General features: G+C 41.1%; 1 protein-coding gene and 2 non-coding genes across 6 annotated transcripts; 2 read left to right on the plus strand and 1 right to left on the minus strand.

Annotated features, from left to right (window-relative positions):
* Positions 1 to 904: 904 nt before the first annotated feature.
* On the plus strand, positions 905 to 105,783 carry BCL2L13 (BCL2 like 13). 4 transcript variants are annotated; one of them, XM_053557968.1, is made up of 7 exons: positions 906 to 1,072; positions 13,483 to 13,649; positions 58,240 to 58,347; positions 61,315 to 61,471; positions 68,067 to 68,136; positions 75,181 to 75,324; positions 102,095 to 105,783. In XM_053557968.1, exons 2-7 carry the CDS (start codon positions 13,532 to 13,534, stop codon positions 102,947 to 102,949), a joined length of 1,452 nt encoding a protein of 483 aa, XP_053413943.1. In that variant the 5' UTR covers positions 906 to 1,072; positions 13,483 to 13,531; the 3' UTR covers positions 102,950 to 105,783. The 4 variants fall into 4 exon arrangements, 3 of the variants coding, with proteins under 3 accessions (XP_053413943.1, XP_053413945.1, XP_053413944.1); XR_008373486.1 differs by lacking the exons at positions 61,315 to 61,471; positions 102,095 to 105,783 and having other exon boundaries at positions 905 to 1,072; positions 75,181 to 75,244; XM_053557970.1 differs by lacking the exons at positions 906 to 1,072; positions 58,240 to 58,347; positions 61,315 to 61,471 and having other exon boundaries at positions 13,516 to 13,649.
* LOC128563052 (small nucleolar RNA U13) lies at positions 3,353 to 3,455 on the minus strand. Its single transcript, XR_008373718.1, has one exon. It is a non-coding gene; the product is annotated as a small nucleolar RNA U13 (small nucleolar RNA).
* Positions 63,345 to 63,456, plus strand: LOC128562909 (U6 spliceosomal RNA). Its single transcript, XR_008373605.1, has one exon. It is a non-coding gene; the product is annotated as a U6 spliceosomal RNA (small nuclear RNA).
* Positions 105,784 to 144,179: the final 38,396 nt, after the last annotated feature.

Consider the following 144,179-nt stretch of genomic DNA (forward strand, 5'->3'; position numbering starts at 1 on the left):
TGGTATATGGGGCCAGCGCCCTACTCACTGAGCCACAGGCACTGTCCACAATTTACCGACTTAAAGTGTACAATTATAATGGTTTTCAGTATATTCACCGTTGTGTAACCATCACGCCAATCAACTTTAGAGCATCTTTATCACACCAAAAAGAAACCCTGTACCCACTGGCATTTATATTAACTAATCTATTAACGCTCATTACATTTATGCCAGGCATTGTGTCAGATGCTGGAAACAATACCGGACTGCAACAGTTACAATTCTTTATAGCCACAGGGCCTCTGTTCAGGCGGTTTCCCCGCCTAGAATGACTTCTCTACCCCAACCCATCTAGAATTCTTTCCCAACCTTTCAGGACCATGCTCCCCCACAGGTGGCTTCGACCCCGAAGCTCCAGTTAATTTTCTTTTTCTTTTTAAAGAATTATTTTATTTTTTTAAATTTTCTTTCGCAGTTTTTTTTTTGGCCGGGGCTGGGTTTGAACTTGCCACCTCCGGCATATGGGGCCGGCACCCTGCTCCTTTGAGCCACAGGCGCTGCCACCTCCAGTTAATTTTCTTGACCCTTATTTACTCCACTTCATTCACACCCTCGGAACTAAATTCATGTTGGTAAAAACGAACATGTTCCGTGGATGCAATGCTTTTTCCCCAGGAATAGCCAGCCTCTCTCCCCAAGGCTTAGCTCCTCTTTTTCTGAGGAAATAGCAGAGGAAACTTTCGCAACCCCAAAAATCATAGATTTGAGCGACTCCCGGGTAGAGCGGGTAGAAGGGGAATCGTCTGTTTAGGTCAAGTCTACGCAGAGTCCTCCAGGTCTCTGTGGTCCATGCTTCGGCTCCGGACATCCGAGCCGCCCACTTCCGGCTCTCCTCGTCATCCAGGCCCGCCCCGACGCCGGCGTGACGGAGGCACGCTGGGGGGTGACCTCACCCTCCAACATGGCGGCGGCGGTAGATTAGGGCTCTGGGTCGAAGCAACCTCCGCCACTGTGGGACCAGGTTGAAAGCAACTGCCGCCGCCGCCACCGCCGCCTCTTTCATCTCTTCTGGGGCAGGGGCCAGGGCCAGGTGAGGGGAGTGGGACTTCGGGCAGAAATAGTTGGGTGAGGAGGAGGTTTGCTCCTGGGTAGGAAGGTGTCTAGATACTGTATCAAGCCACTGACTCTCCGGTGGTTCCGATGACGCGTGACAGTGTGTGTGGTGTGTGTACCAGCGCTCCTTCGCGGGTTCTCTAAGCTTAGGAAGGAGTCCATTTCGTTATACTCCGACCTGTCCCGCGTGGTCCCACCGCGGTCGCTCGAGCCGAGCTGCTCCCTGTGTGGGCTGCCTGAGCCATAGAAACTCGGCTTTAGATCACACTCCTGTCCTTTCCCCAGACAGCTTCCCATGGAAAACTTGGGCCATTTTTAGGGCTAGTCTGGGGAACCTGGACTTCTTTTTGATCGAGGAAAGGGGTTTTATGAGATTTACTTTAGAATGATTACAGATTAGCTTTGACAGTCTAGTCGTTTCTTCTCACAGATTGTTAGAAATTTTGAATTTCTCAGCCTTAATCCACTGCTGTTCTGACAACCTCCTCTCCCCAAAAAACCCCCTGCCTTCTTACCTTTGGAGGCAATACAATTCACTCTAAGTCGTTTTTTCTTTGACTTTATTCCTCTCAACATTCTAATGAGATGACAAGTTTATGCCTTCATATCCCACTGTAAGGGAGAACTGGACTTGAGAACTAGAGTTGAGGCTCTAACTTAGGGTTGAAAACAGACGGATCTGGGCAATTGTTCACACACTGGTGACCGATAGCTTTGTTTAGCTTTTAGCCACTCCCTGCAAAAGTGTTTATTTATCCAAAATAGCTGTCTCACTGTCTGTCTTTACGAGTTTTAGTTCAGGCTGATAGTCCCTCTCCTTTTTTTGCTTTATTATGTAAAACAAAAACATTTTTTTTGTGTGTGAAATTGTTAGTAAGGTTTCCCCTGGAGGTTTGGCATAAACCAGAATGTTACTATCTGCCCTGACTTGAGTGACCTTGGATGAGTTGCCACACCCTTTCGAAAACTTTTTTTTTTTAACCTCCCCCAGAAAATTAAGCAAGTGGTTATGTGGATTGTGAGCTACTTGTACTTCATGCCATTATGAAATAGTCATTTGGTAATAGGCAGTTAAGAGTTTTGAAAATACTTTCACTCTGAATGGGCGGTACTATTCTGTATTTTTAAAAAAGGCTCATTTTCTTATGTGGAGGTGTAGCCAGTAGTTCAATTCAGTTGAAGGATGTGTAAGGTTGAATCTAATCAGTTTTGTAAGAAAACAAAAACAAAAAGGTGTGTTCACTGGCATATCATTTAATCGGTATTTATTAAATGTCACACACTAAATTTTAGGACGGGTGATTTGCAACAGTAATAATTTTTTTGTTGTTTTTTTTTTTTTGAGGCAGTCTCACTATCTCACCCTTGGTAGAGTGCTGTAGCATCACAGCTCACAGCAACCTTAAACTCTTGGGCTCAAGCAGTTCTTTTGCCTCAGCCTCCTCAGTAGCCGGGACTCCAGGAGCCCACCACAACACTCGGCTATTTTTTTTTTGTAGAGACAGAGTCTCACTGTACCGCCCTCGGTAGAGTGCCGTGGCGTCACACAGCTCACAGCAGTCTCCAACTCTTGGGCTTACGCGATTCTCTTGCCTCAGCCTCCCGAGCAGCTGGGACTACAAGGCGCGCACCACAACGCCCGGCTGTTTTTCTGTTGCAGTTTTGGCCGGGGCTTGGTCCGAACCCGCCACCCTGGGCATATGGGGCCGACGCCCCACTCACTGAGCCACAGGTGCTGCCCCAACACTCGGCTATTTTTAGAGACAGGTTCTTACTCTTGCACAGGGTGGTCTTAAATTTGTGAGCTTAGGCGATCAGCCTGCTTGGGCCTCCCAGAGTGCTGGGATTAGACAGGCATGAGCCACCACACTCGGCAGTAAGAATTTTTTTGAAATATTATTTTCTTTTTTTATTTTATTTTATTTTTTTTTTGGCCGGGGCTAGGTTTGAACCCGCCACCTCCGGCATATGGGACCGGTGCCCTACTCCTTGAGCCACAGGCACCACCCTGAAATATGATTTTCTTATATTATTTTAGATGTGCAAAACAAGTGAGGTTTTTTTTTTTTTTTCTTAAGATGAGGTTTTTCTCAAGACAAGTTTTAAAGAATTAGTTCCATTCTGCTTTTATCATTTTTCGGACATGATTTTAATTTATATTTTATTCAAAATAAGTGGTCAGCAAGAGGTCTTGTTTAATATATATCATGAGGGCGCCCCATTTTTAGAGTAACTTTTTTTCTTTTTCTTTTTTTCTTGTCAGACTGTAATGTGATGACAAGGTAACAAGGTTTGAGAGAGGCGTATCTCACACATTAGTGTGAAAATTCAATCCTCATGCTTATGAACCTCAAAAGGATTAGAGTAGCTGTTTCTTTAACAGCTTTGTCCAAATGTAATTAACATACCATATAACTCACCAGTTATACAGTTTAGTAATTTTCAGTATATTCACAGGGTAGTGTACCTCTACTACCAAAATTTTCCTTACCGCCAAAGAAACCACATACCCATTAGCAATTGCTCTTTTTTTTGGTTGACAGAGTCTCACCCTGTGGTCCCAGCTGCAGTGCCGTGGTGTCGTAGCTCACAGCAACCTCAAACTTCCTGGCTTAAGTAGTCCTCTTGCCTCACCCTCCCACGTAGCTGAGACTACAGGTGCCCCCACAATGCCCACCTATTTTTTCTATTAAATTAACACCCAGGTATTTTTTTGTATTTTTGGTAATCTTTAGCTCTTGCTTAGGTTGATCTTGAATGTATGAGCTCAAGTGATCCTCCTACTTCATCTTCCCAGAGTGCTAGGATTACAGGTGTGAGCCACTGCATCCGGCCTGTATTTCATTTCTTTTTTATGGCACATTATGTAGTATATGTATGGATATACTACATTTAAAAAATCTATCAGTTAATGTGCTGTTATTTCTACTTTTTGGCTGTTCTGTATAATGTTCCTTTGAACATTTGCATGCAAATTTTTGTGTAGGTTTGTGTTTTTGTTGTTCTCTGGCATATACCTAGAAAAGGAATAGAATAACTGAATTTTATGTATCCCTTTTACACAAGCTATATATACATATATGGGAAGCCTAATTATTATGAAAGTCAGATTTAAGGGCAGGGTGAAAATGAGGCATTCCTCTGTGAATTATCTGTGAATGCCAACTGCTGACTGAATATTTTTGGGCAGCTCTTAACACGATTGAACAAGAGTGTTTCAATTAGGCATGTTTTAATTGGAAAGGGATAGTCCACATTTAGTATACTAATGTCTGCTGAGTGGTTTCTTTTTTTTTTTCTTTTGGAGACAGAGCCTCAAGCTGTCACCCTGGGTAGATTGCTGTGATGTCACAGCTCACAGCACCCTCCAGCTCCTGGACTTAAGTGATTCTTTTGCCTCAGACTCCCAAGTAGCTGGGATAACAGGCGCCTGCCACAACGCCCGGCTATTTTTTGGTTGTAGTTGTCATTGTTGTTTGGCAGGCCCGGGCTGGATTTGAACCTGCCAGCTCTGGTGTATGTGGCTGGCACCTTAGCTGCTTGAGCTAAAGGCGCTGAGCCTAAAAGTGGTATCTTGATTGGTTGCATTTCTCAGGTATATGGGTTGAATTTTTGAAATTTCCCAATTTTTATGAGGATTATTTTGTTTTACTTCTTTCGAAGAAAGTCCTAGAATGAAAAGGAGCTATATGAAGCATGGATTAGGAAATGTCCTGTACTTCACGTTAATTTGTGGAATTTAAGATTCCAGGAGATCTGATAGCCAAGAAACTTTGTTAATGTTTAAAATTCCTACTTTTGAGCCAGGCATGGCAGGTTATGCCTGTAATGCTAGCCCTGTAGAAGGCTGAAGCAGGCAGATTGCTTGAGCTCAGGAGTTAGAGACCAACCTGAGCAACAGCAATACTCATCTCTTCTAAAAATAGAAAAACTAGTCAGGCATTGTAGTGGGTGCCTGTAGTCCCAGCTCCCTGGGAGGCTGAGACAAGAGGATCACTTGAGCCCTAGAGTTTGAGGTTGTGAGGTATGACACCATGGCACTCTACCCAGGGCAACAGAGTGAGACTCTGTCTCAAAAACAAACAAAATTCCTCCTTTTGGTTTGTGACTGAGTTATCTGTGAATTTTTATTTTTCTCTTTATAAATTACAGATGTGGTGACTCTGCATTACTGGAATATTTAATACTTTTCTTTTTTTTTTTTTTTTTTTGAGACAGAGTCTCACTTATTAACCCTCAGTAGAGTGCCATGGCGTCACAGCCTACAGCAACCTCCAAATCCTTGGGCTTAGGCGATTCTTTTGCCTCAGCCTCCCGAGTAGCTGGAACTACAGGCGCCCACCACAACACCCGGCTATTTTTGTTGTTGTTGTTGCAGTTTGGCCAGGGGTAGGTTTGAAACTGCCACCCTCTGTATATGGGGCTGGCGCCCCACCCACTGAGCCACAGGCACTGCCCTTTTTTTTTTTCTTGAGACAAGAGTTTTAGTGTGTCGCCCTCGGTAGAGTGCTATGGTGTCACAGCTCAGAGCAACGTCAAACTCTTGGGCTCAAGTGATTCTCTTGCCTCAGCCTCCCAAGTAGCTGGGACACAGGTGCTGCCACAATGTCTGGCTATTTTTTTTTGTTGTTGCAGTCCTCATTATTGGTTAGCTGGCCCAGGTTGGGTTCAAACCCTCCAGCCTGTGCCGTACCACTGTACCAAGCCAAATCCAAAGATGATTTAATGTGACAAATTTGGAAACAGATACAAAAGATTTCTTATGTTGCTGCACATTTACTTTTTTCTTTTTTTGTAGAGACAGAGTCTCACTTTATGGCCCTCGGTAGAGTGCCATGGCATCACACAGCTCACAGCAACCTCCAACTCCTGGGCTTAAGCGAATGTTTACTTTTTTCATAAGAATTCCTAGTAGGTGCCAGATGTGGTGGCTCATGTCTGTATTCCCAACACTTTGGGATGCTGAGACAGGAGGATCACTTGAGACCGTGAGTTCAAGCCCAGCCTGGATGCATAGTGAGCCCCATCTCTATGAAAATTAAAAATTAGAGGAGTCTGGTGGTGTGCACTAGTAATCCCAGCTACTCTGGAGGCTGAAGTAAGCGGATCACTTGAGCCTAGGAATTCTAGGCTGCAGTGAGCTATGTTTGTGCCACTGTACTCCAGCCTGGGTGAGACCATTTCTCCAAAAAAAAAAAAAAAACACCAAAAAACGTATAGTAGGATTTAGTAGCTGCTGCATACCTTCTGATTATGTTTCATAAAATGAGCCTAATACCTGTGGTATAATCATTGCTAGTAGCAGAGATTTGGACTGATACTTATAATAGAAAGCTAGTTTGTTTTTTTTTTGTAGAGACAGAGTCTCACTTTATGGTCCTTGGTAGAGTGCTGTGGCCTCACACAGCTCACAGCAACCTCCAACTCCTGGGCTTAAGCAATTCTCTGGCCTCAGCCTCCCGAGTAGCTGGGACTACAGGCGCCCGCAACAACGCCCGGCTATTTTTTGGTTGCAGTTTGGCCGGGGCCGGGTTTGAACCCTCCACCCTCGGTATATGGGGCCGGTGCCCTGCTCACTGAGCCACAGGCGCTGCCCAGTACTAGCTTATATCAGAGAACTTTATTGTTCCTTTGTATTACTGATAATGAGAATTTAAAAAAATGTTCTTATTTTCGTATGTACTTTTTCTTTACATAGCTACTGTTTTGTGATTTTCAAATTCTGCATGTATTTTTTTCATTGTTTATCTGTTAGTTTGCTTATCATAGATCTTAAACTTTGCTAACGTTGTCTTTCTCTTTTTCCCATCTGTGATTTTGTTAACATACATTTTTGTTTTCTTCAACTTTTTTGAAAACTCCTGAGGGTATGTGATTTCTCTATTTATTTTTGTATCTAATGCCTATAGACTACCTTGCATCTTAAGAAGTGTGTGTCAAATCAACACAAAAAATCATTAGAGGGCATTGTCTTTTTAAATTTAATTTATGTTTATTTATTTATTTATTATTTTTTTTGAGACAGAGTCTCAATTCAGTCGCCTTGGGATTGAATGCTGTGGTGTCACGGCTCACAGCAACCTCAAATTGGGCTCAGGCTTCCTCTTATCTCAGCCTCCCAAGAAGCTGAGACTACAGGAGCCCACCACAATGCCAGGCTAGTTTTTCTGTTTTTTTTTTTTTTTTTTTTTTTTTTCGATAGAAGTGGGGTCTCGCTTTACTCAGGCGGGTCTTGAACTCCTGAGCTCAGGGGATCTACCTGCCTTGGCCTTCTAGAGTACTAGGATTACAGGCATAAACCACTGCACATGACCTACTTTAATTTTAGAATATAATTATACTTCTAAATGTATTTATACTCCTAGGTGTATAAGTGGACTTTGCAGAATTAGAAAATTTTTCTAAACTAGAAATTCTTTTGTTTTTGAATTAGAGATGGAGTCTCATTCTTGCTCAGGCTGGTCTCCAACTCCTGAGCTCAATCAGACCTCTTACTTCAGCATCCCAGAGCGCTAGGATTACAGGCATGAGTCACCATGCCCGGTCTAAACTATACATTCTAATAACCTTTATATAAAGGTAGTATGTTATAATTGATGGAGAACTACCTTAGAAATTTTAAGAAAATTGGGTTCTACTTCCAATTAGGTCTTGGTTGCAAACAGCATAAACTGAGTCCTGTTTGCATAAGCTGAAAAATGACTTATGGAGAGAGTGTGTTGAATAGCACACAGAATGGATAGGATAGCTGGAAAGTTAGGCTTGGGAGAGATATTCATAAACCAAGGAAGAGAAGGCTACAGTAATAGAATACAGTTATGTCCTGCTTAATGGTATAGAGTCAGTCTGTCCTTAGATGATCTCTTATCATGTGAATATCTGTAGAGTATACTTACTCAAACCTAGATGGTATACCCTATTCCTCCTAAGCTGCAAACCTGTACAGCATGTACTGTACTGAATACTGTGGGCAGTTGGAACATGGTGGTGACATTACTGTATTCTATAAACTGTATAAACATAGTACACTGTTTATACAGGCTACATTACATTTATAAAAAATTTATAAAAAAATATTTTCTTCAGTAATAAGTATAGGCCATGTACAGTGGCTTATGCCTGTTATCCTAGCATTTCGGGAGGCTAAGATCGGAGTGTGGTGGTGTCATCATAGCTCATTGTAACCTCCAACTCCTGGGCTCAAGTGATGCTCCTGTCTTAGTCTCCCAGTAGCTGGGTCTACAGGTGCGTGCCACCTAGCTAATTAAATATATATTTATATTCCAGGTGTGGTGGCTCATACCTGTAATCCTAGCACTCTGGGAAGCCGAGGTGGGTGGATTGCCTGAACTCAGCAGTTCAAGACCAGCCTGAGCCACAGCAAGACCTCGTCTCTAAAAATAGTTGGGGGTTGTGGTGGGTGCCTGTAGTCTGGGAGGCTGAGGCAAGAGAATTGCTTGAGCCCAAGAGTTGGAGCTTTCTGTGAACTATGACGCCACTGCATTCTACCCAGGGCAACAGTTTGAGACTCTGTCTCAAAACAAAACAAAAGAAAAGGCAATGTCCATTATAGTGCTGCTACTGGCCGATACCTGACTTACAGACTTCAGAAAACTTATTTTTGTGAGTTTCTCTTTTCTTTTATATAAATTTGGAATATTGTCTTCTCACTATTAAATGGTAACAGTATAAAAGTGTGATCAAGGCTTGGTGCCCGTAGCACAGTGGTTATGGTGCCAGCCACCTATACCGAAGCTGGCAGGTTTGAACCTGGCCTGGGCCACCTAAATAACAATGGCAGCTACAACAAAAAATAACCGAGCATTGTGGTGGGTGCCTGTAGTTTCAGCTACTCGGGAGGCTAAGGCAAGAGTATTGCTTAAGCCCAAGAGTTTGAGATTGCTGTAAGCTGTGATGCCACGGCACTTTACCAAGGGCGACATAGTGAGACTCTGTCTCAAAAAAAAAAAGTGTGATCAAATATTTTGAGCTATTCAAGAGCAATATGCTCTGGAAGAATGCAGTGGATGGGATTTTAATTTCTGTGATATAAACTGTAACACTTTAACATATTTTCCCTTTCCTTGGAATGTATTAATGTATTAATAATTTTGGAATATCTTTCTGAAGTTCATGGGAACTTTTATATTTGAAGAGTGTAGTCTTAGGCTTATTGTTTGATTTTCTTGGAGATTTTTACATAATTTAGTAGCATTGCCCTCAAAGATACAAGCAATGGAACTTGTAAATGTTAAACCAAGATTTCTTTTCATAGCCTAAGGAAACTGATATTATTGGCTGCCATGAATGCATTTTAAAAAGACAGTATTTAAGGGCAGCGCCTGTGGCTCAAAGGTGTAGGGTGCTGGCCCCATATGCCACAGGTGGTGGGTTCAAACCCAGCCCTAGCCAAAAACTGCAAAAAAAAAAAAAAAGGCTGTATTTAACCATTCTAAGCATCTTTTTTTTTTTTTTTTGTAGAGACAGAGTTTCACTTTATTGCCCTCGGTAGAGTGCCGTGGCGTCACACAGCTCACAGCAACCTCCAACTCCTGGGCTTAGGCGATTCTCCTGCCTCAGCCTCCCGAGTAGCTGGGACTACAGGCGCCCGCCACAATGCCCGGCTATTTTTTTGTTGCAGTTTGGCCGGGGCTGGGTTTGAACCCGCCACCCTCGGTATATGGGGCCGGCGCCCTGTCACTGAGCCACAGGCGCTGCCCAGCATCTTTTTTTTTTTTTTTTTGTAGAGACAGAGTCTTACTGTACCGCCCTTGGGTAGAGTGCCGTGGCGTCACACAGCTCACAGCAACCTCTAACTCTTGGGCTTACGCGATTCTCTTGCCTCAGCCTCCCGAGCAGCTGGGACTACAGGCGCCCGCCACAACGCCCGGCTATTTTTTTGTTGCAGTTTGGCCGGGGCTGGGTTTGAACCCGCCACCCTTGGCATATGGGGCCGGCGCCCTACTCACTGAGCCACAGGCGCCGCCCATCTTTTTTTTTTTTTGAGGGAGAGTCTCATTTTGTCGCCCTTAGTCGAGTGCCGTGGCCTCATAGCCCACAGCAACCTCAAACTCTTGGGGCCGTGTGATCCTTTTGCCTCAGCCTCCCAGGTAGCTGGGACCACAGGCACTGGCCACAACACTCTGTTTTTAGATATGGGGGGGTCTCACTCTTGCTCAGGCTGGTCTAGAACTCCTGAGCTCAAGCAATCCACCTACCTTGGCCTCCCAGAATGCTGGGAGTACAGGCGTGAGCCACTTGCCTGGCCCATATTTTTTCATGTTATTTTTATACAGCCACTCTTCTGTGTTTTTCAAATTCTGTGTGTGTTTTTTTATTGTTTATCATTTCTGTTGATTTGCTTATCATAGATCTTAAATTTTACCAACATTGCCTGTCTCTTTTCCTCATTGTTATCTGAAAGTCTCTTTTATGAGATATTTGTTGAGATCTTAAAGCAGTCCACATTGTTTGTTGCCTTAAAAAGAAAATAGTAGCTTGGTGCCTGTAGTTCACTCGTTATGGTGCCGGCCACATACACCAGGGCTGGCATGTTCGAACCCAGCCTGGGCCTGTCAAACAACAATGACAACTACAACAAAAAAATAGCTGAGTGTTATGGTGGGCGTCTGTGGTCCCAGCTACTTGGGAGGCTAAGGGAAGAGAATCGCTTGAGTCCAGGAGTTTGAGGTTGCTGTGAGGTATGACTCCAGGGTCCACTACCGAGGGCAATATAGTCAGACTCTGTCTCAAAAAAGAAAAAAAAGAAAATAGTTATTTGGAAAGCTCTTAAGAGTGGCCAAGTCTGGTTTAGCACCTGTAGGTCAGCAGCTAGGGTGCCAGCCACATACACTGGAGCTGGTAGATTTGAACCCAGCCCGGGCCTGCCAAACAATGACAACTATAACAAAAATACAGCTGGGCTTTGTGGCGTGTGCCTGTAGTTCCAGCTATTTGAGAGGCTGAGGCAAAAGAACTGCTTAAGCCCAAGAGTTTGAGATTGCTATGAGCTATCTTTTACCTACCATGAAAGCGTGTGGTAGGTAAAACAGCTGCCGGGTTTTTTTGTTTTTGTGTTTGTTTTTATTTTTCAGTTTTTGGCCAGGGCTGGGTTTGAACCTGCCACCTCCGGCATATGGGGTGAGTGCCCTACTCCTTTGAGCCACAGGTGCCGCCCAGCTGCCAGGTTTTTATGACAAAAGTGAGAGTTGTGATTCTTTAGGGTTGGGGTAAGGGAATTTACCATTGGTCTCCTTGTTTGTCAAAGGTAGGTTGCCACCATATTCACACTCCAAACCGCAAAAAGAAGGGAAGCCAGAGTCTTTAAGGAGAGACCTCAGAATTGTACATGTAACTTCTATTCACATTCCTCTGTCTTGGACTAATCATATGGGATATTGAGCTGCAGAAAGGACTGAGACATGTGGTCTGCAATTATGTGGCTGTGGGTCTAACTAAAAATTTAGGAGTGGCTCAGTACCTGTAGCTCAGTGGTTAGGGTGCCAGCCACATATTCCTGGGCTGGCAGGTTCCAAGCCAACCTGGGCCTGCTAAACAACAATGACAACTGCAACAAGAACAACAAAAAATAGCTGGGCTGTAGTCCCAGCTACTTGGGAGGCTGAGGCAAGAGAATTGCTTAAGCCCAAGAGTTAGAGGTTGCTGTGAGCTGTGACGCTACCGCACTCTACTGAGGGTGACATAGTGAAACACCATCTCAAAAAAAAAAAAAATTTTTTTTTTAGAACATACACTGGGATGGGAGCCAAGAGATATAGCTAGTGTTTTTGCCAGGTAGGTGAAAATAGAGAAACTAGGAACAGCTAGAAAATTAGGGAAATTAGCTTTTGATATATATAATTGCCTTTGTAAATTAGAAGTTACTTTTTTTTGAGGCAAAGTCTCGCTTTCTTATGTAGGGTAGGAGTGCAGAGGTGCAACCTCAAACTCCTGGGCTTAAGTGATCCTCCTGCCTCAGCCTTCCAAATAGCTGGGATTATAGGGTCCGCTTCTGGCTAATTTTTCTATTTTTTGTAGAGATGGTGTGTTTCTCAAGCTGATCTCCAAACTCCTGGCCTCCAGTGATCCTCCTGCCTTTGCCTTCTAGAGTGCTAGAATTAAAGGCATGAGCCATGATGTCCAGCTAACAGTTTATATATGTGTGTGTTTGTGTGTGTATATATATATGTATAAATATAAACTTTTAATTTTTTTTTATTTTTAATTTCAGCTTGCTTGTTCATTCTTTGTTTGAAGTACTTTCTTTTTTTTTTTTTTTTTTGTAGAGACAGACTTTCACTTTACTGCCCTCAGTAGAGTGCCGTGGCATCACACAGCTCACAGCAACCTCCAACTCCTGGGCCCAGGCGATTCTCTTGACTCAGCCTCCCAAGTAGCTGGGACTACAGGCGCCCACCACAACGCCCGGCTATTTTTTTGTTGCAGTTTGGCTGGGGCTGGGTTTGAACCCGCCACCCTCTGCATATGGGGCCGGCGCCCCACTCACTGAGCCACAGGCGCCGCCCTTTTTTTTTTTTAATGTTCTTCCTTTGGCAGTTCTCTTTCCTGTTGCCTCCCCAGTAGCTGGGATTACAGACGCCCACCACAACGTCCAGCTGTTTTTGATGTTAGTAGAGACGGGGTCTTACTCTGGCTCACTGCTGCTCATACTGGTCTCGAACCTCTGAGCTCAGGCAATCCACCCGCCTTGGCTTCCCACAGTGCTGGAACTACAGGCGTGAGCCACCACGCCCGGCCTATATATATAAAATTTTTAAAGATAGAGTCCTACTATGTTGCCCTTGGTAGAGTGCTGTGGCATCACAGCTCACAGCAACCTCCGGCTCTTGGGCTTAAGCGATTCTCTTGCCTCAGCCTCCCGAGTAGCTGGGACTACAGGCCCCCACCACAACGCCTGGCTATTTTTTTGTTTGTTTGTTTGTTTGTTTTGTTGCAGTTGTTTGTTGAAGATTTTTTTGTTTGTTGTTTAGCTGGCCCAGGCAGGGTTGAAACCTGTTTGCCTGGGTGTATGTGGTTGGCGCCATAACCCACTGAGCTACGGGTGCTGAGCCCAACAGTTATATATTTTAAGATTGTTAGAAAGTAGCTGGGCGTTGTGGCGGGTGCCTGTAGTCCCAGCTACTTGGGAGGCTGAGGCAAGAGAATCGCTTAAGCCCAGGAGTTGGAGGTTGCTGTGAGCTGTGTGAGGCCATGGCACTCTACCGAGGGCCATAAAGTGAGACTGTCTCTACAAAAAAAAAAAAGATTGTTAGAAAGAAAAGTCTGGGAAACATTTATTTTGATAATTAGTTGAATGATTGGAGTCAATGGGAAAATGTCTTGCGTGTAATAAACTTCAAACTGAAAAAATACTTTCTATGTTTTTAGGTTTTACACACCTGTGAGTAGACCTTTTTGGAGTTCTGCAGCCAATTCAATGGCGTCCTCTACTACTGTGCCTCTAGGATTTCACTATGAAACAAAGTATGTTGTCCTCAGCTACTTTGGACTCCTTTCTCAGGAGAAGTTGCAAGAGCATCTTTCCTCACCCCAAGGTATTATCTTTGGCTTATTGTGGTCATATTAGGTCATTATAAGGAGTTGATATGTAAAAGCATATATATGTAAATAATTTATATGTATGGTTATAAGATTAATATTACTAAGCTTATAAAGATTAACTTCTTACCCCCATCCCTTCTCACCTCCTTGTCCATTCACAGCACTACTTTTAACGCTTTTTCTTCATTGATTTTTTTTTTAATTTTAATAGATTTAAGGGATGTAAGTTGAATTCTAGTATATGTATATATTGTATCATGTTGGAATCTGGGTTTTTGGTGTACCCATCACTTGAGACTATACATTGTACTCTGTAGGTAATTTTTCATTCCTCACCCTCTCCTACTTTTCCCCTTTGTAAGTCTCCAGTGTCCAGTCCATCCCTCTGTATGACCTTTAGTAGACATAGTTCAGCTCTCATTTATAAATGAGCACATATAGCATTTGCTTTTCTGTCCACTTAGGATAAATGGCCTCTAGTTCCATCCAAGTTGTTGTAAAAGACATTATTTGATTTTTTTCATCATAGTACTCTATAATGTACATATAACACATTTTTTTATCCACTCATCAATTAATGGGCACTTAGGTTAATTCCGTATCTTTACAGTTGTGAATTGTGCTGTGATAAACATACAAGTATACTTTTTGATTTAATAATTTCTTTTCCTATTTGTAGATAACCAGTAGTGGGATTATACGATCACGTAGTAGATCTACTTTTATTTCTTTGAGACCTCTCATACTAATCTCCATAGAGGTTGTACTTACTTACGTTTCCACCCACCTTGGCCTCCTAAAGTGCTAGATTATAGGTGTGAGCCACTACGCCCAGTCTTTTAAAAACATACATATTTTTAATTTATTAAATGATAACCGTGTACATTGATGCATTTATGGCGTTCAGTGTGCTGATTTAATATACAATGTATGTTTACATTGAACTGGTTAACACATCTATCACCTTTCTTACTTGTTGTGGTAAGACAATTATACTCTTCTTAATAGTTTTAAAATGTACCATTGCATTATGCACATTAGGTGAGGTCCCCCCAAATACCCTTCCTCCTCCTGACCTCCTCCCCTCTCTCTCTTCTTCCCTTCTACTTTTTGGACTATAGTTATATTTTACTGTTCGTATGAATGTGTAGGTGATTATATATTGATTTCATAGTAGTATTGAGTACATTGGATACTTTTGTTTTCTATTTTTGAGATACTTTACTTAGAAGAATATGTTCTAGCTCCATCCAGGTAAACATAAAAGATGTAAAGTCTCCATGTTTTTTATGTCTGCATAGCATTCCATGGTGTACACATACCACAGTTTGTTAACCCATTCATGGGTTAATAGGAACTTGGGCTGTTTCCATATCTTGGCAATTATGAATTGGGCTGCCTTAAATATTCTGGTGCAAATGTCTCTGTTGAAAAATGAGTTTTTTTTTTTTTGTTTCTTTTTACTAATCACTATACTACTGAGGATTTTTTTTTGTTTTGAGACAGAATCTCATGTAGTCCTTCATAGAGTGCTGTGGCGTCACAGCTCACAGCAACCTCAAACTCTTGGGCTTACGTGATTCTCTTGCCTCAGCCTTCCAAGTAGCTGGGACTACAGTCACTGCTACAACACCTGGCTATTTTCTTGTAGTTATCATTGTTTTTGTCAGGCCTGGGCCAGGTTCGAACCTGCCAGCCCCAGGCTGCAGTATGTGGCTGGCATCCTAGCTGCTGAGCTATAGGCACCAAGCCTGAAAATTGATTTTTGATCATCTGGGTATATATCTAGTAGAGGAATTGCAGGATTGAACGGTAGGTCTACTTTAATTCCTTGAGTATTCTCCAAACTTCTTTCCAAAAAGGCTATATTAGCTTGCATTCTCACCAGCTAAAAAATATGTTGTTTTTTTTTTTTTTTTTGAGACAGAGTCTCATTATGTTGCCCTTGGTAGAGTGCTGTGGTGTCACAGCTCAAAGCAACCTCCAACTCTTGGGCTTAAGTGATTCTCTTGCCTCAGCTTTCCAAGTAGCTGGGACTGCAGGTGCCCACTACAATGCCTAGCTATTTTTTTGTGGCATTTGTCATTGCTTAGCTGGCCTGGGCTGGGTTGGAACCCTCCAGCCTGGGTGTATGTGGCTGGTGCCCTACTCACTGCTCTATGGGTGCTGCCAACCAGCTAAAAATATTTTTAAAAATATTGGTCAGGCTGGCTCAGCGCCTGTGGCTCAAGCGGCTAAGGCACCAGCCACATACACCTGAGCTGGCAGGTTCAAATCCAGCCCCAGTCTGCCAAACAACAATGATGGCTGCAACCAAAAATAGCCAGGCATTGTGGTGGGCGCCTGTAGTCCCAGCTACTTGGGAGGTGGAGGCAGGAGAATCGCTTGAGCCCAGGAGTTGGAGGTTGCTATAAGCTGTGATGCCATGGCACTCTACCCAGGGCAACAGCTTGAGGCTCTGTCTCAAAAAAAAAAAAATTGGTCAGGCTATACTTGGGAAGCTGAAGCTGAGCCTACGAGTTTGAGACTGCAGTGAGTTATGATACCACTGTACTCTAGGTTGAGCAAGGTCCTTGTCTCAAAAAATAATAATTAAATAAAATATAAAAATGACTAAAATAAAATATCTCCTCAGCTTTTGTCTGAGTTTCAGTAAATAAAATAAATTTGAGGGGCAGTGCTTGTGGCTCAGTGGGTAGGGTGCTGGCCCCATATACCGAAGGTGGCGGGTTCAAACCCAGCTCTGGCCAAACTACAACAAAATATAGCCAGGCGTTGTGGCAGGTGCCTGTGGTCCCAGCTACTTGGGAGGCTGAGGCAAGAGAATTGCCTAAGCCCAGGAGTTGGAGGTTGCTGTGAGCTGTGATGCCATGGCACTCTACCGAGGGTGACATAGTGAGACTCTGTCTTAAAAAAAAAACAAATTGCCATATTCAGTATCTGAGTAATACTTGTTCTCTGCTTTCAAGATCTCTGTTCCAGCCCTTTTATAAGACTACTAATCCATTCATGAGAGCAGAGTGATCTAATCACTTCTTAAAGGGCATATATCTTAATACTTTTGCATTGGAGTTTGAGTTTCAACATGACTTTTTTTTTTCTTTTTAAGAGAGTTTCACTTTGTCACCCTCGTTAGAATGCTGTGGTGTCACAGCTCACAGCAACCTCCAACTCTTGGGCTCAAGTGATTCTCTTGCCTCAGCCTCTGGAGTAGCTAGGACTACAGGCGCTTGTCACAATGCCCGGCTATTTTTTTGTTGCAGTTTGGCTGGGGCCGGGTTCGAACCTGCCACCCTTGGTATATGGGGCCGGCACCCTACTCACTGAGCCACAGGTGCCCTCAATATGAATTTTTTTTTTTTGTAGAGACAGAGTCCCACTCTACCGCCTTCAGTAGAGTGCCATGCTGTCACAGGACTCACAGCAACCTCTAGCTCCTGGGCTTCTGCGATTCTCCTGCCTCAGCCTCCCGAGCAGCCGGGACTACAGGCGCCTGCCACAACACCCAGCTATTTTTTGGTTGCAGTTCAGCCGGGGCTGGGTTTGAACCCGCCACCCTTGGTATATGGGGCCAGCGCCCTACTCACTGAGCCACAGGTGCCACCCTCAATATGAATTTTTTAAGTGACACAAACATTCAAGCCATAGCATCCATGTATGTATAATAGAGTGATCAACCATCCAGTTTGCCCAGGATTAAGTGAAATTGAGGAAATCCTAGGCAAAATGAGACTAGTTGGTTACCTTAGTACATATATACTCCTCTACCTATCCAAATTTTACGTATTTTATTTCTCAGTTGTAATAGTCAAGGCTTCACAGAATCTAGGCCTTTTCAACCCCTGTGATTTGCTATATTTGTAAGGACTGTAGCAATTATATAAGCATATATTTATGAACTTTTTTCTTGTTTGATTACAGACTTTTTTTGAATTTAAAAAAATTATTTTTAACCCCCCAAAAATTTATTTTTAGGCTCGGCACCCATTGCTCAGTGGTTAGGGCGCTGGCCACATACACCGGGGCTGGCGAGTTCAAACCCAGCCCAGGCCTGTTAAACAACAATGACAACTACAACAAAAAATAGCTGGGTGTTGTGGTGGGCGCCTGTAGTCCCAGCTACTTGAGGAGCTGAGGTAAGAAAATTGCTTAAGCCCAAGAGTTTGAGGTTGCTGTGAGCTGTGATGCCACTGCACTTTACCAAGGGTGACATAGACTTTGTCTCATATGTACAATTATGGGTCAACTGAAAAAAAATTAGTTTCAGTTGACCCATAATTGTACATATTGGGTACAGTGTGATATTTCATAACATATACAGTGTGTGATGATAAAATCAAGGTAATTAGCGTATCAGTCACTTCATGTTTATCATTTCTATCTAACTGTAATTAGGCATTTTTTAACCTCTCCATCTGTTCTCTACCCTATTCAGCTTCTAGTAGTCACTCTTCTACTCTCAACTTTTTTTCTTTTCTTTTTTTAAATTTCTTTTTATTTATTTATTTTTGCAGTTTTTGGCTGGGGCTGGGTTTGAACCTGCCACCTCCAGCATATGGGGCTGGTGCCCTACTCCTTTGAGCCACAGGCGCTGCCCTCTTTTCTTTTTTTTTAAGACAGAGTCTCATTTTGTCGCCCTCAGTAGAATGCTGTGGAGTCATAGCTCATAGCGACCTCCAACCCTTGTGCTCCAGTGATTCTTTTGCTTCCGCCTCCCAAGTAATTGGGACTACAGTTGTCCGCCACAACACCCAGCTATTTTTAGAGACAGGGTCTCGCTCTGGCTCAGACTGGTCTCGAACCTGTGAGCTCAGACAATCTATCCACCTCGGCCTCTCAGAGTTCTAGTATTAAATGTGTGAGCCACTGCTTCTGGCATCCTCTCAGCTGTTTTTTTTTGTTTGTTTGTTTGTTTGTTTTTTTTAGGACACATTAAAATTTGCTTTAATACTTCTTTTGGAGGAAGAAAAACACACTTCTAGTGAATGAACAAGAAACATTTTTATGCTATTATTTGTATCTACCATGCCATGAATTCATAGGGAAGAGGTTCCAGTAGCTCAGGTAGGCACCTTGTCATTAAATGTGACAAAGTGTTGATTGACTTCTGAATTCGTGGGAAATAGGTCCCAGCACCTTGTATCACTGTTACATGGGGACTATTGGTTATTCTGTGTGCTATACTGTACACATATTATGCCTTGAGCTCATGGGGAATAAATAGGTTCTTGCGCATAAAAACATGGGTCCACTAGTACTCCTGTGTGCTATGTTATATGCTTATTATGCCATGAATTCATAGGGAATGGGTTCCAGGAGCTCAGGCTCCTTTCCATTGGTTCTCACAAAGTGGGCTTCTCTGGGTGGCGCAGGCTGGCGCTCCAGCTGAACCCAGGTAACTTTCTCTTTGGCTTGCTTCTTTTTCTGATCATTTTCCTTCACACGTTTCAGGAAGCTATCTCGGCTTAGAGTGCTTAATATGCTCAATACGAACATTAATCCTCTTCGTGAGGATCTTGCCCTTAACTTGTTTACAACAATGCCAACAGCATGCTGGGTAACACTGTAGACTCTTCCAGTTTTGCCATGGTAACATTTGTGTGGCATGCCTTTTTGAACAGTGCCCATTCCCTTGATGTCTACAATATCACCTTTCTTGTAGATTCGCATATATGTGGCCAAAGGAACAACTCCATGTTTTCTAAAAGACCTAGAGAACATGTATCGGGTGCCTCTCCTCTTTCCCTTTGTGTTTGTCATTTTGGTGAATTACTAGAAGATGGCGTCTCCGGCTGACAGGCCTCTCAGCTGTTTTGAGAACAATTATCTTAGGTTCCACATGAGTGAGAATGTTCAGTATTTATCTTTCTATGCCTTGCTGCCTTGCTTCTTTATTTTTTTTTTTTCGAGACAGAGTCTTACTATGTCACCCTTGGTAGAGTGCTGTGGTGTCACAGCTCACAGCAGCCTCCAACTTTAGTGATTCTGTTGCCTCAGCCTCCCAAGTAGCTGGGACTACAGGCGCCCACCACAATGCCTGGCTATTTTTTTGTTATAGTTGTCGTTGTTTAGCAGGCCCTGGCTGGGCTTGAACCCCCCAGCTTTGGTGTATGTGGCTGGTGACCTACTCACTGAGGTATGGGCGCCGAGCCTGCCTTGCTTATTTCATTCAGCATAATTTCCTCCTTGCTCATCCATGTTGCCACAAAGAACAGGATTTTTCTTTTTATGGCTGAATAGTATTTTATTGTGTGTATACATGTATGCCGAGGAGGTGAGTTGTCATCCAAGGATAAGAGAGGGAAGTATGAATCCCAGTTCTGGCAAATAGATGGACACATTCACTTTTTCTGTTTTTGTACTCTCTGGACTCCTAGCAGATTCAATGGGGACCATCTACATTGCATATCTTCCAAGTTAGTCTTCTCTGACTCATATACTCTTTGGAAACCCCTTACATACTCGAAAATGATGCTTTACTAGATTCATAGGTATTTCTTAATCCAGTCAAACTGACACCTAAAATGAACTGTCCCATTGATGTATAGTAACACTACTGATTTTTGCATGTTGACTTCCTGCAACTTTACTGAATTTATTTATTATCAATTCTTAGAGTTTTGTTTGGAGCCTTTAGGTTTTTCTATATATAAGATTATGTCTGTTAACAGGGACAGTTTGACTTCCTTCTTTCCAATTTGGATGCTCTTTATTTCTCTCTCTCACCTAACTGTTCTGGTTAGGACTTCTAGTACAGTGTTAAATAAGAGTGGTAAAAGTGGACATCCTTGTCTTGCAGTTCTTTTTTTTCTTTGAGACAGAGTCTCACTTTGTTGCTCTCGGTAGAGTGCCATGGCATCATAGCTCTCAGCAACCTCAAAATCTTGGGCTCAAGTGCTTCTCTTGCCTCAGTCTCCCAAGTAGCTGGGACTACAGATGCCTGCCACAATGCCTGCATATTTTTAGAGACGAGGTCTTACTCTGGCTTAGGCTGGTGTCGAACTCGTGAGCTCAGATAATCCACCCGCCTCAGCCTCCCAGATGGCTAGGATTACAGGCATGAGCCACTGCGCCCAGCCCTGTCTTCCAGTTCTGAGATGAAAAGATTTGACTTTTCCCCTTGTAGTATGACATTAGCCGTGGGTTTATCATATAGGACTTTTATTGTGTCAAGGTATATTACTTCTATACCTAATTTTTGGAGAATTTTCTTTTCTTTTTCTTTTTTTGAGGCAAGAGTCTCATTCTGCTGCCCTAGATAGTGTGCCATGGCATCATAGCTTATAGCAACCTCAAAGTCTTAGGCTCAAGGGATCCTCTTGCTTCAGCCTCAGGAGTAGCTGGGGACTACAGGCACCTGCCACAATGCCTGGCTAATTTTTCCTTTTTTAGTAGAGATGAGGGTCTCTTTCTTGCTCAGGCTGGTCTTGAACTCCTGTGCTCAAGCAATTCACCCATCTTGGCCTCCCAGAATGCTAGGATTACAGGTGTGAGCCACCATGCCTGGCCCTTTGGAGAGTTTTCATCATGAACGGATGTTGAATTTTATCAAATGCTTCTTCATCTATTGAGGTTGTCATATGGCTTTTGTTTTTAGTTCTATTGATGTGATGTATCATATTTATTTATTTGCATATATTTAACCATCTGTTCATCTCTCAATCCCACTGGATCATGTTGTATGATCTTTTTTTGTTTGTTTGTTTTTGAGACAAGAGTCTCCCACTATGTTGCCCTCGGTAGAGTGCTGTGGCATCATAGCTCACAGCAACCTCAAACTCTTGGGTTTAAGTGATTCTCTTGTCTCACCCTCCCAAGTAGCTGGGACTATAGGCGCTTGCCACAATGCCTGGCTATTTTTTGTTGTTTCAGCTGGCCCAGGCTGAGTTTGAACCCACAAACTTCAGTGTATGTGGCTGGCACTGTAAGCACTGTGCTATGGGTGCTGAGCCTGTATGATCTTTTTATTGCTATTTATTTTGATTTGCTGGTATATTAGTGAGGATGTTTGCATTTACAAGTATTTTAACTAGTAGTTTTGTGTCTTTTTAGCATTCGTTATAAGGCAGTCTTGTGGTGGGCGGTGTCTGTGGCTCAAAGGAGTAGGGCACTGGCCCCATATAACAGAGGTGGCGGGTTCAAACCCAGCCCTGCCAAAAACTGAAAAAAAAAAAAAAAAAAAGGCAGTCTTGTGGTGATGAATTTTTCATCAGGTATTGCTTGTCTGGGAAAGTCTATTTTGTCTTCATTTCTAAAGGATAGCTTTGCTGAGTATAGCATTCTTGGTTGATAGTTTTTTTCCCCCTTTCTTTCAGCACTTTGAATATGTTGTTTTGTTTTCTTTTGGTCTGTAAAATTTCTGCTGACAAATCTGCTCTTTGTTTGATGGGGATTCCCTTATAAGTGATGACATGTTTTCTTTTTTTTTGGCTGAATTCAGGGAACTTTATTGACATTATATGATAAGGTGGAGCTCTCTAAGCCCCTCCCATTCTGGTGGTGTCTGCTGTCAAGGGGAGATTCTCAGTGAGGTGGGGGCCTGAGTAGGCAGGGGTACCCCAGCAGCTAAGGGCATCTCTCTTCCTCTCGGGCTCTGGCTGGGACTGGTGGTCTGGGTGCTCTTACTCCTTGGAGGCCACGTGGGCCATAAGGTCTACCACCCTGTTGCTGTAGTCAAGTTCATTGTTATACCAGGCATTGAGTTTGACAAAGTGGTCGTTGAGGGCAATATCTTTGTTATATAACCAGAATCCACAAAGAACTCAAACGTATAAGAAAGAAAAGAACAAGTGATCCCATTGTAGGTTGGGCAAGGGACTCGAAGAGTAACTTCTCTGAAGAAGACAGGCGCACGGCCTACAGACATATGAAAAAATGCTCATCATCTTTAATCATCAGAGAAATGCAAATCAAAACTACTTTGAGATATCATCTAACTCCAGTAAGATTAGCCTATATCACAAAATCCCAAGACCAGAGATGTTGGTGTGGATGTGGAGAAAAGGGAACACTTCTACACTGCTGGTGGGAATGCAAATTAATACATTCCTTTTGGAAAGATGTTTGGAGAACACTTAGAGATCTAAAAATAGACCTGCCATTCAATCCTATAATTCCTCTAGTAGGCATATACCCAGAAAAATCACATCATAACAAAGGTATTTGTATCAGAATGTTTATTGCAGCCCTATTCATAATTGCTAAGTCATGGAAAAAGCCCAAGTGCCCATCCATCCACGAATGGATTAATAAATTGTGGTATATGTACACCATGGGATATTATGCAGCCTTAAAGAAAGATGGAGACTTTACCTCTTTCATGTTTACATAGATGGATAGTTACATATTCTTCTTAGTAAAGTATCTCAAGAATGGAAGAAAAAGTATCCAATGTACTCAGCCCTACTATGAAACTAATTTATGGCTTTCACATGAAAACTATAACCCAGTTATAACCTAAGAATAGGGGGAAGGGGGAAAGGGACGGGAGGGAGGGTGATTGGTGGGATTACACCTGCAGTGCATCTTACAAGGGTATATGTGAAACTTAGTAAATTTAGAATGTAAATGTCTTAACACAGTAACTAAGAAAATGCCAGGAAGGCTATGTTAACCAGTGTGATGAAAATGTGTCAAACGGTCTATAAAACCCATCTATGGTGCCCCATGATCGCATTAATGTACACAGCTATGATTTAATTAAAAGAAAATGTATCAAACTGTTTATAAAACCAATGTATGGTGCCCCATGATTGCATTAATGTACACAGCTATGATTTAATAGTAATAAAAAAAACAAAAAGAAAATCTTTGTTATAATGTGATTTTTGCTCTTCTGGGTATATACCTAGTAGAGAAATTATAGAATTGAATGGCAGGTCTATTTTTAGATCTCTAAGTGTTCTCCAAACATCTTTCCAAAAGGAATGTATTAATTTGCATTCCCACCAGCAGTGTAGAAGTGTTCCCTTTTCTCCACATCCACGCCAACATCTCTGGTCTTGGGATTTGTGATACGTGCTAATCTTACTGGAGTTAGATGATATCTCAAAGTAGTTTTGATTTGCATTTCTCTGATGATTAAAGATGATGAGCATTTTTTCATATGTCTGTAGGCCGTGCGCCTGTCTTCTTCAGAGAAGTTTCTCTTCAAGTCCCTTGCCCAGCCTGCGATGGGATCACTTGTTCTTTCCTTGCTTATACGTTTGAGTTCTCTGTGGATTCTGGTTATTAGACCTTTATCAGAGGTATAACCTGCAAATATCTTCTCCCATTCTGAGGGCTGTTTGCTTGCTTTATTTACTGTGTTCTTGGCTGTGCAGAAGCTTTTTAGTTTGATCAGGTCCCAGTAATGTATTTTTGAAGCTGCTTCAATTGCCCGGGGGTCCTCCTCATAAAATACTTGCCCAGACCAATTTCTTCAAGGGTTTTCCCTATACTCTCTTCTAGTATTTTTATAGTTTCATGTCTTAAGTTTAAATCTTTAATCCAGTGAGAGTCTATCTTAGTTAATGGTGAAAGGGGTGGGTCCAGTTTCGGTCTTCTGCAGGTTGCCAGTCAGTTCACCCAGCACCATTTGTTAAATAGGGAATCTTTACCCCACTGAATGTTTTTAATTGGCTTGTCAAAGATTAAATAATGGTAAGTAGCTGGATTCATCTCTTGGTTCTCTATTCTGTTCCAGACATCTACATCCCTGTTTTTGTGCCAGTACCATGCTATTTTGATCACTATCGATTTGTAGCATAGTCTGAGGTCTGGTAGCGTGATTCCTCCTGCTTTGTTTTTATTTCTGAGTAATGTCTTGGCTATTCGAGGTTTTTTCTGATTCTATATAAAACGAAGTATTGTTTTTTCAAGATCTTTAAAGTGTGACAGTGGAACTTTACTAGGGATTGCATTAAAATTATATATTGCTTTGGGTAGTATGGACATTTTAACAATGTTGATTCTTCCCATCCATGAGCATGGTATGTTTTTCCATTTGTTAACATTTTCAGCTATTTCTTAGAGTTTCATAGTTCTCTTTATAGAGATCTTTCACGTCCTTTGTTAGATAAACTCCCAAACATTTCATCTTCTTTGGCACTACTGTGAATGGGATAGAGTCCTTAACTGTTTTTTCAAGTTGGCTATTGTTGGTATATATAAAGGCTACCGATTTATGAATGTTGATTTTGTAACCTGAGACGCTGCCATATTCCTTGATCACTTCTAAGAGTTTTTTTAGTAGAATCCCTGGTGTTTTCCAGATACACAATCATATCATCTGTGAAGAGCGAAAGTTTGATCTCTTCTGACCCTATATGGATACCCTTGATCGCCTTTTCTTCCCTAATTGCAGTGGCTATAACTTCTATTACAATGTTAAAGAGCAGTGGAGACAATGGGCAGCCTTGTCAGGTTCCTGATCTGAGTGGAAATGATTTCAATTTAACTCCATTCGATATGATATTGGCTATGGGTTTACTGTAGATGGCCTCTATCAGTTTCAGAAATGTCCCTTGTATACCAATTTTCTTAAGTGTTCTGATCATGAAGGGATGCTGGATATTATCAAAAGCTTTTTCTGCATCAATTGAGATAATCATATGGTCTTTGTTTTTTAATTTGTTTATGTGGTGAATTATACTTATAGATTTACGGATATTGAACCAGCCTTGAGACCCTGGGATAAAACCGACTTGGTCGTGATGTATAATTTGTTTGATGTGTTGCTGGATTCTGTTTGTTAGGATCTTGTTGAATATTTTTGCATCTATATTCATTAGTGATATTGGTCTATAATTTTCTTTTCTTGTTGGGTCTTTTCCTGGTTTGGGGATCAGGGTGATGATTGCTTCATAGAGCATGTTAGTCTTCCTTCTTTTTCTACATTTTGGAACAGGTTGAGTAATATAGATACCAATTCCTCTTTAAAGGTTTGGTAGAATTCTGACGTGAAGCCATCTGGTCCTGGGCTTTTCTTTTTAGGGAGATTTTGTATGTTTGATGCTATTTCAGAACTTGATATGGGTCTGTTCAACATTTCCACTTGATTCTGGCTAAGTCTTGGAAGGTGACGTGCTTCCAAGTATTGGTCAATTTCCTTCATATTTTCCTATTTCTGAGAATAAAGTTTCTTGTAATATTTATTAAGGATTTTTTGAATTTCTGAGGAATCTGTTGTTATTTCGTCTTTGTCGTTTCTGATTGATGAGATTAGAGATTTTACTCTTTTTCTTCTGGTTAGGTTAGCCGAAGGTTTATCTATTTTATTGACCTTTTCAAAAAACCAACTTTTTGATTTATTGATCTGTTGTATAATTCTTTTGTTTTCAATTTCATTTAATTCTGCTCTAATTTTGGTTATTTCTTTTCTTCTACAGGGTTTGGGGTTGGAATGTTCTTCCTTTTCCAGTTGCTTGAGATGTCCCATTAAGTTGTTAACTTCCTCTCTTTCCATTCTCTTGAGGAAGGCTTGCAGTGCTATAAATTTCCCTCTTAGGACTGCCTTTGTAGTATCCCAGAGATTCTGATAATTCGTGTCTTCATTGTCATTTTGTTCCAAAAATTTGGTAGTTTCCTTCTTAATCTCATCTCTGACCCGGCTATCATTCAGCATAAGGTTATTTAACTTCCATGTTTTTGTATGAATATGCAGATTCCTGTTGTTACTGAGTTCAACTTTTATTCCATGGTGGTCTGAGAAGATGCAAGGAATAATTTTTTTTGTTGTTGCAGTTTGGCCGGGGCTGGGTTTGAACCTGCCACTCCTGGTATATGGGGCTGGCGCCCTACTCACTGAGCCATAGGCGCTGCCCCGGAATAATTTCTATTCCTTTAAATTTACTGAGGTTGGGCTTGTGACCTAAGATGTGATCGATTTTGGAGTATGTTCCGTGGGCTGATGAGAAGTATATGTATTCAGTTTTGTTGGGATGAAATGTTCTGTAGATGTCTGCTAAATCCAAATGTTGGATGGTTAGGTTTAAATCTAAAATTTCTTTGCTCAGCTTCTTATTGGAGGATTGATGCAACACTGCCAAAAAGAGTGTTGAAATCTCCAACTATTATGGAGCTGGAGGAAATCAAGTTGTTCATGTCTGTTAGAGTTTCTCTTATACATTGAGGTGCATTCTGGTTGGGTGCATAGATATTAATAATTGAAATCTCATCATATTGAGAATTACCCTTAACAAATATGAAGTGATCATTCTTATCCTTCCTTACTTTTGTTGGTTTAAAGCCTATTGTATCTGCAAATAGAATTGCAACACCTGCTTTTTTTGATTACTATTTGCTTGAAATATCGACAACCATCCTTTCACCCTGACTCTATATTTATCTTTTAAGGTAATATGTGACTCTTGTTTTTTTTTTTTTTTTTGTAGAGACAGAGTCTCACTTTATGGCCTTCTGTAGAGTGCCATGGCCTCACACAGCTCACAGCAACCTCCAACTCCTGGGCTTAAGCGATTCTCTTGCCTCAGCCTCCCGAGTAGCTGGGACCACAGGCACCCGCCACAACACCCGGCTATTTTTTGGTTGCAGTTTGGCTGGGGCTGGGTTTGAACCCGCCACCCTCGGTATATGGGGCCGGCGCCCCACCGACTGAGTCACAGGCGCCGCCCATATTTGACTCTTGTATGCAGCAAATATCTGGCCTGAGTTTTTGTAACCAGTCAGCTAACCTGTGCCTCTGTAGAGGACACTTTAAGTCGTTCACATTAATGGAGATTATTGATAAGTCTGGTAAAATTTGGGGTATCAAGTTTTTTTAAAGTCCAGTGGACATTTTTAATCCTTTCGCTACTGTGGCAGTCGGAGTTTGATCAAAAGTTTCTGAGTGAGGGCGGCGTCTGTGGCTCAGTAGGTAAGGCGCCCGCCCCATATACCGAGGGTGGCGGGTTCAAACCTGGCCCCGGCTGAACTGCAACCAAAAAATAGCTGGGCGTTGTGGCGGGCGCCTGTAGTCCCAGCTACTCGGGAGGCTGAGGCAGGAGAATCGCTTAAGCCCAGGAGTTGGAGGTTGCTGTGAGCTGTGTGAAGCCACGGCACTCTACCGAGGGCAATAAAGTGAGACTCTGTCTCTACAAAAAAAAAAGTTTCTGAGTGAGTTTACTTTTGTGGTAGAAGATTGGGCTGGTCATTATGGAGGATAGGTCTGAGAATATCCTGAAGAGCTGGTTTGGTTATGGCAAATTTTTTCAACATATGAATGTCATTAAAGTATTTAATTTCTCCATCATAAATGAAACTCAGGTTAGCTGGATACAGGATCCGGGCTTGAAAGTTATTTTGCTTTAGGAGATTAAAAATCGATGACCACCCTCTTCTGGCTTGAAAAGTTTCAGCAGAGAGATCTGCAGTCATTCTAATATTCTTCCCTTTGTTGGTAATGGATTTCTTAAACTGGCTGCTTTCAGAATTTTCTCCTTCATATTTACTTTAGTGAAGTTAATTATGATATGCCTGGCGGACATCATACTGGGATTGAGTCGTGCTGGGGTTCTGAAACTGTCTGCTATCTGAATTTCAGAATCTCTTGGCATGTCTGGAAAATTCTCTTTCATAATTTCATGGAGAAGGGTCTCTGTGCCTTGCGAGGCCACTTCATCACTTTCAGGGATTCCAATGAGGTGGATATGAGCCTTCTTCGAATTATCCCAGAGCTCTCTGAGAATGGTCCATTTTTGCTCTCCATTTCTCTTCCTCTTTGAGAGTTTGGGAGCGTTCAAAGGCTTTTTCTTCAATGTCAGAAATCTTTTCTTCTGCTTGCTCCACTCTGTTACTGAGGGATTCTACTGTAGTTTTCAGATCTTTGAGGGCTGCAAATTCTTGCTTCAGTGTGTCAAAATTTTTCGTGGTTTTGTCTTTAAATTTGTTAAATTCTTGAGACAACTTTTGAATTTCTCCTCGAATTTCTATTTCTGGCTTTTGAATTGCTCCTCGAATTTCTAATTCCATTCTATTAATCTTGTTTGCAATCCAAATTCTGAATTCGATTTCTGACATCTCGGCCAGCTGTTTATGAATGGGATTTTCAGTTACATCTGCCATATCTTTCCTTGGGGGGTTGATCTATTCTGGTTATTCATGTTACCAGAGTTTTTCCACTGATTCCGCCCATGATTGTTTTGCACCTTTGATTTTTCCCGTGGAGCTTTGTCTAGGACCCGTACAGTGCTATGGCCTGAGAAACTGGGGACCTGTTTGGTATGGTGGGGCTAAGTGGTTCTGTCTTGTTTTCAGCTGGTCTCTGTTTGACCCTAGTGAAACGGTTACTCTGGGTTGAAGTCTCAGCTGTGGAGAAATACCAGCAATTAAGTCACCCCGCCCCCTACAGGCAACAATTGGAAAAGGACAATCAAACCCTCCTACAACCACACACCCAGGGCACCACCTGAATAGTCCTCGGGCGATTGGCTCAGTTCAAAAGGTCCAAATCAATTGTCTCAGTCAGCACCTTTCTCAGGTGGGAGAGTTTAAAAGGTCTCTGGCAACTGGATCACAGGGGTCTGGTGACAACTCAGATATAGCTTGCTCCGGTGCTCTGTGGAGTCAGGAGGACCCACCCAGCAAATAGATCAGTCTGGGAAGGTTGATGCCTCCTTCCCCACCTTGCACCCAGTCACTGATAGCCCCACAGGGCTGTGACCCAGTTGCCTGTAGTGAACAGATACTCCAGGGGTTTGCACCTGCCTGAATCACAGGGAAATCTATTTCTACTCAGCCAGGCTGCTGCGCTCTGCCTTTATCTAGCAGGAGGAGGTGAGGCCTGACAACCTCGGGCGCTTGATGGAGGCTAGGGGGGTGTTCACTCAGTTCCAGCCCGACCCCTGATTAATGTTACTAACAGAACAAAACAGAACAACTTTGTGGGAATTTGTTTCTGTCCCTGCTAAATTCCCCTGGAGAAGAGAAGCTATTTTGAGTTCCCAGAGCCTGCGCCTCAGTCCCTGTCTTTGCTCCTGCAGGTTTGTATTCATTTAGCTGTGAGTTCTAGCCTCCTATCTTCCTTTGTCTATAGGCTGACGATCCCCTGAGGGCTGGGCGCATCTTAGGCTCAGTAAAGCCGTCCTCTGGGTCAGCCCGCCCTGGGAACTTTTTGGCTCTGTGTGTGCGTTTCCAGTCCCCGTGCTCCATCCAAGCTGGTACCACCTCAGGCAAACCCTTTACTCATGGGGCCTGTGTTTCGGTCCCAAATCTGTTCCGTGGTGGTTGTCACCTGAGTAGATGCCCGGCCTCCTCTGGTTGCCCAGGGAGACAGGGGGTGTGGCTTCGGAATATCCGGGAATGAGCCCTATTGTTGCCAAAAGATGGCTGCTGGTGTGCGCCTTGGGGCACCGCCACTCTGATGTGATTCCCTCTCAGCCGACTGTCCTCTCCTCACTCCCGTGCTGTAGAGTCAGCACTGACCAGCTGTAGTCTAGGCCCTGTCCACACCCCTCGAGAAATCACCCAAGAATCTGGACTCCTGGGGGACAGGCCTCCAGACCTCAGAGTGACAGTGGAGGGGAGTGCTGGGAGCTCAGAATTGCAGGTAGAGAATATATATAGTTTTATACAGTTTGACGCCTGGCAGGAGAACGCTGTGGCACCCTAGTAGCGGAGGTAGGTCCAGTTTTTAGAGGGTCTCTCCCATAGAGTGTAGTGGGAGGGCCTTTGAACTCCACTCGTTTGTTTGTGGGGCACTCCAAGCCGTTCTCATGGGGGTGGGGACTCCCGTCCACTTGGTGATGGATTTTGTACCTTTTGTTTGTATCCTTGGGGTCGCAGCTCACCTCTGCGGAGTTGATGTGCGTTCTTCGACCTTCTCTCTTGGCTTCAGTCAGCCATCTTGTCTCCTCCACTCCGTTTGTTGTATTTTCTATGTATATTCTCTCGTATCTCACTGCGTTTCCTTGAGATCATTGTTTTGAAATCACTTTCAGGCATTTTGTAGATTTCTTTTTCTTTGTTACTGGAGAATTATGATGTTCCTTTGGAGGTGTCATGTTTCTTTTTTTTTTTTTTTGTAGAGACAGAGTCTCACTGTACCGCCCTCGGGTAGAGTGCCGTAGCATCACATGGCTCACAGCAACCTCTTAACTCTTGGGCTTACCTGATTCTCTTGCCTCAGTCTCCCGAGCAGCTGGGACTACAGCCCGGCTATTTTTTGGTTGCAGTTTGGCCGGGGCTGGGTTTGAACCCGCCACCCTCGGCATATGGGGCTGGCGCCCTACTCGCTGAGCCACAGGCGCCGCCCGGTGTCATGTTTCTTTAGGTTTTCATGATTTTTGTGTCCCTTGCTTGATATCGTCGCATTTGTTAATAGTCACTTCTTCAAATCTTTTGGTTAGCTTTCTTAGGGAAAGGCTTTGCTATATATGAGTCCTGTTGTGTTGGTTGACTAGGGTACTTTGTTTTTAATTCTGAGTGAGTGAAGTGATATAGTCTTGGTGTGATTTCTTTGGCACACCATCATTGGTGTCTCTGACTGCCTCCATGACCTATACTGCGGATGTTTGTGGAGATAATGAGTTGGCTTTGTTGATGGCATGGGCCCAGAAGGGTCAATATTGGGGCACTGTAGGGTGTTTATGTGGAGTAGGGCCGCTCCTTTGATCAAGGAGGTGGGGTTGCCAGGTATGCCAGTCTCTAGGCCCTGGGGGACATGTGGTATATGATACCTCTGCCAGTCAAGGAGGTAGTTCACCAGTGGTGGCGGGCATGGAGCAGCTGACTTATAGGCCTTGGGGAGCATGTTTGGTGGTTCCTTGCGGTATAGAGCTATGTATGTGTTCAGGTGCCAGGATCACAGTTATACTGCTCAGTTTGGCTGAGGTTATGGTCTTTCATCTCTTTCTGGGAATGTGATAGGATGATGGAGGGACCCCAGGGATGTGAAAACACAGGGGCTTTTGGGGCCCAAGGCAGTATGCACTCTATCAGTAGTGGCTCTGTTCTCAAAATAGCAGAGAGGTGACTAGCATGAGTTCTTTCTCTGAAGCAGTGTAGCCATGTGGACTCAGCATCTCTTATACTGGGCTCAGGGCTTGTGAAGACTGAGACTGACTCTCTTGTAACTAGGATTGCAAGCATGTGCAGTGGTAATGGGGACTGTGGTGATCTTTCACTTAAGCTTTTCTCTACAATAGGGAGTCTTTGGCTCCCAGCCCATGCTGGCCAGGTGCTTTGCTTCTCTCTTTATGCTGCCATTCCAGGTTTTTGTGTGCCTCACAGGGTCTTTGTCCCTTCTTTGCTGCATTCTCGTGTTCTCTCTTAGATGTTCTACTTGATGTTTCATTGTCTATAGTTTTGGTTCTTTTTTGTGTAGAAGATGAACATTGGGTACCTCTTGTTAGCCATCTTGATGACGTCTTCCCAACTCAGAATTTTTTTCTACTTGGTCATCATACATCTGAGGATTTACCAGCTTTGTTGTTATTGTTTTGTTTTGCTTTGAAAATGTGGTTGTTGGGTGGTGCCTGTGGTTCAGTGGGTAGGGGGCCGACCCCATATATCAAGCATGGTGGGTTTGGCTCCGGCCAGCTGAAACAGCAGTGACAATTGCAACAAAAATAGCCAGGCGTTGTGGCAGGCACCTATAGTCCCAGCTACTCGGGAGGCTGAGGCAAGAGAATCGCCTAAGCTCAAGAGTTGGAGGTTGCTGTGAGCTGTGACCCCTTGGCACTCTACTGAGGGTGACAAAGTGATTCTCTGTCTCAAAAAAAAAAAGAAAAAGAAAATGTAGTTGTTGTTTTTATATTGTTTTCTTTGTAATACGATGTACAGAGTACTTATGCATAAATACAAACCTTTGCAGACTAATGTCTTACAGGAAAATGCTATTTTCTTTTCTTTCTTTCTTTTTTTTGGGGGCAGGAGATAGAGTCTTAACTCTGTTATCCTGGGTAGAGTGCCATGGTGTCATAGCTCACAGCAGCCTCAAACTCTTGGACTTGAGCAATCCTCTTGCCTCAGCCTCCTGAGTAGCTGGGACTACAGGTGTGTACCAAGTACCCAGCTAGTTTTTCAATTTTTAGTAGAGACGGGGGTCTTGAACTCCTGAGCTCAGGCAATCCACCCACCTCAGCCTCCCAAAGTGCTAGGATTATGGGTATGAACCACCACCCAGCCAAAACGCCAGTTTCTTATTGCTGTCTTTGCCATCCTACTTGCTATCTAAAATGTGAGGTAGACGTAAATCCTATGCCATGCTCATATAAATAGCATGTACTGTAGCACTTATTGGTGTAATTTAGATGGGGTTTGGTTTCAAGTTAATGAAGCGTTGATTGTTAGGAGTGGCTAAATGAGTTGGCACTATTTATAACTCAGGATTTCTGTTATAGCTTTTCACTATGTTTTTGAATGAGTCATGTACTAGATATAGGTTTATCCACAAATAGGTAACTCTTCTACACTTTTCCAAAACTAGTTCAATCTTCCAAGTTTGGGCAGAATATAGTCAACCTTATTCAGGATTCTGTAGTTTGACTAGTGGAAGTCCTTCTGACTTGCATTGTTGATGCCAAATAATAACTTTTCTCATGTTTGTCTTAGCATATATTAACATGGAGCTCCTTCATGCTATGGTAATTAATAAGTATTTAATAAGATATTTCTTTCTTAGGTCAGAATGAGAGTAAATTGATGTCCGTTAATTAGTAATGTGGTAATTAGGTACATGTATTTGCAATAGTGGTTTGTTATTCTTTCAACCATTAAACAATAATTCCCCATTTCTCTTCCCCCTAGCCTTTTGTAACCACTTTTCTACTGTCTCTTATTCTGTTGCCCTGGGTAAGTGCCGTGGTGTCATAGCTCACAGCAACCTAAACCTCTTGGGCTAAAGCAATCCTCCTGCCTCATCATCCCAAGTAGCTAGAACTATAGGTGCCTGCTACAATGCCCGGCTTTACTTAGTATATTTCACGGTTCATCTATGTTGTAGAATATGTCAAGATTTCCTACCATTCAAAAGACTGAATAATATTTTGATATATGTAAATGTCACATTTTGTTTATCTGTTCATCTATTGATGTACATTGGGTTGTTTCTACCTTTTGTCTGTTGTGAATGATGTTACTGTGAACGTGGGCGTGCAAAATATGTTTGAATTTCTGCTTTGAATTCTTTTTGGTATATGTCTAGATAATATAATTGCTTTATCATAGGTAATTTTTGTTTACTTTTTTGAGAAATTCCCATAGTGCTTTCCACAATGACCACACTGTTGTACATTCCCATCTGTAATGCACAAGGATTCTAATTTCTCTACATACTTACCAACATTTGTTTTATGTTTTTTTGATAATAGCTATGCTAAATGTTGAAAGTATTATCCCATTGTTGTATCTCATTTCTTTCTTTCTTTCTTTTCTTTTTTTTTTTTTTGAGACAGAGTCTCATTCTGTCACCCTGGGTAGAGTGCCGTGGCATCATACCTCACAGCAACCTCAAACTCTTGAATAATCTCTTGCCTCAGGCTGCCTAGTAGCTGGGACTATAGGCATGCACTATCATGCCTGGCTAGTTTTTCTATTTTTAGTAGAGATGGGGTCCTATTCTTGTTCAGGTTGGTCTCGAATTCCTGAGCTGCAATAATCCACCTGCCTCGGCCTTCCAGAGTGTAGGATTACAGACATGAGCCACAGCATTCAGCCTACCTCATTTCTTTTTATTGCTGAATAATATTCTGTTGTATGGATGTCCCATAGTTTATCCCTTCATCTTTGGAAGACCATCCTAATTGCTTTCAAATTATGGCAGTTATGAATAAAGCTATTAATAATAAAGTTTGGCAATTATGAGTAAACAATTATTTGCAGATTTTGTGTGAATGTAAATTTTCAACTTATTTGGGAGCACAGTTGCTGGGTCACGTGGTAAGAGTATATTTAGTTTTGGAGGAAACTGCTAAACTGTCTTACTAAGTGGCTGTATCATTCACTTTCCCATCCTCAAAATATAAAAGATTTATTTATTTATATTTTTGAGACAGAGTCTCACTATGTCACCTTTGATAAAGTGCCATGGCTTCACGGCTGACAGTGACCTCAAACTCTTGGACTTAAGTGATTCTCTTGCCTCAGCCTCTCAAGTAAGTGGGACTACAGGTGCCCACCACAATACCTGGCCATTTTTTGGTTGTAGTTGTCATTGTTGTTTGGCAGGCCCAGGCTGGGTTCAAACCCTCCAGCTCCAATGTATGTTGCTGGCGCCCTAGCTGCTGAGTTACAGGTGCCAAGCCAAAAAAATAAGAGTTTTAATTTCTCAGCATCTTTGCAAATACTTTATTGTCTGTGCTTTTGATTATAACTGTCTCAGTGGGTATTGTAACCTCACTGAGTGTATCTTACTGTGGTTTTAATTCATATTTCCCTAATGGCTAATGATGGGGTTTCTTTGCATTCTTCTCCTTTGTATTTGTCCTCCATCAATTTTGTCTCCCAATCTGCAGGATGCCTGGGAGGTGTAATAACTTTAGAACCTGAAAACTAACATCACAATTGGCAATTTTTGAATTTAGTTGTGTTTTTTAAAATTTGGGTTCTTGCTTATTTCCAGTAAGCTATATTTTGAGGTATTTGCTTTTGGTATTTAATGAACAATTGAACCATCCTGTCTGTATGTTTAGTAAAAATTTGTAATTTGATTGTAATCACTTGCATTGCAGGGGTCCTCAAACTTTTTAATCAGGGGGCCAGTTCACTGTCCCTCAGACCGTTGGAGGGCCGGACTATAGTTAAAAAAAAAAACTATGAACAAATTCCTATGCACATTGCACATATCTTATTTTCTTTTTTTTTTTTTCCATTTATTTATTTATTTTATTTTTTTTTTTTCATTTCTTTCAATGAATTTTTTTTTTTTATTGTTGGGGATTCATTGAGGGTACAATAAGCCAGTTACACTGATTGCAATTGTTAGGTAAAGTCCCTCTTGCAATCATGTCTTGCCCCCATAAAGTGTGACACACACTAAGGCCCCACCCTCCTCCCTCCATCCCTCTTTCTGCTTCCCCCCCCATAAACTTAATTGTCATTAATTGTCCTCATATCAAGATTGAGTACATAGGATTCATGCTTCTCCATTCTTGTGATGCTTTACTAAGAATAATGTCTTCCACTTCCATCCAGGTTAATACGAAGGATGTAAAGTCTCCATTTTTTTTAATAGCTGAATAGTATTCCATGGTATACATATACCACAGCTTGTTAATCCATTCCTGGGTTGGTGGGCATTTAGGCTGTTTCCACATTTTGGCAATGGTAAATTGAGCTGCCATAAACAGTCTAGTACAAGTGTCCTTATGATAAAAGGATTTTTTTCCTTCTGGGTAGATGCCCAGTAATGGGATTGCAGGATCGAATGGGAGGTCTAGGTTGAGTGCTTTGAGGTTTCTCCATACTTCCTTCCAGAAAGGTTGTACTAGTTTGCAGTCCCACCAGCAGTGTAAAAGTGTTCCCTTCTCTCCACATCCACGCCAGCATCTGCAGTTTTGAGATTTTGTGATGTGGGCCATTCTCACTGGGGTTAGATGATATCTCAGGGTTGTTTTGATTTGCATTTCTCTAATATATAGAGATGATGAACATTTTTTCATATGTTTGTTAGCCATTCGTCTGTCATCTTTAGAGAAAGTTCTATTCATGTCTCTTGCCCATTGATATAAGGGATTGTTGGCTTTTTTCATGTGGATTAATTTGAGTTCTCTATAGATCCTGGTTATCAAGCTTTTGTCTGATTGAAAATATGCAAATATCCTTTCCCATTGTGTAGGTTGTCTCTTTGCTTTGGTTATTGTGTCCTTAGCTGTACAGAAGCTTTTCAGTTTAATGAAGTCCCATTTGTTTATTTTTGATGTTGTTGCAATTGCCATGGCAGTCTTCTTCATGAAGTCTTCCCCCAGGCCAATATCTTCCAGTGTTTTTCCTATGCTTTCTTTGAGGATTTTTATTGTTTCATGCCTTAAATTTAAGTCCTTTATCCATCTTGAATCAATTTTTGTGAGTGGGGAAAGGTGTGGGTCCAGTTTCAGTCTTTTACATGTAGACATCCAGTTCTCCCAACACCATTTATTGAATAGGGAGTCTTTCCCCCAAGGTAAGTTCTTGTTTGGTTTATCAAAGATTAGGTGGTTGTAAGATGTTAGTTTCATTTCTTGGTGTTCAATTCGATTCCAAGTGTCTATGTCTCTGTTTTTGTGCCAGTACCATGCTGTCTTGACCACTATGGCTTTGTAGTACAGACTAAAATCTGGTATACTGACGCCCCCAGCTTTATTTTTGTTACTAAGAACTGCCTTAGCTATACGGGGTTTTTTCCGGTTCCATACAAAACGCAGAATCATTTTTTCCAAATCTTGAAAGTACGATGTAGATACTTTGATAGGAATGGCATTGAATAGGTAGATAGCTTTGGGAAGTATAGACATTTTAACAATGTTGATTCTTCCCATCCATGAGCATGGTATGTTCTTCCATTTGTTAATATCCTCTGCTATTTCCTTTCTGAGGATTTCATAGTTTTCTTTATAGAGGTCCTTCACCTCCTTCGTTAGGTATATTCCTAGGTATTTCATTTTCTTTGAAACTATGGTGAAGGGAGTTGTGTCCTTAATTAGCTTCTCATCTTGACTGTTATTGGTGTATACAAAAGCTACTGACTTGTGGACATTGATTTTATATCCTGAAACATTACTGTATTTTTTGATGACTTCTAGGAGTCTTGTGGTTGAGTCTTTGGGGTTCTCTAAGTATAAGATCATGTCGTCAGCAAAGAGGGAGAGTTTGGCCTCCTCTGCTCCCATTTGGATTCCCTTTATTTCCTTATCTTGCCTAATTGTATTGGCTAGAACTTCCAGCACTACGTTGAATAGTAAAGGTGACAGAGGACAACCTTGTCTGGTTCCAGTTCTAAGAGGAAAAGCTTTCAGTTTTACTCCATTCAGTAAAATATTGGCTGTGGGTTTGTCATAGATAGCTTCAATCAGTTTTAGAAATGTGCCACCTATGCCTATACTCTTCAGAGTTCTAATTAGAAAAGGATGCTGGATTTTATCAAATGCTTTTTCTGCATCTATTGAGAGGATCATGTGATCTTTATTTTTGCCTCTGTTAATATGGTGGATAACGTTTATAGACTTGCGTATGTTAAACCAGCCTTGCATCCCTGGGATGAAGCCTACTTGATCATGATGAATGACTTTTTTGATGATAAGCTGTAGTCTATTGGCGAGGATTTTGTTGAGAATTTTTGCGTCTATGTTCATGAGTGAGATTGGTCTGAAATTCTCCTTTTTGTTTGGGTCTTTTCCTGGTTTTGGTATCAGGGTGATGTTTGCTTCATAGAATGTGTTGGGGAAGATTCCTTCTTCCTCAGTTTTTTGGAATAATTTCTGCAGTACAGGAATAAGCTCTTCCTTGAAGGTTTGATAGAATTCTGGAGTGAAGCCATCTGGACCAGGGCATTTTTTAGTTGGAAGCTTTTTTATTGTTTCTTTGATCTCAGTGCTTGAAATTGGTCTGTTCAGGAGGTCTATTTCTTCCTGGCTAAGTCTAGGGAGAGGGTGTGATTCCAAATATTGATCCATTTCCTTCACATTGTCAAATTTCTGGGCATAGAGTTTCTGGTAGTATTCAGAGATGATCTCTTGTATCTCTGTGGGATCAGTTGTTATTTCCCCTTTATCGTTTCTGATTGAGGTTATTAGAGATTTTACTTTTCTATTTCTAGTTAGTCTGGCTAATGGTTTATCTATTTTATTTATTTTTTCAAAAAACCAACTCCTTGTTTCATTAATTTTCTGAATGATTCTTTTGTTTTCAATTTCATTGATCTCTGATTTGATTTTGGATATTTCTTTTCTTCTACTGAGTTTAGGCTTAGATTGTTCTTCTTTTTCCAATTCCATAAGATCTCTTGTGAGATTGTTGATGTGCTCTCTTTCTGTTTTTCGAATGTAGGCATCTAAAGCGATGAATTTTCCTCTCAAAACTGCTTTTGCAGTATCCCACAGGTTTTGGTAGCTTGTGTCTTCATTGTTGTTATGCTCAAGGAAGTTAATGATTTCCTGTTTTATTTCTTCCTTCACCCATCTGTTATTCAACAGAAGATTGTTTAATTTCCATGCCTTTGGGTGGGCTTGAGCATTTTTGTTAGAGTTGAGTTCCACCTTTAGTGCCTTATGGTCTGAAAAGATACAAGGTAAAATTTCAATTCTTCTGATTCTGTTGATATTTGTTTTGTGTCCCAGGATATGATCAATTTTGGAGAATGTTCCATGGGGTGATGAGAAGAATGTATATTCTTTATCTTTGGGGTGGAGTGTTCTATATGCATCTATCAAGCATAGTTGTTCTAGGGTCTCATTTAAATCTCTTACATCTTTGTTTAATTTCTGTTTAGAGGATCTGTCCAGCTCTGTAAGAGGTGTGTTAAAGTCCCCTGTTATGATGGTATTATCAGATATCATATTGCTCAGACTGAGTAAGGTCTGCTTCAAGAATCTGGGAGCATTTAAATTGGGTGCATAAATATTTAGAATTGAAATGTCTTCTTGTTGTAGTTTTCCCTTGACCAATATAAAGTGACCATCTTTGTCTTTTTTGACTTTAGTTGCTTTAAATCCACATGTATCTGAAAATAAGATTGCAACTCCTCTTTTCTTCTGAATTCCGTTTGCCTGAAAAATTGTCTTCCAACCCTTGACTCGGAGCTTTAATTTGTCTTTTGAGGCCAGGTGTGTTTCTTGCAGACAGCAAATGGATGGCTTGTGTTTTTTAATCCAGTCCGCCAATCTATGTCTCTTCAGTGGGGAATTCAAGCCATTAACATTTATTGAGATAATTGATAAGTGTGGTAGTATTCTATTCGTCTTATTTGGTGAGAGTCCATTGCTTAATTTTATCTTTTGCATCAGTGTGGAGGTTAGGTTTTGTCCTTTGATTTCTGAGTTCTTACTTTGCTGCTGATCCATTGTGGTGGTCAGTGTGCAGAACAGGTTGAAGTATTTCCTGTAGAGCTGGTCTTGTTGTGGCGAATTTCCTCAATGTTTGTATATCCGTAAATGATTTGATTTCTCCGTCAATTCTGAAGCTTAGCTTAGCAGGGTACAGAATTCTGGGCTGAAAATTGTTCTGTTTAAGTAGATTAAAGGTAGATGACCATTGTCTTCTTGCTTGGAAAGTTTCATTAGAGAAGTCTGCGGTCACTCTGATGGATTTGCCCCTGTAGGTCAACTGGCGCTTACTCCTGGCAGCTTGCAGAATCTTTTCTTTTGTCTTGACTTTGGACAGGTTCATCACAATGTGTCTTGGAGAAGCTCGGTTAGAGTTGAGGCGACCTGGGGTCCGATATCCCTCTGAAAGCAGTGTGTCAGACTCTTTGGTGATGTTTGGGAAATTTTCTTTTATAATATTCTCTAGTATGGCTTCCATTCCTCTGGGACATTCTTCTTCCCCTTCTGGAATTCCTATAACTCGTATGTTGGAACGCTTCATAAAGTCCCATAATTCTGACAGTGAACGTTCTGCTTTCTCTCTCTTCTTTTCTGCCTCTTTTACTGTCTGAGTTATCTCAAGAACTTTGTCTTCTACCTCTGAAATTCTTTCTTCTGCATGGTCTAACCTGTTGCTGATACTTTCCATTGTATCTTTAAGTTCCCTAATTGACTGTTTCAGTTCCTTCAGGTCTGCTATATCCTTTTTATATTCTTCATATCGTTCATCTCTTATTTGATTCTGTTTTTGGATTTCCTTTTGGTTATTTTCCACTTTATTAGCAATTTCCTTCATTGTTTCCATCATTTCTTTCATTGTTTTCAACATGTGTATTCTAAATTCCCTTTCTGTCATTCCTAACATTTCTATACTGGTGGAATCATCTGCAGTAGCTACCTCATGGTCCCTTGGTGGGGTTGTTCTAGACTGGTTCTTCATGTTGCCTGGAGTTTTCTGCTGATTCTTCCTCATGAGTGATTTCTTTTATCTGTTTCCTTGCCCTAATTTTCCTTTCACTTCCTCTTGCTCTTTAAGTTCTTGTGCCTGTGGACTAAGGGTTATAGGACCAGAAGGGTGAGAAGGTTGAAGAGCAAAAAAAAGGGGATGAAAGAAAGGAGGACCGAGTGATAAGAAAAAAAGAAAGATAGAGAAAGGAGAGGGGGTGGGTATAAGGAATATTGACAAAAAGAAGAGAGGCACAGAAAGAGGGAGACAGGGCAATATAGGTGTACAGTAGGGTACTTTGACACAACCTTAAAAAACCCCACCTTCTGGGGGTGCCCAGTTGCGTGGTTCCCTTGAGGTCAGCAGCTCTTTGCTAACCTGATCAGACACAGTACCCCACCTCCACCAAGTAGAGAGGAAAGACAAAAATGCTTTAAATCAAACCAAAAGAAGCAAACAGAAAACTTTACGGGGATAAAATTGGGTGAAAAACCAAATTATATCGGTAGAAACACTAGCAAAAATGAAGTTGAAGTTATTAAAAAAGGCAGCAATGGGAAATTATATTTAAACTAGGAAAATTGAGAAAGAAAAAGGGATCTGTGTGGAAAAGATTGAAATTAAAAAAACAAAAGAACATCAGCAACGTCAAAATAAACAAACAAAAAAAACAACCAAACCAAAAAAAAAAAGAAGAAAAAAATACACAACCAAAAACAAAGCAGTTTGTATATGTTATTGAATATTGTCTGGGCAACACGTGGTCTTCTGGGGTATGAGATGTTAGTCACAGTTCTGATACGACTGGAGGCTGCTGATTTCTCAAACCCCAGCAGGTAGACACCCTAAATCTCTCTTCAGCCTACTTAAAAGGCACTTTGAACTTGTAAACTTGCTGAGCAGAAGCTTTCCCAGCTTTCTCGCTGGAATCGCTGCTGAAGTGGCTATGCACTTACTCAGTGTGCCAAAACCGATCTCACTCTGCCCCTGAGGGTTAGGGCTGCAAGACGGCTCAGACCCCACCCTTAGGCTACTTGGTTGCTGGGTTACCAGCTCCCACCCGTTTCTAGCTCTGCGACCCTGAGGGCAGAGCTTGCCGGGGCAGATCACTGACAATGGATCCGTGTGACCCACCGCCAAACACTATCAGCTCCGTCTGGCTCAGTGGCTCAGACTGGGGCCCTAGACAATGGCCAAAGTTCTCCGCACTCCCACTCAGGCCTTCCCCAAGGCAGTTCAACTCAGTGCCAAGTCCAAGGACATCAAAACAGTTCACAGGTAAGGCCTTTCTGGTTTGCAGTCCCGCTGCTACTGAACTTACAGTTGTGGGCGGGTTTAGACGGATTGAACACACGCGACCACTTGCCGGCTTTCCACTGTTTTAGTCCTCCTCTTGGGGTCCAGAAGTCTCTCGCTGACTCCCTGTATTTTCATAGGAGTGATGATAGGCAGTTCCCACCAGCCAGAGATGCCTGGAGTCCTATCTCCCCAGACTCACGGTGCCCAGATGCAAGGAAGCTGTTACTCGGCTGCCATCTTGCTCCGCCTCCCCACATATCTTATTTTCAAGTAAAAAAACAAAATGGGAACAAATAGAATCACACCGCCTCATGTGACCCGCGGGCTGTAGTTTGAGGACCCCTGGTCTAGAGCATTATTTGTCGAGGTCAATTGCCTGAATACTTACTAAAACAAAGATTGTTGGAATTCTACCCTAGATCTAAAGAACCAGATACTCCATGTTGAGGCCTGGGGATCTCAACCTTGAGAAACCATAGAAAGTATTTTGTTCTGGGAGGCCTAGCCCATTCAGCTAATCTAAACTTGTTAATTTAATATTCACTTTGAAAGTTCTGAATGAATTTCAGGGTGAGTATATGATGATTGCTGACTCACCTTCATTTCAAACTGAAGTGGGTGGGATTTAGTGTACTATGGTCTTTTTATCTTTGAAATATTTGTCTCTTGGTTTATCGTGCTGGTTTTATGCTGCATTGGCCCTACTGTGTAGCTTATGCTTTAGAAAATCTGGCTGGAGAGGATTAATTAAATGAAAATCACTGAATCTGTCTGTGTCATTGGTTAGCTGAATAAATAGCCTTTTGTGTCCTAACAGCAGCAGACTTTTTCTGGTTTAGGTTTTCCACATGGTTTATTATCAAATATGACAACTTGTCATGTATAATCAGCATCACATTACTCTCATGAGAATAGGCACTTCTTTAATCAGCTGCTTTTCTTTAATCTGGTGGGGGTGAGTCATATGGTAACCAAAACATTATTATCATATCCTTTGTGGGATGGTGGTAATATTGATGTTATGATTGGATGTGTGAGTGTATGTATGATTTGGGTGTGTAGATTTTCCAAAAGAAGATAGATGGTAGATAAAGAATTTATGTATTCTTCATTTGTCACTGTGCATCAAAAATTTTGGCCAGGTGCAGTGACTCAGACCTGTAATCCTAGTGCTAGATTGGGAGCCCAAGGCAGGAGGATTGCTCAAAGCCGGAAATTTGAGACTAGCCTGAGCAAGAACAAGCCTCCATCTCTACTAAACAGAGAAAAATTAGCCTGTTGTGGTGGTGGACATCTGTAACCTCTCTCCCCCCAACTCAGCAGGCTGAGGCAGGTAGATCACTTGAACCTAGGACTTTGAGGTTGTAGTGAGCTATGTTGCCACTGCAGTCTAGCCTGGGCGATAGAGTGAGACCCTGTCTCAAAAAAAAAAAAAAAAATATATATATATATAGATATATAAAATCATATGTTCTAGGATTCAGTAATAACTGCCTACCAAAAGATCTAGTTTTTCATATTATTTCTCTGTGATTTATTGGAGTCATTAAATACTCATATTCTTCATATAATGAGGACTTTGAGTAATTCCTTGACTGAGTAAAATCACTGAAATAATAATTGAGGTCTTATTCTTTCCATTCCTTCTTCTCAGTATTCTTACCATTATCTATTGCCACAAATACATGGTCTATTTATTGTCCTATGTATGTGATCACCTTATTCTCTTCTTATGCACTGTGACGTCTCATTATCTTTATTTCTTTTAACTTTTGTCATTTGAGCTAGCTGCAAAATATGCTGATAACTTTGTGTATTTTTATTCCTCTGAATTCATGTATAACCTTTACTTTATTGTCTATGTTTCCTTGCTGGGAGAGCCCAGCAAGGTTGTCGAGTATGCATAGAGACACAGTGAGGTTGTCAGCTCTACATACACATCTGTACCACTGTAATCCTTTAAATCTTCATCACAGAGATTGTGGTAGCTACCACTACCAAGTGTTTTGAGTACTGTTTTTTTCTTTTTGTTTTGCAGTTTTTGGCCGGGGCTGGGTTTGAACCCACAACCTCCAGCATATGGGACCGGTGCCCTACTCCGTTGAGCCACAGGCGCCGCCTTTGAGTACTTTTTTTTTTTTTTTGAGATAGAGTCTCACTCTGTTGCCCTGGGTAGAGTGCTGTGGCGTTAGCCTAGCTCACACAACCTCAAATTCCTGGCTTATGCAGTCCTCCTGTCTCAGCCTCCTGAGTAGCCGGGACTACAGATGCTTGCCACAACACCCAGCTTATGTTTCTGTTTTTAGTAGAGTTAGGGTCTCACTCTTGCTCAGGCTTGTCTCAAACTCCTGAGCTCTAGGGATCCTCCTACTTCGGCCTCTTAGAGTGCTAGGATTACAGGTGTGAAACTTGAGTAATTTTTAGTTCATGGTTGACACAAACCTAGGACAAAGGAATTATCCTAAAGTATTTGTAATATGGTCAGAATAATGATAATAAAATGTAAAATCATCAAACAATGTTAGATAGTATATGTTTAAGTGTTAAACCATGTGGCACAGACCAAGTGATGTAAATGTTTAAAGGTCTGTTGAAACATAGATTGTAGTTAAGACATTTTCCAGAAGTTATTGTTATCATTGCATGTGGCAGAGATTATTTTAGCCTGGAAAAAATTTCAAGGCAAGTCTGTTAGAGGTAAGCCACTCCTGGAAACGGAGGATCACAGAACATCTGGTATTCATATCTGGCATTAAACTTCCCCGGTAAGTAATACCTTGAAAAGTAAAACAAATTAACTTTCTTTCCAAATTTTTGAATATAAATCAAACTCTACTGGACACATCCTCAGGGAAAGAAAGGTTTCAGTTTTAGATTAATTGATATTAACACATTAACTGCCATGTGAGTTGTAGCTAACTTATGCTAATTTTGAGCCCAGGGCCTTGTGAAGCATACACATATGGTGTATAACTCACATGTATTTTAACCTAATAAAATACCCAGGAAAAATTTTTTTCCTAGTGTGGCAGTTAGCATTTTAAGCTGCTTTCTCTGGTAGCAATTGAAGAGTAAGAGTGATTACCAAGGTTTCTCTTACTTTCTATTAAAACAGCTCTATCACTTGACATTATTCAAACTATCAGAAAGTTGTCCTGCTGATCGTTATTATAAACAGTATGGAAAATAGGCTGTGGTGAAATCATCACTGATTAGAAATCTATGATGAGCTGATTTTTGTTCACAAACATGACAGAAAGATGACAATTGGGGAAAGACCATTGTCAAATAGTTAAAACATTTTATAGAATGAAAAGAACTGGTGAATAGGAGCTACTATCTATTCAGCATTTGTCTCATTACCCTTGACAACAACCCTTTGCAGTAGGTATTATTTTTCCCAATTTTTTATAAGAGGAGAGGCTCAAGTAGATTATTTTCCTTGGTATATCTAGTGATGAGTTGCAGTACCTGAATCCAAAGGTATTTTTTTTCTATTTTGTTTTTTCTATATATGTGTCAGCTGTAAGACTCCAAAATTTTCCATTTTATAGGCTGCTTTCCTGGAAGGAAAAGAGATACTTTTATTGAAAGAAATCAGATTGAATTTCTTAGTCTGTGTTTACTTTGCTTTAATAATGTATATTCTGGGAGGTCTCTTTACTTAGTGCAGTTATTATTAATAAGTGCTGTTTCAGAGCTTTTGCAGAGCCATCCAAAGCTACAAAACACTTTTTTTTTTTCTTTTATTGTTGGGGATTCATTGAGGGTACAATAAGCCAGTTACACTGATTGCAATTGTTAGGTAAAGTCCCTCTTGCAATCATGTCTTGCCCCCATAAAGTGTGACACACACTAAGGCCCCACCCCCCTCCCTCCCTCTCTCTTTCTGCTTCCCCCCCCATAACCTTAATTGTCATTAATTGTCCTCATATCAAGATTGAGTACATAGGATTCATGCTTCTCCATTCTTGTGATGCTTTACTAAGAATAATGTCTTCCACTTCCATCCAGGTTAATACGAAGGATGTAAAGTCTCCATTTTTTTTAATGGCTGAATAGTATTCCATGGTATACATATACCACAGCTTGTTAATCCATTCCTGGGTTGGTGGGCATTTAGGCTGTTTCCACATTTTGGCGATTGTAAATTGAGCTGCAATAAACAGTCTAGTACAAGTGTCCTTATGATAAAAGGATTTTTTTCCTTCTGGGTAGATGCCCAGTAATGGGATTGCAGGATCAAATGGGAGGTCTAGGTTGAGTGCTTTGAGGTTTCTCCATACTTCCTTCCAGAAAGGTTGTACTAGTTTGCAGTCCCACCAGCAGTGTAAAAGTGTTCCCTTCTCTCCACATCCACGCCAGCATCTGCAGTTTTGAGATTTTGTGATGTGGGCCATTCTCACTGGGGTTAGATGATATCTCAGGGATGTTTTGATTTGCATTTCTCTAATATATAGAGATGATGAACATTTTTTCATGTGTTTGTTAGCCATTCGTCTGTCGTCTTTAGAGAAAGTTCTATTCATGTCACTTGCCCATTGATATAAGGGATTGTTGGCTTTTTTCGTGTGGATTAATTTGAGTTCTCTATAGATCCTGGTTATCAAGCTTTTGTCTGATTGAAAATATGCAAATATCCTTTCCCATTGTGTGGGTTGTCTCTTTGCTTTGGTTATCGTCACCTTAGCTGTACAGAAGCTTTTCAGTTTAATGAAGTCCCATTTGTTTATTTTTGTTGTTGTTGCAATTGCCATGGCAGTCTTCTTCATGAAGTCTTCCCCCAGGCCAATATCTTCCAGTGTTTTTCCTATGCTTTCTTTGAGGATTTTTATTGTTTCGTGCCTTAAATTTAAGTCCTTTATCCATCTTGAGTCAATTTTTGTGAGTGGGGAAAGGTGTGGGTCCAGTTTCAGTCTTTTACACGCAGACATCCAATTCTCCCAACACCATTTATTGAATAGGGAGTCTTTCCCCCAAGGTAAGTTCTTGTTTGGTTTATCGAAGATTAGGTGGTTGTAAGATGTTAGTTTCATTTCTTGGTGTTCAATTCGATTCCAAGTGTCTATGTCTCTGTTTTTGTGCCAGTACCATGCTGTCTTGAGCACTATGGCTTTGTAGTACAGACTAAAATCTGGTATGCTGATGCCCCCAGCTTTATTTTTGTTACTAAGAACTGCCTTAGCTATACGGGGTTTTTTCCGGTTCCATACAAAACGCAGAATCATTTTTTCCAAATCTTGAAAGTACGATGTAGGTACTTTGATAGGAATGGCATTGAATAGGTAGATTGCTTTGGGAAGTATAGACATTTTAACAATGTTGATTCTTCCCATCCATGAGCATGGTATGTTCTTCCATTTGTTAATATCCTCTGCTATTTCCTTTCTGAGGAGTTCATAGTTTTCTTTATAGAGGTCCTTCACCTCCTTCGTTAGGTATATTCCTAGGTATTTCATTTTCTTTGAAACTATGGTGAAGGGAGTTGTGTCCTTAATTAGCTTCTCCTCTTGACTGTTATTGGTGTATACAAAGGCTACTGACTTGTGGACATTGATTTTATATCCTGAAACATTACTGTATTTTTTGATGACTTCTAGGAGTCTTGTGGTTGAGTCTCTGGGGTTCTCTAAGTATAAGATCATGTCGTCAGCAAAGAGGGAGAGTTTGACCTCCTCTGCTCCCATTTGGATTCCCTTGATTTCCTTGTCTTGCCTAATTGTATTGGCTAGAACTTCCAGCACTATGTTGAATAGTAAAGGTGATAGAGGACAACCTTGTCTGGTTCCAGTTCTAAGAGGAAAAGCTTTCAGTTTTACTCCATTCAGTAAAATATTAGCTGTGGGTTTGTCATAGATAGCTTCAATCAGTTTTAGAAATGTGCCACCTATGCCTATACTCTTCAGTGTTCTAATTAGAAAAGGATGCTGGATTTTATCAAATGCTTTTTCTGCATCTATTGAGAGGATCAGGTGATCTTTATTTTTGCCTCTGTTAATATGGTGGATAACGTTTATGGACTTGCGTATGTTGAACCAGCCTTGCATCCCTGGGATGAAGCCTGCTTGATCATGATGAATGACTTTTTTGATGATAAGCTGTAATCTATTGGCTAGGATTTTGTTGAGAATTTTTCCATCTATATTCATGAGTGAGATTGGTCTGAAATTCTCCTTTTTGTTTGGGTCTTTTCCTGGTTTTGGTATCAGGGTGATGTTTGCTTCATAGAATGTGTTGGGGAAGATTCCTTCTTCCTCAATTTTTTGGAATAATTTCTGCAGTACAGGAATAAGCTCTTCCTTGAAGGTTTGATAGAATTCTGGAGTGAAGCCATCTGGACCAGGGCATTTTTTGGTTGGAAGCTTTTTTATTGTTTCTTTGATCTCAGTGCTTGAAATTGGTCTGTTGAGGAGCTCTATTTCTTCCTGGCCAAGTCTAGGGAGAGGGTGTGATTCCAAATATTGATCCATTTCCTTCACATTGTCAAATTTCTGGGCATAGAGTTTCTGGTAGTATTCAGAGATGATCTCTTGTATCTCTGTGGGATCAGTTGTTATTTCCCCTTTATCATTTCTGATTGAGGTTACTAGAGATTTTACTTTTCTATTTCTAGTTAGTCTGGCCAATGGTTTATCTATTTTATTTATTTTTTCAAAAAACCAACTCCTTGTTTCATTAATATTCTGAATGATTCTTTTGTTTTCAATTTCATTGATCTCTGATTTGATTTTGGATATTTCTTTTCTTCTACTGAGTTTAGGCTTAGATTGTTCTTCTTTTTCCAATTCCATAAGGTCTCTTGTGAGATTGTTGATGTGCTCTCTGTCTGTTTTTCGAATGTAGGCATCTAAAGCGATGAATTTTCCTCTCAAAACTGCTTTTGCAGTATCCCACAGGTTTTGGTAGCTTGTGTCTTCATTGTTGTTATGCTTAAGGAAGTTAGTGATTTCCTGTTTGATTTCTTCCTGCACCCATCTGTTATTCAACAGAAGATTGTTTAATTTCCATGCCTTTGGATGGGGTCGAGCATTTTTGTTAGAGTTGAGTTCCACCTTTAGTGCCTTATGGTCTGAAAAGATACAAGGTAAAATTTCAATTCTTTTGATTCTGTTGATATTTGTTTTGTGTCCCAGGATATGATCAATTTTGGAGAATGTTCCATGGGGTGATGAGAAGCATGTATATTCTTTATCTTTGGGGTGGAGTGTTCTATATGCGTCTATCAAGCGTAATTGTTCTAGGGTCTCATTTAAATCTCTTATATCTTTGTTTAATTTCTGTTTAGAGGATCTGTCCAGCTCTGTAAGAGGTGTGTTAAAGTCCCCTGTTATGATGGTATTGTCAGATATCATATTGCTCAGACTGAGTAAGGTCTGTTTCAAGAATCTGGGAGCATTTAAATTTGGTGCATAGATATTTAGAATTGAAATGTCTTCTTGTTGTAATTTTCCCTTGACCAATATAAAGTGACCATCTTTGTCTTTTTTGACTTTAGTTGCTTTAAATCCACATGTATCTGAAAATAAGATTGCAACTCCTCTTTTCTTCTGAATTCCATTTGCCTGAAAAATTGTCTTCCAACCCTTGACTCGGAGCTTTAATTTGTCTTTTGAAGCCAGGTGTGTTTCTTGCAGACAGCAAATGGATGGCTTGTGTTTTTTAATCCAGTCAGCCAATCTATGTCTCTTCAGTGGGGAATTCAAGCCATTAACATTTATGGAGATAATTGATAAGTGTGGTAGTATTCTATTCGTCTTATTTGGTGAGAGTCCATTGCTTAGTTTTATCTTTTGCATCAGTGTGGAGGTTAGGTTCTGTCCTTTGATTTCTGAGTTCTTACTTTGCTGCTGATCCATTGTGGTGGTCAGTGTGCAGAACAGGTTGAAGTATTCCCTGTAGAGCTGGTCTTGTTGTGGCGAATTTCCTCAATGTTTGTATATCCGTAAATGATTTGATTTCTCCATCAATTTTGAAGCTTAGCAGGGTACAGAATTCTGGGCTGAAAATTGTTCTGTTTAAGTAGATTAAAGGTAGATGACCATTGTCTTCTTGCTTGGAAAGTTTCATTAGAGAAGTCTGAGGTCACTCTGATGGATTTGCCCCTGTAGGTCAACTGGCGCTTACTCCTGGCAGCTTGCAGAATCTTTTCTTTTGTCTTGACTTTGGACAGGTTCATCACAATGTGTCTTGGAGAAGCTCGGTTAGAGTTGAGGCGACCTGGGGTCCGATAGCCCTCTGAAAGCAGTGTGTCAGAATCTTTGGTGATGTTTGGGAAATTTTCTTTTATAATATTCTCTAGTATGGCTTCCATTCCTCTGGGGCATTCTTCTTCCCCTTCTGGAATTCCTATAACTCGTATGTTGGAACGTTTCATAAAGTCCCATAATTCTGACAGTGAACGTTCTGCTTTCTCTCTCTTCTTTTCTGCCTCTTTTACTATCTGAGTTATCTCAAAAACTTTGTCTTCTACCTCTGAAATTCTTTCTTCTGCATGGTCTAACCTGTTGCTGATATTTTCCATTGCATCTTTAAGTTCCCTGATTGACTGTTTCATTTCCTTCAGCTCTGCTATATCCTTTTTATATTCTTCATATCGTTCATCTCTGATTTGATTCTGTTTTTGGATTTCCTTTTGGTTATTTTCCACTTTATTAGCAGTTTCCTTCATTGTTTCCATCATTTCTTTCATTGTTTTCAACATGTGTATTCTAAATTCCCTTTCTGTCATTCCTAACATTTCTGTATAGGTGGAATCCTCTGCAGTAGCTACCTCATGGTCCCTTGGCGGGGTTGTTCTGGACTGGTTCTTCATGTTGCCTGGAGTTTTCTGCTGATTCTTCCTCATGAGTGATTTCTTTTATCTGTTTCCTTGCCCTAATTTTCCTTTCACTTCCTCTTGCTCTTTAAGTTCTTGTGCCTGTGGACTAAGGGTTACAGGACCAGAAAGGTGAGAAGGTTAAAGAGCAAAAAAGGGATGAAAGAAAGGAGGACCGAGTGATAAGAAAAAAAAGAAAGATAGAGAAAGGAGAGGGGGTAGGGATAAGGAATATTGACAAAAAGAAGAGAGGCACAGAAAGAGGGAGACAGGGCAATATAGGTGTACAGTAGGGTACTTTGACACAACCTTAAAAAACCCCACCTTCTGGGGGTTGGGTGCCCAGTTGGGTGGTTCCCTTGAGGTCAGCAGCTCTTTGCTAACCTGGTCAGACACAGTACCCCACCTCCACCAAGTAGAGAGGAAAGACAAAAATGCTATAAATCAAACCAAAACAAGCAAACAGAAAACTTTATGGCGATAAAATTGGGTGAAAAACCAAGTGATAGCGGTAGAAACACTAGCAAAAATGAAGTTGTAGTTATTAAAAAAGGCAGCAATGGGAAATTATAATTAAACTAGAAAAATTGAGAAAGGAAAAGGGATCTGTATGGAAAAGATTGAAATTAAGAAACAAAAGAACATCAACAACGTCAAAATAAACAAACAAAAAAACCCAACCAAACAAAAAAAAAAAGAAAAAAAAAATACACAACCAAAAACAAAGCAGTTTGTATATGTTGTTGAATATTGTCTGGGCAACACGTGGTCTTTTGGGGTATGAGATGTTAGTCACAGTTCTGATACGACTGGAGGCTGCTGATTTCTCAAACCCCAGCAGGTAGACACCCTAAATCTCTCTTCAGCCCACTTAAAAGGCACTTTGAACTTGTAAACTTGCTGAGCAGAAGCTTTCCCAGCTTTCTTGCTGGAATCACTGCTGAAGTGGCTATCCACTTACTCAGTGTGCCAAAACCGGTCTCACTCTGCCCCTGAGGGTTAGGGCTGCAAGGCGGCTCAGACCCCACCCTTAGGCTACTTGGTTGCTGGGTTACCAGCTCCCACCCGTTTCTAGCTCTGCGACCCTGAGGGCGGAGCTTGCCGGGGCAGATCACTGACAATGGATCCGTGTGACCCACCGCCAAACACTATTAGCTCCGTCTGGCTCAGCGGCTCAGACTGGGGCCCTAGACAACGGCCAAAGTTCTCCGCACTCCCACTCAGGCCTTCCCCAAGGCAGTTCAACTCAGTGCCAAGTCCAAGGACATCAAAAGAGTTCACAGGTAAGGCCTTTCTGGTTTGCAGTCTCGCTGCTACTGAACTTACAGTTGTGGGCGGGTTTAGACGGGTTGAACACACGCGACCACTTGCCGGTTTTCCACTGTTTTAGTCCTCCTCTTGGGGTCCAGAAGTCTCTCGCTGACTCCCTGTATCCTCATAGGAGTGATGATAGGCAGTTCCCACCAGCCAGAGATGCCTGGAGTCCTATCTCCCCAGACTCACGGTGCCCAGATGCAAGGAAGCTGTTACTCGGCTGCCATCTTGCTCCGCCCCCCGTGTGCAGAGCCACTTTTTTTTTTTTTTAAAGTACAGGGTCTTACCCTGTCGCCCAGGCTGACATACAGAGGTGTGATCATAGCTCACTGCAGTCTCGAACTTGGACTCAAGCAGTCTTCTTACCTTAGCCTCCTCAGCTAGCTGGGATTGTAGGTGCACACTAGCAAAATTTATTTGGGGTGGGTGTGGTGGCTCATGCCTGTAATCCTAGCACTTTGGGAGGTTGAGATGGGTGGCTCCCTTGAGCTCAGGAGTTCAAGACCAGCCTGAGCAAGAGTGAGACTGTCTCTACTAAAATAAAAACATTTAGCTGGGCATTGTGGCAGGCACCTGTAGTCCCAGCTACTTGGGAGGCTGAGGCAAGAGGATCTCTTGAACCCCCAAGAGATTACTGTGTGCTATGGCACCATGGTACTCTACCCAGGGTGACAGTGTGAGACTGTCTTAAAAAAAAACCAAAACATTTTTTTTTTGGTAGAGATGGAGTTTTGCTGTGTTGCCCAGGCTGATCTTGAGTGACTGGCCTCAAGTGATCCTCCCACCTCAGCTTCCCAAAGTGTTGGGACTACAGGTGTGAGCCCCTGAGTCAGACCTACAAATTGCTTCTAAAAGGAAAACCTATCATAGTTATAAACAATATTTGTGATTTGTTAAAAGTCTATCTGTAAAGGTAGACTTTAATACTTTATGAGAATTTATAAAGATTGACTACCTTTCTAGGATATACTGGCCTCAAATTTTGCACAATAGATTGTGTCTGTTCTATGTAATATTTTCAAGTTTTTATGTATGTAGTTTCAAAGGTATTTATAAATGCGGAAATAAGTGAAATGCCATTAAAAAAATACATAATATTGAAGGAATCCTTTGTGTTATATTTCAACTAGAAATACCTGTGGAATTTTATATACAGTTTTCCAAAAAAAATTATATTAAGAGTCTGAGTTTTATTTTGGTTAGTCTCAGCTCATATGGAAAGTATTTTATGCCTATAGAAAAATTACTTTTGTTAACTTATCAAAGTGGAAAACTAATCAGAATTAGCCGGGTGAGGGCGGCGCCTGTGGCTCAGTGAGCAGGGCGCCGGCCCCATATGCGGAGGGTGACGGGTTCAAACCCCGCCCCGGCCAAACTGCAACAAAAAAATAGCCGGGCGTTGTGGCGGGCGCCTGTAGTCCCAGCTACTCGGGAGGCTGAGGCAGGAGAATCGCCTAAGCCCAGGAGTTGGAGGTTGCTGTGAGCTGTGTGATGCCACGGCACTCTACCGAGGGCAATAAAGTGAGATTCTGTCTCTAAAAAAAAAAAAGAATTAGCAGGGTGAGGTGGCTCACACTTACAATCTTAGCAGGAGGATTGCTTGAGCTTAGAAGTTCAAGACCATGGGCCTGGGTCCTCTGCCTGAGCCCACAGAGCCTGTTTGCATCGACTGACAAGAGTCCAGCAATTCTCCCCTCCCATCCTGCCTGAGCTTCCCCCAACCCAGCTTTCTATTCTTTGAAAACTCTAAGAATAATGTCTCTGCATCAGTTTTTACTAGAGCAAATCATGCCTGGAACAGAGATCGTACCCGAATTGTCCTTAGCCCCAATAATCACGAAGTACACATCTATAAGAAAAATGGGAGCCAGTGGATAAAAGCTCATGAACTCAAGGGACACAACGGATACATCCTGGGTATTGACTGGGCTTCCAAAAGCGACTGCATTGTCACTTGTAAGGCAGACCACAATGCCTATGTCTGGAGTCAGAAAGATGGTGTCTGGAAGCCAGCCTTTGTGATTGTAAGAATTAATCGCACAGTCACTTTTGTGACGTGGTCCCCTTTAGAGAACAAATTTGCTGTGGGAAGTGGAGCATGACTCATTTCTGTTTGTTACTTCGAGTCTGAAAGTGACTGGTGGGTAAGCAGATACATTAAAAAGCCGATTTGCTCCAGCCGATTGGCATCCCAGCAATGTTTGCAGGCAGTGGGATCATGACTTCAAAAGTAGGGTCTTAACTCTGAAAACAGAGTTCCTACCACTCCTGAGTGTATCATTTGTCATGGAGAATAGTGTTGTGGCTGCTGGCCATGACTGCTACTCAGTGCTCTTTAAGATGAGTGTGGTTGCTTGACCTTGTGTCCAAGTTAGACATTCCAAAACAAAGCATCCAGCGCAACATGTCTGCCATGGAACATTTCTGCAACATGGATAAGAGGGCCACGACCAAGGGCTGCAATGTAGCATCGCCCAAGTGTCTGTTTATGAGATGGACAAGCAAGATTGTTGCAAATTTTGCCCTACTGGCATGGATGGAGCCATGACAATTTGGGATTTCAAGACCTTAGGATCTCCTGTCTAGAGCCTCTGGGTAATGTGAAGCTGAGTGAGCCTCTGGCATCTAGCATGACAAACAGTGGCTGACCGCAGCTCTGCCATTGGATGGAGAGGAAAGCCAGCTCCAAGGGAACACTGAAAACACATCTCATGCAAATGTCGTGTGGTTTTTTTTGAGTATAAAATTGGTGAAAGTTGGTTGTTTAAAAGTAGCAGTGATTTTTTTTTTTTTTTTTTTGGCGATTTCATTCCATTCTTGACCAAAGCTTCTCTGTACGTGGTTTGTTATGGAGAATTGTCACACTAACTTAAAAGGAAACGGTGAGGGAGATATGTAAGTTCAAGACCAACCTCAGCAAGAGTGAGACTTGTATCTCTATTAAAAATAGAAAAAAGGCTGGGTACGGTTGCCCATGCCTGTAATCCTAGCACTCTGGGATGCCGAGGAGGGTGGATTGCTTAAGCTCACGAGTTCAAGACCAGTTTGAGCAGAGCAAGACCTTCTTTCAAAAATTGCTGGGTGTTGTGGCGAGTGCCTGTAGTCCCAGCTACTTGGGAGGCAGAGTCAAGAGAATTGCTTGAGCCTAAGAGTTTGAGGTTGCTATGAGCTATGACACCACAACACTCTACTAAGGGCAACAAAGTGAGATTCTGTCTCAAAAAAAAAAAAAATTAGCCAGGCATCATGACAGGTGTCTACTACTCTGGAGGCTGAGGCAGGAGGATCGCTTGAACCCCAGAGTTTGAGGTTTCTGTGAGCTAGGCTGATGCCATGCTAGCCTGAGCAGCAGAGTAAGACTCTGTCTCAAAAAAACTAAGCACATCTTAGTTTTGTTTTGAAATGATTTTTAATACTCACAGATGATGGAATAATCAAGTTTCTTAATTTTTAGGATTAATGGGATTAATTAGAGCCCATCTGTGAGTTTAGAATTCATTAGTTTTTTTTTTTTGTTAGAGACAGAGTCTCACTTTATGGCCCTCGGTAGACTGCCATGGCATCACACAGCTCACAGCAACCTCCAACTCCTGGGCTTAAGCGATTCTCTTGCCTCAGCCTCCCAAGTAGCTGGGACTACAGGCGCCCGCCACAATGCCCACCTATTTTTTGGTTGCAGTTCAGCCGGGGCTGGGTTTGAACCTGCTACCCTCGGTATATGGGGCCGGCGCCCTACAACTGAGCTACAGGTGCTGCCCAGAATTCATTAATTTTTTAAAAATAATGAAAATAGGGTGGCTCCTGTGACCCAAAAGAGTAGGGTGCCGGCCCTATATGCCGGAGGTGGCGGGTTCAAACCCAGCCCTGGCCAAAAACTGCAAAAAAAAAAAAAAAGGAAAAATATATAAATGACTATCTGTATTTCAAATTTGTCAGTAATAGAAAACAGTGATGTGAATAACTGAAAAAGTCCTGGAAATATGTCCGTAAATGTATTCTGAATGAGAAGGATGTCATTCATCTGGATCCAGTGTTTTATTTTTTATTTTATTCATTCATTTATTTTTTGAGACAGAGTCTTACTTTGTCGCACTCAGTAGAGTGTTGTGGTGTCATAGCTCACAGCAACCTCGGGATTTTTTTTTCCTGTGTATGAATTAATAGCAGGTAGATATGCAACTTGAGGACCCAAATTATGCTGCTTTGCCTTTTGCTGAGATTCTTGCAAAGAGAAGGTGTATAGTTGATCACAGAGCCCTTTTTCTATACCCAGATAGGAAATTCATTGTCACTCATAACTATTTATCTCAAGTCTTTAGGGAAATGTAGAATTACTTTTCAACTACAGTTTGGTCACTAAGTATCTAGTTCAACAAACTCTGGGTGTTCAGATAAGCCTGAATTTAAGTCCCAGAAATAAACCAAATTCCTAGAATGGCTAAGAATTATCTTGACTTCCTTGAATGCCTTTGGCTAAAAGTCAAGCTAGGATTATTGGTGTGATTGTGAATCTGGCTCATGTCTCAGGAATGTGAATTCTGCTGAGTGGGTCAATTGGTTTGACTCTTGTTATCAAAATTCCTTGTTCAAATGAAATCTTTCTTTTATAATAATGAAACTATCTGAAATAAGAAAACTTTAGTTTTTCAGGAAAGAATATTATTATTATGTTATTTTATTTTATTTTATTTTTTGAGACAGAGTCTCAAGCTGTCACTGGCTGGAGTGCTGTGGCATCATAGCTCACAGCAACCTCAAACTCTTGGGATTAAGCGATTCTGTTGCCTCAGCCTCCCAAGTACGTGGGACTACAGGTGCTCGCCACAATACCTGGCTTTTTTTTTTTGGTTGTAGTTGTCATTGTTGTTTGGGAGGCCTGGGCTGGATTTCAACCCACCAGCTCCGCTATATGTGGCTGGTGCCCTAGTGGCTGAGCTATAGGCACCGAGCCAGGAAAGAATATTATTACAGTATAATGAGAATGTGAACTTTTTATGTAAGTTATTTATTTATTTATTATCATTATTATCATATTTTTTTAGAGATGGGGTCTGATCTATCACCCAGGCTCTAGCAATTATAGCTTACTGTAACCTTGAATTCCTGGGCTTTAATGATCTTCCTGCCTCAGCCTCCCAAGTAGCTGGGACTACAGGTGTGCGCCACTACACTCGGCTAATTTTTTAATTTTTAATGTTTTTGTGTATAGAACAGGGCCTTTCTGTGTTGCCCAGGCTTATGTAAGCTTTTTATAGCTATAAAAGGAGCTATGATGTTGTATGCCCGAATTTGCTCACTTTTAACTTTAGGGAGAAATTTTTTGGTCTCTTGTATTCTAGTCTCTGGATATAAATCTTTCATTAGTTCCCCCTCCACCTGTGCCTAGATCGTTCTTCTTTTTTTTTTTTTTTGTAGAGACAGAGTCTCACTGTACCGCCCTCGGGTAGAGTGCCGTGGCGTCACACGGCTCACAGCAACCTCTAACTCCTGGGCTTACGCGATTCTCTTGCCTCAGCCTCCCGAGCAGCTGGGACTACAGGCGCCCGCCACAACGCCCGGCTATTTTTTTGGTTGCAGTTTGGCCGGGGCTGGGTTTGAACCCACCACCCTCGGCATATGGGGCCGGCGCCCTACTCACTGAGCCACAGGCGCCGCCTAGATCGTTCTTCTTGACTTATCTTCCTAGAGCCCTTGGCGATCCTTGGCCACCAGGCATTACAGCAGATTACCCAACAATACAAAACTGTAGTACATTAACCCAGTGAGGCAGAACTGTATTATGCAATGTAGTGGGTATGTGGGAGGTCAAACATGAATTATTTTATTTGGATTTATCATTCATGCATATTTTTGGTTTTAGCATTCATACATATTTTTTCAAGGAATGTGTTGTACACAAAAAGAGAGGACTTGTGCATGTTATTACCTGTCTTCCTAGTCTGTATACTTACTGACTTTCTGAAAGTTCTGCTCTTTTTCCCTTCCTTGCACAAACATCTGGAAAGATGGATGCTTATTCTATTCTGTTTTTACCAGATTTTGTTTGATAGACCCAAATACTTCTACTAAGGTTTTTATCTCCTTAATTATTGCAGTAAGTATCTCCTACCACCCGTAGCCTTGGTATATCATGCATTTTGATTTTGTATCTTCTGACTAAAAAGTTAAGTCAGACTATTACATTCTAACAGTTTTTCTCTTCCTCTTTGAATAGTAACCTTTTTTGTTGGTTTCAGGGGTTCATCTAGATGTAGTTTCACAATCTCTGGATCAAGAAATTTTATTGAAAGTTAAAACTGAAATTGAAGAAGAGCTAAAATCCCTGGACAAAGAAATTTCTGAAGGTCTGTTCTTATTTTCCTAGTTAATTAGCAGATTCTGTTTGGTGTGATTTACTGTTGGTTTGTTTTGTTTTCACTGTAGGGTGTTCTGAACTTTACACAACTTCACCGGTATAATATAAGGGTGAAAGTAGAAGGGAGCCTTTTTTCTTTTCTAGGGGATAGAGTTATAAAAGTTTCCGAACTATACCTAATAGTTTTGATGTTGCTGTTAGTGATGTCAAATAATGGACTAAATGGTCCTGTTAAAGTCCTTTCCATTCGGTATGGTTTGGTTCCTATTTGGCATCTAACATTAAAGGGAAAAAAGTAGGAAAGCTTCTTTCATTTTTACATGCATATATATGCTATAGATAGTTGTAATCATAATGTACGTATAACTTTATAACCACATATTTTGCACTTAACATTAGATAGTAACCCTTTAAAATACACATAGTTATTCCATTAAGTCCATGAAATTCACTGTATATATTCATTCAATGAATATATACTCTGTTGTTCCCTTATTATTGAGGAGAGCATTTGGGTTATTTCCTGATTTACCTTCCATAAATAACACTGTACTCAGCATTTTGCCTGATGATTTTTTTACAGCTTTATTTTATATACCATATAATTTACTCATTTAAAAGGTTCAACATAGTCATTTTTATACAGTCACAGAATTGTACAGCATCACCACAGTCTAAACGTAGGATACTTTTAATACTCCAAAAACAAACACTATACGTATCAGTAGTCATTTCCCATTCCCAGTCCTACTCGCCGCTGCCCCTATCCCTACCCAAAGCGACCGCTGAGCTACTTTCATTTCCTCTGGATTCACCTGTTCTGGACACGTAGATGAATAGAACCATGCACTATATGGTCTTTTGTGACTGGCTTCTTTTACTTAGCGTGTTTTCAAGGACCATCCATGTTATAGCAGATTTCAGTACTTCCTTACAGCCAATAATACTCCATTGTGTGCATATGCTGCATTTTGCTTATCTGTTCATCAGTTGATGGACAGTTTGGTTGCTTCTACTTTTTGTCACGTATAATTCTTGTTCAAGTTTTTGTGTGGACATACATTGCCCGATAATTTTTAATGAACAAAATTATAAATCATACTTTCAAATAGTCCCTATTAGTGGAGAAAGAATCAAAGAGGCAAAGAGTTTAGTAAGAAATACATACTTAAGAAATACTTAACTCTGTAGTACAATTTGGAGCCTTCTAGGAACAAGCTTTAGATTAATGAAATAAATGTTTTACAGAGATGATTGATAACTCTTGGGAATGTGTGGAGGCTACTTGCTATACTGGGATTTTACTCCCTGTATCCTATTTGTACCCTAGAACAACCGTTACTTTGCCTGCCCTTCCTGCAGATTAGGGAAGGGCTACATCTTTACAACATGAAGTTAGGAAGTACATTTGGACTGAGGAGCGAATAGATTCTGACTGCTTTTTCCAGGTTCAACTCTTTGATACTTATATAATCTTGAGAGTTTTAAAATTTATCCATGTGAAGTAGTATTAAGTTTAAAAGTTCTTTTTTTTTTTTTTTGTAGAGACAGAGTCTCACTTTATGGCCCTCGGTTGAGTGCCGTGGCCTCACACAGCTCACAGCAACCTCCAACTCCTGGGCTTAAGCGATTCTCTTGCCTCAGCCTCCCGAGTAGCTGGGACTACAGGCGCCCGCCACAACGCCTGGCTGTTTTTTGGTTGCAGTTTGGTCGGGGCTGCGTTTGAACCTGCCACCCTCGGTATATGGGGCCGGCGCCCTACCGACTGAGCCACAGGCGCTGCCCTAAAAGTTCATTTTAATAAGGGAATGAAAGCAATGGATTTATCCTCTGGGGTGGAATAAACTGATTAGAATCTGGCTTAAGAGGTTCTACTTTTATAAAGATAGAAAGATAGAAACAAAAATTTTTTTTTTTTTTGAGATGGAGTCTCACTTTGGCGCCCTTGGTAGAGTGATGTGACATCAGAGCTCACAGCAACCTCCAACTCTTGGGCTTAAGCGATTCTCTTGCCTCAGCCTCCCAAGTAGCTGGGACTATAGGTGCCCACCACAGTGCCCAGGTAGTTTTAGAGACAGGGTTTCTCTCTGGCTCAGGATGGTCTCGAACTCAGGAACTCAGGCAATCTACCTGCCTTTGCCTCCCAGAGTGTTAGGATTATAGGCGTGAGCCACCGCGCCTGGCCAAAACAAAATTTTTTTTTTTTTTTTGTGGTTTTTGGCCGGGCTGGGTTTGAACCCGCCACCTCCGGCATATGGGACCGGCACCCTACTCCTTGAGCCACAGGCGCCGCCCAGCCAAAACAAAATTTTAAAAACAAAATATTAAGAAAGGGAAGATAGAGCCAAGAGTTGTCTCTCATCATTTTTTTTTTTTTTTTTTTTTGAGACAGTCTTACTCAGTTGCCTTGGGTAGAGTGCTGTGGTGTCATAGCTCACAGCAACTTCAAACTCCTGGCTTAAGTGATTCCCTTGCCTCAGTCAGTCTCCCAAGTAGGTGGGACTACAAGTGCTCACCACAATGTCTAGCTATTTTTAGAGGCGGGGTCTTACTATAGCTCAAGGTGGTCTTGAACCTGTGAGCTGGGATTACAGGCTTGAGCCAGCACACCCGGCCCCTCATTTATCATTCCTATACTGAATTGGTGAGTAGTAATAAACTAAATTGGTTATCATATCTTAACATGTCAGGTTAATTATTTTCCTCTCTTAAAACTATGATTTTCCCATTCAAACTTTTTCTTAAAAAAAAAAAAAACAAGAAAAACCAACTTTTGAACTTAACCAATTTTCGTTTTGCAGGAAAGAATAATATCCATAATGATTATTTGACCTTTCAGAGTGGCTTATAACTATTAGCTTGTTCCCAATAATAGGTGTCTTAATCCCCTGGGCTTTTATAGCACAACCTTTGGTATTGTTTATTAAAGTAGGAATTTCTTTTGCCCTGTCTTCAGCCTTTACCAGCACAGGCTTTGACCGTCACACTTCTCCAGTGTTCAGCCCTGCTAACCCAGAAAGCTCAATAGAAGACTGCTTGGCCCATCTTGGAGAAAAAGTGTCTCAGGAACTTAAAGAGCCTCTACATAAAGCATTGCAAATGCTCCTCAGCCAGTGAGTTACATTGCTGAGTGGGGGAACGTGCTTCTCTAAGTAGACTCTGGATCTCTCATGTAGCACTGGATTGGTTAAGGCTTTGTTTTTTGTTTGTTTGTTTTTAGAGACGGGGTCTTGCTCTGTCTCCTAGGCTGGAGTAGATTGTAGCTCACTGCAGCCTCAGATTCCTAGGCTTAAGCAATCCTCCCACTCAGCCTCCCAAATTGCTGGGATTACAGACGTGCTCCATCGTGCCCAGCTCTCTATCTGTGGTTTTTATTTATTTAATTAAAACAAATTTAAATTGAGGTAGGGTCTTGCTGTGTTGCCCAAGGAGTGGTGGGATCAGATAGCTCATGAAAACTTCAAACTCCTGGGCTCAAGTGATCCTCCTGCCTGAGTAGTCTGTGTTTTGATTGACAACTTTGCTTCATAGCAGTAATTTAGCTGTTTCAGCATAGATTTATTAATTTGTATTTACTTGTTGAGTTATCAGACTTCAACAAATGCTTTTACTAAATTGCAAATACAAACTATTTCACTTGACCCAACCACTTTTTACTATGTCTTCTAGCAGCCAATATAAATATAATGGCTAGGGTTTTGTGCATTGTAATGTGGAATTAACATTGTATCTATATCTTGAAGTCTGTATTTAACATTATATCCCAGATGTTACTAAACTTTGGGGTTGCGCATTTGCCCGTTCAACAACCTCCACATTCTTTTTTTTTTAAACATTTATTTTTATTTTTTTATTTTGCAGTTTATTTTTATTTTTTTATTTTTGGCCGGGGCTGGGTTTGAACCTGCCACCTCTGGCATATGGGGCCGGTGCCCTGGGGGGCCGGCGCCCTACCCCTTTGAGCCACAGGCGCCACCTTCCACATTCTTATAGTGGGAACTTCTCTCCTCCCTGTGGTTCTGACTATATTAAAGCTAAAGTCAAGAAGCTAGTAATAATGAAAATGTGTTAAAGTAGAACTGAATCATTTATTATAAATCTTAAAAATCAATTTCCCCTAATATCAAGAAATTAATATTAAGTAGAAAAATATTTGTCTTTCTTTTTTTTTTTTTTTGAGACAGAGTCTCACTTTGTCACCCTGGGTAGAGTGCTGTGGACTCTTGGACTCAAGCTATCCTCTTGCCTCAGTTTTTTTATTTTTTATTTTTAGTAGAGAAGAATGAGAGAGGGGTCTCATTCTTGCTCAGCGTGGTCTCGAACTTGTGAGCTCAAGCTGTCCACCCACCTTAGCCTCCCAGAGTGGTAGGATTACAGGCATGAGCTACTGCACCCAGCCCGAAAAAATATTTGTCTTAATGAAAATTGACAACGTTGTAAAACAGGATAAAGACTGTTCTTTATTAAAAGTGCCAAAACTCAAATGCCAAATTACTGGTAGTAAAGTAATTCCTTACTTTCACGCAGGCCAAGTTTATAGTTTACCATTTGTTAGAAGGAAGAAATTTGGGTTTAGAAGAATTCCATTTGTTCTGCAGAGTCTGGTAAAATGCACAAGTGTAAAAATCCTAATTACATTTAGACAGTGAAACAAGATCCACATTTGGATTTTCCTTTTTTTTTTTTTTGTGGAGACAGAGTCTCACTGCCCTTGGTAGAGTGCCATGATGTCACAGGACTCACAGCAACCTCCAGCTCTTGGGCTTGAGTGATTCTCTTGTCTCAGCCTCCTGAGCAGCTTGGACTACAGGCGCCTGCCACAACACCTGGCTACTTTTTTGTTGCAGTTTGGCCGGGGCTGGGTTTGAACCTGCCACCCTTGGTATATGGGGCTGGCGCCCTATTCACTGAGCCACAGGCGCCGCCCAACGTTTGGATTTGCTTAACCTTACATATAGAAAAGTTAAAAAATAACTGGAGAAAAAAGTGCTTGCTGTGGCAGCATATATACTAACATTGGAACGATACAGAGAAGATTAGCATGGCCCCAGCGTGAGGATGAAAATTCACGCAAATTCGTGAACTGTTCCATATTTTTCTACCTGCCACTGGAAAAAAAAAGTAACTGGAGAAAAGGATATGAATGTGGGGAAATTAAACCTATACAGGAAATTTATTAAATTTATTTGGATTGAAAGCAGTGAGTTTTAGAAAGTACGCTATGCAGCTGCTGTAGAAGTGGAGCTCACTAGGGCCTCTCAGCTCTTCTTAAACTGGAGCACTGTACTTTCATGTTTTATATATTGAAGTTACATATAAGATTTGAAGAAAGAAATTTACTGCTTTGCAAAACAAAAACAAAAGAACTTGTAAAAGCTATTGGGACTGGAAATAAAATAACTAAGTAAGAGGTATGGGTAAAAAGATTCTGTTTCCAACTTTGATATAAACTGTGGCTCTAAGCAAACCATTTTACCCTTAATATTTCAGTTGACTTTCTAAGATTTTATAAGCTCTCCAAAGTACAGATTACGTAGTTTAAAAAGAAGGTATTTTTTTCTGAAGTTCTTTTCATAATCTACAGGGAAAATTGATACCTTCTTACTGCAAATTACGTATATACACACATACTTTTTTTTTTTTTGAGACAGAGTCTCACTTTGTCACCCCTGATAGAGTGCTGTAACATCATAGCTCACAGACTCAGACTCCTGGGCTTAAGCGATTCTCTTGCCTCAGCCTCCCAAGTAGCTGGGACTACAGGCATCTACCACAACGCCTGGCTATTTTTAGAGACGAGGTCTCACTCTTGCTCAGGCTGGTCTCGAGCCTGTGAGATTAGGAATCTATCTACCTTGGCCTCCCAAGTGCTGGGATTATAGGTATGAGCCACCATGCCTGGCCCCTATATATATTTTTTTAATTGGCTTGAATGAATTATTTATTTTTCCCAAACCCTGAATATTGATTTAATTTTTTGAAATTAGTTGTATATCAAAGTCAAGTCTCTTATTGAATAAGTTTTTTTTTTAGAAATCTACTTTGGAAGTTTTAAGCTTTGTTACTAATACCTTGAAAATAACTTATTGATAAACTAGAAACATTATGCAGGTTGAAGCCAGTATCTTAAGGTAGAAAATACCACCTACTTCTCCAAATGGTTTTATTAAAGTTGGAAATTAATCCTGAATTCTTCATTTAGCAGAATACCAGCAGTTTCAAAGGGTATCCCACTTAGCTTGGTGCCTGTAGCTCAGTGAGTGGGGCCCCAGCCACATACACTGAAGCTGGTGCGTTTGAGCCCGGCCCGGCCCTGCTAAACAACAATAACAACTGCGACAAAAAAATTGCCAGGCATTGTGGCGGGCTCCTGTTGTCCCAGCTACTCAGGAGGCTGAGGCAAGAGAATCACTTAAGCCCAAGAGTTTGAGGTTGCTGTGAGCTGTGACATGACGGCACTCTACTAAGGGCGACATAGTGAGACTCTGTCTCAAAAAAAAAAAAAAAAGGTATCCCACTCTTCTTTCTTCTTTATTCTAGTAGCTCACTGGGTAGGGCTGTTTTTTCAGCTACTTGCTTTTCCATGTATTAGATTTCCTCTGAATGTTTTAGTCTGCAATTTTATATGCATATATGTGTGTACATACAATGTTTCAGATCATGTTTCATTCTGAAGGGTGCTAAAGTACGTTAGCCTGATAGACATACTTCCAGTAAGGACTACTGCCTGATAGACATACTTCCAGTAAGGACTACTGCCTGATAGACATACTTCCAGTAAGAACTACTGTGACCCACAGCAGCACCAGACAGTTAAGGAAAGGAAGTGAAGGGACTGATTTACGCAAGTTAAGCTTCAGGGAGAATATAGGTAGGTAGACTATATAGTATTTGCTGAAGTTCAAGTTTTACCAGCATCTGCTATTTAGCTCAAGACTTCTAAAAAATATTAAGCTATGGCGCCCGTAGCTCAGTGGGTAGGGCGCTGGCCACATACACCAGGGCTGGTGGGTTGGAACCTGGCTCAGGCCTGCTAAACAACAATAACAACTTCAACAAAAAAATAGCAAAGCATTGTGTTGGTGCCTGTAGTCCCAGCTACTTGGGAGGCTGAGGCAAGAGAATCGCTTAAGCCCAAGAGTTTGAGGTTGCTGTGAGATGTGACACCATGGCACTCTACCAAGGGTGGCATAGTGAGACTCTTAAAAAAAAAAAAATACTAAGCTTACTTTAATGAGAATGTTATGTCAGGAAGCATCTCATCATTATGTCATCCCTTGATATATCACCAAAGTGTTGATTTGATAGTTACTTGAACATACATATAAAAGGAATGACACACGTCACCACAACTGTTTTCTGAAATATCTAGATCAGTGCTGTTCAATAGGTATAATTCAAGTCACAATATATGCAACTTTTTTTTTCTTTGAGAGTCTCACTATATTGCCCTTGGTAGAGTGCCGTGGAGTCACAGCTCACATCTCACAGCAACCTCAAACACTTGGAGCAATTCTCTTGCCTCAGCAATTCTTTTGCTTCAGCCTCCCAAGTAGCTGGACTATAGGTACCCACCACAATGCCCAGCTGTTTTTTGGTTGCAGTTGTTATTGTTGTCTAGCAGGCCCAGGCCGGGCTTGAACCCATCAGCCTTGGTGTATGTGGCTGGTGCTCTACTTAACTGAGCTATGGGCACTGAGCCTCACATATATGCAATTTAAAATTTTCTAGTAGCCATATAAAAAAGTAAAATGAAATTGATTTTTATTGTATTTTATTTATAATTTTTATATTTTATTTGCCTAAAATATTATTTTAACATATAATCCTATAAAACTTATTAATGAGACATTACATATTTTTTTTACTAGCTCTGAAATCTAGCATGTATAGTATACTTTCGCACAACACTAGCCACATTGCTAATGGTTATCAGCCACGTGTGGCATCTAGACGTTATCATCCATAGCACATGGGAGTGAATAGTGGCCTTTGGAGTCAGATATAATTGGGTATGAATTCCTACCTTGCTGCTTGCCAGCTATGTGATTTTGGGATAATCTTTTAGCTTTAGCTTTAGCTTTTCTGAGCTTTGGTTTCCTAATATGTAAAATGGTAACATATAATATAATATAAACATAAATATTTAAAAATATAAAATGGTACCCTCAATGAATCCCCAACAATAAAAAAAAAAATAATAAAAAATATATAAAATGCAACATAATAGGCTACCAACAAGTGGTAGCTATTATCAATCTTATTATATTCAAAAGCTAAAGAGATCACAGACCAGAATGGTCACACCAAAAAGTGCCTGTAGAATGAGATTTTAAAATCCTATGAAAGCAAGACTTTTTCTACCCTTTTTTACGTGTCTGTTCATACTTTGCCAAGCTATTGATGCCTTCATATGTTACGTGGTACCACATTTTTTTTCTTTTTTTTGAGACAGAGTCTTGCTGTGTTGCGTGGGCTAGAATGCCATGGCCTAAGCCTAGCTCACAATAATCTCAAACTCCTGGGCTCAAGCAATCCTCCTGCTTCTAGTCTCCTGGAGTAGCTGGGACTATACACATATACTACCATGCCCAGCTAATTTTTCTATTTTTAGTAGAGATGGGGTCTTGCTCTTGTTCAGCTTGAACTTGTGACTTGAAGTGGTCCTCCCTCGGCATCCTTGGGATTACAGTTGTGAGTTATTGTGCCCAGCCAAGTACCAAGATTTTTATTATTATTATCATTATTTTTTTTTTATTTTGAGACAGAGCCTCAAGCTGTCACCCTGGGTAGAGTGCCATGGCATCATAACTCACAGCAACCTCCAACTCTTGGGCTCAAGTGATTCTCTTACCTCTACCTCCCAAATAGCTGGGACTACAGGCACCATCCACAATGCCCAGCTATTTTTTTGGTTGCAGCAGTCATTGTTGTTTGGCAGGCCTGGGCTGGATTTGAACCCCCCAGCTCAGGTGTATGTGGCTGGTGCCTTAGCCACTTGAGCCACAGGCGCAGAGCCAAGATTTTAATTTTTAAATTGTTTTTAATTTAACATAAAACTTGTACTTAAAATACAGTAGTTAAAGTCTCTCAACAAATATGTAAGTGGTGATATCATCACTTAGTGATTTGAGTTTTTGGTATGACTAGGACTTACATGCAAATGTTCAGAAAGGCCTATCTCTCTACTTTCCAGGATCTTGTAAGATTTGTAGTTAAAAATAGGACTCCATATATTGTCCATGTTTATTCCAACTCCTTGTATTCTCAGTTTGAAAGTTCCAGTGACGTGTCTCTTTAGTTTTAAAATATTTTAGGTTTTTTGCCTTTAAAAAAGTTAAAATTGTGTTTTTAATTTTACTAGTAAGATCATTTTTAGTTGTTATTTTTTGATCCAGTATTAATAATTAGTTATTATCTGCAACCTGGGAATCTTATTAGATAAATTCCATGCAGTCACAAAAAATTACTAGAATATACATTTTTCTTGTTATTTTAACTACTTTCCCAAGCGTGCGTCTTAGCCTCTAAGATGCTTTTAAAAATGCATACCAAATGTTAAAAGCCACATCTTACACAAAGTAATATGTTGAGTAACCATAGTCACTTTGGCAAAAAATTCAACAAAATAGTGATATGTATTTTTTTAATCTGGAAATTTAGAATTTTCCTTCTTTGTGACGCAGACTTTCTAATAAATCTTTACAGGCCAGTGACATATCAGACATTTCGGGAATGTACCTTGGAAACCACAGTTCATGCCAGCGGCTGGAATAAGGTATTAATAAAATTATCTTTTCTATTACAAGATTTTTGTGTGTGAGTTATAAAATTTAGGAAGAATTCTAGTATCATGCAGCAGAAAACTGTCAGAGCTCAGTATTTAATGCATAAATCTTACTGTTAAGTGAATTTTTTCTTTTTTGTTAAACCAGTCTTCTTTAATGCTGCAAGGTTTTGCTAGATGCAAGTATGTATTGGGGGGAAATAATAAGGACTTCCTTTGGAAGACAGCGTCTTCTTCTGGTTCTCTTAGATGAATCATACTGTTTGTGTTTTCTAGATTACACAATATCTCATGTCACATCTCATTTGATCATCCCAACTATCCATCCTTTGCAGAAGGCAGAATGGATTTGATTAGGTTTTGTTTTGTTGCTTAGATTGGTGATTAATCAGAAAGAAAAGTTAAATGACTTGCCTAGAACCCCTTTACTAGTAAATATTGGAACCGACACTAAAGCTAAGATGTTCTGATTCTAGCCTCAGTATTTTTTCTACTGTATTATACTGCTTATTTATTATCCTATATTATCTACTTATCACCTTGAAGAGGTGGAATCTAAGGGAATGTAGTATTGTGTTGTTGAGCTCATTAATCAAGAAGTATGGCCCTGAGTATTAGGGATGAGAAAAGACAATAAAATTACTTTTACAAGTAGCCTTCTCTACCCAGGATCATTGTAATGTGGGTCAGAGCATGTGACTTTATGTACTTAATTGATGTATATTTTTGTATATAATTATAAATATGTAAATCTATAAACTTATACATATATAAATTATATATAAAATATTAATATATATTTATATTAATAATATATAAAATATATATTTCAAGTCTTAGCTTTGCTTACTAGATGTATGTTTTTGGGCAGATTAATTAAGTTCTCTAAGTCTTAAGTTTTCTCATTTGTGAAAATTTGGAAAATATTACTATGGAAAACAGTATTAACCTCTCATTAAAATAGTATTAACCTCCTCATTTTTATTAGAATTAAATGGATAATACATATTAAATATTTAGTATGTCATCTGCCACTATAGTAAGGATTCAGTAAATAGCAGCTATTATACTATTAGCTTAAACATGTAACATCTTGTTTCAAATAGTCACTTATTATAGAGTTTTAGTATATACTTATCAATATATAATTTGTTAAAATTACCTCATTTGCTTCTATGGGAAAAAAGAAAACACTCTTATATGCACATTTGAAATAGATTTTATAAATAAAAAACGAGATTGGTTATGGTATATTTCTTAGTATATCAAACATCAAATATTTAGGTACCTAATGTATTACTAGCCGTGTTCCCTGTTTTATGTTCTCTTCCTATCATTCCTGTCTAGGGACTATTAAAGTCAACTCTTGTATGCATACCCCATCCTAGGGTTATCCTTAAAAAGCTGAGTAAACCGCAGTCTTCACTACCTCTTTCTACCCTCTCCCTCATTTCCTCTTTCATTTCCGTTCCTTGTCTGGATCAGGGAGCCATCTGTTGACCTTCAAGGCACTGGCTTGAATACCTTATATAAATGAGGCATGCCACTTAGAGTATTACTTGCTGTGTTGAATCCAATATTACTCTCCTTCCAAGTCCTCAAGGGCTGAAAAGATTATGACAAATTACTAAAATTTCCACACCCCTACCACCACAATCAAAATCAGATTGGCTAATTTGAAGCAATTAGCTCATATTTTACATTTTGGGTGAATGTTTGCAAAATTCCAGTATGATATTCATACGTATCTTGCTGTCAGTAATTGAAGCTCAAATGAAACACCCATTAGAGAAAAAAATAAAACGCATGCCAGATTTGAAGCAAACTGATTATCAGTTTACTAGTAAAGGGATATTAAAGGCATCTGGGTAAATACTCTTTTTTTTTTGTAACAGAGTCTGCTCTGTTGTCCTGGGTAGAGTGCAATGGCATCACTGTAGTTACTGCAACCTCAAACTCCTGGGCTAAAGGGATCCTCCTACCTCACTCTCCCCAGTAACTGGGACTACCGGTGTGGACCACTACACCCAGCTAGTTCTATTTTTAATAGAGATGGGGACTTGCTCTTATGCAGGCGAGTCTCAACCTTCTGAGCTTAAGGAGTCCTTAGCAAAGGCTCCTAGAGTTGTTAGGATTACAGTGATGAGCCACTGCATACAGCCCTGGAATGTTCTTGAAATATATCCTAAAAAGTGTAGGAAAAAAGATGGTCACTTTAACAGTATGGTCTTTTTGTTAAAATATTGCACATGGATAAATGTAGAATATATATGCTTAGAAAAAGAATTTAAATGATGTGTGCCAAAATACATACAAATAGTCAGGTAAGGTGTATTTCTCCTGTAATCCTGGTACTTTGGGAGGCCAAGACAGGAGGATCAGTTGAGGCCAGGAGTCCTAGACTGGCTTGGACAATAGCAAGACCCCATCTCTACAAAAAAATGAAGGAAAAGAAAAGCTGCTGGGCATGGTGGCACACACCTGTAGTCCCAATTACTCAGGAGGCCATGGCAGTATTTTTTTTTTTTTTTTTTGTAGAGACAGAGTCTCACTTTACTGCCCTCGGTAGAGTGCCGTGGCGTCACATGGCTCCAGCTCTTGGGCTTATGTGATTCTCCTGCCTCAGCCTCCCGAGTAACTGGGACTACAGGCGCCTGCCACAACGCCCGGCTATTTTTCTGTTGCAGTTTGGCCGGGGCTAGGTTTGAACATGCCACCTGTGTCATGGCAGTATTACTAGAGCCCAGGAATTTGAGGTTGCTGTGAGCTATGATGACATCACTGTACTACTACTACTACTACTACTAAAGTACAAAATACATAGTAGCTATCTTAGAATTGTGAGTTTCTTTTATTTTCTCCTGGTGGATGTTATTTTTAACTATGTGCTTATCTGTTTAGAGAAAAAAAAAAGAAAGAAAGTGACCATCGGGCGGTGCCTATGGCTCAGTGAGTAGGGTGCCAGTCCCATAGACTGAGGGTGGTGGGTTCAAACCTGGCCCCAGCCGAACTGCAACAAAAAAATAGCCAGGCGTTGTGGCGGGTGCCTGTAGTCCCAGGTACTCGGGAGGCTGCCTAAACCCAAGACATGGAGGTTGCTGTGAGCTGTGTGACGCCATGGCACTCTACCGAGGGCGATAAAGTGAGACTCTGTCTCTACAAAAAAAAAAAGTAAGAAAGAAAAAGAAAGTGACCATCAAAGAGAAAGAAAAACAGCTAGATGGCTCATGCCTATAATCCTAGCAGTCTGGGAGGCAGCTGTAGGTGGATTGACTGAGCTCAGGAGTTCAGGACCAGCCTGAGCCAGAGCAAGACCTCGTCTCTTAAAAAAATAGCCAGGTGTTGTGGTGGGCACCTGTAGTTCCAGCTACAAGAGGCTGAGGCAAGAGAAATGCATAAGCCCAAGAGTTTGTGAGCTATGAAACCCTCTACCTGAGGGTGATATAGTGAGAATCTGTCTCAAAACAAACAACAACAGAAAAAAAACAGCTAGAATGTCAGTTTTGCTACATAATGTTTGCAGTGTAATAGATAAACTTTAGAAAAATAAATGGCAAGGATAAATTAATTCTTTTCCTTGGTTAATTTAAAAAAATTTTTGCTTTAAGGAGCAAAAGGCTTTATTGATAAGTATGCAGATATATCTGTGCACAGGGACCTGCTGAGGGGACCATGAGCAGACTACAGACCCCCACCGCCTGAGTGGGCCAGGAGATAGTCCTGGGAAGACCTCATGCATTGATTTTTCTTGTAATATTAAATATCTAATATTTTCTTTCTTGTTTTTTTTCTTTTGAAACAGAGTCTTAACATGTCACCCTTGGTAGAGTGCTATGGTGTAACAGCTCACAGCAACCTCAAACACTTAGGCTTAAGCGCTTCTCTTGCCTCAGCCTCTCAAGTAGCTGGGATTACAGGTGCCTGCCACAATGCCTGGCTATTTTTTTGTTGCAGTTGTCATTGCTGTTTCAGCTGGCCTGGGCTGGGTTCAAACCCGCCACCCTTGGTGTATATGGCCAGTGCTGACTGAGCTACGGGCACTGCCAACTAGTAGAAATTTAAATAGTGGGATCTTCTAGGAGCAGATGTTTAGGGATCCAATTTTATTTTAACATTTAAAAAAAATTAGAGAGGGCAGCTCCTGTGGTTCAACCGAGTAGGGCGCTGGCTCCATATGCTGGAGGTGGTCAGTTCAAACCCAGCCCCGGCCAAAAACTGCAAAAAAAAAAAAAAAAAAAAAATTAGAGAAATAAAAAACCAGATGCATAGATGATACAAAATACTTGCAGGTAATAAAATGTCAAGTTGATGGAGGTCAGTTGTGGAATTAACTCATGAAGCTTTGTGTTTGGGTAAGTGGGTTTAACTACTTAAAAACAATCTAACCTGTACTTAAAAGGTAGTGGGCCTGGAAATCATCAAATAGGTCCTTGAAGATAGCATGTCAAATAGGTAAGCCTAGTATAGTCATTTAATAGTTACATGAAGAGTGAAGGGAGAAAAAAATGAATCATTTGACATATTTGTACTTCCAAGGAGAGTATTATCAACCAAACAGAAAATGCAAGTTGTGTAAAATGAAGCTTCTGCACTCTGGTTACTGCATTTCAAGAAACATGTGATTGGCATAGGAAGATCCAGAAAAGGTTAACTTAAATGATCAGAGCAATGGAGCAATTTCCATATGAAGAACAGACTAAAAGATTAGTAGAGTTCAGTCTGAAAGCAGAGTGAATTTGATCAAGGATTACGATTAAGACCTGAGTAAAAGAGGATTGCAGATTGATGTCTAAAGATTTTCATAATAAAACTAGGGTATCTACTTTTTTGGTATATGAAAGAGGTAAATTTGGAACAATTAACCAGAAATATTATTTTATATAACAAGTATAAAATGTTTGCAGCTCATTTCCCCAAGAGGTAATAAAGCTTAAACATGAGTAACTTTAAATGTTATGTTATTGTGGATTATTGGGGGGAATTTAGAATGTTTTGAGGTACAGAATATCTTTGGTATGAATTAGCAAGGTTCATTCACAAACCATTTCTTGCTTGCTCTTGCCCAAGGCAAAATATGAACAATTATTTTTGGTTTTGTTTTAATAGTGTAATAGGCTTTCTTATTGTGAAAAAAGCCTAATGTGTTTTGTTTGTTTGTTTGTTTTTGTTTTTTGCAGTTTTTGGCCGGCGCTGGGTTTGAACCCACCACCTCTGGTATATGGGGCTGGCGCCCTATTCCTTTGAGCCACAGGCGCCACCCTAATGTGTTTTTCTTTATAACCAATACACCTCCATTATTGTTATAGGGAGGGTTTTCAGTATATTTTGGGCTGGTGTTATTTTAAAATGTCTTAGGAGTAAAGATAATATGTTTGTTGCATTCTTTCTTTCAGACTTTTTTTTTTTTTTTTTTGCAGTTTTTGGCCAGGGCTGGGTTTGAACCCACCACCTCTGGCATATGGGGTCGGCACCTTACTCCTTTGAGCCACAGGTGCCGCCCCTTTCTTTCAGACTTTGATATAAATTCCCTCAAGGCTGCTTTTACTTAAAAGCCAAAGAATATGAGTATGAAATGTAAACTCATTGTTTTTTTGTTTGTTCTCTTCTGCAGAAATATTTTTTCATTCTCAGTTATTTCCTTGGCAAATCCAATAACAGGGAATTAGAATTGGTTTCATTTCCTTCTGCATTCCTTTTGCCTGTCATGTGGAGACTTTGATGTTTTAGACAAAGAGATTGCTTGCAGATAGATAGCTGAAGCGCTTCGTTTTTTGTAATATGTAATTGTTTTTAAGGAAGGCAAGAGACTCTACTCAGTTTCTATTGTAAAATTTGATGACTTAATTATTGAGCCACAAGATTATTAAGAACAGATTATAATGTGTCTTTTATATTTGATTTTTGGTGACTTTTACAAGATATCTCTTAATTTTAAAAAGATCTTATTTTAGGGCGGCGCCTGTGGCTCAACGGGTAGGGCGCCGGTCCCATATGCCGGAGGTGGCGGGTTCAAGCCCAGCCCCGGCCAAAAATAAAAAAAAATATAAAAAAAAAAAAAAAAAAAAAGATCTTATTTTCAAATGGTAATAAAAGCACATGGTAAAAAATGCAGAAAGTACAGAAAGATATGCTTTGAAAAATAGAAGTTTTCTCTTACTCTTGTTGCTGGTTCACCTAGGCAATTGCTGTTACCAGTGCCTTGTGTGTTTCTCCAGAGATATTGTAGGATTATACTAATGTGTGTGTATCTATCTATCTATATATATGTTTTTTACTTTTATATGTCCTTTTTTAATTGTCATAAATGACAAGGTGTATTGCTTAAAGATTTTCAAATACATCTAGCATATTGTTCACTATTACACCTATTACTATCTTTTTTTTTACATAAATGATATATTGTACATGTTTTCGTGTATCTTGTTTGTTTTCACTTAATCTTGGTCATTAAGTAGTGAATAATCTAATTCTTTCTAACAGCTACATATTTTACTGGATAACTAGAATGTATTTAACTAGTACTCATTGGGTAGTTTCTAGTTTTTCTTCAGTGAATTTCCTGATAAATAAATTGTTTCATGTACACACGCTCAATTATTTTCAATAATGACTTCTATCACCCTATTTATTTTTATATTTATTTTTGAAACAGAGTCTCACTATGTTGCCTTCAGAGTACCGTGGCGTCATAGCTCATAGCAACTTCAAACTCTCGGGATTAAGTGATTTCTCTTGCCTCAGCCTCCCAAGTAGCTGGGACTATAGGTGCCCACCACAATGTTGGGCTATTTTGTTGTAGTTGTCGTTGTTTAGCAGGCCCAGGCCAGTTCGAACCTGCCAGACTGGGTGTATGTGGCCAGCACCCTAACCACTGAGCTATAGGCGCTGAGCTATCTATCACCCTATTTATAAAACCTACTTGTAATGTTCAGAAAAATCCTAATAAGAGCATTTTATTCCTTTATAAAACACATAAGATGCATTATAAGAATCTCAGTTTGGCTTTTTTATTCTCTCATCTATTATACATTGAAGATTTTGGTGCCTCTGGTTTTGCTACAACGAATGCTTTTGGAGCTGACGAGACGAGGTCAAGAGCCTTTGAGTGCACTGCTGCAGTTTGGTGTGACATATCTGGAGGACTACTCAGCAGAATACATCATTCAGCAAGGTGGCTGGGTATGAGCTATTATATTAAAAGTCTTTTCTCTAAAAAAAAATAAGTAGGCTGTTGTTGTTGTTTTTGTTGCCCCGGCTGGAGTGCAGTGGCTATTCACAGGTGGGATCCTGGCACTTACAGCATCAAACTTCTGGGCTCAAGCAGTCTTCCTGCCTCAGTCTATCAAGTAGCTGAGACTACGGCAAGCAGCACTGCATCCAGCTAATTCTTTTGTTGTTATTGTTTTTTTTTTAACAGTAAATTTCATCTTTAATCACTTCAAAAGGTACAATTAAGTGGCTTTTAGTGCATTCACAATATTGTGCCCCCACCCACTCTGTAGCTCCAGAATATTTCAATCATCCCACAAAGCAGTCTGTGCCCATTAACATTTTTAAATCTCCACCTACACTCCCAGGTGTCCCGATCTGGCCCAACCTGAAGCAACCATTGTCACTCACACTGTGCTTTCTTCCAGAATAGTCTCTGGCTATGTGTCCAGTCCACCTATTTTATATAAATGATACAATACTGCATATATTGTTCTGCACTTTATTTTTGCCAAATAACATATAACTTATCTTACGTCGATATTTGTGGCTTATAATAACTCAAAAATGCTTATGTTGTACCAGATACTGTTCTAAGCATCTTTTTTTTCCTTTATTTTTTATTAAATCATAACTGTGTACATTGATATGATCATGGGGCATCATACATTAGCTTCATATACCGTTTGACACATTTTCATCACACTGGTCAACACAGCCTTCCTGGCATTCTCCCAGTTATTGTGCTAAGACATCAACATTCCACATCTACCAAGTTTCACATGTACCCTTGTAAGATGCACCGCAGGTGTAATCCCACCAATCCCCCTCCCTCCACCTACCTTCCCCCTCTCTCCCCTCCCTTTCTCCCTTCCCCTTATTCTTAGGTTGTAACTGGGTCATAGCTTTCATGTGAAAGCCCTAAATTAGTTTCATAGTAGGGCTGAGTACATTGGGTAACTTTTCTTCCATTCTTGAGATACTTTACTAAGAAGAATATGTTCCAGCTCCATCCATGTATCTTTTGTTGTTTTTAACAGTCTACATTTTTAGATAATATCATATGATGATTAATAGAAATGCTGTTTCTATAGTTTAAAGCTAAGAGTTCACTTATACTAAATTGATATGTGTATTTCTAAATAGTTCGTAATTATGAAACATACTATCAAAAATACATGAAGATATACAACTATTATGTACCAATAATAATTAAAAGAGAAAATTAAAAAAATAAAAATATATAAACAACTAAGGGGTAAGGAATAATAAAATGAACACCTGTGTATCTACTGTCCCATTCCAAGAAAAGACCATAGCTAGCACTTTTTCTTTTTTTTTGAGATAGAGTCTTACTATATCACCCTCGTAGAGTGCTGTGGCATCACAGCTCACAGCAACCTCAAACACATGGCCTAAGTGATTCTCTTGCCTCAGCCTCCCAAGTTTCTGGGACTATAGGCAACCGCCACAATGCTAGGCCATTTTTTTGTTGCAGTTGTCATTATTGTTGAGCTGGCCTAGGCTGGATTCGAACCTGCCAGCCTCAGTGTATGTGGCTGGCCGTAACCACTATGTTATGGGCACCAAGCCCATAGCTAGCACTTCTGAATCTCCTTTTTCTCCCTTCCTAGATTTCTACGTGCTCATACATTCTAATTCTGAATTTTTTTGAAATTATAGTGGACTGCAAATGGTTATATTCTTTTTGTGTGTGTGTGTTTTTTTTTTTTTTTTTTTTTGGCCGGAGCTGGGTTTGAACCTGTCACCTCTGGCATATGGGGCCAGCACCCTACTCCTTTGAGCCACAGGTGCTGCCCTATATTCTTAAATAATATATTATTTTGTATGTTTTGAACTTTATGTAAATAGTGTCACTATTTTTGTAACTAGCTTTTTTTACTCAATGTTGTATTTTTGAGATTCATAGGTCATTGTGTCTCAAGCTTTTTTTCAGTATCACTCTGCTAAGGATACTTCTTAGACATTTTTTTTTTTTATCCTCTACTCATCTTCTTCCTGTCCCCATGAAAATTTTAATATAAGTTTTATGTACTAGGGCTATTTAGAGGTCCACAAACCATTGTAATATCTAAGATGTTCCCTATCTCTCTGAATCACTTTTCACCCTTGAGGGCATAACCCATCCAAGTACTAACCAGGCCCGACCCCGCTTAGCTTCCGAGATCAGATGAGATTGGGCGCGTTCAGGGTGGTATGGCTGTAGACCCTTGAGAGCATCTCCATTAAGAATCTATGCATGCTCTATGTTGATTCATTTGGTGGCATTTGGTATTCCATTATGTAAATATACCACAGTTTATATGTCTATAATCTTGTCATTGGGCATATCAACCTTTTTACTATTATGAATACCACATATTCTTATACATATGTGTGAGAATTTCTCTGGCTATATACTGGAGGGTAGAATTTTGTAGTCGTAGAGTAGATATGTTCTCATTTACAAAATAATGCCAAAGTGTTATACAGAGTGGTTTTCCAATTTATAGTCTCAGCAATATGTGAGTTTTTGTTGTTCTATATCTTCCTTGATACTTAGTATTGTGAGTTACTAATTTTTAAATCATTTATTTTTTTATTTTTATTTTTTTGAGACAGAGTCTTAGTTTGTCACCCTTGGTAGAATGCTGTGGCATCATAGCTCACAGCAACCTCAAACTCTTGGGCTCAAGTGATTCTTTTGCCTCCCTCCCAAGTAGGCACCCGCTATAGACTATAGGCACCCGCCACAATGACTGGCTTTTTTTTTTTAGATATGGGGTCTCACTCTGGCTCAGGATGGTCTCGAACTCCTGAGCTCAGGCAGTCCACCTGCCTCGACCTCCCAGAGTGCTGAGATTACAGGTGTGAGCCACCACACCTGGCCCTAAATCATTAATTAAGATAAGTTTATTTTGGGGCGGTGCCTGTGGCTCAAAGGACTAGGGCACCAGCCCCATGTACCAGAGATGGTGGGTTTGAACCCAGCCTCAGCCAAAAACTGCAAAAAAAAAAAAAAAGAAAAAGAAAAGTTTATTTTTGAATGCTTATGGATTTACAAAAAAGTTAGAGATAAAACCAAGAGTTCTCATATACTTTTCACCCAATTTCTCCTGGTGTTAACATCTTAAATAAGTATACCTTTGTCAAAACCAAGATGTTAATATTGTACATTAAGTTAACTAAACTCCATACTTTATATGGATTTCACCCATTTTCCAGTAATGTCTTTTTCTGTTCCAGGATACTACTTTTTGTATTTATAGACTTATTTTTCATTACTCATGGGTATAAATTGATAATTCATTAAGAATTTAATTTGTGTTTCTGTGAGCACTAAGGAGGTTTAGCTTCTTTTCATGATTATGAGTCATATATATATATATATTTTTTTTTTTTTTTGGTAAGATACCATGTCTTCATGTGTTTTGCCCACTTTTCTGTTGAAATTTTTTTTTATTATTTTATTTTATTTTTGAGACAGAGCCTCAAGTCGTCATCCTGGGTAGAGTGCTATGATGTCACAGCTCACAGCAACCTCCAACTCCTGGGCCTAAGCAATTCTTCTGCCTCAGCCTCCCAAGTAGCTGGGACTACAGGTGCCTGCCACAACACCTGGCTATTTTTTTGTTTTAGTTGTTGTTTGGCAGGCCTGGGCTGGGCCCGAACCTGCCAGCTCTGGTGTATGTGGCTGGCACCTTAGCCGCTTGAGCTACAGGATCTGAGCCTGTTGAAAATTTTTTTTTTGTAATAGTTTTTTACATACTTTATTGTATGTTTGAGGCAAGGTCTAGCTCTGTTCAGTGGTGTCATCATAGCTCACTGCAACTTCTAGCTCCTGAGCTCTAGTGATCTTATTTAATTTCCCTGACTACAGGCATGTCCCACCACATCCAGCTAATTAAAAATTATTTTGTTTATAGAGACAGGGTCTTGCTGTGTTCCTTGGGCTAGTCTTAAACTCCTGGCTTCAAGCTACCCTCCTTCTTCAGCCTTCTAAAGTGCTGGGATTACACGAGTGAACCTCCGCATCCAACCTCTACTTTGATTCTAGAAATGTTTGTTAAGCTGTATTTGTTGTAATTTATTGAACAGTTAGTGATTATTTAGTGAGAGTACTTTTCATAAAATATAGGGCACATTATTGCTTTTTAGCACCTGTGTATCTGAGGGTTTGAGTTAATTTAAAAAATGGAAATTTAATAAATATTTGTGCTAATATGGAACATATTAGGTTTAGATGCTTGGTAAATGGTTTTTTTTTTGAGACAGAGCCTTAAGCTGTTGCCCTGGGTAGAGTGCTGTGGCATCACCACTCACAGCAACCTTAACCTCCTGGACTCAAGCAATTCTCCTGCCTCCGCCTCCCAAGTAGCTGGGACTACAGGTGCCCGCCTCAGTGCAGGGCTGTCTTTTTGTTGCAGCCGTCATTGTTGTTTGGCGGCCTGGGCTGGATTCGAATCTGCCAGGTCAAGTATATGTGGCTGGCACCTTAGCTGCTTGAGCCACAGGTGCCAAGCCCTTGGTAAATGTTTTTGAATGAAATTGCTGAGCATTTATTTTAGGAAATAAAAATATTTTAAAGCTGTTCTTAAAAATGAACACTGTGTCAGCTCGGTGCCTGTAGCTCAAGCAGCTAAGGCACCAGCCACATACGCTACAGCTGGTGGGTTCGAATCCAGCCCAAGCCTGCCAAACAACAATGACAACTACAACAAAAAAATAGCTGGGTAGGGCGGCACCTGTGGCTCAGTTGGTAGGGTGCCGGCCCCATATACCAAGGGTGGCAGGTTCAGACCCAGCCCCGGCCGAACTGCAACAAAAAAATAGCCGGGTTTTGTGGCGGGTGCCTGTAGTCCCAGCTACTTGGGAGGCTGAGGCAAGAGAATCGCTTAAGCCCAGGAGTTGGAGGTTGCTGTGAGCTGTGTGATGCCATGGCACTCTACCTAGGGCCATAAAGTGAAACTCTGTCTCTACAAAAAAAAAAATAAATAAATAAATAAATAGGTGGGCATTGTGGCGGGCGCCTGTCGTCCCAGCTAGTTGGGAAGCTGAGGCAAGAGAATTGCTTAAGCCCGGGAGTTGGAGGTTGCTGTGAACTGTGATGCCACAGCACTCTACCCAGGGTGACAGCTTGAGGCTCTGTCTCAAAAAAAAAGAAAAAGAACACTGTGACAATTATTGTTATTTTATTCCTATTTTAGCAATTTTTTTTTTTGGGGACAGAGTCTCACTATGTTGCCCTTGGTAGAGTGCTGTGGTGTCATAGCTCATAGCAACCTCAAACTTTTGGGCTTAAGTGATTCTTTCGCCTCATTCTCCCAAGTAGCTGGGACTATATGTGCCCGCCACAACGCCCAGCTATTTTTTTGTTGTAGTTGTCATTGTTATTTTAGCTGGCCCAGGCTATGCTCGAACCCGCCAGCCATGGGATATGTGGCCAGCACCCTACCCACTGAGCTATGGGTGCCGCCTATTTTAGTAATTTTTAAAAAGTTTTGGCCAGTGTAGTGTATAGTTTGTGGAAGCACCAGGAGATACTGCAGGTTAATTTCTACTTAACCTGCATGGAGCTTTATAACTAAAGAAGAAGAAAAATGTAGGGAATATTATATATTCCCTTTCTGATTTCAGTTTTCTTGTGATGTACTGCATCTCAGGTTGTTTGGTGACTGTAGTTGGTTTCAGAGAAAGTAGAAATCTTATTCAACTCAAATACCTGTGTTAAAAGAGTTATTACCTGGATAACTAGTTCACTAATATTTTATCTCTCAATTTGAATACCCAATCTGTATTTCACGTTATTAGATCTAAGCTCTTCATTTGCTTGAGTTCAAAACAAAATACTGCTTTTTTTTGCTAATTGGTGAAAATGCATCCGTTGATACAAGCTGTCAACATGAATCATCTTTAAGGACTTTGTGTTAAACATTGCAGTGACAGCTCTCAAAAGCATTCCAGGAGAGAGTCATTTGATTGCATGTTGTTGCGTGTCTGTTATATAACATCAACAGCATGATTTCCACAGGGAATGTGTCTGTCTTTAGGTACTTGAACATAGTATCAGGATGCTCAAATTGCCTAGCTCTTAAAGTGCAGCTAGTTTTGAACACCTGCGGAAGAGGAGGAGGGGCAGATATCCATGGTCTATGGGTAGTTGGATAGGACAAGCAGGTTTTGGGCATATGCATTTGAAGAAGAAAAATAATATTTTCTCTGAATTATTATTATTATTTTTAAACTTTGTTATTTATTTATTTATTTATTTTATGCAGTTTTTGGCCGGGGCTAGATTTGAACCCACCACCTCCGGCATATGGGGCCAGCGCCTTACCCCTTTGAGCCACAGGCACCGCCCTTTTCTCTGAATTATTAACTGAAATCACTAGACAGATGCTTTCTGGAGTTCTGCAGATAGTTTTGCTTTTTCTATGACCTATGTTTTGTAATCGTTTTCTTCTCAGTACATTGGGATGTTTTTCCTTTGTACTGTTATTGAGAAGAGCACTTACTGAGTTTTATTGTTATTTTTTCTTAAGCATCCTACAGTGCAAATTATTGAAGTTTAGAGATAGCATAACCACTTTAAATTAAAGTGACCTCAAAATGAGAATATTTCTTTTTTTTTTTTTTTTTTTTTTAAGCACAGATCTGTAGGTGTTTGTTCTTATTTACTTCAACCACTGGCATTATTATTCAAACTTGGATTTTGGTCATATGGTTATAACTCCTGTACCTAGATGTGAACGATTCATGGTGAACTTCTGACACATGTAATTACTGATCTTCACTGTCACATGAGGGTAAAACGTATTCTCTATGCAGTTTGAAATGACTGAATGGAATAGATCTGTCTCTTGTTCTGTAGAACAGCACTACTCATGCCATTTGTTTTGATTTTTCCTTAAGAAGCAGAATGGCCTAGTAGTGTGCATTTTTATCTAACTACGTGGCCTTAGGATGAATAGTTTTCCTGCATAGTCTTCAGATTATTTGTAAACTCTAGTTTACTAATGAAATCACTAATAGTATCCACACATTTTACAAGAATTTTCTGAAGATTAGTTAATATCTAGAATGCTGTTTAAACCTTTCAGAAATTAATCTTCAGTGTGTAACAAACCTGAATTGGTTGCATGTGCCATGCTAGACGCCATGTGTGGTGCTGAGTATATGAAAGTTGAATAAAATGCAGGCTGTACTGTTGAATGCAGATCTGGTTGAGGAGACATAAATGTAAGTAAGTATATGTAATGTGTTATATGCTATGAGATGTTCAAAGTACAGTGAGAAGTCTAAAGAAGGGAATAATTAATTGATGTACAATTTGAAATACAGATTCAATTAGAAACACACATCTTAACTATAGTTAACAATTAGATTTTCATAATGAGAACTGGAGTATAACTTCTCTGTTACTGTTTATACTGTCATTAGAATTATAAGATAGGGATTTTTGTTTTGTTTTCTCTTTCTACTTCTTTTTTTTTTTTTTTACTCTGCTTTTTTAGCCAGAGAATGATGAGCTGAGAACAGGATTGGAAATTACAAGTTCTGCTTCTGACCTCAGTTCTGCCAAGGACTAGCCCTGTGTTTGTGGGGTAACTCATTTTAACTTCTCTGAGCCTCAGTTTTGTCAACTACAAAAAGAGAAGGATAGCTTTTTGGTTTCACAAAGATAACAATGTGAAAGCATTTTGTGAAAGTGTTACATTTTTACAAATGTCAGATTTTTAGATGTGTAAAGAGTACTTACTTTTTTTCTTTTCCTTAAGCTTCAACACTCACTGAAGCTTCCTCAGTGTGATTCTGGCTTTTGTTTGCCCTGCAGCCCAGTGAGGGCACAGACTGGCTGATGTGCTGTGATTCTCCCTGACTCATCCTTGCTTCCTCCCTTCTCTTTCTCACTCTCTTTCATTTCCTGAGATTGCATTGCTGTGTTAGAGGTAAATCTGTTTCCTGCAAAGGGCAATGCAAGTCCACTGTGGTAAGGCTTATTTACATTTTTTTCCATTGTCATGTATTAAACTTCTATGAAAAATGCTTAATTTTAAGTTACATAAAAGATTATTGGGGGAAATGTCATCTTGCTATCATAATATTTAATTGTTTGGAATAAAATTAGTCTGTCGTTTTCCTTTTTGACTTGAAGCTTCTCATTTCTATTTTGAGAATAGCAAACCTTGAAAAGCTTTTTGTATGTTTGTTTTAAAATCTGGGCTATTTAAAGACTGCCTCTTGGAAACTTTTAGGTTAAGAACTTGTTAGGACAGTTCCGTACGGTGGGAGGTGACACATCGATCTGAAATCAATGAAGTGGGTTGCAGCTAAAATCAATTTAGTGTGGTAAGGGTAAGTCCTGTTTTGTGAAATCTGTTATACATGTGGTTGTGGATGTTTACTGTATTGTATTTTGAAATTTTTTTGTGGGTCTTAGTAGTCGGTAGAAAATTACTTGTTTTTTCTTATTTTAGGTAAATAGTTTTTAAATCAGACATCTATAAGGTTTTTTGTTGGTTTCATGGAAGTCATCTCTTGTTAGTTACTTTACCCTTAAAACAAATAACTAAAAACTATTTTATGCATTGTTTTGAATATTAAATTAGGTTCCAGTACGTGAAACATGTAATATTGGCTCCCACGGGGTTAATAGTTTTGTAAGAGGCATTTGCTTGTTTGTGTTCTGTTTAGAGAAAAACAATTATCTGTTTCTATTCTGTAAGATGAATACTTGAGAGACAGATAATATAAAGTCTGAGAAATAATTATAAATGTTTTTTGGCATATTTTCCTTAGACAAGTTTAGCACCAGGACTTTAGAATTTTGCCAAAGCATCTTCAGATAGAAAAGTTAAGTCCATTTGTGCTCACCTTAGCAGCTCTGATTCAGAGGTGAAATACTGCTTGAGGATGCAGAATCATTTATAATTGCTATGAACCCCCCTCCAAATCCAAAACAACCAAATGCAGCCAATGCATGATCATGAAGTAGCTACTGCATATTTTTTGAAATGGTTTTTGAGTGATTACCAAGCTGATTTTTACTTAGTTCCTACCACCAAAGCAAAGTTATATTTTATTTACATTTATTTTAATATATTCCTTTTATGTGCATATCTGTTTCTTCTGTTTCTCTTTTTAATTGAAGAGTTTCACATGTATCTTTGTGTGTTTGCTTGAAGAAAACATCAAAAATAACTTGTTCTATCTACTTCTGACCATAAACTTAAAAGGCACTATGATATAGTTAGAAAAGCACCAGAATGAGAATCAGGGGACTTCAGCCTAGGAAGTAAGGTAGCATAGCTATCTTGACTGGTAAACAGCATGAGCCCTCAAGGTAACTGTCTGGGCTTAAATTGCAGATTTATGGCATTGGGAAAATTCCTTGTCTTCCTTAGTTGCTTCAGCTTTCTTGTCTGTAAAATGGGACTAAGAATAAACATCTTATAGCATTATTGTGAAGTTTAAATAGATTAATTTAAGTCTTTAAAAGGCACACGGGAAGAGTTATATAAGGGTTACTTCTTGTTAATTGTCATCCAGTTTTTCATAGCAAGCAACGGGACCTTAGGTAAGTTAGTAAATTTCTCTGGACTTCATTTTTTTTTTTTTTTAAGACATAGTTCACTAATTCTTTGTGCATATTTGAACTCTGATGATTGGTCTCAACTAGTTTTGTTTTTGAACCCTCGAAGTTACTCTTTTGTGGTATTTTTATATTACTGGGGCCAAGGAGATAGATACTCCCAGCAATACAAATATTTTGTGTTAAAATAATTTAGATGGTCACAATGGCTCTAAGTCTTATCTGTAGAAGTTATTTTTCTAATATGCTGAGTTTTAGGTATTCCATTACTCAAATTGGTTCTTTTTCTTTTAGTGAAAACCTATTCTTCATTAATGCCAGTAATTTTTTTTTTTTATTGTTAAATCATAGCTGTGTACATTAGTGCAATCAAGGGGTACAATGCGCTGGTTTCATATACAATCTGAAATATTCTCTTCAAACTGTTCAACGTAGCCTTCATGGCATTTTCTTAGTTATTGTATGTAGACATTTGTATTCTGCATTTAGTATAATGCCAGTAATTGTTAAGAGAAAGGCTGTGTTTTTGTATTTTTGCTTTATATGAATAAGCTCCCAGGAATAAAACCTCCCATAATTATCTGGGGTTTTTTTTTTTTTCCTTCTTCTCCTTTTTTTTTTTTGAGACAGATTCTCACTTTGTCACCCTGGGTAGAATGCCATGGCGTCACAGCTCACAGCAACCTCAAACTCTTGGGCTTAAGTGATTCTCTTGCCTCAGCCTCCCAAATAGCTGGGTCTACAGGTACCTGCCACGATGCCTGGCTATTTTTTAATTTTTTTGTTATTGTTGTCATTGTCTAGCAGGCCCTGGCTGGGTTCAAGCCCACCAGCTCCGGGTGCATGTGTCAAGTGCCCTAACCATTGAGCTATGGGTGCCAAGCCTATTTGTTTTTTTCTTTAAGGCTTCTTGGCTGGGTATGGTTGCTTATGCCTATAGTCCTAGAACTCTGGAGTACAAGACAGGAGGATTGCTTGAGGTCAGAGGTTCAAGACCAACCTGAGCAAGAGTGATACCCCATCTCCACCAAAAATAGAAAACATTAGTGTGGTATAGTGGGGTGTGCCTGTAGTCCCAGCTACTCAGGAGACTGAGGCGGGATTGCTTGAGTTTGAGGTTGCATTGAGCTAGGAAGATAACACTGCATTCTACCCAGGGCACCAGAGTGTGAGGCTTTGTCTTAGAATAAAAGACTGCTTACATAAGAGCACAAAATGTTTGTTGAATCTTCATTAAAATGTCATGTATCTTAAATGCAAGAATAAACTGTAAGGTAGGGAGGCCATGACATCAAGGAAGAAAAAATTTATTTTGGATTGGCTATTAAGACAATATTTTATTTCATACTGATAATTTGACAAACTTGTTCTCATGTTTTAGATGAGATGAAAGATCCTCTAGTTGTGGAATCAACAATGTTCTTCGATCTTTTGTTAGCTTTGAGCTGTTGAAAATAAGGGGAAAGAACATTTTGTGCTAAATTTTATGTCAGTTTGTTAACTTTTGCCTATTTCATGATGGATCTTTTGAAATTTCCATTTCACTTATGTTGTCTTAGAGCCAAGCAAATTAAAATTCTTACTTTTTTGGTATGCCTCTCTTTTGGTTTTGTTTCTGCTTTTGCTTTTTTAATTAGTTCTTGCTGCGTGTATTAGTGGTTCTCTTTTTAGAAGTGCAGGTAAATAACTTGTTGAGAATTCTTGTCATTGAGTACTTGGGACCTGTCTGACCCTTGGATAACTCTTATATATGACGAGCTGTGCAATTATAAGGCTGTATCTCTTGATATGGCATGAAAACAGATTATAAAACTTGTAGAATGTGATCAGAAAGTGAGAGCGGATGTTATTCTAAGATTAAGAATATACCCCCCAAAAGGATAAAAAAGATACCAAATAACTTAGTAGGGAGGGAGGGTTAATAAATAACATTTTAAAAGTGTTTTTAATTTTTTTGGTGACAAATTTTTTTTTTTTTTTTTTTTTTTGAGACAGAGCCTCAAGCTCTCACCCTGGTTAGAGTGCTGTGGCATCACAGCTCCCAGCAACTTCCAACTCCTGGGCTCAAGCGATTCTCCTCCCTCTGCCTCCTAAGTAACTGTGATTACAGGCACCCGCCACAACACCTAGCTATATTTTTGGTTGCAGCCATCATTGATGCTTGGCGGGCCCAGGCTGGATCTGAACCCACCAGCTCAGGTGTATGTGGCTGGCGCCTTAGCCGCTTGAGCCTTAGCCTTAGCCGCTTGAGCTATCGGTACCACCGATCTGTTTTTTTTTTTTTTGAGATAGTCTCACTTTGTTGCCCTTGGTAGAGTGCTGTGGCATCATAGCTCACAGCAACCTCTAACTCTTGGGCTCAAGTGATTCTCTTGCCACAGCCTCCCAAGTAGCTGGGACTATAGGTGCTTGCTACAACACCTGGCTATTTTTAGAGACGGGGTCTCGCTTTTGCTCGGGCTGTTCTTGAACTCCTGAGATAAGCAATCCACCTCCCTTGGCCTCCCAGAGTGCTGGGATTACAGGTGTGAGCCACCATGCCCAGCCTTGGTGAAAATTTTTATACTAAATGAGAGACTGGCCAGGCATGGTAGCTCATTGCCTGTACTCCTAGCACTCTGGAATGCCAAGGTGGTAGAATCATTTGAGTTCAGGAGTTTGAGACCAGCTTGAGCAAGAGGAAAACCTCATCTCTACTAAGAATAGAAAAATTAGCCAGGTGTGGTGACTTGTGCCTGTAGTCTCAGCTACTTGAGAGGCTGAGGCAGAAGGATTGCTTGAACCCAGGAGATGGAGGTCACTGTGAGCTAAGCTGGTGCCTAGACAACAGAGTGAGACTCTTGTCTCAAAAAAAAAAAAAAGAAAAAAGAAAAAAAAAAGGGCGGTGCCTGTGGCTCAAGGAGTAGGGTGCCGGTCCCATATGCCGGAGGTGGTGAGTTCAAACTTAGCCCCAGCCAAAAACCACAAAAAAAAAAAAAAAAAAAAAAAGAAAAGAAAGAAAGAAAAAAAAATGGTTCCTGGTAACTATTTTCATTTATGGTGCTCACTGTGATTCTTCATTATTGGAACTTACCAAGAATCAGCAAAACTTGGGTTATTACTGAAGTGATTGTAAGGATTAAGTGAATGAAGCGATTTACCTTACAATCACTGAAAAGTTTAAATCATTTTACCTTTGCCTATTCATTGTGCTAGAGTATGTCTGGACTTTGGATGTGATAGAGAATAAGGTAAATTGATTATGGCAAGATATGATAATGCCTGGATCCTACCTTTGTTAAAGATTCTAATTTCATTGTTACAGATTGCAACTTAAGTCTAAAATTTTTTTTTCTTTTGAGACAGAGTCTTACTTTGTTGCCCAGGCTAGAGTGCCGTGGCCTCAGCCTAGCTCCCAGTAACCTCAAATTCCTGGGTTCAAGTGATTCTCCTCTCTTGGCCTCCCTAGTAGCTGGGACTACAGGTGCCTGCTACCATGCCCAGCTATTTTTTTCTATTTTTAATAGAGACAGAGTCTCGCTTTTGTTCAGGCAAATCCTGAACTCCTGAACTCCAGCATTCTGCCCATCTCAGCCTCCCAGAGTGCTAGGAATTTAGGGGTGAGCCACCATGCCCTGCTTAGTCTACGAAGTTTTTAAAGTTACTTGGGGGATGCTAGGCACAGAGTTTGAGGATCTCTATGTTATATAGGCTCCCCAGACTCTTTGAAACAGAACTTATAATCTTAAACTTCTCTCTTCAACATAATACGGCTATGAATTTATTATATTGCTCATTATATACTTACTGGTTAAACGTACCCTGAATGTAAAGGAGCCAGTTATTTAGTTCTTCATACTAAACTAATATCAAGAAAGCCACTATAAAAGTACATATTTTTTAAACAGGTGTTGTAGAATACAAATGCTCTTCCATTTACAATGTGGTACATCTCAATAAACTCCTAGTAAGTTGAAAATGCACTAAATAACTCAGTAAATCCATGGTAAAAAAAAAATTGTAAGCAGAGACTACCTGTACAAAGAAAAGAAATAGTAGTTGTGCAGTAAAGGGCTTCATCAGAAAAGGCTTCTTTAAAGAAGTGTAGTCACTGGGACGGCGCCTATGGCTCAGTGAGTAGGGCGCCAGCTCCATATACCAAGGATGGCTGGTTCAAACCTGGCCCCGCCAAACTGCAACAAAAAAATAGGCATTGTGGAGGGCACCTGTGGTCCCAGCTACTCGAGAGGCTGAGGTAAGAGAATCGCCTAAGCCCAGCAGTTGGAGGTTGCTGTGAGCTGTGACTCTGTCTCTAAAAAAAAAAAAACAAAAAAAAAGTATAGTCACATCTTGACTTGTGTTGAAAAGCAGCAAGGATTAATTTGATGAGTTCTAGAATCCAGCTTAGGTAGCTCGGAGGGGCCTGACTCAAAATAACAAGCAACCGCTGGGACATAGAAGGTATTTATTTTCTGAATCTTATGTGTTTCAGCTATTTGTGATATATTCTAAACTGAGCTTCACTTACGAAAGGCAGTTGTGAAATTACCCAGTTCTGTTCAGACCTCCACTGAGTGTCTGTCTTCTCTGGTTATAGCAGAAGTTAGAAAATAGATATATTTCCTCCTCAGAAAGACTGCTGGGTCTAGAGTAGCAGATTGTTGGACACATTATGTTGCACAGAAAGAATGTTCCTTCTATGTGGGTTGGTAGTTCCAAGGCAGCAATCATGCGGAAAGAGAAATGGCAACTCTTTTTTATTTTTTTGGAGACAGAGTTTTACTATGTTGCCCTCGGTAGAGTGCCGTGACGTCACAGCTCACAGCAACCTCAAACTCTTGGGCTTAAGCACTTCTCTTGCCTTGGCCTCCCAAGTAGCTGGGACTACAGGCACCTGACACAACGCCCAGCTATTTTTTGGTTGCAGTTGTCATTGCTGTTTAGCTGACCCAGGCCGGGTTCAAACCTGCCACTCTTGGTGCATGTGACTGGCGCTGTAACCACTGTGCTATGGGTGCTGAGCCAAGAAATGGCAGCTCTTTCAGCAGAAAAGTCCCCAGATTCAAGGCCTATACCATCTTGTTTATGTTCCCAGACTTCAGTGTTATTTTATTAATATAATTATGCTGATTATATATAATACATAGCTATATTAATGAATAAATACATATGGAATCTCGTGAGGCCCGTGGGGGGAGTAGGACTAAGAAAAGAAACCAATACAATAAAAATGTTATAAAAATATATTCTTAGTTTCCAGGAGTTTATAGTTGGGAATATAAAGCACAGTAGGTACTATATGTTTTATAGCAGAGAGTAACAGATAAATCCTGAATGAGAAGGATTCAGATGGGTGGAATCAAAGGGAAGAGCGTTCTGGGTAGATGGTACAACGTGGCTTGAGTCAGAAGACGGGATTTGAACTCTGTCTTCAGCGCCTTTGCTATGTGACTTTGGACAGTAAAACACAGGCGCAGTCTATATGTGGAAAATAAAGAGATGACTAAAGAGCTGTACTTAACAGTACCCGAGGAAATCAAAATAGCTAATGTTCAGCGCTTTTTTTGTGTCTGACATGGAACTAATTTTTCTATCAGCCAAACATTTCTTGATCATCAGTATTTGCTTGACATATGTTGGGCATATGACATATGTAGGGGATGACAAAGAAGTTTAAGGCACGTTTTTTCACCTTGAAGCATTTATAATCTAGTTGGGGAGATGACTAGTGTATGTAAAAATATTCTATACTATGGTACAAAATATATTATTACAGTACTTTGTGCAGCCCAGACTCAAAACTGTCTAGGAGTTCAGGAAAAGGGAGAAGTGTATTGATACAGTGGTCTAGAGTGGGTGGAATGTAAGCCAGACCCTGATGGAACCGGATGGGACCAGATGAGGGTTATTAAACTTGGATCTATCAGTACACTTCAAAGAGCCTGAAACATCCCTTAAAATGATATGCTGCTTTGTACAAATGTGCACTTTTTTTTAAGATATGAGGTCCTACTTTGTCACCCAGGCTGGAGTACAGTGGTGCAACCATACCTCATAGCAATCTTGAACTCCTGGGCTCAAGTGATCCTTTTGCCTCAGCCTCCCAAATAGCTGGGACTGTAGGCACATGCTACCACACCTAATTTTTTTTTTATTTTTTATTTTTTTGTAGAGACAGAGTCTCACTTTATGGCCCTCGGTAGAGTGCCGTGGCCTCATACAGCTCACAGCAACCTCCAACTCCTGGGCTTACGCGATTCTTCTTGCCTCAGCCTCCAGAGTAGCTGGGACTACAGGTGCCCGCCACAACGCCCGGCTATTTTTTGGTTGCAGTTTGGCCGGGGCCAGGTTTGAACCCGCCACCCTCGGTATATGGGGCCGGCGCCTTCCGACTGAGCCACAGGCGCCGCCTGATTTTTTTTTTATTTTTATAGAAAAGCTATGTTGCCTAGGAAGCTGGTCTTGAATTCCTGGCTTTAAATGATCCCCCTGCCTTGGCCACACTTGACCAACGAATGCACAATTTTTAGCGAGTGATCTCACACCTTTCATCATATTTGCAAACATTTTCTGTGCCCCCAAATGTTAAGAACACTAGCATGTATGTGAATAAGGAAGCAGGACTTGGGAATTTCTTATAGTACCTTATTTGTATACGTTGCTCAAATAGCCCTTCTCTATTATGTAGATCAAACCAAATTTAGACTAAATGATGGCTCTAGGAAAAGAGAGGAAAGATTGGATTTACCTCCTATAATACTCTTCACTGTGCTGTAATCTTAAAAAATTTATATTTGGACTCCACGCCCGTAGCTCAGTGGTTAGGGCACCGGCCACATACACCTAGGCAGTCAGATTTGAACCCAGCCTGGGCTTGCTAAACAACAATGACAAAAACAACAACAACAGCAAAATAAAAAAAAATAGCCAGGTGTTCTGGTGGGCGCCTGTAGTCCCAGCTACTTGGGAGGCTGAGGCAAGAGAATTGCTTAAGCCCAAGAGTTTGAGGTTGCTGTGTGCTGTGTGATGCCACAGCACTCTACCCAGGGTGACAAAGTGAGACTCTGTCTCAAAAGAAAACCAACCCAACAAATATTATATTTGGTTGCCTAAGAAAACATTAATGTGCTGAAGAAGGGATAATGTATTATTCTAAATATTGTATGACTTTGCCCTCTTGCATTTTAAATGAAGGAGTCAGATAATTAGAAATAGACTTCAGGTGTAGAACTACTCTATTTTATAAAATTCAAACTGAGCCTTTATCTAATGGCCAAATGGTATCTTAGATTTATTTTTTTTTTCTGCTCTGAATTATTGATAGTACATGTATATAAGAGGTGCTGTGTAGAGAGGTAGGGAGTTCAATTCATTTCTCAATAAACTAAAATCTTGTCTTTTCCCCTCAGTCTTGTTGATTCTGACAAAGACAGAGGCAATGTTTTATATGCAGAGAGATGGTGATATTTTACTTTCCATACACTGGCATCATGCCTAATCTCTGCTGCTCCAGCTTCTCTCTACTCCTTGTCTTATGCTTTGGAATACTGAAGAGCTATAGCCTGCATATACTATATCTTCCAGCACCACAAAATGCTTTTCCTACTGCCTTGAGCATCTTTCTCATCTTTCTTTGATTCGTTCTTATTTATTTTTTAAGATCCAACTTTGTTCTCTCTTCCAGGAAACCTTCCATGAATCTCTAAATAAGTTTTTTCCTTCATGTTGTCAGAGTACCCTGTGTGTCTTCTTTACTAAATTTTAAACTATGTTTTAAGCTCTTTGAAGGCAGAGTTAAAAAAATTTTTTTTAATAGAGACAGGGTCTTGCTTTGTTGTCCAGGCTGGAGTGCAGCGGCATGATCACAGCTCACTACAGCTTGAATCCTGGGCTCAAGGGATCCTCACTCCTAAGTCTCTAGCAGGGGTCCTCAAACTTTTTAAACAGGGGGCCAATTCACTGTCCCTCAGACCGTTGGAGGGCCGGACTATAGTTTTTAAAAAAAACTACGAACAAATTCCTATGCACACTGCACATATCTTCTTCTTCTTCTTATTGTTTTTTACAGTTTTTGGCCAGGGCTGGGCTTGAACCCACCACCTCCGGCATATGGGGCCAACACCCTACTCCTTTGAGCCACAGGCGCTGCCCCACATATCTTATTTTGAAGTAAAAAAAACAAAACGGGAACAAATACAATCACACCGCCTTATGTAGCCCACAGGGTAATACTGTGCTACCATGCTAATTAAAAAAAAATTTTTTTTTTGTAGAGACAAGGTCTCTCTGTGTTGCCCAGGCTGGCTAAAACAGTCTTACTCTGTTGCCTGGGTAGATTGCTGTGGCATCACAGCTCACAGAAACCTCGAACTCTTGGGCTCAGGAGATCCTTCTGCCTCAACCTCCCAAGTAGCTGAGGCTACAGGATTCTGCCATAATGCCCGGCTAGTCTTTCTATTTTTAGTAGAGACGGCGTGTGACGTCATGGCACTCTACGGGTGGCAAAGTGAGACTCTGTCTCTACAAAAAAAAAAAAAAAGTGCTTTCTGTCTCCAAATTGGATTGCAGACAGGTAGGCACCTTTAAATTACTTCTGATGACAGAGATTGCTTATATTGGACTAATAGCAGAAAATGTTGAGAGAAGAGGAAGAGATGTATTTGGATATATTAAGATACATTTAGGAATAAATATATTAAAATGTAAATTTATAAGCCTAAATGACTTTAACTCAGACCAATCTAAAAAGGAACATGCTCAAATGGAAAAAAAAATGTAAATTTAGTACTTAGTTAAGTAAAGGTAAGGGAAGATAATGAGATAGATGCTAGCTAAAATAAAACGTTATTAGGTCTGGGGTAAGACCAAAATGATATAGAATTAGTTCTTTTGGTTTATGTTCTTCAGGGGTATAAGCATTATCTTCTGGCTGTCTACATTCTGTGACCTCTGCTCTTGATGGGTATACAGTCTTTACAATGATGCTGCATTTTGTTGTGAAGGGACTCTTTGTTAGCATTCATTATTGATGACAGGCCCAGAAATGCTGAATGGTTTTATATTACCATTATTCTGATGAAAATGTAATGAGAGTTTGAAAGAGATGAAATCTCATAGGATTATGGCTGTGAAGATCTCTTTTAGTCATGTGGATACTGAAGTTTGGGAAAGGAATCTGTATGAAGAATGGCACTAATGGCAGAGGTGTTGTTTTTTGTTTGTTTGTTTGTTTTGTTTTTTGAAAGAAGATTGAAGGTTTTTTTTTTTAATTAAATCATAGCTGTGTACATTAAGCAATTGTGGGGTACAGTGTGCTGATTTTATATACAATTTGAAATGTTTTCATCCAACTCGTTAACATGGCCTTCACGGTATTTTCTTAGTTATCGTGTTAAGACATTTATATTCTACATTTAGTAAATTTCACATGTACCCTTGTAAAATGCACCATAGGTGTGGTCCCACCGATTACCCTCCCTCCACTCATCCTCTCCCCTCCCCCGACAGAGGTATTTTTAAAGATTAAAAACATTATTAATTAGCATGGACTGCTAGTCACGCTCATAGAACTACTTTTCAGGACATCTCATTTATCCCTGTTTCCTGTAGCTCTGTCTAATTACAAGCACCTCCATCTCCATCACAATTGGTTATTTTAATAGCCAATTGTTTAACAGTCTTATTTAAGAATAAAAGAGAAAACTCCTAATAATTTAGCAATAAAAAGATAACCCAACTTAAAAATGGACAAAAGATTTGACTAGACACTTCCCGAGAAGATATATAAATGGACAAATGAGCACATGTGAAGATGTTCAACATCAGTCATTAGGGAAATGCAAATCAAAATCTCAATAATCTACTTCATACTTCTTAGGATGGGAGTAATTAAAAAAAATTGTTGGTAAGGATGTGGAGAAATTAGAATCTTTATACGTTACTGATAGGAATATAAAGGGGTGCAGTAACTTTGGAAAATAGTTTGGCAGGTTGTTTTTTGAAAAATAGCTTTGCAAATTTTTTAGAAATATTTGGAAATATTTTCTAAATTTGGGGGAAAATAGTTGGGCATAGAATTATGTGATTCAGAAGTTTCACTTCTAGTTATATATATTCAAAAGAATTGAAAATAGAAGTTCAAATAACTTACATGCATTCAACAGCACCATTCACTATTCCAGTAAATGGAAAAAATACAAATGTTCGCCAACTGACGAATTAATAAGTAAGATGTGGTATATCCATGCAATGAAATATTTTTAATACTTAGCCATAAATAGTACTGATACATGCTACAACATAGATGAACCTTAAAAACATTATACTAACTAAAATAAGCCAGACACAAAAGGCTGTATATCGTATGATTCTGTTTTTTACTTTCAAAATAGGCAAATTTATAGACATAGAAAGTAGATTAGTGACTGCCAGAGGATGGAGAAGGGGAGAATTGGAAGTGATTACCAAAGGATTTCTTTTTAGGGTGGTGGAAATGTTCTGGAATTAAATACTGTGGTGGTTGCACAACATTGCAAATGTACTAAAACCGCTGAGTTGTAAACCTAGAAATGGTGAGTTTTATGAATGTGAATTTTAAAGAAAAGAATAAAAAGTAAAAAGAAAGTACCAGTATATAATAGTATTTCCATGGGCCTGCTCTTTGTTTGAGATATGTGCAAAATTCAGACATTCAGGAGCTTCTCTTCACCTGGTTCAAATTACTTCACAGCCCCTGTGAGATTATTGTATATCCACTACTCTCAAGTTCCCAGGAGGTAGTAGAGCCCTGTTTGTACTGACGTTTTAAAAAAAAATGGGAATAGATTTTTTTTTTAGCTAAGTCATGATGATTATAAAAAATTTACATAATACATTTCTTATAATCTTTCCCCTTAGAAATATCTCCTGCGATGTTTTGGCATACATTTTTCTGAACATTATTTTGCTTATATAAACATTTTAGTATATCTGAATTTATGCAGATAAATATATATGTACCTGTGTGTTTAACACATTCATTGACACACTAGAAAAAAAAATTTCTGGCCCAGATGCAGTGGCTCATGCCTGTAATCCTAACACTCTGAGAGGCCAAGGCAGGAGGATTGTCTGAGCTCAGGAGTTCGATACCAGCCTGAGCAAGAGCGAGATCCTGTCTCTATTCGTGTGTGTGTGTGTGTGTACATATACTTTTTTTTTTTGAGACAAAGTCTCACTTTGTCGTCCTCAGTAGAATGCTGTGGCATTACAGCTCACAGCAACCTCAAACTCTTGGGCTTAACCAATCCTTTTGCCTCTGTCTCCCGAGTAGCTGGGACTACCAGTGCCTGCCACAGTGCCCGGCTATTTTTAGACATGGGGTCTTGCTCTTGCTCAGGCTGGTCTCGAACCAGTGAGCTCAGGCAATCCACCTGCCTTGGCCTCCCAGAGTGCTAGGATTATAGGTGTGAGCCACTGCACCTGATGCAGAGAACCTGTCTCTATTAAAAACAATAAAACTAGCCAGGCATTGTGTCACACACCTATAGTCCCAGCTGTTTGGGAGGCTGAGGCAAGAGGATCACTTAAACCCAAGAGTTGAGGTTGGCTAGGCACAGTGGCTCATGCTTGTAATCCTGAGGCTGAAGCAGAGTGCATGAGCTCACATGTTCCAGACCAGCCTGAGCCAGAGCAAGACCTCATCTATAAAAATAGCCAGACATTGTGGTGGGTGCCTGTAGTCCCAGTTACCTAGGAGGCGGAGGCAAGAGAATCACTTGAGCCCAAGAGTTTGAGGTTGCTGTGAGCTATGATGCCGTGGCACTTTACCAAGGGCAACAAAGCGAGACTCTGTCTCAAAAAAAATAATAGTTTGAGGTAGCTGTGAGCTATGATGATGCTACAGCACTCTACCTAGGGTGATAGAGTGAGACTCTGTCTCCCCCCGTCAGAAAAAAACATAAAAAAATTTCCTTTGGGGCTATTGTGTTTAGTTTGGTCAAGATAGATAAAGAGACTTGTGAGTTATGTATGCTTCACAAGTTCCTGGGTTCAAACTAGCATAATAAGTTAAATACAACTCACATTGCAGTTAATGTTAACACATGAGATCATACCATCAGTTTGCCCAGTGTACCACAGACATCAAACATGTGACCATGTGTAGATCATCTTCTGGATTCTATCTCATTTAATTGGTTGAATTGTCTATCATTGAATAAAAGAGATACGGTGGTACCTTCATAGTTGACCACCTCCCCACAATGACTGCCTCCTTACGTTGACTAAATTTTCATAGACTGGACATGCATCACAATATATGTATCAGTAGGCCTAGTTCTGTATGCTGACCACCTCCATATGTTGACCAGTTTGTTATAGTTCCTCAGGTGGTCAACATATAGAGGTTCTACACTCTGTTAGGATATCTTTAATTTTTTTTTTTTTTTTTTAGGATATCTTTAATTTCTCTCAATACTTTGCAGGTTTTATGTAGAGGTACTGTACAATATGGGTTTTCTTCCAAGAAGACTTAAAATTTTACTTATTTTTTTTTTTAATAGTAGTTAGTTTGGATGAACTATATTTATTTTTAACCTTTCTTAAAGGTATTAAAGTCTATTTCCCATCTTTCTGTGTTAAAAATAATGCTAATGAAAATCCCTGTCAAATATATACAGTTAAGTTTACAAACTCTTCTTAGAAAATGTGCTACATACCTCATTGCTGAATATCACTATGATCACCTTCAAAGTACTCTCCTTGGGAAACTATGCCCCCACACCAGCGCCTAGTTCAGCCTTGAAAGCTGTTGTCGTATTACCCTTGATGTCGTAAATGTCATCAAAATGTCTTTTTTCCAATATTTCCTTTATCTTTGGGTAAAGAAAAAAGTTATTGTGGGCCAGATCAGGTGAGTAGGGAGGTTGTTCCAATACAGTTATTTGTTTACTGGCTAAAAACTCCTTCACAGACAGTGTCATGTGAGCTGGTGCATTGTCATAATGCAAGAGCCATGAGTTCTTTGCCAGGATTTACAGTTAAGATTTTACTATTTCTCACATGTTACAAGGGTACACGTGAAACTTACTAAATGTAGAATATAAATGTCTTAACACAATAACTAAGAAAATGCCATGAAGGCTATGTTAACCAGTTTGATGAAAATATTTCAAATTGTATATAAAACCAGCACATTGTACCTCATGATTGCATTAACGTACAACGCTATGATTTAATTAAAAAAAAAAAGATTTTCGGGAGGCGCCTGTGGCTCAACAGAGTAGGGCACCTGTCCCATATGCTGGAGGTGGTGGGTTCAAACCCAGCCCTGGCCAAAAACTGCAAAAAAAAAAAAAAAAAAAAGATTTTCCTATTTCTCTATTGATGTTTACTTGGTCTGCTATGCTTCTTAACCGTCAACCAATGATCCTGATGCACAGTTCCATCAATTTTTGCAATGTTTTTGTCAGTTCTGCTCCTTACTGGATGCCCTGACCTGTCTTTATTAGTGACACTTTCTCTCCCCTTAGAAAAAACAGAAAGACGTTTAATCAATTTGTACACTGCCACTTTCTTTCTTTTTTTTTTTTGTAGAGACAGAGTCTCACTTTACTGCCTTCAGTAGAGTACCATGATGTCACAGGACTCACAGCAACCTCTAGCTCTTGGGCTTCAGCGATTCTCCTGCCTCAGCCTCCTGAGCAGCTGGGACTACAGGCGCCCACCACAATGCCCGGCTATTTTTTGGTTGCGGTTCAGCTGGGGCCGGGTTTGAACCCGCCACCCTCGGTATATGGGGCCGGCGCCCTACTCACTGAGCCACAGGCGCCACCCACACTGCCACTTTCTTTATGGCATTATCTTCATAAACTTGGACTAACATGTCCCTGGGTTTATTTCCATTCTTGCCAAATTGAACAAGAAATTTACAAATGTTTGTTCCTTGCTTTAACTCAAGCTCCAACGTTCCTGTCAGTGCCATTCATCAGGACACCATCACACATCAACACAAAAGCAGTTGTAAGACAATGATATACCCAGGTTATGAAACTTTACCAAGTTGTTTGTACAATGCTGCCAACGTAAGCACATGGTAGCAAATTCACAAACTTAATTATCATTTCATATGCTCAAGACATGATTATGGCATCTGGTCAAGATCTTCATCTCTTTTCTTAGCTGAACTGAACCAATGACCCCCTAAAGCCTGAATGTCCTCCTTCCCCCTCTGTCCCCTGTTCCCAATACTTACTCTTCTGGACCTTTCCAGTGGTCTATATTCAAAGGGACCTCTGCAAGGCTGAGGTGAGCTGTCACCCTCAAAAGCTTTTTTTTTTTTTTGAGCCTGCCACAATGCCTGGCTATTTTTTTTGTTGCAGTTGCCATTGTTGTTTAGCTGACCTGGGCTGGGTTTGAACCCGCCAGCCTCAGTGTATGTGGCCGACGCCATAACCACTGTGCTATGGACACCGAGCCCACCTTCAAAAACTTTGAGTCATGGTCGGCCTTGCTCCCTTCTCAGCTAATGGCCCCTCCAATTTTCCTGTTTGTATCCTACAAAAGTGTAGCTTTCTAAAGAGAGATTTCACCAGTTTTGTGGTGTCTGTACTTGGAAGAGATGGAAGAGAAAGAAGAGGAAGGAAAAGTTTGTATGTTCCCTTCTCTAGCCACCAAGGCAGGGTGTTATTTCAGATTGCTTTTACTTCTTCATTGTTCTGTGTACTTGGCATTTTAGAGTAGCCCTTTACCCCCACCTACCACCAAAAACTACAGTAATAAAACAGTAAAGAAATAGCTTAATTTATTGTTTATTTCCTGTGTATAAAAGCACTAGAAATACTAGACCGAATTTTTAAAACAGTCTTATCAAGTCAGCCACCCCCATTTTATTTATGAAGAAATTAAAGTTTAAAAGGTTAATGAGCGGCGCATGTGGCTCAAGGAGTAGGGCGCTGGTCCCATATGCCGGAGGTGGTGGGTTCAAACCTCGCCCTGGCCAAAAAAAAAGGTTAAGCAAGGCGTCCAAATTGACACAGCTGCTGTCCAGTTGGAACTGGGATCCAAGGTAGTTCTTTTTGACTACAAATTTTGTCTTTTTAATTACCATATTGTTTTCTCTTTCTGCTTATTCCATATTTATTCCGTATCCTTGATGCTTGCCAGGACCTCTTCCTAAGGAGGTTAGACAAGGGCTGAGATAGAATGTGGCACAGCACAATATTATGACCATGTGATTTGTTTATCTGTATTTCTGGTTTTCTTTTATAGACTCCTGATTTGTACTTGATCCTTGGTGTATATAGAGTTTTTGGTCTTGGTTGAAGAATAAAATTATTCTACTTCAGAGGAATGGCAGCCATAATTGTAAAATGAAGTAGAAATTAGTTTACATTCTGTCATATAACTGTCTGTAATGTTTATGAGCATCGTCTAGCCTTTTTGTAAAACTCCGTGTAGATCCTGTGACATTCTATTCCATCGGTTCTCTTCCTGCCCTGATCAGGTCTTGAGCTCTGGCCTTAGGTGTGGCCTCCTGTACACACACCTGTCTTAAAGCTTACTGTATCATACTGAAATTAGCAATTCATATGTCAGTCTTCACAGCTGGACAGTGCATTCTGTAGGAACAGGCACGGGTCTCGTTCTTCCTCATAACCCTGGTGCCGACACAGCTGCTGATCAGTGGTAGGCATGTGAGAGTGAGGACTGCACTGTTGGTCTCCATCACTTTTGCTGAGACTCTTGCTAAAGAAAGCAGCCATAGTCCCTGCATTTCTAGCGTCTCCCCGTTCTGGAACTGCTATCAGGGGAATTTTAAAGCAGAGCTCCAGTTGCAATTTTGTACCTCAGAGACTTGATGACTAACCTTGGTCTGTTGAGTAAAGTAAGACTGTCCTAACTGAATGTCTTTGTTCCTCTCCACGTACACACTGTGCTCTAATTAAACTGGGCTACGCGCTGGTCCACTTTTCTACCTCTGTGCTTTTGTTGACATCATGTCTTCTACATGCCTTTCACCTGCCAAAATCTTACCCATTCTTCAGATGTCCAATGTAAATGATAATTCCTCCATGATACTTCCTTTTTTGTTATTTGTTTTTTGTATTTTTAAAATTTCTACACATAGTATGGACCTACATGATCTCCTTGCCTTCTGTGATCTCCTTGACTTCTCTGACCCTCGCTAAAAGAAGTCATTTTCCCCATGGGCGGCGCCTGTGGCTCAGTCGGTAAGGTGCCGACCCCATATACCGAGGGTGGCCGGTTCAAACCCGGCCCCAGCTGAACTGCAACCAAAAAATACCTGGGCGGGCGCCTGTAGTCCCAGCTACTTGGGAGGCTGAGGCAAGAGAATCACTTAAGCCCAGGACTTGGAGGTTGCTGTGAGCTGTGTGATGCCATGGCACTCTACTGAGGGCCATAAAGTGAGACTCTGTCTCTATAAAAAAAAAAAAAGAAGTCATTTTCCCATTTGAACTCTTAATACACATAGCACTTTATCTGGGGCATAGCATTATTTTTATACCCTACTAAGTGTTAAGTGATGAGTCCTTCAGCTCAAGGTCATGCCTTTGTTTTCTCTGCTGTTTCACATTAATTATTGCATTGATTACCCAGGTTGAGTGTCCCTTATACAAAATGCTTGGGACTAGAAGTGTTTGGATATTTTTGGATTTTGGAATATTTACCGATACATAATGGGAAGTCTTGGGAAGGGGACCCCAGTCTAAACACAAAGTTCATTCATGTTTCATATGTACCTTATATATAACATGTTTAGTAAATGTCTGCTTGAAACCATTTTGGCTGCATTTTGATTGCAGCCTGTCACATGAGGTCAGGTACAGAATTTTTCACTTGTAGTGTCCTGTTAGCACTCAAAAAGTTTTGGATTTTGGAGCATTTCAGATTTTAGGTTAATGATGTGTACAACCTGTATATAAATTACACTGAATATAAATAAACTTTTTAATTTTATAGTTTCAGGAAGACTGGTCAGAGGACTGTCAAAAATTCTTCCTCTGCCCTGGCCTACAAATAAATGCCTTCAATTTAGAAACTATGTACGTTTGAACAATGTATTTATTCCTGGGACTTCCATTTAGGAAAGAATTTTTCCAGATCGACATTTATTTTTTAAATATTTGCCTTTCTTTATATTAATAGACTCTCTTCCTCCTTTTCTAGGGCGCTGTGTTTAACCTTGACTCAGAGGAGGAGGAGTGCCCTGGAGTCACTGCAGAAGACAGCAATGACATTTACATCCTGCCCAGTGACAACTCTGTACAAGTCAGTCCTCCAGAGTCTCCAACTGTGACCACCTCCTGGCAGTCAGAGAGCTTACCTGTCTCACTGTCAGCCAGCCAGAGTTGGCACACAGAAAGCTTGCCAGTGTCTCTAGGTCCCGAATCCTGGCAACAGATCGCAATGGATCCTGAGGAAGTCAAAAGCTTGGATAGCAACGGAGCTGGAGAGAAGAGTGAGAACAACTCTTCGAACTCTGACATAGTGCATGTGGAGAAAGAAGAAGTCCCCGAGGGCGCGTTAGAGGCTGCTGCGGCTGCCGGGGTCCTGCCTGCCGGGGAGCTGCAGGAGGCCTTCCCTGGAGCCCCAGCACCCTTGCTTCCACACATCACTGCCACGTCCTTGCTGGAGGCAGGGGAGCCCCACGCGGAGGTGATTGCAGCCGAGAAAGCCAGCCCTGCTACGTCTTTGTTTGTGGAACTTGATGAAGAAGAGGTGAAAGCAGCCACACTTGAAGCTGGTGAAGTGGAGGAGGAGGAGATCCCCGCGCTGGAACCCCCGGAAACACTGCCGGGCGAGGAGCCAGATGTAGAGAGAGAGCGTCTTTACCCGGAAACACTGCCGGGCGAGGAGCCAGATGTAGAGAGAGAGCGTCTTACGGAAGAGTCCTCCCCCGCTGGAAGAGCGAAGCCCTTGCCCTTGTCTGAGGGCAAGTCTATACTGCTGTTCGGAGGGGCTGCCGCCGTTGCCCTCCTGGCCGTGGCAGTCGGGGTGGCCCTGGCTCTGAGAAAGAAATAGATTTTTCAGAAGAGGAAGAAGACGAAAGGATCTAAGGTTTTGTTTGTACTGGCTGGCATCTGAACCCCTAGCAGCTGTTTGGACATTTGTGGAAAATTCTGGGATAACTGAGGGCTTCCGCTCAACAAGGTTTGATCCACACAGTAGGGCTTGAGGTAGAAGGTGTTCACAGTTATTGGAGTGTAGATTCCAGGGGCTGTGGCTCACACTAGATTCAAAATCTTATGAGTAAAGTCCTTCCCCAGAACAGGGTTTCTCAGCCTTACATTAGTGACATTAGGAGGCTGTCCTGTGTATCGTAGGATGTTTAGCAATATCCCTGGCTTCTACCCACCCCACTCCCAGTGATGACAACCAAAAATGTCTCCAGACATTGCCAAATGTCCCCTGCAATAAAACATGCCCTGTTGAAGGCCAGTGCTTTTGAGGGGGAGGGTTAATTTAGGAAAATTTGGGATAGAAACTCCCAGGCATGGGGGCCTAGCTGTGGGCCTTGTTGGCTCTTCACCCCTTGAAAGTCATCTTCCTGTTGAACAGACTGTGTGCTGCAGCCACCCCCATCCTGGAGTGTGAGAGTGCTTGCCCTGCACGCCACAGCTGCCTCTCAGGGACTGCACTGTCCTCCTCCCCCCAGGTTCCTGCTGAGATTCCCCAGGAGAGGGCTCACTCTGTACTTGTGCTCCAACCCGTCAAGTCCCTGAAGCTCCCTACAGCTCCTCCTTGTAAAGATGCTGCCTTTAGGAATCTCTAAAAAATAAATACAGAAGACACCTAGGGTCCCCTCCCTGTGAGTGCAATTGCAAGTAACTGGCCAGAGAGAGGCATTTGTCTCGTTTAGAGGCAGGAGAATGGCCTAGATGGCCTACTGAGGTCTCTTCCAGCCCCTTCTTTCAGCAGTCACCCCCTTAGCTGTGGCTGCTTTTTGGCAACATCTCTGTTGTTGGATGGTCACTATGACCCTTGACGAGTGTAGTTTTTCCAGTATCTGACCTCAGTCTCAACTGCTGACCATTTCTGTGGGTCTCTTGGCCATGATGTAAGGCTTTTCATACTTGGACTTACAGAACCATTTGGATCATAACTCCTATTAAATGTAGAATGCATCCTATATATCGTTGAAATAAAAAATGGGGGGAAAAAGAAGCTTGAATTTCAGGCCAGGTCACAGTGGCTCATGCCTGTAATCCTAGCACTCTGGGAGGCTAAGGAGGATGGATTGCTTGAGCTCAGCAGTTGGAGATCAGCCTGAGCAAGAGCAGGACCCCATCTCTACTGGGGGGCGGTGGAGGGGGTGGGGACGGGACAGAAAAAACTAGACAGGCATTGTGGTGGGTGCCTGTAGTCCCAGCTAGCCTAAGGGTTTGAGGTTATTGTGAGCTATGATGCCATGGCACTCTATGCAGGGTGACAGAGTAAGACTCTTGTCTCAAAAAAAAGAACCTTGAATTTCAAGACTGAGGTTACCCTTGAAATTCTAGTTTGGCTTTCAGAGTTCAAGAATCAAGGTGTCTTTACCTAAACTTCAGATGCCTGAGTGATAAATCTGAATGAGCCTAATCAGTGTCTGCTAGCTGAGGATCAGCATTATTTTCTTTCATATGGCTGGTCGCACTTCTAAAGGAGGGATGGGACTCCCATCCCTTCCATGCCTGAGGGTCACAGTGTCACTGTGCAGGGTATAAATGCTTGATAAAAGTCATCTCAGATTTATCTTAGGAAATGTAACAAATGACTTTTTTAGATCCTGAAATTTATAATAAAAATACTTTACCAACTCTGATCACTAAAACCTAATGTTTTAAATGTGCTTCTTTTTGAAATTTATTTTTTAAAATAAAATCTTCTCCCTAGGGCGGCGCCTGTGGCTCAGTCGGTAAGGCGCCGGCCCCACATACCGAGGGTGGCGGGTTCAAACCCGGCCCCGGCTGAACTGCAACGAAAAATAGCTGGGCATGGTGGCGGGCTCCTGTCGTCCCAGCTACTCGGGAGGCTGAGGCAAGAGAATCGCTTAAGCCTAGGAGTTGGAAGTTGCTGTGAGCTGTGTGATGCCATGGCACTCTACCCGAAGGGCGTAAAGTGACACTCTGTCTCTACAAAAAAAACAAAAAAAAACAAAAAAAAAAACAAAAATCTTCTCCCTAAAGCAGTATTACTTTAAAGTTGGTCAAGAAAAGGTCTGAGAGTGTTTGTGTGTCTTTTCAGCTTTATTGTGCCACAAATCTTTACGTTCTGAGTCTTAGTGTCCCATTTAGGGAGTGGTGTTTTTAAGGGTTTGGGTGACCTTGATTAATGCAGCTGGAGGTGAGGAGGCAAAAGTGAAGGGAGTTTGTTTTTACATGGTCTCTGGCAGTTGCATCGAATCTGTTCAAACTGATGTGTTGCATAGATTAAGAGCAAACTGGTGAGCTAATCTCGAATTTTTGTCATTTATAATCAATTTTCCTTCCAGTGTTAACACTTTTAAACTTTAAATCCTCACTTCTATTGGCGGGGGACATTTAAGCACTAATAAAGCCAGGTTCACTTCTGAGCTGCTAGAGGATCTGTGGCTTAGGTAGTGAGGTCTGCTCCCCACAAGAGTGGGAGGAGGAGAAGTGTGACACTGAGGCAGTGATTGCTGCTTTATTTACCCACCTATTGGGCATTAACCCAAAGCGATTTGGCTAATTGTATTTTGCCCAGTGATGGAAAACAGCTCTTCTTGTCTATTGGCTTTCTCTAGAGCAGTGTTTTTCAAGATTTTTTTGTAGCACAGCACACTTGAACCTGTAGTTAAACTTCTGTGGCACACTTAAATTATGTCAATCAAATAGAATTAAAGAATATATTTACTGCGCTTTGAACTTTTTTCAAAAGTAATTAATGATTTTGAAAAATTTTTGCAGCACACTTAAGATCCTTGACACTAGTTGAAAATCACAGTTCTAGAGTGAATCCCTGTTGGTTCCTGACTAACAGACGTGTCGGAATCCCTGCTCTTCTCTTCCTTGTCCCCGGCCTCTGGCAGAGGAAGGCAGCAGACCTAGTGACTGCTTCTCACAGCAGCTCCAACTTTTTGCTGCTACCTTAAAAAAATTATTTCTCATATTCCCTCTCCTCTTTAGAGGGGAAGCTGTAGAGGCTATTCCTTATTGCCCCCTGTCTTACATATCACCTAAGAAAGGAAAGATTAAGAATAAATTCACCTTGTTTATGGAAGAGGAAAAGTCTTTGTTAGTCCTTAGAACTCTCCTGAGCTGCTCTATTGAGGGTCATGATTTCTGATCAGTTGGCAAAAGTCCAATGAAGGTTTGTTGAGAGAAAAAAAACTGAATGAAAGAATGCCAGTTTATCCCTTCTGTATTTCAGTGATAATTCTGGGTCTACAGAAGTCAGTCAGCACCTGCAGTGTGCCTTAGGGGGACTCTCATGATCATCACTGCCCTCTAGAGAACATTCTAGATAAAGAAATGCAGCTGTTGACCTGGTTCACCGTTCCCCACCCGAGGGGTCCTCAGTGCCTCCTCTTGCCTGTGTTTCTATACCATCTCCTATCAAATGCAGCCCCTCCCTACCTAGGTCTGTCCTGGGGGAGTGAACAGTGAACCCAGAGACACAGTTACTTGAACCACAGCTGCCATTAATTCCCTCGGCCTTTGTACGAATTCCTTCTACGACAGAAGAGTCATGCCTGCTCCTTGCCTTCTCCCTAAAGACGAGATGTGGACAAATGTCCACATTTCACGTATAAATTTTTGAATTGTTTTAAGAGATGTTTTATAGAAATGAAAGGTTTTGTAACTAAGAAATTTTTCCCTTCTTTCCTTTCTCAATTTCTCTGTCTTTTCATACAAATTTGTCTTTCCAAGAATTTGAGGTAGTGATCATGTTCAAGAGGGCCTTGTAGGTGATCTGATCACTGATAGAAACAGTTTAGAGCTCTGAACTGATTCCCTCACAAGCATTGTCTCATTTAAAGTCTCAGCAACATCCCTGATAACCAGAAAAATGTCTCCCCTTCTCTGGAGGATCAAGATCTGCCGTTAGTGATAACCTCCCAACTGTGAGATCGGTTTGAGGTTAGGGTGTATGATTTTTACACATTAGAATATCCTTAAAAACCTCTTGTGGGTAATCACACTATTAGCAAATACTAGTCGAGCATGTACGACATGCCACAGACGGTTCTAGTGCTCGCACATCCTTACTTCACCCACACTGCTCAGAGCTAGTCAGAGTCTTGTTCTTCCCATTTTCCAGATTTAAGAAACCTTGTCAGAGTTTAGTAACTCTTCTAAAGTCTTCTAACATGAGGGAAGTAAGGCAATGATTCGGATTTCTCTGACGCCATGTCTAGTACTTTTTCTGGTTGTTACCGTTTCTGGGACCCTGCAAAGCAATACCGACAGGCGCTCTGCGGTTGTACCAGGTATTTACCACACAAGGGACAATGGGGTAAATTCTGATGTTCTGATGTGCTCCATCTGCCACAGTGAGCCTTAGATGAAGGGGACCCTTTTCCTAATTTCTACAAAGGTATCATAATAGGCTGGTCAGGGTGAGGGTTACGTCCAAGTTTGTTCTCAGCTTCTAACTATGGCAGATGTTTCCCCTTTAGTTAGTGAATGAGGTAGCTTGTGGTCAAAGAATCAGCAGTCATTGCTGGTGGTCTTTCATTGGCTTGTAAACAAGCTCAGGCAATCTGACACAGGAATTGTCACCGTGTGTTACGTGAGGCAGGTGACGACAGTGCTGTGATGCATTTTTCTCTCTTCCTACTGTGTTTCCTTTTGTGCATCGGGCAGGGGTGGAGTGTAGGGTGAAGTGGGCAACACCCATAGGCATTGATTGGCCTTTAGACAGACACAGGTCGCTAACTCAGGAGGGCTGGCCAGGTATAGCCACAGGCACATCTTGCTCAGAAGCTGACAGAGGACTTCCCAGTGAAAACCTCCACAGCACAACGTCAAGCTGATTATAATCTTGGCTAGAGAATACCAATTCTGTGCTGTAGAATAGTGAAACTCCGTCACAATTTTGTAGTTACTTCAGATATAAACGGAGCTCCAGGAAGTGCTGGAAACTGTCACGTCCCTAAAATATTAATACATATATCTGGTCTTCCCTTTCCATAAGACCATTTAACTTCAGCCTGGCTTGCTGTGTTCCCAGGCATTGGAATCATCAGGGTCCCCTGTCCCCAACATTTGTTTACAGAAACCCCGGCTAGACAGCTGCTTCCCTACAAGCTCAGGTTGGAACTGTTCTCAGGGATACTCACAAGGCCTCGTCAGAAGCTAAAAGTAGCAGCTGGCTCCAGACATTTCTTACCTTGTTCTCAGCTCTCCTAAGAAGGTTCACAGTGATGCTGCCCACTTCAGTGAGTGTTCTTTGAGCCACCAGAAGAAATTGGTTAGTGAATGTACCAGTTAGAACGAAAGGTTTGACATGTTAAGTTTACTAGTTAGTTACCTTTCACCAGGAAAAAGAAGTCCAAGTACTGTCTTGTTACACAGAATGTTTGTTCCTGATGGTTTCTGGCAAGAGAAGTGTATTGTGTAGATGGGTCCTTCACCAGCACCAAAGGAAAAAATAGGATTTACTTTTTCCAAGTCTTGTATTTTTCTAGCTATTCTAGTCTTTTATTTTCTTTCAAGGTGCCTCTCTCTGCCTAACTCATTCCTTAATTAAGCTCAGTTTATTATAGTTTCTAATGCTTTTATGTCCTGAAAAATAATGGAATTAAATGCTAATTTGGTAATTAAGTTAACAAGAATTTTGCTTAAGCAGCATTTATTTCCTCCTGCATAAAAGTTCTACTAGTGCTCCTTGCCAAGGTCAGATTGCTAGTTCATTCATTACTGTGGGTTATCCCGGCTCCTCCTTCCCATTCTATTTTCTGCCTTTTGGACAATCTACCCTTCACCAGGAGAAGGGAACAAAATTCAAATCTATGATCTGTGCTTTCTGTCAGAAGCAATATGTTGGGGAGAACACATTGACAATCTTGCAATAAGATTAGATTTAAAAATAATCAATGGACCCATCTTTCCACACATAAGGTAGCCTTCTGCCCTTAACGTAGGTGGGATCTTTTTGGATAATCAATAGTGTAGTCTTTGTAAGTACATACACATTTGACTCAAGTCTTATAACCAGATCATAACACTCAAAGGACACTCCATATTCTAGTTCTCAGCCAGGCTCTGCTGCTGTGAGATCCTTTAAGGCAGCCTTGAGCATCCCAGCAGTTAACAGTTAATCCTTGCTTCTAAGAGGTGAGGTCAGGATGGATTTGACCTTCTGAATGCGACAGATATCCCATTGACTTTTAGATATGCGAAGCTCTTGAAGGAGAGAGATTTTCATCTTTAACAAAAGAATTTCCATCAGCGGAACAATTCAAATATTTTAAAAACAAAATGGAACACACATCTGAATTAAAGTCACCTCTCAAGTATCCATGAGGATTATGTTACCAGGGCAAAATCCACAACTTCTAGAATATGCCTAAGTCGTCCTGGCTCACGTTTATTTTTGATACATTTATTTTATAATATTGGTTTGGGAAGGAGTGACAATCTTGTTTTACAGCCAAGAAAGTACTTTTCTGTACTTGGTCTGGAAGAATTTACAATACCTGTTATAAACTGTATTAAAAAGGTAGCCTACTCTATTTAAGTGAAACAGAAGAAGGTAAAGATGCTGTGAAAGATTAAAAGTGTTGTAAGAGGCCGCGCCTGGTGGCTCACATCTGTAAGTAATCCCAGCACTTTGGGAGGCTGAGACAGGAGGATCACCTGAGGCCAGGAGTTTAAAACCAATTTCACCATAGTGAGAGCCTGACTCTACAAAAAATAACATTAGCTGGGCATGGTGGCATGTGTCTGTCGTCCCAGCTACCTCGGAGCCTTAACAGGAAGATCATTTGAGCCTAGGAGTGTGATGGGGCAGTGAGCTATAATGATGCCATTTTGCTCCAGCCTGGATAGCAGAGGAAGACCCTGTCTCCAAAAAAAAAAAAAAAGAAAGAAAGAAAGAAAAGAAAAATAGCTTGGAATTATTTGCTATTTTAGAGCTCTTTTTTTGTTAGTTTTGAGTTGCTGCTTGTATTTAAATTGCTTCTTTTGGAAGAAAATTCTCCCCTGTGAGAATCTGATTGTAATTAACTGATATTTGTTTGGATAAGTGTGTATGTCAATGATTCAACTTGTTTCCATTGTAATATAAATTCTTTTAAAAAGAAACCCATTCCAAAACATGAAAAGTAATAGCATTACTTGGAAGATTTATTTTCCAATGGTGGCCTTCATACTGCATGGCAGCCTCTACTTTTAGTATTTGTAACTTTTTGCCCACATCAGACTGAAACCCAGCCCTCTGGGGTATGTATTTAATGCTGAACAACGTAGAGTTGTTTTTCTTTCCTGATGAATCTAAACTCTTAAGAAACAGAAGTGTTTAGGTAACAAAAAGTATTTATTAGTACTTGTTCATATGCTTCCTCAAAAACATCACATTCACAGTAATAAGAGCTTCACTTAAGGCAAGGTCTGAGATACGCCCCAGCACCCACAGTCAGTTTTAAACTGATTCTTAGGAAATAGCTGATATTTGGGAACAGACTAGTATTGCATTGTTTCTAAACCTAAGATTTTCCTTGTTTATGTTGGCACCACCTAAGTGACTTGGTTTTGACTATGTCCCTAGGAAAGGGAACCCCTACAATTGTTGAATTTTAAATCTAATTGCTCTGTCATCTTTCATGCCAGAAACCTGTTTCCTCCAGATGTAGCTCTTTGGGCAAGGATGAGCTGGAGGCATGACTGGAAACTGAGACCACAGGCTACTAACAGGACATATGCAGTACCTTCTGCTAGCCCACAGCTTGAAATTAAAAAAAAAAAAAATTTTTTTTTTTTAGAGACTGAGTCTCACTTTGTCACCCTTGGTAGGGTGCTGTGGCATCACAGCAACTCCTGGGCTTAGGCAATTCTTTTGCCTCAGCCTCCCGAGTAGGTGGGACTACAGGCACCTGCTACAATGCCTGGCTATTTTTTTATTGCAGTTTGACCGGGACTGGGTTTGAACCCACCACCCTCGGTATATGGGGCCAGTGCCCTACTCACTGAGCCACAGGCACCGCCCAGAAAAAAAATTTTTTTTTAAAGCAAAGTATTGGCTTCTTGGAAAAAGAAAAAGTACATTTAGTTACCAGATTTTGGAAACACTGGTTGACAGGAGCCCTTAAATCACCTTCACACCTTTTAACAGCCTACTGTTCTTCTTGACTCAGACAAAAGAAGACCAAGTTAAAAAAGTCAAACACCTAGAATGAGGCTGAAACTTCTCACTGTTTGACACAGCACTTTAGTCCAGAACCCGTGTGCCATTTGGTTATTAACAGGAAAACTGTTGCTTCCTTATATTAAGTTGTTCTGATTTTGATGTAATTTTCCCTTTGTGACGAGCTCGCCCACTTCTTCCCTACTCCCTGCTCTCCCCAGACAGGAGGCTGCCTGCTGAAAGACCATCCCCCATGGGCGTACTTTAATAAACAGAATTTTTTTTTTTTTACCAAAAAAATTGTGTTCTTCTGTCTTAAAACCTGCTTTTAAATGTAATTTTCTTGGCAAATAAATAGCTTTATCTAAAAAGAATTAACAGCTGAAATGAGATAAAGGCACAATGTGTAGACTGAGGAGATGGTATGAAACCCATTCAAGTATGTGCAAGTTGACATTTTCCTTCAAGTATATTAATGTGGAAATTTCTAAATGGATCACCATTTTAAAATAGTGAGAAATAAATAGCTATTGTTCAGTGCTTGTCTTCTGTACGAGGCCAGGGCTCCATCTCCACTGGAGTCAGCTGCACGACTGTCACCACGTCAGGCTTTAGTCAGTCACGCTTCTGCCGTCCTCCGTTCAGTCCATCTAGCACAAGAAGGGAGAAACAGCCAGAATGAGCCAGATGAATTCACAGCCGGGCCTCGGTGCTTCAGAACTCTAGTGCCACAGTCAGCAGAAGCAAAGCTGGGGTTTGTGCAAAAATACCTTCTCCAGAGCCTTCCATCCCTGCATCTGCTTTCTGCTACCTGGGAACAGCTGCAAAACATAAGGTCCCCAGGCACTGAGACCTGGCTTGCACATCTCCCACTTCCATGTGAGTTTGTTTGGGGGAACTAATAGCCAGGAAGAACCCATTAAAACACCAATACACATGAGGAGGAAGAGGAACATTCCTACTGGATACTCATAGGGAGTAGAGCAGAAGTGAACATTTGGGGAGACCACCAGTAATGCCTCCATGGAGCCTCCCAGCTGGTTCCTCTTGGGTCTGAGCCACAGGCTTGCCAGTAAAGTCAGCCTCAGAAGAGCTCTGTGGGCAAGACGGAGCTTTATTCTATAGAGGGAAACTGATGCAAGACCCATGCAGGGAAGGGTAGGGAGCCATCACCAACTCCACTGACACCTAATGGATCTGCAGTTCACCCAAGGGCACCAAGGACACAGCCTGAGAGGAGTTAGAGGAATCCGGCTCGAGCAGTTTATTCCAGTGCCAGTGGTTGGGGGTCCTCAGTGAAGTCTTGGAGGGTCTGGGCCATACTGCAGGTCTCTGGGAGAGCAACCCCGTGTCCCCTGCCACAGGCCTCCTCCTACTGGAGGGTGCCCACTCTGTTCTAGAAGCACACCTGCCCTGAAGACACTTGGTTCTCATGCTTTCCTCTGAAGCACCTGAATTGAGCGTTCCTGGGTAGATCAGTGTAAGTTACTCTTTCGTTTTCATCCACATTATGCCATTATTTCAGCTAAACATGTCCCTTGTGTATGCAGGACAAAGGTCTCTAAGCTAAAGGACCATAATTTGAAGTTTTTCTCTTCTTCCCTTGCTCTGACCACCTGATCATGAACTTCTAGAAATAAATTGGCATGTCACATTGTATATCTTTTTATACATCTAGAGAGATGGTCTATATTCATGATTAAGCATACAAATAAATGTGCACATCTAGAACATTGATTCCTATTGTCATTTGCTAATGAGTTTATGTCTGGGAAATGCCAATGTTTCATTAAATGGCTACATTTCACACAAGTCCATCTGTGTGACAAAGAATGTGACAAGTTTTGTACACCCTTTATAAAGACACTCTTTTATACTGCCTTTAAAAATAAAAATGTTAAATTCTATAATTAATCAACTTATGCCTTGTTATTGGGCTGACATTTTCAGTAATTATTTTATAAAGGGAAGTGAAATGTGTCAGATCTCTTACCCGCCTCCAAATAGGGACAGCAACTTACTTTCTTTTTTTTTGTTGTTGCAGTTTTGTTTTTTTTTTTTTGGGCCAGGGCCGGGTTTGAACCCGCCACCTCTGGTATATGAGGCTGGTGCCCCACTCCTTGAGCCACAGGCACCGCTCAGGGGGAGCAACTTTCATTCAATAGTTCTTTATTGACACCCACTGTGTGGCAGGTTCTTGTTCATCCCTGGCCTTGGTTGGTTCCCATTTAAAAAGCTGGTTAGATCTCTGGGTTGAGGACAAAAGCTGAGTGGGAGGAGATGGCATTACCCATGGAAATCTGGTTCAGATGCCATTGTTGCCTGACATCAGAATCCTTTGCCCATCCCCAGACTGGCTCCACAATTGTCACGTCACATGGTGAGAAGCCAGAGCTGTCTTGTGTGCTGAATCATGTATCCATTCTGGTCTATTCTACAATTTTTGCATTCTTCTCATTTCAGTAAACATCATTACCTAAGCATGTTTTTGTGCCAATGTGTGGAATGCAAAGGTTCCAGGGTGTTCCATTATTTAGTGTAGTCAATGCCATGCTGTTGGATATTTTTTTTTAACCTAAAAAAAAAAAACCTAATTTTAACCTAATTATACATAGAATTAACAGCCAAAAACCACACTTGGCTAGTGTTCATAATTGAGATAATATCTAATATCTTAGATATCAAATTGCTTCACCTGATTCTATGTTTCTTTTCCAGGTAAAGGGTCAGTTGCGTGGGCTGCTTTCATTCTGAAATCACACACTTACACTGCACAGGTGCAAAGAGAGTCTTCCTGCCTGTCCTTTTTGGAGCATGGAATTATGTAGGTGTCCAGTCCAGCATACAGACCCCAAGTTCTTTTCCCTCACTGACTTAGACGCAGTACGTGGTCAGGTCCATACAGCATCTCCCCATCATGTTCATTAGCCTCAGGAAAGTAAATGTTAGCTGATATGAGAACTGCAGCCCACGCTGTCCCCACCCCCACCCCGGATCTTGTTTTGGCTAACAAGAGTCAGGCCCAACCAGGGTGCTCATGTTTGTGCATGTGACAGGGTAACAGCCAGATAGCCAGCCCTCACTAGTATACTTCAAATTCCAAAATACTTGTGGATGGCCACAGTGAGACTTGAGACTTTGCACACAAGTGCACCCTCACACCCACAGCCTGCTTCTCCTTGGCAGTGTGTTCTAAAAAGTTCAGTCATATGATGTGGGGCATTGCCTGTGGCTCAGTGAGTAGGATACCGGCCCCATATACTGAGGGTGGTGGGTTCGAACCCAGCCCTGGTCAAACTGCAACAAAAAAATAGCTGGGCATTGTGGCAGGCGCCTGTAGTCCCAGCTACTTGGGAGGCTGAGGCAAAAGAATTGCCTAAACCCAGGAGCTGGAGGTTGCTGTGAGCTGTGATGCCACAGCACTCTATGGAGGGTGACAAAGTAAGACTCTGTCTCTAAAAAAAAGTTCAGCCATGTGATGGCTAAAGCTATAGAAAATAGAAGATAGAAGGCAGTTGTTGTTTGCTGGGCAGCACCCAGGCAGCAGTGAACAGGGAGAAAGAGATGTTAACTTGAGGTCACACTACCTGTGGTTTAAGGCAGTGATGTGTTGAACTTATTTTAGAAATGTGTCCACAGAGTGCCTACCTGTGAGATATCAGTGCTTAGAGCCATGACTGTGTATCCATCTTGCTATCCACAAAACCCCTCTCCACGAGGTTCCAAAGAACGCCCATGTTTGTGTATGCCCACAGCCCTTCTCAGGTGAACAGGAAGATAGGCATGGAGTTGTGGAATGGCCCTTCTCTGGGCTAGGCTGAACGAAGACAAAATCAGGGCCATTTGACACCCACCGACACTGTCCTGGAGGAACATAATGTCTGATCACTGTGATAAACAAAGGCAGCCCTCTGCATTTCTGTAAGCATCTACATTTCCACCTGTCCATTGCCTTCCTTCTAGGGGTCATAGTGCCTGCTTGAACCACCTGAAGCCCCCCTGAACCACCCCTCCCAGTGAAGGGTGTAAAAGGCCTGCACTCACAGCCTAAACTTGGCTGACCAGATGATCTCTCTGGGAACCTGGATGAGTGTAGAGGTAGGAGCTTGACCGCGTGACTGTGGACTGTGCTCTCCCACCTCTGACCCCTACACTTCTGCCTGGCTGAGCTCCAGTGGCCACCTTGTCCTTCAATTCTGTGAACTGCTCACATCCTTTGAATATTGTTCTTCACTTGACTAGCCAGAGGCAGGTTCTGTTACCTTTAACCAAATAACCCAGCAGACAAGTGACTCTTGGAAGCCACAGTGGCCAGGATTGCCTGACTGGGTGGACTTGGTGATCACCCTCCCCTGCCTCTGGCTCACCTTGCAGAAAGCAGGGAGGGCCCCAGTCTCGGGCCCCCACCTACCTTCTCTGTGGTTAGTGGCTTTCCTGTCTCTGCCTTTTAGCATCAGTAGTAACTACAGAGCATGAGCTCCTCAAATGGAGGGGGCCAGACTGCTTCTACTTCTGGGTCAAGGTCTCTGGAGCTGCATTGAAAGCTGCTGGAGGACATGAGTCAGCACATCCTGTCCTCATACCAGCCCCACTTTGCACTCGGCTCTTCACTGGGTTTTGTGTGTCTGCTTAGCCAGATACGATGGGTGCTCCACGGCATCACCTGGATGTGACCTTCAACTGTCATGTCTTTCACGTCAGTCCTCAGAAACAGCCTCTTCAGTGTTTGCCATTGTTACTATGATTTATTTTATTACTGTATTTGATTTTCGAATTAATTGTGAATTTTATTATTTATGAATATATTTGAATTCAATCATGTTTTCACTTAAATTTATTTTACTGTGTATCAGAATTACACAGAGACACACAAAGAAGCACACACAGTTTGCAGGTGGGAAAATGTGAAGCGTGTACACACCTTTCCAGTTGTGCTATGCAAAAACAAAATCCCGCCTGAGAATCCCGTGTGTTTCTCTAGGGGGTTGCTGGTGCTCAGGGCACTTTGCAAGCTGTACGGGACCCCCTCTGCTAGGCAGGTTTGGGGACAGTGTCGGGGAAGAAAGTAGGGGGGCAATGACAGTTACCACCAGGGGGCCCACAGGAGTCCTGATCATCATCAGCTGGGTGTGTGGCTGTTTAGAGGATTGAGGGCCTCGGAGACCATAGGCTACATTTGAAGGTGCCTGGTTTTAGGCCAGGAAGAGCTGGGACTTGGTAAAGGGAGTCCTTCGAGGCTGTAGTTTAGTCCCTCGGTGGAGGCTAGGGCTATCACTACAAGTGGAAGTCCATGCTGGCCCCTGATATAGAGAAGTTACCACAAGTCCTGGGGCTCTAGTCTCTCATGTGTTGAAAGAAGGATGAGTAGTAGGCTTAGCTTAGTGCTAGTCAGGTGGTGCGAACATGCTATATGGGGTGGGGAAGGCTCACAAGCAGCTTGGAGATGGGGTAGAATTCTTGCTGGGCCTGTCTATGGCTACTGTCCTACAGAGGTCTACACCATGCTGTGGGCATGATCCTTAAAACCTCAGCCTTCTTTTAATGGAGGTATTTGTTCCCCCTTTTTATGGTTTGGGACTCTAAGGCTGAGGATAATGTCCTAGAATCTGGCCAAGCAGGATTGAAACCCAGGTCTCTCTGATCTCACTGACTGTGTTCCTGTCCACCACTCACACGAGAGGGGGTGATGACTCCAGGATTTGTGGGGCACTTCCCCCTCACCCCATGCCAGTAAGGTTTGAAGGAGGGGGCTGTGACTATTTTTAAATCAGAATAATCCAACCACCAAGGAGGAAGCAGGACTGTGAGAGGTGAGAAGTCTCCCGAAGATGCTGAGGATTCGTGGGACCCCATAGCCTCTGCTGGGCCTCTTAATGTTGATCAGTCATTCAACCTCAATTTCAGCTTCCTCAGCTGTAAAGTAGATGTGGGCATCTTTGGACACCATCAACAGAAATGGATCCTGGACTGAGAGCCCTTCCTTCATCCTTCTCTAGGCTCCTTGGCAGCTTTGGACAATAAGTAACATTAATAAGAGCTGAAAGAAGGGTGGCGCCTGTGGCTCAAGGAGTAGGGCGCCAGCCCCATATGCCGAGGGTGGCAGGTTCAAACCCAGCCCCGGCCAAAAAAAAAAAAAAAAAAAAAATCAAAAGTAAGAGCTGAAAGTAGGGTTTTTGTAGAGACTAGCTCTACTTCGGGGAACATCAGGTCTTGAGGTGTCCTAGGATGAGCTAATACACACTGTCTACTAGGAGAATGTGAGTCTGGGAAGGAATCCCCATGTTTGAGGGTGCCCAAAGGTTGGGGAGCCCCTAACTTTCCCTCTGCTCTCTCGGTCAGTTTTCCTTGGTAACCTTCAGCCCCAGTTCTCCTACTAAACAATAAACGTGTGATCTCCACTTGGGTGGGAAGTAATTTTTTTTTTTTTTTGTAAAGACAGAGTCTCACTGTACCACCCTCGGGTAGAGTGCCATGACGTCACACGGCTCACAGCAACCTCTAACTCTTGGGCTTACGCGATTCTCTTGCCTCAGCCTCCCGAGCAGCTGGGGTGGGAAGTAATTTTAATCCCGTGTTCCTCAAGATTTGCCCCCCAGCACGCTTCTAAATGTTAGGGCACAAGTTTGAACTTTTTGTTGTTGTTTGCCCAGGCTAGGGTTCAGTGGGCAAAGCTCACAGCAACCTCAAACTCTTGGGCTCAAGTGATCCTTTTGCCTCAGCCTCCTGAGTAGCTAGGACTACAGGCAAGTGCCACCATGCCTGGCTAATTTTTCCATTTTTATTAGAGACAGAGTCTCGCTCTTGCTGGTCTCAAACTCCTGAGCTCAGGTGATCCTCCTGCCTCATCCTCCTAGAGTGCTAGGATTACAGGTGTGAGCCATCACACTTGGCCCCAAGTTTGAACATTTTTACAAGCCTCATTCCTCTTATCACAAAACACAAATCCTGTTATTTATTTATTTATTTAGAGACACGTAGCTCTGGGTAGAGTGCCATGCCACATTGTAGCTCACAGCAGCCTCAAACTCTTGCACTTGAGAATCCTCCTGCCTCAGCCTCTTGAGTAGTTGGGACTACAGGCGCCTACCACCATGCTGGGCTACTTTTTCTATTTTTAGTAGAGATGGCATTTTGCTCTTGCTCAGGCTAGTCTCAAACTCCTGAGTTCAAACAATCCACCTGCCTAGGCCTCCCAGAGTGCTAGGATTATAGGTGTGAGCCAATGCACCCGGCCCATAATCATTGCTTAAAAAAATTAAAACTGTAGTCCCAGCTGTTCGGGAGGCTGAGGCAAGAGAATCGCCTAAGCCCAAGAGCTAGAGGTTGCTGTGAGTCCTGTGACTTCATGGCACTCTACCAAGGGCGGTAAAGTGAGACTCTGTCTCTACAAAAAAAAAAAATAAATAAATAAAAATAAAAAAATAAAAAATACCAATGATCAGGGGGAAAGCACCCAGAGGAAAGTGACCAGATGATCCTGTGGCTGGGAACTCTGCTGGCATCTGCTGCAAACCTGGCCTGAGAATTAAGAGGCTACTTAACTCATTAGCTTCTGTGAATACCAAGTCGGATAATTTTATTAGATTATTTGGAAATTAAACATGCACCCCCAAATTTAGAGGAGGTGTAACATTTTCACACCGAGAGATTTCCCTGGGAACATGGCCTGGGCATGGGGTCTTCTGCTTGACCTTGGAGGTACGAATGCCAAGCCCCCACAGGAACAGAGACTTGCCTCGGTGTCTCTGTTCGTGCTAGCCAGGTGTAACTTGAGCTGCTGCCCCTCTCACTCTGAGGACGAGGGCCTCGGCAGTCCCTGCAGACTGCAAGCCAGATCTTTTCACAGTTTGTAAGGAGGTGCAGCTAGAGAAGAGGCCTCCTAATGCAGTCCTGTCTGACCCTAGGATACCTCTCTACTGGCGACATGTGGGCATTTTGGAAATGGTTCCTGACATTTGCTATTTTAGCGTCATCAAATGAGTTCTGATCATACTACATTAGTCGACATCAAATCAAATTAGACATTTCTGAAAATCTGAGTTAGTATCGAAGGCAGCCCTCCCCTTACAACAAATAAGTTTTTCAGAAAATGAGTCAGAACTTAGGCAGCAGCAAATCAAACCCCAGTGATTTGGCTGGTAGCTGAGGCCACCCTACAGAGCACCCTTCCGTGGCTCCTCCCACATTCTCCTGACGCTTCCAAGTTGAGATTAACCCCCAGGACTGGCCTCCCAACCCTAGCAGTGTCAGAGCAACAAAATGCGCTGCTGGCCAAGGAAGATGAGACAGAGAACTAACAACACCTGAACTTAGATGTACTTAAATGGAGCCGGTGTGCACTGGTACGGAGACGTGTTTGGTTACTGGAATAACCCCTCACATCCCACTACCCCACCTCCTGCCACAAACTCTGTCTAAAAACAGGGGAGGTTAGAATGCTAAATGCCAAGGTAGGTGCTGGTTGAAAGTGTGGGGTGTGGTTTCTGCTCCTGCAGGGCCCTTCGTAGACTAAAAAGCTGCATACTCCTTGGGCTGCCCAGTCAACTTCCCCACTGGCTTCTCAGGAAGCTCAGAGAAATACCAAATGAGCAGGGGCTGTGCCCTGTGTGGTCTCTGTGGCAAAGAAGGCCAGCTTTGTCATCCATTCATTCATCTAAAGCAGGCGTCCTCTTTTAAACAGGGGGCCAATTCACTGTCCTTCAGCCCGTTGGAGGGCCGGACTACAGTTTAAAAAAACAAAACAAAACTATGAACAAATTCCTATGCACACTGCACATATCTTATTTTGAAGTAAAAAAAAAAACAAAATGGGAACAAGTACAATCACACCGCCTCATGTGGCCTGCGGGCTGCAGTTTGAGGACCCCCGATCTAAAGGGGTGACCCAGGCTGGACGTGGTGGCTCACACCTGTAATCCCAGCACTCTGGAAAGCTGAGGTAGGAAGATTCCTTGAGCTCAGGAGTTTGAGACCAGCCTGAGCAAGAGTGAGACCTTGTTTTTATTAAAAATAGAAAAATTAGGGTGGCGCCTGTGGCTCAGTGAGTAGGGAGCCGGACCCATATGCCGAGGGTGGCGGGTTCAAACCCAGCCCCAGCCAAAACTGCAACAAAAAATAAAAAATAGCCGGGCGTTGTGGCAGGTGCCTGTAGTCCCAGCTGCTCGGGAGGCTGAGGCAAGAGAATCACCTAAGCCCAGGAGTTGGAGGTTGCTGTGAGCTGTGTGATGCCACGGCACTCTACCAAGGACCATAAAGTGAGACTCTGTCTCTACAAAAAAAAAAAAAAAATAGAAAAATTAACTGGATGCTGCTGCAGGCAACTATAGTCCCAGCTACTCAAGAGGCTGAGGCAAGAAGATCACTTGAGCCCAGGGGTTTGAGGTTGCTGTGAGCCAGGATGCCAAAGGATGACCCAATTTCTGAGCCTCAGTTTCCTCATCTGTAAAATGGGGGATAAAAATAGCATCCACCAGGCGGCACCTGTGGCTCAAAGGAGTAGGGTGCCGGCCCCATATGCCGGAGGTGGCGGGTTCAAACCCAGCCCTGGCCAAGAACTGCAAAAAAAAAAAAAAATGGCACTCACCTCAGTGGATTTTTTATAAGAATCTAATGAGATAATCCATAGAAAGTTCTAAGCCTGGTACCTGGCTCAGAGTAATTGACAGCTGCTACCATTATCATTGTCATCATTTCTTGAGTATTGCATTGCTAATCCATTCATTAAATCAAGTGTTCAAATACCCTACAAAGCTTACCAAGCAGTGACCATATGGCTGTGGTGGGCTCAGGGCATGTGACTGTGAGCGAGAGTAGTCTTTGTTCCCCTGGACATAGGGACTTGGCTTGAGGGAGGAAATGCAGGGGCTGTACAGGCACAGAAGGGCCGTCTTCACTTGAGGCCACAGCCAAGCCAGGCTGCACATGTGCACTAAGCATCATTCTCAGGGGAGCTGCTGTCAATTGCATGCGCATGGGCTGGCAGAAATGTTCCAGGCCCTGCCTGGTACAGGGGCAGGGGGTCTTAGGACAGCTTTCATCTCATCATCTGTAGGTCTGGGGTTCCTATCCTCTGATAGCCAGTGGAGACTGCAGCTGTTCATGTACATTTGAATGTTTCAAAATCTCAGAGCTATCTCATCATCTGACACCTGGCATTTGCAAGGGAGTGAGAGGGTTTACATCCAGAAATCCTAAGAGCTTTGATCCTGCTCCCATCTCTCTTCCTAGAAAACGATCTTATTTCTTTGATGAGTTACAGAGGAGTGTGAATGGGTGTGTGTGAGCACCATAAATTAAAATGCTCAAGTGATGCTGACAGCAGGGCTTCTCATAAATGGGACGGTTATGTTCATAGTCTTTAGCGGTCAGAAGGAACTCCTAGCTGCTGCCTCCTCCTCCTCCTTAGACTCCTCTGAAGGAAAAGATCATTGTGCCTTCACTGTTGGCATTGCCTTTATTGCCACTTGTAAATGGCTCTGGAATGTTCTACATGATTCCAGTGCTTGCTGACCCAGAGGGAAGGGAGGACACCTTAGGCTGCCCTGATCAAGTTTGCCCAGGAGGCCTTCCCATCTACCACCTTTCCTGGCTAGGTCAAATTTGCCCAGGAGGCCTTTCCATCCACCACCTTCCCTGGCTAGGTCACAGACATGTCTTTTGTCCCAATCTTACATCTGTGGACCCCAAGGGCAGGACAGCAGACACCCTCCCAGGCTTCTAGGGGAGCGAGGCCCCTGCTCCCGCCGGGCAAAGCCCACTCATCTGCAGGACCACTGCTCATAGGCCTCACCTTCAGGACTGGATGAAGCCTACATAGTGAGCCAGCCAATGAGGCTATGAGGGAGTGCACTTATGGCACGCATATTATGCACCAAGTGTTTACACAGGCAGCTTCTCACAACCCCAATATCTGGGTCGTCACTGCCACAATCTATCCTCTCTCTAGTTCAGACTAAGCCAGGTTGGAATATTCTCCCTTCTTCCTTTCCCACACCCCATCACAAGAGATTTGATTTCAAATGAGAAGCTCCCTTCTAGAGGAAGAGCTGTGACAGTGGGAAACCTGGTGTCAGCATGTAGGGGCGGGGAAGCTCCACTCTGTCAGGCATATGAGAGCCTAGGAGAGCATATTAGATCTGATGACAGCGTATGAGCGTGTATGAGTGTATATGGGAGTGCATGAGATCATGTGTGTATGAAGGTGTATGAGAGCGTATGAGAAGATATAAGGGCATATGTTCAAGTATGAGCGTGTGTGAGCGTGTATGAGTGTGTATGAGCGTGTGTGAGCGTGTATGAGAGCGTATGTGCATATGAGCACATATGAGAGAGTACGCGCACGTATGAGAGCCCGTGAGCTTGTATGAACATGTATGAGCTCATATGAGCACGTTGTGGCCATGTGAGAGTGTGTAAAAACATATGACAGCATAGGAGAGCGTATAACAGTGTCTGAGATGTCTGAGAGCATATAAGGCCGTACAAGAGCACGTGAGAGCATCTGAGAGCATATGACAACATATGCTGAAAGCATAGAAGACTGTATGGGAGGGAATGAGCGCATGTGAAAACACAGGAGCGTGCGTGAGAGGGCTTACAGCATGTGAGGGCATGTGAGAGCTTTGGAGAGTGTATTAGAGCACTCAGGCCTGCATTCGGACTCTGCAGGTGGCTCTCAGAACCGCACTTACTAGTTGTATGACTTCTAACTTCTTTGCCTTGGTTTCCTCATCTGTAATCAGGGATAATACTCTAGGTTAAAAGGATTCACTTAAACAGAAGATGGGCTGGTGAACAGAGGTGCTATGTGAGTATTCAAGGAGAGCACAGTATGAGGGCTCAGTGCTCAGACCCCAAAGAGCACACGGTCTATGCCTGAGACTTCTGTTTGCCTGCTGTGTGACTGTGGGCACATGACTTAACCCCTCTGTGCCTCAGCAATCTCATCTTTATGAGATGGATAATAGCCACAGGACCCAAATTAGGGATTCTGTGAGAACTATGTTAGTAAATGTGAAGGCTGCTGCAAAGTGTCAGCCAGGAGTAGGCACTAGGCAAATGGGAAGCCTTGTCACTGAGGCCATCTTTCTCATCAGCATGGTCAAAGGCCTGGGCCTGACATCTTCCTCTTCAGCCCATCCAGCCATTTGCATGTGTGGCCAAGGCCTAGACTAAGAATGTACTTGAGGCATGTCTGTGCCATGTGTGGTCAGAGCTCCCCAGGACATTATTCCAGGAGTATGAGGAACTCACTAGCAGATCTTGGAGTTACTCATCAAAGATAATCCCTAAAGTATAATGTGACAAGGACTTACAATAAAAAAAGAACAGAGAAATCAGAAAAATTAGCCTTTTGACTGCAAACAACGCCTATAGGCATTAAAACAAGATGTTTGGTGAAATAGGCATAGCCATTTTGCAAACAGAAACTTGAGAACATATGTTACTGTTGTTACCTGACATGAATCTGTAAGCATCACACACTTCGTTCTCAATATTTTTCATAATTGAGTTGAAATAATTTTTTTTTTTTTGGTTGCAGTTTTTGGCTGGGGCGGGGTTTGAACCCGCCACCTCCAGTATATGGGGCCAGTGCCCTACTCCTCGAGCCACAGGTGCCACCCAAATAATTTGTACAAATAGTAGAAACTAAAACAAACTCGGGTGAATTATTTTGATTAGTAAGAAACCAATGAATATCTAGTGGATGCTGTGTATAATAATAGTTGTTGCGATAGTCTCAGTTGGCCTGTTTTTTTCCTGAACACTCCTGAAGTCAAAGGGGTAAAGAGAGTTCCACTTTCCCATCCTAAAATGCACCAGATTTAGGAAGGGAATTCTGTAGTGCCTTTGCCCTATTTTGGCCTGGTGTCAGTACCCTGGAGGTTGTCAGCAGGGGGCTGTTCCCCTGGCCAAAGGAAGCAACAGTTCAAAGGGTGAAACTCCAGAGTGGTAAATACCAATAAGAGACAAAATTCTTTAGAAAAGAAGGCTGGGTGTGGGGAGCCCCATTTGCCCTATACCTTCAATGAGATTTATCACATGTGTAGCTATAACAGAATACCTGAGGCTGGGTAATTTATGAAGAAAAGAGGTTTATTTGTCTCACAATTCTAGGGGCTGGAGCTTTCAAGTTCAGGCATCTGCATCTGGTGAGGACCTCAGGCTATTTTAGCTCATGACGGAAAGTGGCATGGGAGTGGATGTGTGCAGAGAGCACATGACAAGAAGAAGCCAAAGAGAGAAACTGAGTAATCAATTCTGGTCTCGCTTGATCCTGGGTTAGCAGTTTTATGAACCCATCAGCTTCTTAACAAAAGTTCTGGAGACCCTTACCCAGTCCAGCAGTATGGCCTTAAAGTTATTTAAGCAAGGTCATCAGAAGCCTGTACCCAGAGAGCCTGCATAGCCATTCCAAGGGTCTCAGATGCTCTCCTTGGCTGGAGACCGCATTGTGGCCTGTAGCTGATTGCAGGAGCTGTTGGCCAGGCATCAGAGTGAAGTGATATGTATCTGTGAATGACAAAAGGTGTACAATGTCCCCCGTTAAGGATCTAATGAGAGTTAATTATAACACAATTGACAGGAAATTTGGTTGTTTCTGTGGCATACAACTTTTAAAATAACAACTAGAATTATGACTGGTAACATTATACCAGGATCATCGATAGGACACTGACAAATTTCCAGAAATTGCTTACGATTTCTGAAACAATAACATTTTACCTATTCCAATGTAACTTTACTCTTAGTAATTTTACATCCTCTCACCCCACACCTGCTTCTTGGCTATAAAATCCACTCACTTGCCCATGGTGTATTCAGAATTGAGCCTAATGTCCCCCCTTCCCCTCACTGCAAGACCCCATTGCAGTGGTCCTTGTACTGTTAAGCCCAAACTCTGTAAAATCATTTAGAAAGGTTGGTTCTGAGCCCAGTATACGTAACCAATGGCTCAGGGAGCCACGATCAAGAAGCCTTGAGTAAATGGTCCTGAGGTGGTTGGGTTACAGTTTGATTTTATGCTTTTTTAGGGAGATGGGAATGGCAGGTAACATGATGGAAGGTGTACCTTGGTTTGTGAGAGGTCAACGACTGAAAATTAAAGATTATTCTGAACCGTGAAAAAAAAAAAAAGGAAAGGGAGTCCAGGTTCTGTGTGGGCAGCACTGGCCTTTCTTTCCACCCAGGTGTGGGTGAGCTGAGCTGGAGAAGGAAGGCAGTCCCTCAGTAATGGTGGATGGGGGGTGGTGGTTTAAAGGTCGGAAGGGTGGAGGTTGGCCAATTCACCTTTCCCAGATGGGACTTCCTGGGAAGGTTTGGGGTGGACACATACTATTTGGGCAGGTATGTTTTATTTGGGTGGATCCCTCTATTTGACTCTATGAGTTTTGTCAGAACAGATGGGATATCTCAAAGGTGGGGGGGCTTACAGGTTATAGTTAGGTTCCAAAATTCTTTTGATTTTTAAATGGTTAAAAAAATGAAGCATTATCTAAAGACTCAGAATGTTGTAAATTAAGATAAGGAAGTCAAGGGCAGTGCCTGTGGCTCAAAGGGGTAGGGCGCTGGCCCCATATACCGGAGGTGGTGGGTTCAAACCCAGGCCCAGCCAAAAACTACAAAAAAAAAAAAAAAAGATAAGGAAGTCTGTTAATCAGAGACAAGCCACAATATACACATGTTCAAGATCCCTTAACCAAACTGATGGCCTGCGGGTGTGATTTTAACCTTTGCCTTGCGATACCCGGCGAAGGCGGAGCAAGATGGCAGCCGAGTAACAGCTTCCTTGCATCTGGGCACCGTGAGTCTGGGGAGATAGGACTCCAGGCATCTCTGGCTGGTGGGAACTGCCTATCATCACTCCTATGAGGATACAGGGAGTCAGCAAGAGACTTCTGGACCCCAAGAGGAGGACTAAAACCGTGGAAAACCGGCAAGTGGTCGCGTGTGTTCTATCCGTCTAAACCCGCCCACAACTATAAGTTCAGTAGCAGCAAGACTGCAAACCAGAAAGGCCTTACCTGTGAACTGTTTTGATGTCCTTGGACTTGGCACTGAGTTGAACTGCCTTGGGGAAGGCCTGAGTGGGAGTGCGGAGAACTTTGGCCGTTGTCTAGGGCCCCAGTCTGAGCCGCTCAGCCAGACAGAGCTAATAGTGTTTGGCGGTGGGTCACACGGATCCATTGTCAGTGATCTGCCCCGGCAAGCTCCGCCCTCAGGGTCGCAGAGCTAGAAAAGGGTGGGAGCTGGTAACCCAGCAACCAAGTAGCCTAAGGGTGGGGTCTGAGCCGCCTTGCAGCCCTAACCCTCAGGGGCAGAGTGAGACCAGTTTTGGCACACAGGGTAAGTGGATAGCCACTTCAGCAGCGATTCCAGTGAGAAAGCTGGGAAAGCTTCTGCTCAGCAAGTTTACAAGTTCAAAGTGCCTTTTAAGTAGGCTGAAGAGAGATTTAGGGTGTCTACCTGCTGGGGTTTGAGAAATCAGCAGCCTCCAGTCGTATCAGAACTGTGACTAACATCTCATACCCCAGAAGACCACGTGTTGCCCAGACAATATTCAATAACATATACAAACTGCTTTGTTTTTGGTTGTGTATTTTTTTCTTTTTTTTGTTTGGTTGTTTTTTTGTTTGTTTATTTTGACGTTGCTGATGTTCTTTTGTTTTTTTAATTTCAATCTTTTCCACACAGATCCCTTTTTCTTTCTCAATTTTCCTAGTTTAATTATAATTTCCCATTGCTGCCTTTTTTAATAACTTCAACTTCATTTTTGCTAGTGTTTCTACCGATATAATTTGGTTTTTCACCCAATTTTATCCCCGTAAAGTTTTCTGTTTGCTTCTTTTGGTTTGATTTATAGCATTTTTGTCTTTCCTCTCTACTTGGTGGAGGTGGGGTACTGTGTCTGATCAGGTTAGCAAAGAGCTGCTGACCTCAAGGGAACCACGCAACTGGGCACCCCCAGAAGGTGGGGTTTTTTTAAGGTTGTGTCAAAGTACCCTACTGTACACCTATATTGCCCTGTCTCCCTCTTTCTGTGCCTCTCTTCTTTTTGTCAATATTCCTTATACCCACCCCCTCTCCTTTCTCTATCTTTCTTTTTTTCTTATCACTCGGTCCTCCTTTCTTTCATCCCTCTTTTTTTTGCTCTTCAACCTTCTCACCCTTCTGGTCCTGTAACCCTTAGTCCACAGGCACAAGAACTTAAAGAGCAAGAGGAAGTGAAAGGAAAATAAGGGCAAGGAAACAGATAAAAGAAATCACTCATGAGGAAGAATCAGCAGAAAACTCCAGGCAACATGAAGAACCAGTCTAGAACAACCCCACCAAGGGACCATGAGGAAGCTACTGCAGATGATTCCACCAGTATAGAAATGTTAGGAATGACAGAAAGGGAATTTAGAATACACATGTTGAAAACAATGAAAGAAATGATGGAAACAATGAAGGAAATTGCTAATAAAGTGGAAAATAACCAAAAGGAAATCCAAAAACATAATCAAATCAGAGATGAACGATATGAAGAATATAAAAAGGATATAGCAGACCTGAAGGAACTGAAACAGTCAATTAGGGAACTTAAAGATGCAATGGAAAGTATCAGCAACAGGTTAGACCATGCAGAAGAAAGAATTTCAGAGGTAGAAGACAAAGTTCTTGAGATAACTCAGACAGTAAAAGAGGCAGAAAAGAAGAGAGAGAAAGCAGAATGTTCACTGCCAGAATTATGGGACTTTATGAAGCGTTCCAACATACGAGTTATAGGAATTCCAGAAGGGGAAGAAGAATGCCCCAGAGGAATGGAAGCCATACTAGAGAATATTATAAAAGAAAATTTCCCAAACATCACCAAAGATTCTGACACACTGCTTTCAGAGGGATATCGGACCCCGGGTCGCCTCAACTCTAACCGAGCTTCTCCAAGAAACATTGTGATGAACCTGTCCAAAGTCAAGACAAAAGAAAAGATTCTGCAAGCTGCCAGGAGTAAGCGCCAGTTGACCTACAGGGGCAAATCCATCAGAGTTACTGCAGACTTCTCTAATGAAACTTTCTAAGCAAGAAGACAATGGTCATCTACCTTTAATCTACTTAAACAGAACAATTTTCAGCCCAGAATTCTGTACCCTGCTAAGCTAAGCTTCAAAATTGACGGAGAAATCAAATCATTTACGGATATACAAACATTGAGGAAATTTGCCACAACAAGACCAGCTCTACAGGAAATACTTCAACCTGTTCTGCACACTGACCACCACAATGGATCAGCAGCAAAGTAAGAACTCAGAAATCAAAGGACAGAACCTAACCTCCACACTGATGCAAAAGATAAAACTAAGCAATGGACTCTCACCAAATAAGATGAATAGAATACTACCACACTTATCAATTATCTCAATAAATGTTAATGGCTTGAATTCCCCACTGAAGAGACATAGTTTGGCTGACTGGATTAAAAAACACAAGCCATCCATTTGCTGTCTGCAAGAAACACACTTGGCTTCAAAAGACAAATTAAAGCTCCGAGTCAAGGGTTGGAAGACAATTTTTCAGGCAAACGGAATTCAGAAGAAAAGAGGAGTTGCAATCTTATTTTCAGATACATGTGGATTTAAAGTAACTAAAGTCAAAAAAGACAAAGATGGTCACTTTATATTGGTCAAGGGAAAACTACAACAAGAAGACATTTCAATTCTAAATATTTATGCACCCAATTTAAATGCTCCCAGATTCTTGAAGCAGACCTTACTCAGTCTGAGCAATATGATATCTGATAATACCATCATAACAGGGGACTTTAACACACCTGTTACGGAGCTGGACAGATCCTCTAAACAGAAATTAAACAAAGATGTAAGAGATTTAAATGAGACCCTAGAACAATTATGCTTGATAGACGTATATAGAACACTCCACCCCAAAGATAAAGAATATACATTCTTCTCATCACCCCATGGAACATTCTCCAAAATTGATCATATCCTGGGACACAAAACAAATATCAACAGAATCAAAAGAATTGAAATTTTACCTTGTATCTTTTCAGACCATAAGGCACTAAAGGTGGAACTCAACTCTAACAAAAATGCTCGACCCCACCCAAAGGCATGGAAATTAAACAATCTTCTGTTGAATAACAGATGGGTGCAGGAAGAAATAAAACAGGAAATCATTTACTTCCTTGAGCATAACAACAATGAAGACACAAGCTACCAAAACCTGTGGGATACTGCAAAAGCAGTTTTGAGAGGAAAATTCATCGCTTTAGATGCCTACATTCGAAAAACAGAAAGAGAGCACATCAACAATCTCACAAGAGATCTTATGGAATTGGAAAAAGAAGAACAATCTAAGCCTAAACTCAGTAGAAGAAAAGAAATCTCCAAAATCAAATCAGAGATCAATGAAATTGAAAACAAAAGAATCATTCAGAAAATTAATGAAACAAGGAGTTGGTTTTTTGAAAAAATAAATAAAATAGATAAACCATTGGCCAGACTAACTAGAAATAGAAAAGTAAAATCTCTAATAACCTCAATCAGAAACGATAAAGGGGAAATAACAACTGATCCCACAGAGATACAAGAGATCATCTCTGAATACTACCAGAAACTCTATGCCCAGAAATTTGACAATGTGAAGGAAATGGATCAATATTTGGAATCACACCCTCTCCCTAGACTTAGCCAGGAAGAAATAGACCTCCTGAACAGACCAATTTCAAGCACTGAGATCAAAGAAACAATAAAAAAGCTTCCAACTAAAAAATGCCCTGGTCCAGATGGCTTCACTCCAGAATTCTATCAAACCTTCAAGGAAGAGCTTATTCCTGTACTGCAGAAATTATTCCAAAAAACTGAGGAAGAAGGAATCTTCCCCAACACATTCTATGAAGCAAACATCACCCTGATACCAAAACCAGGAAAAGACCCAAGCAAAAAGGAGAATTTCAGACCAATCTCACTCATGAATATAGATGGAAAAATTCTCAACAAAATCCTAGCCAATAGATTACAGCTTATCATCAAAAAAGTCATTCATCATGATCAAGTAGGCTTCATCCCAGGGATGCAAGGCTGGTTTAACATACGCAAGTCCATAAACGTTATCCACCATATTAACAGAGGCAAAAATAAAGATCATATGATCCTCTCAATAGATGCAGAAAAAGCATTTGATAAAATCCAGCATCCTTTTCTAATTAGAACACTGAAGAGTATAGGCATAGGTGGCACATTTCTAAAACTGATTGAAGCTATCTATGACAAACCCACAGCCAATATTTTACTGAATGGAGTAAAACTGAAAGCTTTTCCTCTTAGAACTGGAACCAGACAAGGTTGTCCTCTGTCACCTTTACTATTCAACATAGTGCTGGAAGTTCTAGCCAATACAATTAGGCAAGACAAGGAAATAAAGGGAATCCAAATGGGAGCAGAGGAGGTCAAACTCTCCCTCTTTGCTGACGACATGATCTTATACTTAGAGAACCCCAGAGACTCAACCACAAGACTCCTAGAAGTCATCAAAAAATACAGTAATGTTTCAGGATATAAAATCAATGTCCACAAGTCAGTAGCCTTTGTATACACCAAAAACAGTCAAGATGAGAAGCTAATTAAGGACACAACTCCCTTCACCATAGTTTCAAAGAAAATGAAATACCTAGGAATATACCTAACGAAGGAGGTGAAGGACCTCTATAAAGAAAACTATGAAATCCTCAGAAAGGAAATAGCAGAGGATATTAACAAATGGAAGAACATACCATGCTCATGGATGGGAAGAATTAACATTGTTAAAATGTCTATACTTCCCAAAGCAATCTACCTATTCAATGCCATTCCTATCAAAGTACCTACATCGTACTTTCAAGATTTTGAAAAAATGATTCTGCGTTTTGTATGGAACCGGAAAAAACCCCGTATAGCTAAGGCAGTTCTTAGTAACAAAAATAAAGCTGGGGGCATCAGCATACCAGATTTTAGTCTGTACTACAAAGCCATAGTGGTCAAGACAGCATGGTACTGGCACAAAAACAGAGACATAGACACTTGGAATCGAATTGAACACCAAGAAATGAAACTAACATCTTACAACCACCTAATCTTTGATAAACCAAACAAGAACTTACCTTGGGGGAAAGACTCCCTATTCAATAAATGGTGTTGGGAGAACTGGATGTCTACATGTAAAAGACTGAAACTGGACCCACACCTTTCCCCACTCACAAAAATTGATTCAAGATGGATAAAGGACTTAAACTTAAGGCATGAAACAATAAAAATCCTCCAAGAAAGCATAGGAAAAACACTGGAAGATAACACTGGGGGAAGACTTCATGAAGAAGACTGCCATGGCAATTGCAACAACAAAAATAAACAAATGGGACTTCATTAAACTGAAAAGCTTCTGTACAGCCAAGGACACAATAACCAAAGCAAAGAGACAACCTACACAATGGGAAAGGATATTTGCATATTTTCAGTCAGACAAAAGCTTGATAACCAGGATCTATAGAGAACTCAAATTAATCCACATGAAAAAAGCCAACAATCCTTTATATCAATGGGCAAGAGACATGAATAGAACTTTCTCTAAAGACGACAGACGAATGGCTAACAAACACATGAAAAAATGTTCATTATCTCTATATATTAGAGAAATGCAAATCAAAACAACCCCGAGATATCATCTAACTCCAGTGAGAATGGCCCACATCACAAAATCTCAAAACTGCAGATGCTGGCGTGGATGTGGAGAGAAGGGAACACTTTTACACTGCTGGTGGGACTGCAAACTAGTACAACCTTTCTGGAAGGAAGTATGGAGAAACCTCAAAGCACTCAAGCTAGACCTCCCATTCGATCCTGCAATCCCATTACTGGGCATCTACCCAGAAGGAAAAAAATCCTTTTATCATAAGGACACTTGTACTAGACTGTTTATTGCAGCTCAATTTACCGTTGCCAAAATGTGGAAACAGCCTAAATGCCCACCAACCCAGGAATGGATTAACAAGCTGTGGTATATGTATACCATGGAATACTATTCAGCCATTAAAAAAAATGGAGACTTTACATCTTTCGTATTAACCTGGATGGACGTGGAAGATATTATTCTTAGTAAAGCATCACAAAAATGGAGAAGCATGAATCCTATGTACTCAATCTTGATATGAGGACAATTAATGACAATTAAGGTTATGGGGGGGGAAGCAGAAAGAGGGATGGAGGGAGAGGGTGGGGCCTTGGTGTGTGTCACACTTTATGGGGGCAAGACATGATTGCAAGAGGGACTTTACCTAACAATTGCAATCAGTGTAACTGACTTATTGTACCCTCAATGAATCCCCAACAAAAAAAAACAAAAACAAAAAAAAAAACCTTTGCCTTGCATGGTCTTAGGTCACATTAGTAATTTAGTATCTTATTGTCACAAGGAGTCTTTTGTCAGCCTTACTTTAACATTACTGGTGGTCAATTGTATCGAAATTTCTGCAATTCAGGTTTAAGGTTTTTCCGGATACCCTTGGCTAAGAGAGGTCCATTCCATCAGCAGAAGGTTTAGGATTTTATTTTATTTTATATTATCATGCTTTAACCAGTCTCACAGAATGATTTTTTCGTTATGTATACATGGGAAATACTCAGCAAAAAATGAGTAAATCTCCAAGAGGTAGTTTTGAGTTCAGGCTTAAATACTATCTTCAATTGAAATAAAGAATGGGTGTTGTGGGGGGCCCCCGTAGTGAGGAGGTAACCAGGAAAAACAAGAGAAATGATATGGGGGCAAGACATGATTGCAAGAGGGACTTTACCTAACAATTGCAATCAGTGTAACTGGCTTGTTGTACCCTCAATGAATCCCCAACAATAAAAAAAAAAAAAAAAAAAACAAGAGAAATGAGAATAAGGTTTTTATGGAGATTTCAGTTCTTAGATTATTGTTTACTTTGGGTAATGGGTTCTGCTGATTGTTGTTTAACGTAACGGTTAGCAGTTCTTCTCCACTGATCTCTTGTGATTTAGTCATCCTCTTCTTGGTATGAGAGGAAGATGCCTTTACAAATGGAGCTTTTCTGTGTAGATGTAAATTTCTCTTACAAGAGGTAACTTCTACCCTGTTTCTAAAGCTTCTGTTTGCAGTTACTTAAAATAATCAGCTTAAAATAATCTTTATGCTATGCTGGGACCAGCACTTTCGGAGGCTGAAGCCAGAGGAGCACTGAGGCTAAGAGTTTGAGATTAGCCTGGACAACATAGTGAGACCTCATTGGTACAGAAATTAAAAAATCAGCTGGGTGTGGTTTCATGTGCCGGTAGTCCCAGCTACTGGATAGGCTGAGGATCGCTTGTGAAAGTGAGAATAAGATGGAGGCAGGCAGGTTAGGGCAGACAGGACACAGCTGGCCTGGTTGGTTTAGGGCCTGCCTGACCTTCCCCCTGTCTCCAATTCTTACTGTTTTGTGAATTTAGCTCCTACTCTAAAGATGCCTATCTTGAGTGGTTTAGATGGATTGATTTAGGGGATTAACTTTTGAATTGGAATGTTGTCTTGGGTCATGGGTTATACTGATTATTGTTTACTTTGGGTAATGGGTTCTGCTGATTATGAAGATAAGAGTTAACAGGTCTTCATTTGAACTTAAATATATAAAACTGTAATTTTGGTAATGGAAGAACAGAACAGACTTGGAGAGGCTACTCTCATTGTTTTCAGGAATCCCGGCCTTCTGACAAATGCAGTTTGGTGGACCTATCTCTGTCTCTGCATATTGGCTGACAGTGACCGGCGGCTGGACCCTCTTTGTCCAGTAACACTTGAGTGGAGGAGTTTGAGGTTACACTGAGTTGCGATCATGCCACTGCACTCCAGCCTGGGTGACAGTACATGACCCTGTCTCAAAAAAAAAAGAGGTATATTTGGGGGTAGCATATTCTGGTCTCATATACCATCTTCTTTGCATTCTACCAGCAATGAATTAGAGTTGTTTGTTTTCCTCTGGTAATGGTTTGCCATTTTTTTGAGTTTAGGAATTCTAACTTGTGTGCCATAGTATTTTGTTGTTGCAATGTGTCATTCCCTAATGACATACAATCTTGGGCATCTTTTTGTATGATTATTTGCCTTCTGTGTATCTTCTCTGGCGAGGTGTCTGTTCGGATCTTTAACTATTATAACTGGATGTTTTGTATTCTTACTCTTGAGCTCTAAATGTTCTCCATATATTTTGAATACAAATTCTTTCCCAGATATGTGTTTTGAAAATATTTCCTATTAGCCTGCATCTTGTCTTTGTATTCTTTAAACATGGTCTTTCACAGAATATAATTTTTAATGTCATAATATCCATGTTATTAATTTTTTTTGTTATGGATCAGCTCTTTCTTTTTTTTCTTTTGAGACAGAATCTCACTCTGTTGTCCTTGGTAGAGTGCTGTGGCATCACAGCTCACAGCAACCTCAAACTCTTGGGCTTAAGTGATTCTCTTGCCTCAGCTTCCATAGTAGCTGGACTATAGGTGCCCGGCTATATATATATATATATATATATATTTTTGTAGTTGTCATTGTTGTTTGGCAGGCTCAGACTGGGTTCAAACTCTCCTGCCTTGGTGTGTGTGGCCGGCTCCCTAACCACTGAGCTACAGGCGCTAAGCCATGGATCAGCTTTTGTTGCTATATGTTAAGACTCATCACCATATCCAAGGTCATCTAACTTTTCTTCTAGATCTTTATACCAATAAAAGGTATACAAATTTTATTTTTTATGTATTTTTATTTATTTATCTTTTTGGAGACAGAGTCTCACTCTGTTGCCCAGGCTAGAGTACTGTGGTGTCAGCCTAACTTATGCAACCTCCTACACCTGGGTTCAAGTGATCCTGCCTCAGCCTCTCCTGTAGCTGGGCCTATAGGTACCTGCCACAACTCCTGACTGATTTTTCTATATTTAGTAGAGACAGGGTCTTGCTCATGCTCAGGCTGGTTTCAAATTCCTAAGTTCAAGGGATACTCCTATTTTGGCCTTCCAGAGTGCTAGGATTACAGGCATGAACCACTGTGCCTGGCCTTTATATACATTTTAATAAACTAAAAAACTGCATTAAAATTGTTATGCTCAATATGCACTGCCAGCAAAAGATGAATATAAGTCACATTTTGGCACCTATTGTAATTGCAGAAGTCAAATGTGAGTTGAGAATTACAATTTTAATACAGATTTTTCTTTCTTAAAATGTATATATGTTTTTTGGCACCCTCTGTAGTTGTACATTTTAAGTCTGAGGACTATTTTGAGTGAATTTTTGTGTAAAGTTTATGTGTACATTTATTTCATTCCTTACGTTTTCCACCTAATTATTGCCTTCTCACCATGTTTGGAATAGACACAGGGTAGTGAGCCCCACCTCAGTTTGATTTTTCATATCATTCAATCTCCCTAGCTCCAAATTTAACTTGTTCCGCAGCACGGCCAGGAGGGGGCGCTCGCCGCCGCCGCCCGGTGAGCGCCGAGGTCCTGCAGTGCCCGCGCTGGCCAGCAGGGGGCGAAGCGCCTGTCCCACTCAAGGCGCCGGCGCCGGCGAGAGGAGGCTGCGTTGCTTCTTCAGCCCAGTCCGTGGTGGTCTCCTCGCCTCGCCTCGCTGGGGACTGCTGAGGACGGTGAGCTAGACCTTCTTGTCCCAGCCTCGTGGGCGCCTCATCCGAGGGACAGCGGGTCTTCAGCGGGGGGTGGGGGTCGGTGGGGACAATTGGAAATGGAGAACTCACTGTTTGCCCCTGTTTGCACCGAGGTCCTCCGCCGCACCCAGGACGCGGTGGCCACTGGTGTGACGTCCACGCAGGGGCCTCTCCACGCTAATGTGACATCAGACCCGGGCGCTTGGTTCCACTGGTGTGCTGAGCTGGATTTGGGTCAGCCTTTGTAAGGAAGTTTGAGGTCTCTGCTTCACTGACACGGTGACATGGTTGATCAAAGAGGCTTACTTCCAGGAATTTAGTCCGTCTAAGGGACTTGCTATGACACACGCTTGCTGTGTCAGATTTGCTACTTCACGCAAAGTGCTTCAATGTATTTCACCCAAAGCGATGACATTCTCTCAGGCAACACCACTAACTCTCACGTTTCTGTCTGATTGTCCCACCGGCCGGCCCACTTCACCACCTGCCCCAACTGGGGGAAAAATGTCTTTCCATTCGGGTCCAGTTTTCCTTTTCTAGAGCTGTTCCTGAGACCGTGCCTCAGTTTCACAGCCTTGGCAGAGATGACTCCAAGCTGGCCTGCTCGGTGTTTCCGCCTGACGCTGTGCCCTCCCCATGTGGCCTCCGTGGATGACCTCGACCTAATAGTGGCAAAACGCTCCTTTACAGACACAAATCTCATTGTGTCACTCTCCTGATTTATAACTTTGCCCGCAGGCTTTGGAAAAAGACCACAGGACTGACCCTGGCCTCTGGCTGCTGCTCAGGTGCAGTCCACCCCAACTGCCCCTGGTCTAATCTGCTCTCCCTGTTCAGGCTCTCCAGTGTCTCCAGGATTTTAGACAGGTTCCCTCAGCCCATCCACCCAGTGTGCAACTAAGTTTCCTAAGGCTTTCTCCAGTAAAATTCTTAAAGTCACAGCAGTTGTAATATCTAATAGTAGAAAAGTTTATAACATGATTTTTCAAAATCAAAATATTTTATTATTTGCTATATCATCTGTGAGGATCACCCTCAATTTATAAATTAAGGAAATAGTAGCTAAAAACAAAGTTCATAATTAGTGAAGAAAAACAAAATCTCTCAGCTGAATGAAAGGCAAATGGCACAAATGATTATGGAAATTTCCTAAGAATTTACCCAACAAATATTACTTTTTTACCGTGCGTTTTCCAGCTGTGTGTAATCAATGTAATTGAGTGATAGAGTCCACATCATGACAATGCATATCAACATTTGAAAGCACCTTTCAAAATTTTTACCATTTTAACCATTACTAAGTATATAATGTAGAGGAATGTAGTAGATTGGTGATGTTGTGCAACCATCTGTTTAGTTCCAGAGCATTTTTATTACCTCCGAAGGACGCTCAGAACGCATTAAAAAGTCACTTTCCATTTCCCCTCCCTCTAGCCCGTGGTAACCACTAATACACCTTTTGTCTCTGTGGATCTGCCTGTGTGGACATTCCATATAAGTGGACTTGTTCTATGTGGCCTTTTTGTGTCTGGTTTCTTCAAGGTTGATTCGTGTTGCAGCATACATCAGTACTTGATTCCTTTTTTCTTATGATTAAGTACACACAACATTCACTATATGTGTGTATATATATATATAAAATTGTTTTTTTTTTAGTCTCACTCTGTCATCCTGGGTAGAGTGCAGTGACATTATAGCTCACAGCAACCTCAAAGTCTTGGGCTCAAGAAATCTGCCTGGCTACTTTTTCTGTTTCTAGTAAAGATGGTGTCTCACTCTTGTGGGTCCAACCCACCTCGGCCTCCCAGAGTGCTAGAATGATAGGTGTGAGCCTCTGTGCCCAGCCTAACATTGACTATTTTGACTACTTTTAAGTGCATAGTTCAGTTGCATTAACCACATTGTTGTGTAACCAATCACCATCCATGTCTAGAATTTCTTTCATCTCTACTGGAACACTGTACTAAATAAACACAGACTTCCTATGCACTGTTTCCTCAGCCTTTGGAAGCTACTCTAGGTACCTCCCAAGTGGAAAAATACCATATTCGTCCTTCTGTGCCTGGGTTGTTTCACTTAGCGCAGTGACTCAAGGTTCATCTATATTGCAGCATGCATCAGAATTTCCTCATTTTTAAGGCTGAGTAATATTTCATTGTGTGGATGGACCACATTTTGTTCCTCGTCTCCTCTGTTGGTGGTATTGTGAATATGGATGTTCAAATCCTTGCTTTCAGTTCTTTTGAGTATATAGCCTGAAGTGGAGTCACTGGGTTATAAGTTAATTCCGGGTGTAATTTTTGAGGCATTGACACATTGTGTTCCACAGCAGCTGCACCATTTAACTTTTATCTTTCTTTTTTATGACTGCGTAATATATTAGGTTATGAGATACCTCATTTTGTTTTTCCATTTCTCCGTTGAAGGACATTTGGATTGTTTCTACCTTTTGGCTGTTGTGAACAGAGCTGCTATAAATATTCATGTGCAAGTTGTTTTTTTCTTTTTTTGAACACTTGTTTTCTAGTCTTTGGGTATATACCTAGGAATGGAATCATTGGGCCTTGGTAATTCCACTTGTAACTTTTTGAGGAAACACACTATTTTACACATAGGCTACACTGTTTTATTTTTCTACAAACAGTGTTCAAAGGTTTCTAACTTTTCTGCATGCTTGCCAACCCTGATTTTTAATGTTTTTAACGATAGCCTCTCTAGTGTGTGTGGGTAGGTATCTCATTGTGGTTGTAATTTTAATTTCCATAATAACTAATAATGTGTAGCATCTTTTATTTTATTTTATTTTTTTTATTAATTTTTTTTTTTTTTTTTTTTTTGTAGAGACAGAGTCTCACTGTACCGCCCTCCGGTAGAGTGCCGTGGCGTCACACGGCTCACAGCAACCTCCAACTCCTGGGCTTAAGGGATTCTCCTGCCTCAGCCTCCGGAGTAGCTGAGACTACAGGCGCCCGCCACAACGCCCGGCTATTTTTTGGTTGCAGTTTGGCCGGGGCTGAGGTTTGAACCCGCCAACCCCGGCATATGGGGCCGGCGCCCTACTCACTGAGCCACAGGCGCCGCCCCTAATTTTTTTTTTTTTATTGTTGGGGATTCATTGAGGGTACAATAAGCCAGTTACACTGATTGCAATTGTTAGGTAAAGTCCCTCTTGCAATCATGTCTTGCCCCCATAAAGTGTGACACACACCAAGGCCCCACCCCCCTCCCTCCTTCCCTCTTTCTGTTTCCCCCCCCATAACCATAATTGTCATTAATTGTCCTCATATCAAAATTGAGTACATAGGATTCATGCTTCTCCATTCTTGTGATGCTTTACTAAGAATAATGTCTTCCACGTCCATCCAGGTTAATACGAAGGATGTAAAGTCTCCAATTTTTTTAATGGCTGAATAGTATTCCATGGTATACATATACCACAGCTTGTTAATCCATTCCTGGGTTGGTGGGCATTTAGGCTGTTTCCACATTTTGGCGATTGTAAATTGAGCTGCAATAAACAGTCTAGTACAAGTGTCCTTATGATAAAAGGATTTCTTTCCTTCTGGGTAGATGCCCAGTAATGGGATTGCAGGATCAAATGGGAGGTCTAGCTTGAGTGCTTTGAGGTTTCTCCATACTTCCTTCCAGAAAGGTTGTACTAGTTTGCAGTGTAGCATCTTTTTTTTTTAATATGCTTTTTGGCCATCTGTTTGTCTTTTTTGTGAAGTGTGTATTTTAAGTTCTTCATCCATTTTTAATTGTGTTGTCAACCCATCTGATGATGAGTCTTAAAATTTCCTTATAGTTTGGGTGTGGTGGCTTGTAATCCTAGCACTCTGGGAGGACAAGATGGGTGGATTTCTGGAGCTTAGGAGTTTGAGACCAGCTTGAGAAAGAGCAAAAGCCCATCTCTACTAAAAGCAGAAAAACTAGCTGGGCATTGTGGCAGGTGTCTGTAGTCCCAGCTACTGGGGAAGCTGAGGCATGAGGATCACTTGAGCCTAAGAGTTTGAGGTTGCTGTGAAGTATGAGGATGCCATGGCCTTCTACCCAAGGTGACAGAGTGAGACTCTGTCTCAAAAAAAAAAAAAGTTCCTCATATATTCTGGATAATTCTTTATCAGACACATAACACACCTCTGTGGATTGTCCTTTTATTTTCTTGGTGATGTCTTTGGATTTCCAAAAGATTTTAATTTTGAGGAAATTTTTTCTTACTTACTGTGTTTTTGGTGTCAGCTCTAAGAAACCATTGTTAAATCCAAGATTTATCCCTATGTTTTCTTCTAGAGTTTGTGTTTTTACCTCTGACATTTCAGCCTTTGGCCTATTCTGAGTTAAATTTTTCTATGTGGCATGAGATAAGGGTACAGTTTCAGTCCTCTCTATGAGGATAGTTGTCTAACATTACTTGTTAAATTTAATGATCTCAGCCCTTCTCTAAAATCAATTGACCATAAAGGTATGGGTTGATTTCTGGACTCAACAGTTCTGTTGATCTCTATGTATATCCTCATGCCTGTTTTGATTGCTGTTGCTTTGTCGTAAACTTTAAGATTTAGAATTGGGAAACGTGAACCTCCAGGATTATATTTCTTTCTCAAGAAGGTTTTGGTTATCCGTGGTCCCTTGACATTCCATTTGAATTAGCTTACTCATTTCTGCCAAAAGGCCTTTTTGGATTTTTATGACAATTGCATTGGATTTGAGATCACTTTTTGTAACATGTCCAGGTTAAAACTTATTAAGTCTCTAATCCATGTACATGGAGTGTCTTTACATTTATTTAGGTGTTCTTTCACTCCTTTCAGCAATATTTTGTATTTTCCATGTACAGATCTTACACCGTGGTTAATTTTTTCCTAAGTAGATTATTGTTGTGGATGTTATTCAAATGGAATTTTTCCTTAATTTTATTTTCAGGTTGTTCATTACCAATGCATAGAAATAAAATAGATTTCTGTGTATTGATATTTTGTTCTGTAATTTAGCTGTATTCCTTTGCTAGCTCTAATGTATTTTTTTAATTCGTTAGGATTTTCTCTGTTATGATCATGTGATTTGTAATCCGTGGGTAATTTTACTTTTCCTTTCATATATGGATGCCTTTTATGTCCTGTTCTCATCTAATTGTTCTGGGTAGAACTTTCAGTACAAAGTAGTTTTCTTTTTAATCTCAAAAAAGTTTTTTTCCTTTTTTTTTTTAAGACAGAGTCTCACTATGTCGCCCTGGGTAGAGTGCATGGCATCACAGCTGACAACAACCTCAAACTCTTGGGTTTAAGCGATCCTCTTGCCTCAGCCTCCCGAGTAGCTGGGACTATAGGTGCTCACCACATGCCTGGGTATTTTTTGGTTGCAGTTGTCATTGTTGTTTTTGCAGGCCCGGGCTGGGCTTGAACCCATCAGCCTCAGTGTATGTGGCTGGCACCCTACTCACTGAGCTACGGGCACCGAGCCGTAATCTCAAAATATTAAGGGGATAGAAATGTTTTGTTGCATGGATACTTGTGTAATTTTAAGACACGCTTTTGGTGTGTCCATCACCAGAATAGTGTTTGTTGTACTTAACAGGTAAGTTTTTTTTTTTTTTTTGAGACAGTCTCACTATGTTGCCCTCATGGTAGAGTGCTGTGGCGTCACAGCTCACAGCAACCTTCAACTCTTGGGCTTAAGCGATTCTCTTGCCTTAGCCTCCCAAGTAGCTGGGACCACAGGTGCCAGCCACAATACCTGGCTATTTTTTGGTTGCAGTTGTCATTGTTGTTTGGTGGGCCCGGGGTGGATTTGAACCCGTCAGCTCAGGTGTATGTGGCTGGCACCTTAGCCGCTTGAGCCACAGGCACCGAGCCTGTAGCTTGTTTATTTACTCTGTTGATTGTTTCCTTTGCTGTGCATATGCTTTTTAATTTAATCACATCCCATTTATTTATTTTAGTTGTTACTGTATTTGCCTTTGGGGTCTTAGTCAATAAATTCCTTGTCTAGGCCAGTGTCTAAAAGAGTAGCTGTAGCTCAGTGGGTAGGGTGCCAGACACACATACCGAGGCCTGGGGGGTTCAAACCCGGCCCGGGCCAGCTAAACAACAATGAGAACTACAACAAAAAAATAGTTGTGCATTGTGGTGGGTGCCTGTAGTTCCAGCTATTTGGGAGGCTGAGGCAAGAGAATCATTTTAGCCCAAGAGTTTGAGGTTGCTGTGTAGAGTACTGACATCACAGTACTCTACTGAGGGTGACACAGTGGAACTCTTGCTCAAAAAAAAAAAAAAAAAAGCCTTGTATTTAAGTCTTTAATTCACCTTAAATTCATTTTTGTGTATGGCAAGAGATAGGGATCCTGTGTCATCGTTCTGCATGTGACTATCCAATTTTCCCAGCGCCATTTACTGAGTAGGGTTTCCTTAACACAGTGTATGCTGTTGTCTGCTTTGTCAAAAATCAGTTGGTTTTAGGTAGATGGTTTTATTTTTGGATTCTCTATGTTCTCTTTGTCTCTGTCTTTACTTTTATGCCAGTACCACACTGTTTGGTTACTATAGCCTTATAGTTTATTTGAAGTTAGGTAACATGATGTCTACAATTTTTTTCTGCAGTACAGTATTGAATGCAGAGGTTTAAGCAAGCATCTTTGCCTTGTTCCTGATCTTAGCAGTAAAGTTTTCAGTCCTCACTATTGAGATGACATTTTCTGTGTGTTTTGGATAAATAGCTTTTATAATGTTAATAAAATTCTGTTCTATTTCTACTTTGTTGAGTTTTTAGATCATAAAATGGTGTTGGATTTTGTTTACAGACCTTTCTGCAACAATCGAATGATGTGATATTTTTCATTCATTCTGTTTATATGGTGTATTAATTACATAGATGACTTTAATATGTTGAATCATGATTGAGTTTCTGGGGTAAAAGCCTCTTGGGCATGGTGTGCACAGTTGACCTTTAAACTACATGGTCCACTTATATGCAGGTTTAAAAAATAGATATATTTAGCTCTCCATATTGGAGTGTTTTGCATTCATAACTAAAAAAGGATCTAAAATTAGTATTTGAGGGATGTAGACCTTTTCAAATTCACAGGTTACACAGGGCTGTCGGCAGGATATGAGGGTGCCTGCATGCTGGTATTTGGAGTAGAGCAAGAACCAATCCTATTCCTTTACTGAAGGATGACCGTGAGTGATTGCACGGTTACTCAATACTTTGTTAGGGGTATTCTATCCTATTCTGTTCTGATCTATTTTGTTCTATTATGTTCTATTCTGTGGTACTCTGTTGCATTCTACTCTATTCTGTTTTTTTTATTTTCTGTTCTGATCTATTCTATTCTTTTATATTTCCTTCTATTCTTCTCTATCATAATCTCTCTTCTGTTCTCGTCTTTTCTATTCTATTCAATCTTATTCAATTCAATTTTATTATATTATATCCTACTCAATTCTGTTCAATGCTATTCTATTCTATTGTATTTAATTCTCTTCAGCTATATTCTTTTTTTGTTTGTTTGAGACAGAGTCTCACTATGTCACCCTCCATAGAGAGCCGTGGCATCACAGCTCACGACAACCTCCAACTTCTGGGCTTAAGCGATTCTCTTGCCTAAGCCTCTGAAGTAGCTGGGACTACAGGTGTCTGCCACAATGCCTGGCTATTTTTTTTTTTTGTAATTATCATTGTTGTTTAGCAGGCCTGGGCCGGTCCGAACTCACCAGCCCTGGTCTATGTGGCTGGTGCCCTACCCACTGAGCTAGGGCGCCAAGCCTCTTCAGCTCTATTCTATTCTATTCTATTCTATTCTATTCTATTCTATTCTATTCTATTCTATTCTATTCTATTCTATTCTATTCTATTCTATTCTATTCTATTCTATTCCATTCCATTCCATTCCATCCCTCTATATTCCATTTTCCCCTATTCTGTTCTATTCTATTCTACTTAATTCTTTTATCTGTTCTATTTTGTTCTGTTCTATTCTATTCTATGTTTACTGTGCTCTGTTCTGTACTGTTTGTGCTCTTCTATTCTATTCCAGACTAATCTGTTTTGTTCTTTGCCGTTTCATTCTAGTCAGTTCTTTTCTATTCCAGTCTCTCCTATTCTGTTCCATTCTGTTCTGTGCTGTTCTGTTTTATTCTAAACTATTCTGTTTTGCTCTATTCCATTCCATTTCATTCTGTCCTCTTTTTGTTGCATTGTATTTTTTTGTTCTGTTCTATTTTGCTGTATTCTTTTTTGTTCTAATTCATTCTATTCTAATGTATTAATTTCTATGTTCTGT

This window comes from Nycticebus coucang, chromosome 12 (assembly GCF_027406575.1).
Source record: "Nycticebus coucang isolate mNycCou1 chromosome 12, mNycCou1.pri, whole genome shotgun sequence".
NCBI lineage: Eukaryota > Metazoa > Chordata > Mammalia > Primates > Lorisidae > Nycticebus > Nycticebus coucang.

Coding starts and splice junctions, on each gene's coding strand:
- BCL2L13 (XM_053557968.1), top strand. CDS start 13,532: ATGGCGTCCTCTACTACTGTGCCTCTAGGATTTCACTATGAAACAAAG. Junction 61,472..68,066: donor TTGCAAATGCTCCTCAGCCA/GTGAGTTACATT, acceptor AAATCTTTACAG/GCCAGTGACATATCAGACAT. Junction 68,137..75,180: donor ATGCCAGCGGCTGGAATAAG/GTATTAATAAAA, acceptor TATACATTGAAG/ATTTTGGTGCCTCTGGTTTT.